Raw genomic sequence first — 140,079 nt, forward strand, 5'->3', positions numbered from 1 at the left:
TGCAGAAGTAACTTCTGGACCCGGACAGTTAGGCGTCCCCAGGAACTAAACTGCAAGTCCTGTGTTACAGCCCTGTCAATTTGCATTTGAAGGACTGGGTTGGTGACCAGGGTCGCATACTACCCACGTCCAGGAACCCCGAGACGTGGCCGTTAGCGTGGGGAAGCTCTGAGAACTGAAGTAGCTGGGAGCCTGGGGATGCAGAGAGATATGGGCATTCGGATTAACACAGGAAAGACACCAGTAAGCAGAGACTGGGAACACTTCCCACCTAGCGGCCGTGCGACGGACACACGGTAACATACATAGGTAGAGGAGCTTGCTATGTAAGACTATGGAGGACCGGAACTCACATAGATGAGGATTTTGAGCATCCGTCAGTCCCGCTTCCACTTACTGGGTTCCTCCTTCTCTCCCTCCCTCCCTTCCTTCCTTCCTCCTTTCCTTTTCTGTTCCATTCCTTCCTTTCCTTTCCTTCCTTTCATTTATAAGACAAGGTCTTTCCTTGGCTGGCCATATTTGATTATATAACAGGGTGGAACTCACTGTGTAGACCCTGAACTCAGATTTCCCTGTTTCTGCCCGTTTAAGAATAAAGGTATGCACCTCCTGGCTTGATTTTTCTTTTCTTTCCTTCCCTTCCCCTTTCTTTCCTACTTTCTTTCCCTTTCCTTTCTGTCTTCCTTTTTTTTTTTTTTTAAACATTTATTTATGTATACAGTGTTCTGGCTGTATATGTGACTACAGACCAGAAGAGGGCATCGGATCTCATTACAGATGGTTGTGAGCCACCATGTGGTTGCTGGGAATTGAACTCAGGACCTCTGGAAGAGCAGTCAGTGCTCTTAACCGCTGAGCCATCTCTCCAGCCCTCTTCCTTTCTTTTTTAATAAACTGCCTGTCTCTGACTCTTACTGTAGAAAATGTGTGCTGGTTTCTTCAGGCTCAGCCATGCCCGTTTCAAGGAAGCCCTAATGGTGTCTATTTCCCACTGTTCCCTGCTGGTAACCCTGGGAGGTAGCCCTGGTACAGGGAGTGCTCTGTCAGAAACATGGACACAATTCTCTCTCCATGGTGTTAGAATTTCCTGAATAATAAATTTGCAACTTACATCTCTTTTATTGACTTGATTTGTTGAGTAGTCTTGTTTTCACTGTTTTAATCACTAATAACTCGGATCACACATTACACCTCACACTGCAATGATTATTACAGAATGGCTATACAAGGTTAGAGTTCAGTGAGTTCACAGAGGCCTTCCTGGAGGCAGAGCCAGACAGCTGCTACCAATGCAACATTTGATGGTTTGGTTTGCTTGGTTTTGTTTGTTTGTTTGTTTGTTTTTCCAAGGTAGGGTTTCTGTGTAGCTCTGACTGCCCTCACACTAGAACTCACACTAGACCAGGCTGGCTTCAAACTCACAGAGTTTGCCTCCCAAGTGTTGGGGTTAAGGGACTGTACCACCACCACCTGGCACAAATACAGTATTTAGGGATTAAGGGGTCCAGGTGGATAACTGTTGAAGACACGGAGCTCAGAACATGAAAGAATAAGGATTTAGGCCTCAGGTGTAGTTTCAGGTGTAGGACGGGTGTAGCTGGATGAGTGGCTAGGTGGGTTGACGGCAGTCTGAAGGGCTGACCTGAAACCCTAGGTAAAGTTCTGAGGTCTCTGCTTCAGTGGGTGGTCATCACAATGTCAGACACCCTTCCAGGGTCATGTCAGGGTGCTATGGCTTTTGTGGGGCCTTCACTGGTCTAGTGCATTTCTAGTTTGAAGCCTGATTTCCTGCTGTTTTTGTTCAGCCCAATGCTCAGTTTTTCAGTCTGCTTCAATAAGCCTGAAGAATGCTAACGCTCTACCTTTAAGAATAAGGTTGGTATTGGCTTATGCCTATGGTGTTGTTATAGTGTGGTGGCTTAGGGTATTCTTAGGTGGTACTGAACCGGAAGTGGTCTCTAGATGAGTGACAAAGTCAGGGTCATCCTGCCTCTGCATTTGCACTCTGCATGGAGTTAAATCCCGCTTTTAACTTGGAGTAACGTCGTGAGCACTCTGCTTAGTCTTTAAACTTTCTTTTATTTGTGTGTGTGTGCACATGTGCGTGCACATGTGCGTACACACCACACTCGTGGAGGCAGGCAGACAGCTTGTGGGTCCTGGAGATCAACCTCAAGCTGTTGGGCTTCATTTTACTATTTTAAGATTGTGATAAGATGCACCATCCTCCCAAAACAGCCCACGGGCCCCTCTTGCTCTCTTTCAGATCCATGGCCTCTCACCTCACTAGTGATTGTTCTAGGCATATATGTATACATATACACATTCCTGAATATAGCCTGCTCAGTCTGTATGTTAGCCATATGGATGTTTTCAGGGCTTTGGATAAAGAGTTTGTTGTTTGATAAAAACAAACTCTCGCCTAGGGAAGACTATGTCTCCCACTCCTAGCATTCCCTAGTTACCTGTGTAGGCTCAAGGCCACTCACCTGGGCCTGTCTATTGGTGACCTTACTCACCTCCTGTCTAGGCAGTCATGTTGGTGAGACTTTATGGGTGTACTTCCTGGCGTTCCTAGGAGACACAGCCCCACAGAAAACCCCGTCCCCCTGGTTCTTCCAGTCTACCCACCCTCTCTTCTACAGTGTTCCCTGAGCCTTGGGTGCAGGATGTTTTGTCATTGTGTCCACTGGCACTGGGCTCCAGAGTTCTGCATTCTGTTTGGTTGTGGGGTTTTGTTTTGTTTTGTTTTCGTAATGATCTCCGTCTCTTGCAAAAAAAAAAAAAAAAGTTCCTTGAAGGGGGGGTGTGGTGTAAGGACCACACTTACATGTAGGTATAAGGACAAATGTTTGGATTGTTATGGACTGTGTTGTCTTAGTCAAGTAGTGGTTGTAGGTTCTCCAAGAACCATGGCTTCAATAGCACTTAATATGTAGGTTTCCATACCTAGAATATTCTCCATCTTGTTCAGTGGATCTTAGATCAAATTGGAGAGCTGTTAGTAACTGCCAAGGGACGTGTGCCACTGCTGCACACTTAGGGTGGCCGTGCCATGCTGGTCATTGTTGTGGCTCACAGGCATCATAGCTAAGTAGAACTGTTGGCTGCCACCCTCCTTTGGAAGCTTGTGTGGTGCCTTCTGGTGCCATGAGTGGTGGGCAGTACCCTGGGAGGAGGCTTTCAGGTCAGTCCCAGTGCAGGGGCTTCTGGCCCTGTTCTTGGAGTGGGAGATGTGTCCAGCAACAGGGTCAGCTTGGTTTTGTTTTCTAGATTTTTCCTCTTTGTTCTTTTGTGGGAAGGCAGGGGTGATCTCAGGTAGGCAAGGCTGGGCAACGTAGCTAGGAATGACCTTGAACATCTCATCCTCCTGTACCAACCTTCCCAGTGCTGGCTTGGAAACATGCAGGATTATGCAGCGCTGGGGCCAAAACTGAGGGCGTCATACATGCTGGCAAGTACTCCACATCGACGGCCCTTTGCCCAGTTCTCATAGGAGGAGCTATTCTTGTATTCGTATCTCATACGTTTACAGGAAACTGAATTAAGTGGTATAATTGTACTGAGGTAAAATAAGATAAAAAGACCAATTATTAGATACTGATTTACCAGTTTGATGATTTACTGCTTGTACTACCCACCTGCCAAGAGTGACTTCACTTGCTACCTGAAACAGAAGAGACCTGGAGAAATAACAGAAATGATGGGTCGCTGCCCTTAGCAACCAGCCAACTGCCACAGAACCTTCTGCAAAATCTCTCTTGCCCGCCTGCCCCACCTTGTGGTTTTAGAATATGAAATGAGAATATAAACCAGACCCAGAAGGAAGCTTTTCACAGTCAGAAGCTATCCTGGTTTCAGTCCGCTGGTGACAGCTTTCATTGTCACTGGTCTTAGAGTGCTCATTCTAGGGGGGAAAAAAAATCCCACATTTTTGGAGGCCCAGCGAGATCTCACTGATTGAGACCCAGTTGGTCGAAAGAGGCTACCGCTGTTCCTGGGCCTCTTAGCCCACTGAAAGTCTCTGGAAATGGGAAGTGCACACCCTGACAGGATTCCAGGGACTCCTCTCAGTGACCAAGGGGACTGAGAAATGCAGAACCAGCGTCTCTGACTGGAAGAGGATGAGACTAGTTCGGATGTCCAGACCAGGTAAGGACCCCTGGGGACAGGCGAGAAGCACCGGTTATGGGCTTAACCACTCTGCAGGAGACTGCATCCCCTCCAAAGCCTCAATGGGATGCTGAGGACATGACAGAGTCTCCAGATAAAAGCCTCAAAAGGATACTGAGGCATTCTGTTGGCCTCTAGAGAAATAGACTAGAGATTTTTTAGAACCATTTATTTTTTATTTTATGTGCATTAGTGTTTTGTATACATATATAAAGGTGTCAGATCCATAGAATTAGAGCCATAGACAGCAGTGACCTGCTATGTGGGTGCTGAGAACTGAACCTGGGTCTTCTGGAAAAGCAGCAGCACTACCAATTGCCCACCCCTCTCTCCAGATCCCAACACTAGCAATTTCAACTTTGGATGTGTAGCTTCTAAATAGATGATGGATGTAGATGCTTGTAATGGCCCCATAGCCCTCGGGCTGTGGGATCTGACAGGGCTTCAACCTGTGCTTCCACTGAGGTCACTTCATCTGAATGGACACTCAAGTCTCATAGAGATTAGTAAGCACAGGGTTATATCTATGGCCCTAAGGTAAGACTTCTTAAGCCACTGTGAGGTAGAGGTAAGGCAGGTGAGGCAGGCTCCTGTTTTTTTGGTTTTTTGTTTTGTTTTGTTTTGTTTTGTTTTTTGTTTGTTTGTTTTCTTTTCTTTTCTTTTTTTCAGAGCTGGGGACCGAACCCAGGGCCTTGCGCTTGCTAGGCAAGTGCTCTACCACTGAGCTAAATCCCCAACCCTGGCAGGCTCCTGTTTGAGGAAAAATCTGGTCTTTGCCACACCACCCTATGTACCACACAGGTGAGCTACACAGAATCTCCTGTTTATAGAACGCCCTGGTCTTGGGTCTGCACAGTCCTTAAGTAAGACCTGCTCAGTCCTGTAAAAATACCAAGGAAGCAACCCTGTTAATCTACACAGAGGATGAAATCTTGTATCACATGGTGCCAAGACAGTTACAAGACCACCTGATCCTGACCATCCAGGGGAAATGCCCAGCCACCCCCTCATCCAAGAACACGGCAACTATATCATCCAGCCACATCTTTTGCCTGAAGAGGAGGGAGTGCCCCTCCATGACTGTGGAGAGATTTTTTTTATTTGGTTCTTTTTTTCGGAGCTGGGGACCGAACCCAGGGCCTTGCGCTTCCTAGGCAAGCGCTCTACCACTGAGCTAAATCCCCAACCCCAAGAGATTTTATTATAAGGATTTCCTCCTCACCGTCAGACTTGAAGATGAGCCACTTCCCAATTCAGATATGGAACTTTTTGCTGAGCCAAATTCTACAACAGAGAATATCCTTCTCAACAACAGACTCAAAGGTGCAAGACACTGAGACAGGAGACTGTTTAGCTCAGAGGGGAAGGAATTAGAAACAGCAAACCCTCTAGGGGGAGGGGCTGCAGTAATCGTGCACTGCCGGGTTCATACAAAGAGACAAGGTCTAGTCTGGAGACAGAGCCCCTCAGCCACTCCCGTTACCCATTACCGCTCTACCGTTTACACTCCAGATGTTCCTGGAGCTCCCTCATATAAGGCAGAAGGAAGAAATGAACAACCGATGAAGGGGCTGAAAATCAGAACTGGCTGACAACAGCAGACGGAAAAATAATTCCAGAGGTCACAGCTAACAGGTGAAATTGGGAGCAGAGAGAAAGCCACAATTAACCACCAGAGATTTCAACACTTCTCTCAATAAAAACACAGAGCAAGTGTATTAGACAATTAGTAAGAGGGTGGGGGATAATCCAGGGCTAGAGCCCTGAGCATTGCTAAGAATGTACAATACCCTGAGTTCAATTTGGAGCACAAAGAAGAATAAACAGAGGAGGAGGAGGGTGAAGGAGGAGGAGGAGAGGAAGGATGTAGAAGAATTAAACTCCCAATCAACCTGGAACTTTCTAGAACACTTACTCAACAGCTGTAGCACACCCTAATACCCCTCTGATGTTGGGAGCCAGCAGGTACAGCTGCACTGCACATCAGGCTGCAGAGATGCTGGTTCAAGACCAAAGAGAACTAACACCAAGCCCTGGACCACGGCCTCCTTAGGAGGGAGGGAAAGGGTCAGCACAGCCTGGCTGTGAGGACTGCAGTGCCAAGGATCTCAGTGTGTCAAGCAAGAGGACACCAAAACCCAGTCACGGCTTTGTCCAGGCGTGGAGGGTTGGTGATATTAACCAAGACACTTGCTGGGAACATAAGGACTGGGTAGGTGTCTTAGGGTTTTCAGGACTGTGAAGTCACCATGACCAAGACAACACTTATAAAGGAAAGCATTTAATTGGGGCTGGCTTACAGATTCAGAGTTCAGTCCATTATCATCACAGTGGGAAGGAAGCATGGCAGTGTGTAGGCAGACGTGGTGCTGGAGGCAACCAAGACAAGACTGGCTTCTGCAAGCAGCCAAGAGGAGGTTCTCTTCTACACAGAGCTTGAGCATAGCGCCTCAAAGCCCATCCCCATGGTGACACACATCCTCCAATAGGGCCACGCCTACTCCAACATTGCCACACCTCCTAACATTGCCTCTCCCTGGGCCAAGCACATACAAACCACTACAATAGGAGAGCTGGAAGTGTTCAGGGCAGGTCTCATTATGCTTATTCCCAAGGAATTTGCTGGAAAGAGCAGCAGAGTTATGGTGCTTGCAGAAATGTGACAGTTTCTCTCTTGCCTTGCTTTGTTTTGATTGATTGTTTCTGAGACACTCTTACTACGTAGCCCAGGCTATCCTAGGATTTGCCATGTTCCTGCCTCTGCCCGTCTAAGGCATAAGGTGAGAGGGGGATGGGCACCCAGGAAGTAGTACTCTTAGCTAGGGACACAATTTTGGTAAGCCATGTGGTTGGTTCTACTAGAGGGGAGAAGGAAGGAGCTAGGCAGTACCAGGCACATCTAGGGCTTGGGTACATTTTCTGCCCAGGAAGACAGTCTTCATAAATCTTTCCTGTGGGTGGTGGAATATGGGCTGAACCACAGGCTGGCATTTGCTAGGTGACCGGTCGGTGCCCTGCAGATAGATGGGAAAGTGGGGGTAAAAAGAAGGACCCCTGAAAGTAAGAAAATTTGTGACCACCAGAGGGCGCGGACGGGCTGTTCTGTTCCTGGTGGTGGCGTGCTTCCCTGGTCATCAACTCCAGCCTGCTGGTCTGGAAACTTCTAAGACCCGGATCCAGTTCAGCCCTCACCCTGAGACCCATCTCACTGAACCAAGACAGAAAGGGGATGAGATTCTCAAATAGCTTCACCAAAAGCGTCCCACAGAGAGGTGAAATTCGAGCCGGATCCTCCAGCAGCCTGGAAGCCCAAATGGTGTAATCTGTCTGAAAGTAGGGCAGAGAAGGTCCAAACCTTTATACCCTCAATGAAAGATGTATGTGCCCTGCCGCTCCCACTGCTCCCATTCCCGGACTGGGAACACACATTAAGCAAGTGTTGGGTGTTCTCCAGGCCTGATAGTACCGTCAGAACTGGGGTTGATTATGAATGAACGGCCCAACATGAACCAGGTATGGTAGGGCATCCACAATCCTAGGGCTGGAATTATGGGTCAAGATAGGATGATTATTCAAGTTTTAAGACAGCATGTACTATGTACATAGTGAGTACATAGAGAAGGGGTGTATGGAAACACAGCCTGGAGATGCTGATTTGATGGCTGTCCCACTGAGAGATTGTGTGCTGTCCAGGGGTTGAGGGAGGGAGCAGAATGAGGAGAAAGAGCCTGACACCAAGTAGTATCTTTAACGCACTTCACATGGTATTTTAAAGAGATGTTGGGAACTGGTAAGATCACTACACAGTGCATCGCAAATGTATGACCAAACTGTATGTACTGCAGCAGCCACCAGCATCCCACATCAGGAAAGAAACGCTTCTCCCAGCTCCTCGCAATGATTGAAAGCAGATGCTTTCATGGGCAGGAGACCACGGGATGGCCAGGGTCCCATCCCCACCCAGGATCAGCCGAGTGCTGTGCCACGAGGCAGGAGGGCATCTTCAGGCAAGCTCTGCTTTTTCGTTAGTTAGCCCTGTCTCAGCCTGGCCGGCCTCTGGGATGACGCCCTTAGAAATTTCAGCAGCCTGTGTGCAGCAGACCTATTCTCACTATATTCAAAAAAACAGACACATTTAGAATATTTTTTATTTAAAAAAAAAAAAGCAAGCAGGTTTGGTCTGTTTGTAAATCCTTGTAAACAGATCGTTTCTGTTGTCTTCTTTGAAATAATGATCGTAATCCAAAGTCTGAGCCTGTTATCCGTTCCTTGACTTGGAGCCAGGTTGCAGATGAGAGAGTCCCTTGGATGACTGAATGACGGCACTTCCCATATGCTGACTCACAGTGCAGCCAGTGTGCGATCAGCCCCACCCCCACCGAGTCCCTGCAGGTTTCTGAATCTCGGGCTTTTTGTCCTTGTTCCTATCTCTGAGGTTATGCAGGTATTGGTCACTGCTGGTACATCCGCATTTCCACAGTAACAGCTCGCCCCGGTAGCTTTGGGTCTGTCCTCTCCCCTCTGCAGGACTATTTACGACTTCTTGGACATATTATACTAGTGTGGGCTGATGGAGGAAGGACAGGGATATGTATCTGTTTCTCTCTCTCTCTCTCTCTCTCTCTCTCTCTCTCTCTCTGGTTTCTAGAAGAATCATATAAGTAGTTTCTGGGCTCCATCAGCTGCCTCTGGGACCTGGCACTGGGCAATTGTGCAAGGAATAAGCATATTGTAGGGCTCTCCGTTTGCCAAAGATGATTTGGGAAAATCAAGTCACCCCATCATCGTCCCACCAATCAGGACTCAGCTTTCTAACTCGGCATTATTATATTTTTAAAGATCACTTTGGCTTAGTTCCCTCTTCCCAATTGAACAGGCAAGTTATGATCTGAACTTTCAAAGGCCAGTTACTATCCCCAAGAAAGTAAACATCTAGATTCTGGCCTTTTTGTCCTCCCTGTATGGGGGGAGGGGTGATGGGTCAGATGCAAGGAAACTTAGTTGGGAGGCATCCAAGCCCCTACCTCCTGCCGACCCAGATTCTTGAACCCACAGAGCAGTGGTGTGCAGGTTCAGGGCTTGGGGAGGAGCATACTGTTGTCAGTAGATTCATTCATATGAATCCTCCTGTTGCAGTCATATCACCCTTGCTTGGTAAATGACGCTATGTTCAGAATCCAGGGCCCATCACAGCTGGATGTTTTCCAGGTTTCTTTAAGCCTAACCTTAGACTGCAGTGCAGTTGCTGCTCCACCCATACATAACCTTCTCTTCCTTAGACTCCAGTTTCTCAGCTAAGAACATCGCCCTTTCCATCCTCTCCCTTGACAGTTCAGCGAGGTCACTGTGGGGACGCCCCTATTTATGGAGCCTGAGGGGCTGGCTCTGTGATATTCTCTGCCACCTGGCAATGGAGCCAGACACGGTTCCTGGACCACTCCCGGGAAGAGAGAAATGGTCCCCACCCAGCACTCCGACTACAAGTCCCAAAAGGCCACGCGGCGCCGCACCTAGCCCCGCCTCCAGTCGCAAGCGTAACGTCGCGACGCCGACCGCGAGCGGGCGCCGGTGGCTGCAGCCAGCCGGCGGGGCGGGGCGGGGCCGGCGGGAGCGGTGGCCTTTAGGGCGGAGCCGGCTCCGCTGTCCGCAGTCGGCCGCGGGCTAGCGGACACAGCGTCTTCTGTCGCCGGTTTCTTTCGCTCACTGCTCCCTCGTTCCGGAGGTAGCTCTTCTCGGCTCTCTCTCTCTCTCTCTTCTCTATCTCTCTCCCTTCCGCGGATCCGCCATGTCGGAGACCGGCGGCGGTGAGGACGGCTCGGCCGGCCTGGAGGTGTCGGCGGTGCAGAATGTGGCGGACGTGTCGGTGCTGCAGAAGCACCTTCGTAAGCTGGTTCCGCTGCTGCTGGAGGACGGCGGCGACGCGCCGGCTGCGCTGGAGGCGGCGCTGGAGGAGAAGAGCGCCCTGGAGCAGATGCGCAAGTTCCTGTCAGACCCGCAGGTCCACACGGTCCTGGTGGAGCGCTCCACCCTCAAAGGTGCGCGGCGCCCCCTCCCAAGTCGCGTGGAGCAGCTAGGGTGCCGGGACCGCTAGCGCCCGCACAGTGGGGTCGCTTTGTCTCCGCGGCTTCTCAAGATGGCCGAGTTGGGTGGAGACCGCGTCTCCCGGTCCCGGCTGGGCACAGGGCCGCATCCATGCCTCCAAAGTCACATGAGCTTTTTTGGTTTCGATTCGTGTCCAAGCATAGCTCGCTTTGGGAAGAATCTGTCTAGGGCAGCCTAGGTGCTGGCCCCTCGGTGGGCTCGGGTACCGGTGGGTTGGCGGGACCCGGAGTGGGCAGGCCCTGGGCACCCAGCATCTCTGCTATCTGGCTGCCTACGCGTAGGCCTCCATTGGCCTCACAGCATCGTTGCTGAGTGGGTGTATCTCCCTCCCTGTTTTACAAACCAAGAAACCTAGTCCCGTGGCTGGTCCAAGGTCACCAGCTAGTACCGGACCTTTGACTAGACTCAACATAACCAGTTTCCAATCAAAATTGCTTGTTTTGCTGATCATGGCTTGAAACTGTTGCTTACATGACCCTAATGACAGCCCTGTAACATTTAAGTCTGGTTTCAAAGATTTAAGAACTCTTGCTTACCTAGTCGGGGAAGGAGGAAAAAAGCTGAGTTGTGTCTTCCAGTAGAGAGACGCTCACACAACATCCGTAGATTCATCTGGTATCTGGAGCTTGCTTACAGGATTCCTTCCTTCTTGAGTCCTATAAACCACTTTGTAGCATCTGGGGAGCATGTGTGCACGCTGGTGAATGGGTGTGGTGTATCCTTAGGAATCCAGATGTGCTGTCTAGGAGAGTAGCCCTTATTAAGGGGATTGAATCAGGTGGTCGGAGAAGATTTGCTTGCAAATTCCTTAGAGTTCCAAAGGCTTTGGGCTGGGTTAGAAAACCAGTGTGGCTGCCCTTTCGATAGTTTGTATCCAGATACAACGTATCGCTTAAAGGCTATTCTTAATTACAAAATGTTTAACGTGGCCTTGGTTTGGGCCTGCATCTAGAAGGCAGCAAAGTATTTTTCTTGAATCCACACGGAATGTTTAAAACAGTATGCTGTTAGTGACTATAGAGTGTTCCGTGTGGCCGAGGTTGTTTCCTTTACGTCGGAGTTTGTGTTTATTCCTGCATGGAATATTTTGGTCCAAAAGTCCATGTAATTATAGAAAATTTGAAACAGGCCCGAAAGTCAGCTGGGATCCTTCTGCCTCTGCAGAGCCCCTGTGAGCCCCTTGACCCCCACTTTTTTGGTCTTTTGTGGGTATGTGCAAATACATTTTGTTAAAATAAATTTTAACCTATGTTTTTTAAAGATTTTGAGTAGTTTGGCCCTGGCTAATTCTTTTATATTTTTGGTTGTACAGTTTGTGTATTGAAATTAGTGATTTCAGTATAAAACCACACAAAAACCATGAGTCATGGTTTCTCTTTACAAAAACAAAATCCTAAGTTTTCATCTTTCTCTGTCTTTGGTGATTTGTTTTTCTGCTATCTGTCCATCTTGGATCAAGGGTGGGATGGAACAAGTGTCTGCACAGGACTCGTTTCTTCTCAGCAAAGGGGTGATCCAGCATCCTAGCGAGGTTCCATAATGACTTGCACTTTTGAAAGTTCACTAAGGAATTGGGCTGTCTTGAGACTGAAATAACTCTCTTCTGTGTTTATAAGAGTCCTAGAGATTCAATGTTTCATTAATTTCTTGTTCACTTACAGAAACATAGGGAAAGGTTTTTATTTTTTTTTATTTTTTTATTTTACATTTCAAATGCCTCCCCTCCGGTCTCTCCTCAGCAAGCCCCCACATCCCGTCCTATTAAATCCAAGTTGATGCCTTAAGGTCTCCTCCTTGTTAGCGGCTGTGTTATCTATGCTGGGGTTGAGTCCAGGGTGTTGCACATGCTAAGCTCACCCTTTTTGTTGTTGTTGTTTGTTTGTTTGAGAAGTCTCACAGTGTAGCTAATGTCGGCCTGAAGCTTTGTAGACCAGGCTGGCCTCATCTCACAGAGATTACCTAATCTCTTCCTCCTGGGGGCTGCTAACCACAGGGTTCTAACATAACATGGAATTAGAGCCTAGGCCTGTTCAGTCTCTGGGCCCTTGGTAGGAGGGCTTGGTTTTGGTAGGGTTAGTTCTGGTTGGCATCTGCACACTTAGTCAGACATGTGCAGGTAACAGTTGATGGCAGTGAACAGCGAATAAATACCGCTAACTGTGATTAATAGATAGCAGATTCCTCATCACTTTTAGTCTTAGCCACCCCTCCCTTTTCTCTTTTTGTTAAAAGACAAATTCTCAGGTAGCCTAAGGGGTCCTCAGACTTATCTGTAGCCAAGATGACCTTGAACTTCTGATCTTCCTGCCTCCGCCTCCCAAGTGCTAAGGGCATTCAGAACCGTGGTCAGTTTTATTGTGGTGTTAGGGAAAGCGAAGCCAGCCAAGCTGTGTCTCCAGCCTCTCCTCACTACTCTAAAGATATTTCTAAACATTTATACCAAATACATAGAAGCATTTTTTAAAAAGTAAGTTCTTTTATAAGCTACCCCAGCTACTTGGAAACTTTTCATTTGAGTACAGAATTCCTCAAAGTATAAAATAAAGATGGTGGTTTAGCAGGTTCTTTTGATAGTGTAGCATCAGCAGATGAGAGTTACAGCTTTTCGCTGACAGTTCTCCTTTCTGAAATTCCTGGGCGGGGGAGATTGTTTTCTTCTAGATAAAAAGGTCATTGATCCTGAACTGGATGGTTTTCCCAGTAAAAATGTTTTTGTATCACTTCTTCCTACCCATGCAGGTTTTTCTTGTGCTTTGTCCCTGGTGGGTTGGTGGTATCTGTGGGAACGTAGCCGCTGTGCCTCTGTGACTGGTGTCCTCCAGCTCTGTGAGTGCCCAGCAGGGACAGTGTAGTGCTGAGTGTGAGGGCGTGTGTGTGTGTGTGTGTGTGTGTGTGCACGTGTGTGACTATGTGTGTGTGAAGGGTGAGTGTGTGTGTGTGAAGTGTGTGTGTGTGTGTGTGAGGGGGTGTGTGTGTGTGTGTGTGGGTGTGTGTGTGTGTGTGTGTGTGTGTGAAGGGTGACTGTGTGAGTGGGGGGTGCCACACACTCATGTCCCTGAGTCTCTAGGCTTGGGAGTTCTTCACTACTGGAAATGTGGCTGTTTTTTTTTTTTTTTTTTTTTTTTTTTTTTTTTTTTTTTCAGAGCTGGGGACGGAACCCAGGGCCTTGCACTTGCTGGGCAAGCTCTACCACTGAGCTAAATCCCCAACCCCAATGTGACTGTTCTTATGCATGCCTTGAACTAGTAGTCTAGTGTTTCCAGGGCAGGTAATTTAGGGAAGTCAAATCTTAGTGCAAAGATGGCTGGGAACTGGAGTGTAAAAATTTTTTCACATTTACATGTTTCAATTAGAGCCTTTTCTGTCTCCCAGCTTCATAGAAACATAGTTGTGTGGAGACTTAAAATTGTTTCTGTGGGCTTTCAAGAGTTGTTTTTCTAAGGACTTAATATTCAAGAGGAATTATGAAATTTAGTAATTGATAGCTTTGAAGACTTAATACAGCTGAGGATCCCTGAGGGGCTACAGAATGCTGGGGCCAGAGGTCCTTGAAGTATGACTTTTGCCTCTAACCTGGGATTGCTTTTCAGACTATGGATGTTCAGCCTGCATTCATTTCTAGACTAACCATCCCAAGTGTTAATATAGCAGTGAATAAGTCAGCAAGGAAAGCTTGCTACAGCATTTCTGTAGGACCTCAGTGCTGGAAGGAACCGGTCAGCCTGGGTTCACTGGCCATCAGTGCAGGCAGGCCTCCACTTTCTAGTGCAAGGTGCTTATATTTTCCCTTCCCCACAATTTCTCCAGATCCTCCAGATCCTCCCACCTCCCTACCCATCCAGCTTTATGGGTTTTTTGTTTGTTTGTTTGTTTTTGTTTTTTGTCTGTCAAAACGACAGAAAAAAGAAGTCACAAAACCCTCACAAAAACAAAAGACTCAAATGAGACAGAAAATACCAAAGCATGGTAAAATGAAAGAGTCCACAAAAAATACCATTGACTTTGTTTTGTTGGCCAACTGCTTCTAGGCCTACACCTGTCCTAAAGTGTGGTTGATTACCCAGTGAGACTTCATTAGAGGACATTGGTTTTCACTTTGCCAGCCGGTACTAATCGTGCAGAGTGCCTTGATTAGGGGTGTAGCCTCGTCCACTTCCCTTTCACAATGCTGGGCCTGGATCTGGTCTGGGGCTGTGCCACTGCTACAGTCTGTGTGCGCATGCGCATCAGTCCTGTTGCTTCTGAAAGACGCCTTCCCTGAAGTCCCCTCCACATACGGTTCACATTTCCCATCCCCACTTTAAAGTAGATCTCTGATTCTGGAGAGCAGGCTTTGATGAGATGGATTTTTGAAGGACTCGGAGGCTAGTCTCTGCAGTTCCTTAGTGCATTTATTGGGATGGGAATGTTTGGTGTGTGGTTAGGAGCACTCACTGCTCTTACAAAGGACCTGAGCCTGATTCCTAGCACCCACATGGTAGGTTTTTAGCCTCTGTGGGCACCAGACAGACAAGTGGTACACAGACATGCATACAGGCAAGATACCCATAATTTAAATAAATTTAAAGTTAAACTTTAAAAAGATAGGAATGTCTGTTTTAGTTTATATCTATCAGTTATTCTAAATTAATACTAACTGAAAAGGTACTGATCCCTTGGGACTGGGGTGTATCTGAGATGGCAGGGTGCTTATATAGCCTTTGGTTTGAACCCCAGCACCTGGTAGTGCACACCCAGAATCCCAGCACTGGGGAGGTAGAGCAGGAGGATCAGTTCAGGGCTGAATCCAAGGCCAGCCTAGGCTGTATGAGACCTTGGCTCCAGAAGAGAAGTACCAAGTACTAAGTTCCTTAGGCATCACTGACTGTCTTTTTCAACAGTCTTTTTCAGCTCACTGAAAAGTTCATTACGAGAAGTAAGTGGGATGTACTGCTTCCTTGATGCATCTGAAAGGATGCTTCTGTGCAAACTCAGGTTGAGAAAACCTGCCTTTCTCAGAGTTCTAAGCCCAGTGCCAGCATGGGGTGGTGTGGCAGAGAGATCAGGGTCCCCGGCACCAGAGATGAGAAAGGATAAAGGTAAAGCACTTGCAGAAGATGGTCTGTGTGGCGATGGTGACCATCGTGATACAGTACTGGTCTGTTTTAGAATTTAAAGGGGAAAGAAGGTGAAAGAAAAGCACAGAACCCTGTAAGGATCATTTGGTGTGGGGTGAGGGTGAATGAGTGCCTTCACCTGGCACTGGTAGTTTGAGATGTTGGTCTGTCTGCAGAAGCACACACACGTCCAGATGCTGCTGCCAGTTGGGCACTGTCCCAGTATGGCCCAGCACAGCTTGCAGCTCAGGACCTGGGTGGGGCAGCCTCCTGAGCCCTTCCTTTGGATTCTTCCACCTGTGTGAACTGTATTAACCAGAATCCACAGACACTGATCTGAGATTTAGTGAAACGTGCCGTCCTGACAAAAGTGTAGGTTGTCTGTAGGTGAGCTTCTAGGTGGAAGGTGTTCACAGCCTTCCCAGTATTAGCAACAAATAATTAAGTGTCCTTCCTTCAACTTTAAACATTTTTATAGAAGTAGAAAGCCAACTTTCTTTTTACTATTTAGAAGAGAAATAATTACAGTGACAGAAAGGGAGGGCCGCCACGAACAGTCCTGGAGATGACCTCTGGCTAACCTGGAACTTTGTGGGACTGGAAATAGTGGTGATCCTCCTGCCTCTTCCTTCACAATGCTGAGATCACAGGTGCATCAAGCTTGACCTGCAAAAAGTGTATTTGATAATTTATCAGAAAGTGGACTTTGGGGGTATTCAGACTTTGATTTCTGTATTCACCAGGAATTTGGATAACAAGACTGACCAACTGGTAATGACTTCCCCAAGTTATTCTTAGGGGTGCTGGAATTTCACCAAAGCCGCAGGTCTGTCTTGGAGTTCTTCCTGTCTGGGGATTATGTCATTGGGCGTGCCTTCCTGAGCCGGCCTGAGCAGCTTTCTGCCGCACTGCAGCGCTCCTGGTGTTGAACTGCGGCATTTGCTACAAAGCCCTGACTCACCTGCAGTGGGCGGTGGAGCCTGTTTGATCAGGGAATACAGGCAGCAGCTGAGGCCCTGCGATTGCATTTGTATGATGATGGTCTGTGGGGAACAGACACTTGGACATTTTCAGTGTGTCAAGCATCTCTTCTAGGTGCTTATAGAATCTTTTATCATCCATGTTACTGGAATGGCATTTTATATGATTGTGGAAAGTTTAGAAAACTGAAGGAGACAGGTTGTTTTGTTTTATTCTGTTTTTTGTTTTTGTTTTTTTTTTTCTTTTTATAGCTTTTTGTTTTGTTTTGTTTTCCAGACAGGGTTTCCCTATGTAAACAGCCTGGCTGTCCTAGAACTCACTCTATAGAGCAGGCTGGCCTCAAACTCAGAGGTCCGCCTGCCTCTGCTGGAATTAAAGACTTGGGCCACCAAGCTCAGTGAGACAATTTTTTTTTTTCTTTTTTCTTTTTTTCGGAGCTGGGGACCGAACCCAGGGCCTTACCACTGAGCTAAATCCCCAACCCCGAGACAATGTTTCTTAATCCACTGCCTTGACAGCTGGAGTTTAGGGCATGTCTCTATGTGCTTTGTCTTATGCGTGCAATTAGAGATGGCAGGCACAGGTGTGTGACTTTCAGGCAGCAGGGTTATCTTGTAATTTAGATTTGAGTGGTTGGAGAGTTGGTTGACTTATAAAGGGTTTTTTTTTCCAATAGTTTTTTCTTTTTTTAAGTTAAAAATTTAAAAACCACCTTAGGCATGCTAAAGCTGTTTACTTTGCAGGCCAGGGTAGGCCCTGCACAAGAGGAAGGAACACACTGGATTGAAAGAACAGTCTGGAAGAATGGCCCAGGCTCAGTGCTGGGCACTGGATAACAACTCTTTGTCATCCTGCTCCAGGTTCTTAGACACTGACTCCTGCTGGAGCAGCTACACAGTGGACCGATGCCAGCATTCGGTGCTTACAGGAGTTGCTTTCACTGCATGATCTCTTTCCTCAGCTGAGGTGCAGCGTGCTTACACAGTCACCAGCAGGGACTCCTAGGCCCAGGAGGGGTGGCATTCTCTGGGTGGGCACTGCCCTATATTCTCTGTGCCTGAGGTCTTCCAGGTACTGTCTGAAGGTGCCAACTTCTGCGTGAAAAGACAAGTGGTCGTACTAGGTACACTAGAGACTTCTTCCATCCACTTCTTCCTCCCTTTTTAAAATTATATCAAAAGCAGATATTTGGAAAAACTGTTTCTTGATACATCACATATCATGCCTTTAGGTGTGACCTTTGTTTTTAAAGTCAGTTTACAAAGAAAAGGTTTTCATTACAGCATTTGCGTGCATAGCGGTCATTTTACTTTGTTATCACCGAGCCCCATTACCCAGTGCTCTCTGCTCCCCAAACATCTTCATCTCACATGTGCCATTACCCTTTTATTCCCTCCTCACTTGAGATGGCTTCCTCCCGTCTCATCCCCCTTCTCCACACCCCTTAAATCCAAAGCCCACATAAGAGAGACATTGCTCTTTTTCTTTTTTTCTTTTTCTTTTTTTCTTTTTTCTTTTTTTTCGGAGCTGGGGACCGAACCAAGGGCCTTGCGCTTGCTAGGCAAGCGCTCTACCACTGAGCTAAATCCCCAACCCCCACTCTTTTTCTTTAAAAAAAATTTTTTTTTATTTCATGTATGTGAGTACACTGTCACTGTCTTCAGACACACCAGAAGAGGGCATCAGATCCCATTACAGATGGTTGTGAGCCACCATGTGGTTGCTGGGAATTGAACTCAGGACCTCTGGAAGAGCAGTCAGTGCTCTTAACTGCTGAGCCATGTCTCCAGCCCGAGACATTGCTGTCTGCATCCAGTTTATTCACTTAGCACAGTGAACTCCAGCCCCACCCATTTTGTGCAGATGTCATGATTTTGAATTTTGCTTTTGTCTCATCCTAAAACCAACAAAGCAGACAGTGTTTGCTCAGGCTCTGCATTTTGTACTCACTTGTCAGAGTTTACTTGCTAAAAGAATCCTCAGGGAGCACCCAGTTCAGTGCCCCATGCCCTTCTCTGCTGTGAATTTAAAGTCCATACCTGCGTTTGTGTTTTCATGGACTCTTGGCTTTTTAATGCAGGTGAGGCTGAGGTGTAGGGCCTCATTCCTCTAATCTCCGCACTCAGAGCCGAGGCCAGGGAGGCCAGCAGGTGCCTGTGAGTCCAAAGCCAGGCTGCTTTCCACAGTGAGTTCTAGGCCAGCCAGAGCTCTACAGTGAGACCCCGGGGAGGGGTGGGGTGGGGGGCTATGAGACTGTAGAACTGAGTAATGCTGGTAAACACTGGGAGTCACTGAGCGTATAATCCAGCTAAAATGTTCAAATGCCTTGGAGGTTATTGCTAGAGAAGTTTGCATTATCTTATAGTCTTAGGATCTTGAGATAGAGTCTCACTATATAGCCCTGCTGGCTTGAACCTAACTATGTAGACCATGCTGGCTTTGAGCTCACAGACATCCACCTTCCTGTGGCACCACGCCATATGATTTTGTCTGTGGCTCATGTGCTGTGTGGACCCTATGTGGTCCAAGCCTTCAGCTACCTTGGGTGGAAGAGACACTCCTGTGTGCGGTCCAAAGCAGACTGACAGGTGCTTGACAGAGCAAAGGAAAGTCCTTCTGGGTATTTCTCATGCAGTCTTCCAGGGTGAGCTTCACCCTCATCCTGACCCTGCTGTGCGCTGGTGAAAAGCTCGTGTGGAACTGTAGGCCTCTGCATTCTCATGCTTTCTGGCTGAGTATCTTAGGAACACAGGGCTAGTAGCCCTGCCAGCCTAGGCTCACTGTGTGTCTTGGAAATGCTTGTCACATCATGTAGTAAGAGCTGAATATACAGCTGAGAAGACCGCACTTGGGATGGAAAGAGATTTGTATTTTGGGGACACAGAAGGTGAGTCTAGTGGCCAGAGACAGTGAGAATTCTGCAGAAACTACTGGAACTGCCCACATCTCTGAGATTTCACTCATGTGCTCGTATTAATCGTCCAACAACCCAGGCACTTGCCTGGAAGACACAGAGTCAGCTCCTTGTCCCCACGATCAGACAGCAAACAAATGCCCGACTTAGGAGTCAGGGAAAGCAGTAGAGCCAGCAGCCTGAGACTTCAGAAGTGAGGTGGGCTGGGGTGAGGATCGGTCTTAAGACTTGATAGATTAGAAATGGCAATGTGAATTTGATAATACTATTATTGTGATTTATAGAGGACGTTGGTGATGAAGGAGAAGAGGAGAAAGAATTCATTTCCTATAACATCAACATAGACATTCATTACGGGGTGAAGTCCAATAGGTAAGTAGTGTGGGTGCCACCGAGACCGTGCCACAGGTCTACTGCACATGAGCACACCTTGAACAAGGTTTCTGCGTCAGTGTAAATGCTGAAACGTTCCAATTCCGTTGCCATACGTGGTACTGGTCATATGTTTGAGCTGTTGTTTACTTACTAAGAGTTTCAGGTTTCAATCGGATTGTATTCACTGACTTAGTCATCTCTGCTTTTATCTTGTTTCTTCTTCATTATAAATGAGTAGTGAACACGCCTGTGCACAGGCTGATGGTTTTCAGGATGGCTCTTTCAAGAGCGTATTTATTACCTGTTCCTAGGAAAGGTGTCATTAAAGTTTTAATGCATGTTGCCAGATTGTCCACCTTCCAGAAAGTTTATATCAACTTCTGAATCCAGTAGGAACTTTGTGTTCCCATGAGTGAAAACTCATGACTGCATAGCAGTGCAAACTTCTTCAGCAATCTCAAGACTGCAGAGGGAGGGGTTGCACTGTATAGTGGTCCTCACTGTAGCCTCAGCATTTAGAGCCTGAAGCCAGGGAGCTAATGCTTGGAGCTAGCCTGGTCTACATAGGAGAAAACAAGCAAAAGGTATATAAGACTTGTGTGGATATTATGTGGACGGTGGATAGACTCCTAGATAGGATCTGCCAGTGTTTGCCACCCATGGGATGGCGGGCACATGTGATCGAACACTTCCTGATGAGCGCTGCAGGCGTACCTAGGTCAGACTTTCCTTCAGCTTCCCTCCCGTCTGACCACACTCAGCACTGGGGAGGTCACATGAGCCTACAGGGATCTCCCCTTCACTTCTGCCTGTGGGTTCCGGGGTGGAGGACTGGGGTGGGGTTGAATTTAGGTTGGTTGGCTTGGCATCAGGGGCCCTCAACCCCTGAACCATCTCCTTGGCCCTTGTAATATATTTAGGGAAATAGGACATCTAGTTGAAGGGGTGTCTAGAGATGGGGAAGAGGGTTCAGAAACTAAGAAGTGGAGCTGGGAGAAGTGGCCGTCCACTCAGCAGGTTTTATTATGGAACTGGCATGGCAGTGCACAGGTCATGTGCACCTTAGATGGGATGGCGTGCAGCTTACAGTTGCTCGAGTGGGTTGGCTTTAAGCCCAGTTGCTACCATGGTCATAGGGGCATGCTATAACCGTGCCCTGATACTGGATACAGTCGTTCTCCCACAGTGGAAAGGACAGTCACAGCTAGAAAAACACCCATTTGGTCTGATTTTTGGTTGGTCTGAGACAGGGTCTCACTCTGTATTGCTAGCTGGCCTGAAACTCACTGAGATGCTCCTGCCTTCTGAACGCTGAGTTAAAGGCATGGACAGCCACACCCAGCTCAGTCTGTCTCAATGTAATTTTAAGTTAAGCACTCAGAGATCGTAATTTGTTTTCAACACAGAACAGTATTGTTAACTAACTTAAATGTGACCTGTCTGCTCTGACGCCTCCTTTCGCTCTGCAGCTTGGCGTTCATCAAGCGAGCCCCTGTGATTGATGCAGACAAGCCGGTGTCTTCCCAGCTCCGAGTCCTCACGCTGAGCGAAGACTCGCCCTACGAGACCCTGCACTCCTTCATCAGCAATGCAGTGGCTCCGTTCTTTAAGTCCTACATCAGAGAGTCTGGCAAAGCAGACAGGTAAACCTGCCTTCTCTCTGTCGCTCGGCCCCCGGAGTCACAAAGGTGTCTGTTGATTCTGACAGACCTTAGCTGTGCCTTTGAGCCGGTGCTGCTCTGATTTTGAGATGCTCCGTCTCTGTAGGGATGGAGATAAGATGGCTCCTTCGGTTGAGAAAAAGATTGCAGAGCTTGAGATGGGGCTCCTTCACCTGCAGCAGAACATTGAGATCCCGGAGATCAGCCTGCCAATCCACCCCATTATCACCAACGTCGCTAAGCAGTGCTACGAGCGTGGAGAAAAGCCCAAAGTTACAGATTTCGGTGATAAGGTTGAAGACCCAACCTTTCTTAACCAGTTACAGTCTGGAGTTAATCGGTGGATCCGAGAAATTCAAAAGGTGAGGGCACTGTAGTTGACAGCTGGTGTGAGGTGGTGGCCCTTTAATGTCTGTGGGAAGCTGCCCCAAGTTGTTCTGTGTGATGGTATTGTGACAGTAGGAGCCCCTGCCGATTCCAGCGATGCCCATGCAGCACTAGGGTCTGGGCAGAGTAGTAAGTACACCACGAGTTGAGAGAGCACTTGACACAGCCATTTTGCCAAGTTTCAAACCAAACCCTTCCCTTGTGTTGGGGAGGGATCAACTTGAGATTTACCAGGTGATGTCATCTTGTTTTCACAGGTGACCAAGCTTGACCGAGATCCAGCATCAGGAACTGCCTTGCAGGAAATCAGCTTTTGGCTAAACTTGGAGCGTGCATTGTACCGCATCCAGGAGAAGCGGGAGAGCCCAGAGGTGCTCCTGACTCTGGACATCTTGAAGCATGGCAAACGTTTCCATGCCACTGTTAGTTTTGACACAGACACAGGTAAAACCAGAGCCAATAGCCAGATGCATAAGTCACTGACTTTCCTTCTAAGGTCCTTGATGATGTAGATGGACTTCAGTAGATGCAGTTTGGGATCAGACCTAGGCCCAGCCTTTTTTTTTTTTTCTTTTCTTTTTTATTTTTCGGAGCTGGGGACCGAACCCAGGGCCTTGCGCTTGCTAGGCAAGCGCTCTACCACTGAGCCAAATCCCCAACCCCCAGGGGCACACTCTAAACACTACTGTTCCAGCTCTTAACTCCTTTTCTCTCCTGCGTCTTGTCTCCTCTTGCCCTCAGTTCTACAGAATAAAAGGCTAGGGCCGTCCTCCTCACCTGTGAATTCCCTTCCCCTCGTGGCTTTTGAGAAACTGAGACAGTTTCAGGCCCGAGGCTAGTGAGCCCTGGGACTTGCCCTCCTGTCTCTTCACTGTGTGGTTGTGAGCTTTCAGTCACCTCAGTCTCGCACTTCCTCTCCCTGCCCCCAGCATTGAGAGTTGACCAGTGTCCCTCGGGTGCTGAGTGAATGTCCTCTCACTGAGCTATCCCCCAACCTGGTCACGGAGCTTTGGAGGTAGGGGTAGGATTCTAAGTCAAGGGCAGCCTGCTCTACACAGCAAGACCCTGGTTTCAAACGCCCAAGGGCTGTGACTGTAGCTTGATGGTAGAGTGCTCACCGTACAGACACAGGTCTGAGTCCTCAGGGCTGTAGTAAATTATCTACTTCGTTTCTTAGTAGAAACAGTGGGAGTGGAGTTGCATTGGTGTGCACTAAACACAGAAATGTTTGGCCAGACAGATATCTGTGAAGCTTTTCTATAGGCTCTGAAGCCACACAAAACAGGTAATTAAGGGCCCTTTATTTCCTTCCCACAAAGTGTGGTACTCAGTTTTTGGTTTTTTTTTTTTTTTTTTTTTTTTTTTTTTTTGGTTCTTTTTTTTTGAGCTGGGGACCGAACCCAGGGCCTTGCACTTCCTAGGCAAGCGCTCTACCACTGAGCTAAATCCCCAACCTCTGTGGTACTCAGTTTTAAGTGAGTAAATTTCCAGTAGAGCCCCTCAGGCTATGGTGACCACCTTAAAAAATGTTGATTGAACATTCACCAGCACTGCAGGTTTGATCCTTTTCTTCAAAATTTCTCTGACACTTTTTTATCCTATTTTTTTTCTTTTTTCCTTCTTTCTTTTTTTTTTTTTTTTAAGATGGGTTTTTATGTAGTCGTTATGTAGCCCAGGCTGGCCTCAAACTTCCTACGTAGCCAAAGATGACCTTCAACTCCTGCTCATCCTGTCTGTGCCTCCAAAGCACTAGGATAGCAGTGTACACCACCAGCTTGCTTTGAAGTCTTTCTTTCCTAACACTTTCAAAAATCTTATGTCAAAGGAAGAAATAGGCCAAAAGCCAGTTTTTCCTGTGATTCCATGTTCATAATGACACATTTAAATTTAACCTTGAGTGAGTGTTCTCAAAGCTGACAACACTGAAGTTTCTCTAAACTTAATTTTTAAAGTAAAACATGTAGACAGTACTAAAAGCAAAATATAAAATGTTAGCCTGTGAAGGAAGCTACTTGGAGATGGCTTGTCACTAAGTTAGGATGCAGGGGAGTTGTTTGGTTGTTTATTTTTAATGGAATACATGTTCTTAATGTGCATGTGTGCACCATGTTGTACATGGTGCCAACTGAGGAGAAGACGATATTGAATTCTCTGGACCTGAAATGTTAGGATGGTTGCGAGCTGCCATGTGCGTGCTGGGAACCAAACCCAGGTCCTCTGCAACCAGCCAGTGCTCTTAGCTGATCCACTTTTCAGCCCAACTCTACTCCTGCATCCCACCACCCAGGCAGGGTTTCCGTGTAGTCCTGGCTCTCCTGGAACTTGCATTGTAGGCCAGGCTGGCCTTGAACTCACAGAACTCCAGCTGTCCCTGCCTCCCATGTGCTGGAATTAAAGGCTTTTATCACACCATACATGGCTTCAACTGTACCCCTAAGAAAACCAAAACTGAGTGCACTAGGGATATTGTTTGTTTGAAATACTGTGAATGATTTTTCCCTAACTAGATACTTCAGCATCGAAGTGTATTTCGTAGTTCAGACAGTTTACTTGGTTACTCATGGAAGCCGTTAACCCTCCTTGTCAATCTAGGTCTTAAGCAGGCGTTGGAAACGGTGAATGACTACAATCCTCTGATGAAAGACTTCCCCCTGAATGACTTGCTGTCTGCCACTGAGCTGGACAAGATAAGGCAGGCACTTGTTGCAATTTTCACACATCTGAGAAAGATCCGAAACACAAAATACCCCATTCAGCGGGCCCTGCGACTTGTGGAGGCAATTTCCAGAGACTTGAGTTCTCAGTTGCTCAAAGTCTTGGGCACGAGGAAGTTGATGCATGTAGCGTATGAAGAGTTTGAAAAGGTAAGTCATGGTCTTTAGAGAGCCACCCTGAGCCGGTGAGATCAGTGTGACTTAATGACAAGCCGTCTCCCAATTGTACCGCAGGTCATGGTGGCTTGCTTCGAAGTCTTCCAGACGTGGGATGATGAGTATGAGAAACTCCAAGTGCTGCTGAGAGACATCGTCAAGAGGAAGAGGGAGGAGAACCTGAAGATGGTGTGGCGCATCAACCCTGCTCACAGGAAGCTGCAGGCCCGCCTGGACCAGATGAGGAAGTTCCGCCGCCAGCACGAGCAGCTGAGAGCTGTCATTGTCAGAGTCCTGCGCCCACAGGTGTCTGCCATACAGGCTCACACAGTCCTTGCTTTGCTGCTGCTTTTGAACTAATTCTTTGAAAGAGCTGACTGACTACCTTGCATGTAGTGCTTTTCCTTTAGTTTCCTCCTGTCGCTTGTCACCCTTGATCCTGAGGCTGCCTTATGTCATGAGTATCTGAGTACTCGGTGTGCTCCGCACGAGCGTAGCTCAGAGCAGACGCCTGGCCGTTAGAGTGTAGTGCGTGACGTCAACAGAGCCCTGCAGCAGTGCACCACAGTCAGCTGTGGGGAATTACTGTTTATCTCTAAGCCCTAGTAAAACAGTTCGGAGGTTCCTTTTTCCTTTGTGTGCTTTTGGGTGTTTTTTGTTGTGTTTCATCCTGGGGATTGAGTCCAAAGTCCTGTGCCTGCTGCTGAGCTGCACCCTCGTCCTGTGTGGTCTTGCTCTTGTTCTCATTCCCTCTCCCTTTAAAAACATATGCAGTAAAGACAGAAATGTGCAGGCACATCGTTATAGTGTGCTCGTGGTTGAATTGTGATGATAAAGTACTGAAGGTTTAAAGTCAGTACTGATGCACGAGAATCCTGTGCTATGTCTATGACAGAAACGTCTTTGCAAATATTTTTTGTTCCAAATCTTTTTTTTTTTTTTTTTTTAGGTCACAGCAGTTGCACAGCAGAACCAAGGAGAGGCACCTGAACCCCAAGACATGAAAGTGGCCGAGGTCCTCTTTGATGCTGCAGATGCCAACGCCATCGAGGAGGTGAACCTGGCCTATGAGAACGTCAAGGAAGTAGATGGGCTGGATGTTTCCAAAGAAGGGACGGAGGCTTGGGAGGCTGCGATGAAGAGATACGATGAGAGGATCGACCGCGTGGAGACCCGCATCACTGCCCGCCTCCGAGATCAGCTCGGCACAGCCAAGAATGCCAATGAGATGTTCAGGATTTTCTCCAGGTTCAATGCACTGTTCGTCCGCCCACACATCCGAGGGGCCATTCGTGAATACCAGACCCAGCTGATCCAACGTGTAAAAGATGACATTGAGTCTCTGCACGACAAGTTTAAGGTCCAGTACCCACAAAGCCAAGCTTGTAAAATGAGTCATGTCCGCGACTTGCCCCCTGTGTCAGGGTCTATCATCTGGGCTAAACAGATTGACCGACAGCTCACTGCCTACATGAAGCGAGTGGAAGACGTCCTGGGCAAGGGTTGGGAGAACCACGTGGAAGGGCAGAAGCTGAAGCAGGATGGTGACAGCTTTCGAATGAAGCTCAACACCCAGGAAATCTTCGATGACTGGGCGAGGAAGGTTCAGCAACGCAACCTTGGTGTTTCCGGGCGCATTTTCACCATTGAGAGTGCTCGAGTGCGGGGCCGCTCTGGAAATGTCCTCAAGCTAAAGGTGAACTTCCTTCCAGAGATCATAACACTCTCCAAAGAAGTCCGGAACCTCAAGTGGCTTGGCTTCCGCGTGCCACTTGCAATTGTGAACAAGGCTCACCAAGCCAACCAGCTCTACCCATTTGCCATCTCGCTGATTGAAAGCGTCCGCACTTACGAACGTACCTGTGAGAAGGTGGAGGAGCGCAATACCATTTCACTGCTAGTGGCTGGCCTGAAGAAGGAGGTGCAGGCCTTGATCGCAGAAGGCATCGCGTTGGTGTGGGAGTCCTACAAACTCGACCCCTATGTGCAGCGCCTGGCAGAGACGGTTTTCAACTTCCAAGAGAAGGTGAGTTAACTTTATCCTTTAGCATTTATGGGTGATGTAGTCGCTAAGTCAGGGAGCACACTAGTTCTTCACAGCAGTTTGTAAGATTGAAGCTAAGGCCCCTGGAGCTGCAGGAGGGGAGGAGTTTTCTGGCTGTTGTCTGATGGAGTAGGGCTTTGGGAGTGCTGCCGAGCGACAGACACCCTGAGACACCTAGATGGGGGACATTGGAGGCTGGTAGGCATGTGGTGCAGCTAGAGGGAGAGGTGTTCAGACCTGTAGCAGGTGTGCGTGTTCCCATGGCAGGACAGAGGGAGAAAGATGCTGCTGGGGTTCCCGCCCTCCTCTTCCATGCAGGGGAAGCAGCAGCGTCCTCACTCGAGCAGCTAGGGCTAGCTGTATGGAGGGACTTCTCCACGCTGAGCACAGTTCTTAGGAAAGGAAGATGAATAAGCGGCAGAGTAAGTGGATGTTTTCATATGAAGTGCACGCCCCTCTAGGTGGACGACCTCCTGATTATCGAGGAGAAGATAGACCTGGAAGTCCGTTCCTTGGAAACCTGCATGTATGATCACAAGACATTCTCTGAAATCTTGAACAGAGTGCAGAAAGCAGTGGACGACCTCAACCTGCACTCCTACTCCAACCTGCCCATCTGGGTCAACAAGCTGGACATGGAGGTACGCACGGCTGAGTTGGCCAGACACTTCGATCTCTCTTGTCCTGTGGCCTGGGCCCTGTTAGGTATGGCCATTAGTTTGTCTGGGAAGTGTTTTCCCTAGATACTTACTTGACTGGCCCAGTTCCTCCAGAATCCCTCAGCTAAGGTCACAGACCAATGCTGTGATCCCTGACCTATCAGTTCTCAGCTGGGAACAAGCTGTTGGGGTGCAGAGAAGAGTTCCTCCTTTTCCTGGATACTTGATAACTCCCTGTTGGTCTTTCCATCCTGTTCATAAGATTTAAGGTTTATTTTGTTTATTTTCCTTTTTGATGGCAATGGTAGTGTGCCATATTGGAATCTAGCGTCTTGCTCTCCAGGCAGCCTTCTCTCACCTGGCCAGAATGAGGGTAGCTTTTCTTACTCATTTGGAGAGAGCATCTTTTATTACAGAGGGTCCAGATTGAGCTTGGCTGGTCTCCCTTTAAGTTTAAAATGGCATCCACACCAAGGATACGGAGGAAGGAAAGTTATCAACCTGCAGGTGCTGTGGTTCTCCTCAGCCCTCAGCACATTCTTAGGGAGTTACATAGCATAGGACACACTGGTGGCAAAGACATGGGAGGTCCTGTCTGTCATGTAGAAGAGCCTTGCCTGGTTCTGGGCAGAGAAGGCTTCCTTACACATGCTGAAGAAAAATGTCCTCAGCTCCAGGCTGCAGTGTCCCAGCTTCACCTCTAGAGCGACCTCCCCCCAAGCTCCACAAAAGAGCACGTCAGGAGAGCTTTACAGCTACCGAGAGAGTGACTTCATCTGCTGTATGGTGGCAGTCTCCTTGTCACTTAGGGGCTGAGGAGACTGGCAGTGCATGAGTCCCAGAGGTGCAGGACGCAGCTCTGATGAGGCTGCAGAAGTCACACAGAGTGAGATAGGATTAGAGTTGGACACTGACTTCGGCACGCCTGCCTCCATCTCATTCTGTACCCTGTGAGCTGACCTTCCAAAGCAGCCACTCAGTGACCCTGCTTTCTCTGTAGATTGAAAGGATACTGGGTGTCCGCCTGCAAGCTGGCCTTCGAGCTTGGACCCAGGTTCTCCTCGGACAAGCTGAAGATAAAGCAGAGGTTGACATGGACACAGATGCTCCACAAGTTAGTCACAAGCCTGGCGGAGAGCCCAAGATCAAAGTGAGTGTCTCCCTGGGTTCCTCCCCTCTGGGGTTTCTGCAGAAGCTGAAGCAAGAGGATCACAAGTAATGAGATCCTGTCTCAAAAAAGTGCCTGTCAGGGTAAGCCCTGGGGTGTAGCTAGGTGTTACTTGCTTAGAATGCAGGTGGCCCTGGCACTGGGGCTGGCACTGGCTACGAGTGCCTATGAAGAAGTCACCTTACAGTAGAAGAGCCTGACAGACACCATTTTACCAGTTGGTGAATGTTAGCTTCGCCAGTGGTGTGGGTGGCTCTACGTGTCTGTGACATCTTGTGATGACAAGGGCATTTCACATCTGCCTTTTCTCCAGAAAACTTCTGAGAAATATAGAGGCTCACATAGAAAGTTAGTCTGTGTAGCATCTGGCCAGAGCACAAAATGCCACAGGCTGGAATGGGCTAAGGAGGTTGAGTGCAGGGTTAGGTGGCCCATCCAGTGCAGAGAAGCTGCAGAAGTGCCGTGTGCTTTCTTTGCACGTCTTCTGTCAATTCAAAATGATTTCAAGACAGGAAGCCATAAACACTTAAAAGTCTGCTTAGGAAATGTACACTGTGTGAACTCTTCCTACCATCACATAGACATGTGATGAACCATTCTGAGACAGGGTTACTCTATATAGCCTTGGCTGTCCTGGGACTCACTCTGTAGACCAGGCTGACCTCAAACTCACAGAGATCTGCATGCCTTTGCTCCCGAATTAAAGGTGCAAGCCACCACCCACTGCTTCAGGGATATCATTTTTCCAGCCTCAAGCTACTTTTATTGAGTATGTGGATTTCCATGAGTACCTACTGTGCATTGTGACCTGGGCACCAGGGCACCTGGAGCAGATAAAGTGATGCCTGCTCCCAGCCCCTTGTGATCTTAGAGGACAAATATAAAATCGCTCGGGAGTGCATCTGATAGTGACAGACTTTGTGGTTCTACCTAGAGAGGCCATAAATTCAGACAAAGAAGGTTTTAAAGAATCCAAACCAATTTATTGAAATATGTTACTGAGTAAAAACAAACCCTTCTTTTACAGAACGTTGTTCATGAGCTAAGAATAACAAATCAGGTAATCTATTTGAATCCACCCATCGAAGAGTGCAGGTACAAGCTATACCAGGAGATGTTTGCTTGGAAGATGATTGTGCTGTCCCTGCCCAGGATCCAGAGTCAGAGGTACCAGGTAAGCTTCCGGGGGCTCCAAGCGTGTGCCCTCTGACCAGGTCTTATTGGGGACTCCGATGCCACTTCACAGGATGAGTCGGTTAATAAGCCCCACACATGTCTCTCTATGCTCAAGGTTCCTGGGTCGCATGTCCTGAGAGAGAGCTTGGCAGTCGCAGCTTCCCTCATCTCTTAAAAGTTTCCCACATAAGCTTCTTTGTCTTTTCTTTCTTTTTTTTTTTTTAGATTTATTCATTTATTATATATAAGTACATTGTAGCTGTCCTCAGACACACCAGAAGAGGGCATCAGATCTCATTACAGATGGTTGTGAGCCACCATGTGGTTGCTGGGATTTGAACTCAGGACCTCTGGAAGAGCAGTCGGGTGCTCTTAACCGCTGAGCCATCTCTCCAGCCCTCTTTGTCTTTTCAAACAGGGTCTCTTTTTTTTTTTTTTTTTCCTGAGCTGGGGACCGAACCCAGGGCCTTGCGCTTGCTAGGCAAGCGCTCTACCGCTGAGCTAAATCCCCAACCCAAACAGGGTCTCTTGATGTAGCCCTTGCTCTCTTGGAACTCACTGTGTAGACCAAGTTTGTCTCAAACTTACAGAGATTCTCTTGCCTCTGCCTTCTGAGCACTGGTATTAAAGCTGTCTGTCACTGTGCCTGGCCTGTGAACCGCAATCATCTCAGTTCCTCCTCCAGTGTGGGGTTTGGTTTTGGACTATAGGGTCTCGCTATATGGCCCCCAATGACCTCCAGCCTCCTGAACACCGGGGTGGCCACTGCAGCTCCTACCTTCAGAGCCGTTTTCAAGCACCCACAGAAGTGGGAATCGTGAGCTCTCGCCTGCAGCCCTGTTTATCAGCACGTAGCTCTTCTTTTTTTTTTTTTTTTTTTTTTTGGTTCTTTTTTTTTTCGGAGCTGGGGACCGAACCCAGGGCCTTGCGCTTCCTAGGTAAGCGCTCTACCACTGAGCTAAATCCCCAGCCACGTAGCTCTTCTTAATTTGTGGATCCCCACTGACAAGTTTAAGGCAAATCTTAGATTCTAATCTTCCTGGTACCCTTCTAGAGTCAACGGAAAACCTGAAAGACCATTTACTCCATAATGTTGGCTGGTATCACTTTAATAAAATAGAATTGATGACTTTCAAATAGATTCCACAGCACTCTTATGCAGACTGCTCTAGAATTTAGTAATTCTACTGGAAACAAGTCCTTTAAAATTAAAAAAATAAATTTATTTTTGTTTTACATGTATGAATGTCTGAATATATATCTGTTTATCAGGTGTGAGCCTATTTCTCTGTAGGACAGAAGAAATAGTTGGATTCCGTAGGGTGCTGGGAATGGAACCCAGATCCTCTGGAACAGCAGCCAGTGCTCAGGACCACTGGGCCATCTCTGCAGCTCCAAAACACACCTTTTATTTCTTGTGACTTTGAACATAAATGTCACTTTGAAGGGTTTGTTTGCCGTTGTTGTTTTATTTGTGCTGTGTTTGTGCACATACACTCCCTTTCATATATCACAGTGAGAAAGTGGAGCTCACAGCACACCCTGCAGGTTAGGTACCTATCTCTTTTCACTTTGTAAGTTCATTCGGGGAATTGAACTCACGACCTCAGGCATGGCAGTGAATGCCTGCTGAGCTATCTCCTGGACCTGTGGTATGTTTGCCTAGATAATCATAACCAGTCTGAATTTTGGTTTCTGTCCCAGGCATCTACATGACCTTTGGGGTCCTCTCTGTCTAGTTCTGTGTATGAGGTGTGCGTTGTCCTGCTCCTCTCCACTCTGGACGGATGATAGCTGCCCTGTGGGTGGACACCGGCACTGCTGGCCCAGCTCTGGCTGCTGCTCCCTACCCCCTTCTGTCCCACAGCCAGGACTTGGTCTGTGCTTGCTCCCGTGGGTTGGTCTCCTCTCCTGCTCCTCTCATTCTTTTTTCCACCCAACCCAGAACTCATGTGTCACCCTGGTTTCTGTCATTGCTGTCTTTAAAGCTCATCCTGGTCTGCTTTTAAAACAAAATCCCAACATCTGATTTACCAAACGAAGACTCAGGAGCCAGATGCTGTGGTGAAACCCTGCTAACTCAGAGAGGCAGAGAAAGCACCCAGCTGACCTTCCTGTCCACTGACACCCCAGAAGGAAAAAGCTCTGTCTTTTTGTCTCTTTGTCTCAACTCCTTACCTTCACTCCCTATCAACTGGTCGCTTGCTCTGCCTCCTGATCTGTGGTTGGCTGTATTTAATCCTGTTTACAGAGAGCTCTTTGGATAAACCGTGTGTGCCAGGGCTGACCCACACCATAGCAAAGTTTCTCCAGCTCACAATCTTGGAGTTGACAGTGTGATCAGTTTGCAATGTTGACTGCCTTACCACAGTCACTATTCCCACCCTTTCCTAGGAGTTAGCATTGTCTTGGTTACTAATGTTGCTCCTACTGCTCTCTCTGCTCTCTAAAGTCAGTCTTCATTGCGGGATAATTGCCTTTGCTCCTCTGTGGGCTCTAACAGCCTGCCCTCCCTCGCAGGAAAGCTGTAGTCCTGCTGCTTGTTGGGCCTGTTGTTACCTTTCTGACCCTAATCCCTGCTCCCCTCCTGGCTCCGCTCAGGCCTCACTGCACTCTTGCTGGCCCTCAGCCCCAGAGACTGGTTTTGCTCCCTGGGATTTTGCATGAGGCGTTCTCTGCTCACAGTTCCCGAGAACAGATATGCCTTCCACCCTTGCCGATCTCTGTTCATGTACCACCTTCTGATAAAGCCTTTCCTGGTTTTCTGTTGGAGGGACAACCAGCAATGGGTGTGCAGCTCAGTGGTAGAGAGCTTACCCAGCATGCCCAAGGCCCCTTGGTTCAATCCCTCTACTATAAAAGTTTAAATAGAATGCAGCCCTTCCCTGTCCCATCCCTGCCCCCCCACCCCCATTCTACGTAGCCTTCCAGCCCATATGACAGCCTGTATGTGCGTGTCCTTCCTCTCTTCTTAGAGTGGGACTTCAGGTGGGTGGGAGTGCCTGTTCACTGTGCTTGAGGCCTAGCTTGTGGCAGGTGAACCGAGGGTTCTGGGTGCTCTTCAGTTTCGCTTACCTTGTGCCATTAGTGACTCCACGTTTTCCAGTTTACGGTTACTCTCGAGTTCCCTTTATTGGTTAAATGAGTTAAATATAATCAGGTCTCTTTTTACTTATGGCTAAGGAAAATTCATCTTATCTCTTCATGCTTTTGATGGTGACTTTTTTAAGTCGTTTCAGTAAAAGGTGACTGAGATTGGCACAGTATGCACTGTTGGTCAGTAACGTCTAGCTCTTGTTGGTCAGGTGGGAGTGCATTATGAGTTGACCGAGGAAGAGAAGTTCTATCGGAATGCCTTGACACGCATGCCTGACGGCCCTGTCGCACTGGAAGAGTCCTACTCGGCGGTCATGGGCATTGTGACTGAAGTCGAGCAGTATGTTAAGGTAAGACACTCTTGGTTCCATCCAGTGCCATGGCTACACTGTCCTAGACATGCAAGAGCGTGAGAGCAGGGCTGGGGTCTCTCAGCCGCCATGGTTGATGCCCGCACCACCAAAGGAAGAGAAAGAAAAGCTAGGAAGCTAAGAGGTCCTGATAGATAATAAGGCTCAGTGGGCAAGGTTTGCTTTATTTACTTATAGATTTACCTGTTTATCCACCTTCTGTTTGGTTTTTCATACTGAGACAAGGGCTTATTCCTTATTCCAGCCCTGCCTGGCCGGAGTTACTTGCTTTGTAATCCAAACTGACCAGAACCTAGAATTCTTTTGTCTCCTGAGAACTGGGATTACACGTGTGTGTGTCACCACACCTGACTGAGTCTTACTATGTTGCTTTGGCTGGCCTGGAACTTTGTAAACCAGATTTGCTTTGAGCTCACGGAGATCACCTGTGTCTGCCTCACAGGATTAAGGCGTGTTCACCACACCAGCAGCATTCGTTTATCATAAGTCAAGAGTGAAGAGTAGGATAAAGCTGTGTTGTCTAACTGTGGTTTTCAAGGAAAGTAAAGTTTTCCTTTTTGCTGTATAAATTCCAAGACTTTGAAGTGAGGTTCTCTAGCGGGGTGAAGACATGACTGTGGACTGCTGGCATACTGGGCACTAGCATATTAACAGTCTACAGAACTGCAAACTAGAACTGAGCTGTGTATCTTGTTTGCAGGTTTGGCTTCAGTACCAGTGTCTGTGGGACATGCAGGCAGAAAACATTTACAACAGGCTAGGGGAAGATCTCAACAAGTGGCAAGCGCTCCTGGTCCAGATCAGGAAAGCCAGAGGGACCTTCGACAATGCAGAAACCAAGAAGGAGTTTGGACCGGTGGTGATAGATTACGGCAAGGTGAGCTCGGCTTGTCACAGCACCAGGCAGTGCTAAGAGCAGTATTGGTGTTGGGCTCTGGTTGGAGCCTGAACACTCCAGGAAAGAACTGATGGCATGCTGTCCGCTTCACCTGCAGGTCCAGTCCAAGGTGAACTTGAAGTATGACTCCTGGCATAAGGAGGTTCTCAGCAAATTTGGGCAGATGCTGGGCTCAAACATGACAGAATTCCATTCCCAGATCTCAAAGGTGAGAAGGCTGGCATGTTGCCCAGGAACTGGAGGCTGCAGGGAAAGCCTGGCACCGTGATCAGTCAACCTTCTCTCCCACAGTCTCGCCAAGAGCTGGAGCAGCACTCTGTCGACACAGCCAGCACCTCTGACGCGGTGACCTTCATCACCTATGTGCAGTCTCTGAAACGGAAGATCAAACAGTTCGAGAAGCAAGTTGAAGTGAGTTCTCACGTGGGCCTCCTGACGAAGCTGTTAATGTCTTGTGCTCTGATGGAACACTGAGGGACTCAACACCTTAGGAATGTTTCTCACAGTGCAGTCATCAGCTGCCACTTGTATGTCATTAGAGTGCACCATGAATCCTGCTGTGGTGGCAACATGTCTGACCCCAGCACCTGGGAGGCTTAGGCAGGGGAACTGTTACTTGAGGCCAGATTGGTTTTCACAGAAGAGGCTGGTGGGAAGCAGACATACATGACTGAGTGGGTAAAGGTTCCTGCTGTCAAGCCCGATGACCTGAGTCTTCCCTAGAACCATGTGACAAAGGAGAGAGCCGACTTCTGTTGTCCTCTGCCTTCCACACACATGACACACACACACACACACACACACACACACACACACACACACACACACACACAATAAGTAACCGTGGCATCGTGGGAGTCTAGGAGTCTGCACCTTAAAAGCTCTGGTGTGATGTTAAGCAGAGTTATGTTTGTCTGAGAATCACTGCCTCTTTAAACCTGTTACTGTTTCAAGCGCTTAGATTTGCGTGTTCTGTTGTGATTCAGGATAAAGAGATGAAGCACAGTGCAGGGCGTTCTCAACGCCCAGCTGGTGCAGCTGGAGAAACCGCCAGTGCAGTGATCTGGAGGTGGACAATTGTAGAGTAGCAGGTCCTTTGATCTGTGTTCTTCAGGTGCAGGGGTCTTACTTCTTGTTGAGTGTCGGCAATAGTTTCTTCTATTGTTGTAGAAAAAAAAATTATCTTTTTAACCTTCAAAGCTCTACCGCAATGGTCAGCGTCTGCTGGAAAAACAAAGGTTCCAGTTCCCACCTTCCTGGCTTTACATTGACAACATCGAGGGTGAGTGGGGGGCCTTCAATGACATCATGCGTCGGAAGGACTCTGCCATTCAGCAACAGGTTGCAAACCTGCAAATGAAGATCGTGCAGGAGGACCGAGCTGTGGAAAGCCGGACCACCGATCTGTTGACAGACTGGGAGAAGACCAAACCTGTCACAGTGAGTTTCACTAAGCTTGCCAGACACAGGAGGCCATGCTGAGCCACAGCTATTCAACACTAAAGAGTATTTGCCCGCCCTCTAGTAACTAAAAGGCTGTGCTAGCAGCCATACAGTTAGGCTAAGGCAGAAGGGTCGCTTGAGTATGTGAGCTTGTGAGCTTAAGGCAACATCGCAAGGTACTGTCCAAATAACAGTGAGGAGCTGGAAATAGAGTCAGTCAGAACCTTACCCAGTGCGTGGATGCCCTGATAGTTATAGATAGATAATAAGTGTGAAAGCTATGGGGCCCTTTATTTACCCAGAGTGATAAAGTAGGAGATGGTTTTAAATGTTTGTTTGTTTGTTTGTTTATGTCTGTGTACCATGTGCATGCATGCTGTGTCTTTGGAGGCTAGAAGAGGGTGTCTGCCAGGTCCCCTGGAACTAGAGCCAGACAGTTGTGAACTGACACTCTGGTGCTAGGACTGAGAACTACAGCGCTATCCCTCCAGTCCCCAGGAGGTGTTTTTACGTGAATACAACTTAGCTTTCCTCAGAGTTGGAGTGACAGGTCCGAGGTTCAGCGCACTGGCTGCATTCAGTTCCCAGCTCACATGGCAGCTCCCTGCTGTTTAACTCCAGTTCTAGGACTCATGCCCCCTCATGTAGATATACATGTAGGCAAAACACCAATTCCTGTGAAATAAGGATAATAAAAAAAAAATAGTTGTATTGTTTTTAAGGTGTTCTTGGACATGCTCAGGTTTAGAATTTGATTTCCCTAAGTACAACTCATGCTTACCACGGCAGCTGATAGCCAGGCTGCCAGGCGTGGCCTCCGCTTTGTCACTGTTTCTCCAGTGCCTCTGAGCCCCAGAGTTCTGTCTCCTGAGACAGTCCTGCCACTCTCTGCACTCTGGCTATTTCAGGGCAACCTACGTCCTGAGGAGGCTCTTCAGGCCCTCACCATCTATGAAGGGAAGTTCGGCCGACTGAAGGATGACAGGGAGAAGTGTGCCAAGGCCAAGGAGGCACTGGAGCTCACAGACACGGGGCTCCTCAGCGGCAGTGAAGAACGAGTCCAGGTACAGACGGACCCGTGAGTGGGAAGTCTGGAGAACCGCCGCTCCCCTGGGTCGGCCCAAGGACCCCGCTAGATACTAAGGTGGTTTTCCTCTTGTTTCTAATTCCTGAGCTGTTTTCGTGTTCGGGTTAACTGCCTTCCCTTCTCAATCACAGGTGGCCTTGGAAGAGTTACAAGACCTCAAGGGTGTGTGGTCAGAGCTTTCTAAGGTCTGGGAACAAATTGATCAAATGAAGGAGCAGCCGTGGGTCTCAGTTCAGCCTCGTAAGGTAGGTATTTGCGAAGTGGGTGTCTGCAGTTCCTGTGTGTGTTAGCAGTCACAGAGAGAACTGGCAAGTTCCCAAGCTGTCACTTGTACCCATGTGTTGTTGATGTGACTCATACAAACCGAAAGTTTGTTTTATAGACCTGTTCAAGGGTTGCAGCTTGGCGGGTAGAGTGCTTGCCCAGTGTGCTCCAAACCTTAGGTTCAGTCCCCAGAACTCTGGGTGATGGAGGCACGTGGGCTTTTGTAACTTCAAGGCTAGCCTTGGATAAATTCATGAGACCATGTCTTAGAAGAAAAAGTAAAAATAAACAACATATGGTGGTGGGGTGGAGTGTGTGTCTGTGTCTGTGTATCTGTATATGTGACTCCACTCTCCTATGTCTCCTGACAGCTTCGACAAAACCTAGACGGCCTCCTGAACCAGCTGAAGAACTTCCCTGCCAGGCTTCGGCAGTACGCCTCCTATGAGTTTGTTCAGAGGCTGCTGAAAGGCTACATGAAGGTAGGTGACTGCCACACGTGGGTGTGGATGTCTTTTCAAAAGGCACCTGCTCATATGACTGTTTGCCCCTGAACAGATAAACATGTTGGTAATTGAATTGAAATCGGAAGCACTTAAAGACCGGCACTGGAAGCAGCTGATGAAGAGGCTTCACGTTAATTGGGTGGTTTCTGAGCTGACCCTGGGCCAGATCTGGGATGTTGACCTTCAGAAGAACGAAGCCATTGTCAAGGATGTGCTGCTAGTGGCACAAGGAGAGATGGCTTTGGAAGAATTTTTGAAGCAGGCAAGTGTTGGGAGTGGGTGTCAGGCTATTGTATGCATTTATGCCCGTGTAAAATGAAGCTTTGTCATCCTCAGTCATCTCTGTCCCCTAATGCTTGCTGCCCCTGCAAGTGTCTGAGTGTTGACTTGTACTGCTAACGGCCTCTCCTGTCCCCTCAGATACGGGAAGTGTGGAACACATACGAACTAGACTTGGTCAACTATCAGAACAAGTGCCGTCTGATCCGAGGCTGGGATGACCTCTTCAACAAGGTCAAGGAGCACATCAACAGCGTCTCTGCCATGAAGCTCTCTCCGTATTACAAGGTGCGGCCCACAAGGCTCCCCTCTGCACTGCAGTTGCACCTCACATGCCTCGTTATTTAAAGTGTGGTCCTAATTTGTAATTTTCAGTGAGCTTTGGCATATTTGAGTGAAAAGTAAGGGTTTGAGCTGTCCTCCTGTGTACCTACTAGGTGTTTGAAGAAGATGCCCTGAGCTGGGAGGACAAGCTGAACCGAATCATGGCTCTCTTTGACGTGTGGATTGATGTGCAGAGGCGCTGGGTCTACTTGGAAGGCATCTTCACAGGCAGTGCAGACATCAAACATCTGCTGCCTGTGGAAACCCAGCGCTTTCAGAGGTGCAGCTCCCATGGGGTCAGGCACCGCAGGGCCGACGGGCCCTCTGCAGAGGCTGACCTGCTCTCTTTTGTTCTCTAGTATCAGCACGGAGTTTTTGGCTCTGATGAAAAAGGTCTCCAAGTCTCCACTTGTGATGGATGTTCTGAACATACAGGGAGTCCAGAGGTCTCTGGAAAGGTTGGCCGACCTGCTTGGAAAGATCCAGAAAGCATTGGGGGAGTACCTGGAACGAGAGCGCTCATCTTTCCCCAGGTGAGCCTGAGACAGATCAGGTTCAGCTGTGCTGTGCTCCCTCTGGTCTGTCCGCTTCCCTTTGACTGTGGTTGCTCAGTTTTGACATGAAGGTTTTGACGGTCGACTCAACTGAGCCCTCTGCCTCTCCCGTCTCTAATGCTACCTGAATGCCCAGTTTTCCACCTTAATCTTACTCGTTTTGTCTGTAAACCACTTGAATTACTCTAGGGTCTTTGCGTAGGGTAAGTGGAGCAGTGCTGTCAAAATGACTTAAGTGAATGACACTGAATTCTCCCAAGTCTTACTGTAACTGTGTCTCTCACGGAGCCCTGGCAGTTGTTTGTGTGAGATCTGAGTTCAGGCCTGAGGCCTCTCTTGTTGCTGCTTCCTCCTGTACGTAGACGTTTGCTCAGTCACCCTCTACACCAGGCAGTAGCAGCTGGCTTTGTTTTGATTTCAGGTTCTACTTTGTGGGTGATGAGGATTTGCTTGAAATCATTGGAAATAGCAAGAATGTGGCTAAGTTGCAGAAGCACTTCAAGAAAATGTTCGCTGGCGTTTCCAGCATCATCTTAAATGAGGACAGCTCTGTGGTCCTTGGCATTTCCTCCCGAGAAGGGGAGGAGGTAAGCACATTGCCTTTGTGGCTTAGACATCTCCCTCACACTCAAACTCCTTAGTTCATCTAATATCTTTTTATCTTCAGGTTATGTTTAAAACTCCAGTGTCCATCACTGAACACCCCAAAATCAACGAGTGGCTCACTCTGGTGGAAAAGGAGATGAGAGTCACCTTGGCCAAACTTCTGGCAGAATCTGTAACAGAAGTGGAGATTTTTGGAAAAGCAACTTCTATTGACCCAAATACCTACATTACTTGGATTGATAAATACCAGGTAATCTCTAATAGAAGCAAACAGGCTGAAGATCTTAGCTCTCAAGCACTTGAAGATGTTGGTAGCTGGTCTTGGCTACTTGTTGGGTTTTTTCCCACCCATTATCGCCCTGGTTTCACCCCCTATCACTAGATAGGAGAGGCGGGAGAGAGGGGAGGGAGAGATCGATCTCTGAATCTAATTTCTTTCCTTTTGTTTCTTTGAGCACAATTAACAAACTACAACCAATCTCCTTAAATGACTGACAGCCCCCTTGGGGACCCTTACATTTATACACCCTCTAAAAAGTTCCCAGAATTCTAAATGTCACACAATCATAGAAACTATCTGCAAATGGCAAAACCATGACTGTACTAGAGCATGGGGCAGATCGGAGTCAGCCGCTGCAGAGTCCGAAACAGCCCCACATCCCACACCTGGGTCAGAATGAAAGCACATTCCCGTAATAGTTCTGTGTTTTTAAAGAAACCCACATTCCAAAATTGCCCCTACAACGAGCCCTTGGGACCCAGGGGATGGCTCCTGTAGTCAGGCTCTTCGGGGAGGGACGGTGAAATAGGAAGGCCAGTCGAGGGGTGAGTTCAGAGCCAGGCAAGAATCTGTGATTCTCTATCTCAGAGAGCCCCGTGTGTCTCCTGTCTCTCCCTAGGCCCAGCTAGTGGTTTTGTCGGCCCAGATAGCCTGGTCTGAGAACGTGGAGAATGCACTAAGCAACGTCGGAGGAGGCGGAGACTTGGGGCCCTTGCAGTCTGTGCTCAGCAACGTGGAGGTCACACTCAACGTCTTAGCAGATTCTGTCCTCATGGAGCAGCCCCCTCTCCGGAGAAGGAAGCTGGAGCACTTGGTGAGCCTCATGCCTTAACCCTGTCTCACCTCTCAGCTCAAGCAGTGAAAGGAAAGGATGCTTTAAAATCTGTCTTCTCTATCAAAAGAAAAATAAGCTGGGAGTTGTGCTCCACACCTGTAACTTGAGCTTTGGGAAGTGGAGGCAGGGGAAGGGGATCGGGAGTTCTAGGCCAGCCTGGCTTACATGAGGCTTTGACCCTGGTAATGCATGCTGGACATGGGTACTCCTTGTGCACCCGGGTGGTGTTTGGTTCTGTTCTTCTTTAAAAAATAATCTCTCGCTTGCCTAGCAAGCGCAAGGCCCTGGGTTCAGTCCCCAGCTCCGAAAAAAAGAAAAGAAAAAAAAAAAATCTCGGTGAAGGCTAGGTTGATAAGAAGTTTGCTGCACAAGCACAAGGACCTGAGTTCTAGTGCCCCAGGTCCTGTTGAAAACTGTGCAGAGAACAAGGTGGAATGCCCCCGAAGAGTGACCTTACACGCGTGCATGCGTGTACTCATATACCCACAAAAGTAGCTCCTACCTGTGGAGGAGTCGGGACTGTGAGAGAAGGAAAGTGACCAGCTTTGTTTTGTTGTTGTTTAAAATTTTCAAAACTAGGTTTCTCTGTGTAGCCCTGGCTAACCTAGAACTCCCTCTGTAGATGAGGCTGGCCCTGAACTCTCAGAGATTTGCTTGTCTCTGCCTCCCCAGTGCTGGGATTAAAGGCGTGTGCCAACATCACCGGTCATGACCAGTTCTTTGCATCTTCTTCCCAGAGGGGGAGGCTGCAGCAGTGTGGGGCACAACGTGGGCACTGTAGGATGCACGTGAGGAAGCTGCTGTCACACCTAGCTGCATAGGGTTTTCACTTACAGAGGGCTTTGGCTTTTGTGTTTTCTGTAACTGTGTCTGTGGCACTGTTGGGATACTGTATAGCATTTCCAGTGTCCACATTGATGAAGTTCTGTTTGCAGTTTGGAATATTTGCTGTAGTCCCTGTAACTAGGCCTGAGGCCTAACGTCAACCTAACAGACAGTCTGCAGACCCCAACAGCACAACATTTTTTAGCTTATGGCAAACTTTTACTTCCTCAGATCACAGAGTTGGTTCACCAAAGAGATGTTACCAGGTCCTTGATCAAAAGCAAGATTGACAACGCCAAATCTTTCGAATGGCTCAGCCAGATGCGATTTTACTTTGACCCTAAGCAAACGGACGTGTTACAGCAGCTGTCCATCCAGATGGCAAATGCCAAGTTTAACTACGGCTTTGAGTACCTGGGCGTTCAAGACAAGCTGGTTCAGACGCCCCTCACGGACCGCTGCTACTTGACAATGACACAGGCTCTGGAGGCCAGGCTCGGGGGCTCCCCGTTCGGTGAGTCACTCACAGGCCTGGGCAGATGGAGTCACGGCAGATCTTACTTTTATACACTAAGCCGACGGTTTGGAGGTGTTTCTTTATTCCGTGGTTTTACATTCAAAAATCTTTAGATTTCTTACATTTATTATATATAGCAATGTTAAGATAAATTTTATGGCTTTTTTTTTTTTTAAGCAAGGATTTACTAGGTAATGGACTTGAGTAGTAAATCGTTTCTCTCCCAAATGATAGGACCGGCTGGAACAGGAAAGACGGAGTCTGTCAAAGCCCTCGGCCATCAGCTGGGGCGATTCGTCTTAGTTTTCAACTGTGACGAAACCTTTGATTTCCAGGTAAGAAATAAATATTTTCACATCATCTAAAACCATTAAGCTTCCCCTCTCACAAACCAATGAGAGCAGGCCTTTCCTGCTGCTGTTCGACCTGCAGCAGAGCCCAGCGCACACATTGACGCCTACTGGACTTTCAGCCTCTAAGTTAACTCTTAGTGTTTGTCTAAACTGGCTGTTGCCTGCCTGCTGTCTGTCTGTCTGTCTGTCTGTGTATCTGAGACTGGGTTTCCCTGTATAGCCCAGGCTGGCCTAGAACTCCTACTCCTCCTATCTCAGTGGGACTTGCAGGCATCACTGTCACCTCTACAGAAATTACCCTCCCTTCTCAGACCAGGAGTCAAACCCAGAGTCTTAATCATGCTCTAGTGCTGTGCTGTGCCTTCAGCTCTAGAGAGGGTCTAGAGAGGGAAAACTTTGAGGTAATGCTTAATGTCTGTAGCTGAAAAAAAAATTATGGAAAGTGCTTTCCATGCTAACAAAGTGTTAGATTCTATTGGCACAGGATGGCAAATGCATTTCTCAGTACATCTTCGTAGTGGCAATGTTTTTATGTGAATGAAGAATGAATAACTGACTGTCCATGTTGGGAGGTGGATGATATTCTCATTTCGAAGGGAGAAGTTGTAGGTTTTAGAAAGATGTGACTTGCTCGGAGTTGGACAAGCCAGTCACAGTTACCACAGGCTGCACAGCTCAAACTCCAGAGATGTCCTGCACAGTCCTCGAGGCCAGAAGCCCACAGTGGTTTTGATAGATCTAGCTCGCAGTGAGGCCTCTCTGCCGAGTGTAGGTTGTTTAGCCATCATCTAAGCATGTGCATAGAGGAAGAGAGCTGTGGCTGGAGGATGGACTCGGTAACTTACTCTTGCAAGAACCCCATCCCTCTCTGATCAGTGTATCCCCCATCGTTTTACCTCCTGTAGGACCTGTGTCAAAGCACAGTAACACTGGGCTTAGGACATGGAGGAATGACCTTGGGAAGGGAAACAAGTCAGATCCGGAACATGATTTAAGCCTCTTTGGTTCTTTTTACTCTAGGCGATGGGACGGATCTTCGTGGGGCTTTGCCAAGTGGGCGCGTGGGGCTGCTTCGATGAGTTTAACCGGCTGGAGGAGCGGATGCTGTCCGCTGTGTCCCAGCAGGTGCAGTGCATACAAGAGGCACTGCGGGAGCACTCCAACCCCAACTACGACAAGAGTAAGGCTCTGTGTGTGCTTCGTTCTGGGCTGTTTAATCACTGGGGAGCTGGAGGGGAATCTGATGTGAGCTCATTTCCAGTCCCACCAGCAAGCACCACAGTGAAGCATGGTTGGAGACTGATGTGTGGGCTGGGTAGTTTGGGATCAGTTTTGCTTCCTGACAGTAGCAGCAGCAGTACAGTTCCCGTGGGTCCTGGAACAGAGCTTCCTTTGCAAGGCCAAGGCCACAGCACACTCCCTTCCTTCCACACCCCAATCCCACAGTGGCCCTTGGGAGACTTTGAGCGCCACAGCCTCCTTAGCACCTGTTTGACCTCAGCGCCCCCACCGTGTGCTCTGTGGAGTCAGCATAGGAGTAGCTGTTCTGGAAGGCTCCAGGGATGGCCTTGCTCTCTGCATCTAACAGCCCAGGCATGTGGTAGAGGTAGACTTGGTGCCAGAGGATGTCTTGCTGTGCAGCTGGGTAGGAGAGAGAGACAGAGACAGAGACAGAGACAGAGAGACTGACTCTTCCTGTTCGTACCTACTTCAGCCTTTTCTCCTTTACTTTGTTTTTCATAGGGTTTCTTTGTGTAGACCAGGCTGGCCTTGAACTCAGAGATCTGCTTGCCTCTGCCTCCCAAGTGCTGGAATTAAAGGGATGTGCCATCACCCAATGGATTTCTTGTTTACTTTTACTCCATAGTAATAGCAACTTGTGTTAGAATCTTCCAGACGTGAAGAAGACATGACTATCAGGGCAACCCTGTAGTCTCTCACAGAGTAAACCACACATTCCTAGGCAGTGCAGGCGGCTGGATGGTTTGTTTTGTAAGTTGAGCTGATGGTAAAAGGAGGTGATTCCCAATGGTTCTTGGTTGTGTCACTTGGATTCACTGACAGGGTTGGTCCCTGTTGCCCTTGTGACATTCAGCATTGCTTGCACAATCAGTGAGCCTCTGGTGGCTTGATAGCTGTCCTCTCTGCCTGACTGTGTCAGTAGTCATAGAGGGGTTGGCCTGGCTGGAGAGAGCAGCCCAGCTAGAGGCTCTGTCTCGAGGTCAAGGGAGCAGTGTTCTGTCATCTTAGAGACTCTCGAGTGTTTGCTATGTCTTTGGTAAGTCTCTGTCATCTCATTTCAGCCTCAGCCCCCATTACTTGTGAGCTGCTGAACAAACAAGTCAAGGTTAGCCCAGATATGGCTATCTTCATCACCATGAATCCAGGCTACGCAGGCCGCTCAAACCTCCCTGACAACCTCAAGAAGCTCTTCCGGAGCCTGGCGATGACCAAGCCTGACCGGCAGCTGATCGCCCAGGTCATGCTGTACTCACAGGGCTTCCGGACTGCTGAGGTCCTTGCCAACAAAATCGTCCCGTTCTTTAAGTGAGTAGCTGAGAGGCCGTCCCAGACATTGTCTGGCTGGTGGTCATGGTTGCTGTCCAGCCCCATGTCTCTCAGACGCTCATCTCACTCCTTCACTGTAAATGCTGTTGCTTAAAGGGCACTCTTTTCAAAGAGCCTTTTTTCTTCCAGACTGTGTGACGAGCAGCTGTCTTCTCAAAGCCATTATGACTTTGGTCTGCGGGCTTTGAAGAGCGTGCTCGTGAGTGCAGGCAACGTGAAGAGGGAGAGGATCCAGAAGATAAAGAGGGAGAAAGAAGAGCGAGGGGAAGCCGTTGATGAAGGAGAGATCGCTGAGAACCTGCCTGAGCAGGAGGTTAGTGTGTGATGCTTTAATTGTTTCCCCACACTGTGGAGCCAAGGCGAGCCTCAACCGCAAGACTGTCTCACCCTCCCACGTGCTGAGATTAACAAGTGTTCTGTTGAGAACATGCATGTTTTGAAGTTCACCTTAGGGCACTTAGTTCAAGGCCCTGAGTCTCAGTGTGACCCGTCCTGGGCCTCTCCTCCCCGCACAGATTCTAATCCAGAGTGTCTGCGAGACGATGGTGCCCAAGCTCGTGGCAGAGGACATCCCGCTGCTCTTCAGTCTCCTGTCAGACGTGTTCCCTGGGGTGCAGTACCACCGTGGGGAGATGACGGCCCTTCGCGAGGAGCTGAAGAAAGTGTGTCAGGAGATGTACTTGACGTATGGTGATGGAGAAGAAGTTGGCGGGATGTGGGTTGAAAAGGTACTGTAACCTGCTGCCGCTCCCCAGACCTCGGGCTCCCAGGCATCTGAGGAGACTGGTCCAGCAAAGTAGGCATAGCGTGACTTAGATTTGCCCAAGGCGTGTTTGGATGTCCCTTTACTAACACACAGGTAGCGAAACACGTCTCTTACACGTAGCACTAGCTCTAAAAATGCTGACTAAAATATGATTATAATGAAAATTGGTTTATGCTTTAAAGGTCGCCCAGTCCCCAGGTTAGGTTCAGTTGACAGTCAGCTGTGGTTTCCTTTCTGGACCAGTTTCTTTCCGTTCTCTGCTCTGTTATTTGTGCCCACCGTGTGTGTGTTGGCCTAAGTACTCTATTGGAATAATCCTTTCTGTTTGATCTTTTCTCATTCTTGGAGAATCTTCGGGTGTTTCTGTGTAGAGAAAGCACAGAAGACATCTATTCTACTGGCCCGGACCCCTTCCTGGTGTAGGAATGTCTTTGAGATGTGGTTCCCACCCTCTTGGGGTTCCTGGCTTTAGGAATTGAGAAGATACATTTCTTGCACTGCACCAGAAATGCACAGAGCCTGCCTACCTCTCCCCTCATGGGCTCTGTGCTGCTCTCGGCCCCGCAGGTTCTCCAGCTCTATCAGATCACCCAGATCAACCATGGCCTGATGATGGTTGGGCCTTCAGGAAGCGGGAAGAGCATGGCCTGGCGTGTGCTGCTGAAAGCTCTTGAGAGGCTTGAGGGTGTGGAGGGTGTGGCCCACATAATTGACCCCAAGGCCATCAGCAAAGACCACCTCTACGGAACCTTGGACCCCAACACCAGGGAGTGGACAGACGGACTCTTCACGCATGTGCTGAGAAAGTATGTACACAGTTTGATCCAAGCGCTCGCAGTCACCCTGTTCACACAATAACAGAATCCTTGAGAGGGTAAGCGTTCTAAATCAGGAGTCCTGCTTTGTAAGCCTCTGAAATTGTTCTTCAAACTAGGATCATAGACAATGTGAGAGGCGAGCTGCAGAAGCGCCAGTGGATTGTCTTCGATGGTGATGTGGACCCCGAGTGGGTGGAGAACCTCAACTCCGTGCTCGACGACAACAAACTCTTGACATTGCCCAATGGAGAGCGTCTTAGCCTGCCACCCAATGTGAGTAACCGTCCCAGTTCACAGTCCAAGACTTCAGTTAGCCATGTCAGCTACAGCAGGGAAATAGGAAGTTGAGAGTCCTGGAGTCAGGCAGCTTAGAAGGCTTAGGTAACTTTTAGTCTGTGACTAGGATTTCTTTGTTGACTGCTTACTGTGCTAATCAGTTACTGTGCCTGATTCGTAAGTCGAACTTTATCAAAGGTACGTGTGGAGGACACCTGGGGTACACAGGGCTCAGTGTGTCCCAAAGTCCAAGTGCCCACATCTGGGAGGCTTAGGGTTGTCCCAGGTGAGCTGCTGAGTGGCTGGCAGTTCAGTGGCCTGGAGGATTGGCTGGGGGAGGGTATGAAGATCGGGGGTGGGGGGGGATATGCTGGGGTCTGTTGTGGCCTGGATGTTTGTGTCAGCATTGATGCTTACCACTCAGAAACAAGCTGAGGACTCTGAGCCCCATCTTACCACCCCTCACTATCTCACCAGACTCCTTTGGTGACCGACTGTCCCATAGATTCTGACTCTGCTCTAATAGCTTGATTTTGTAAGATAGATGACCCCAAGGTTAAGGGTTCTGATTCTGACCTCTGATTAGAATCTTAGCCCCACTGTTCACCAGATGGGAGATCTGGGCAGGAGGCCTAACTCTGGATGAAAGTGACGATAGAATGGCTCTGTAGTTCAGGTGGGTGAGTTCAGGTATGTGGAACGTGGGAGCAGTATTTACAGGAGAAACCTGCCCACTGAGGCTTCCCATGACAGCACCTTGTGAGGTACCAGGGCCCCCATGCCAACAGGAACTTCACACAGGACATAATTTCCTTCCCAGATTCTTACCTAGAGGACATATTAGTATTGTAGCCATAGGAGCTATTTATTGGTTTTTGGGTGTTTTTGGTTTGTTTGTTTGTTTTTTTTTTTAACTTTTTAATTTACATTTCAGATGTTATCCTCTTTCCTGGTTTCCTGTCCAGAACCCCTTTCCCTTTCCCCCTCCCCCTTCTATGAGAGTGTTCCCCCACCCAGTCACTCACCCCTTCCCGCCTCCCCGCCCTGACATTCCCCTACACTGGGGGAGTCTGGCCTTGCAGGACCAAGGGCTTTGCTTTTTAATTTTAAAGTGAGAAAAAAAAGTATTCTGTGTGCAAATAGGTAAAGAAATTTTAATGTTCATGTTTCTATTTGTACCTTAATTTGCCTAATTCTTCCTCCCAGGTGCGAATAATGTTTGAGGTGCAGGACTTGAAGTACGCAACCCTGGCCACCGTGTCTCGCTGCGGCATGGTGTGGTTCAGTGAGGACGTGCTGAGCACGGACATGATCTTCAACAACTTCCTGGCCAGGCTGCGCAGCATTCCCCTGGATGAGGGGGAGGACGAGGCACAGCGAAGGCGCAAAGGCAAAGAAGACGAGGGTGAAGAGGCCGCCTCTCCAATGCTGCAGGTGTGAAGGCCCCGTCCTCTGGGGCACAGGCTTGGCCCAGGAGGATGGAGTGAGGCTCCGGCGTTCAGTAGAGAGCAAATAGCCAGCTCTCTAACTGAGCAGCTCCTGAGGAGACTCAGCTCCTGGGGAGACTCATGGGGTAGCTTGCAGACGTTAGATAACTATGAGAAGACTTCAGTGAGGAGGTCACATTAATCAGGTGATGACACTTGCCTCCACCCCTGTGATCTGAGTTTGATCTTTAGATCCCACAAGGTGACCTTGCATACACCACATACATATACACAACACACGCTCGCGCACGTGCGCGCGCGCACACACACACACACACACACACACACACACACACACGATAATTTTAAAATGTAAAGTGCCTTTTCATTTACTTTCTTTTTTCTTTATAATTTATGAATGACTGACCTTGTCTGTGTTACGGTGAAGTGTAGTATCCCTGAGGAACCATTAGGGTGAAGAAATGAGGAATTAGGCTTAGCTGTTATAAAGTTACCCGAAATTATGTATTTTACGGTCACATGACCTCCCACAGATACAAAATAGGATAGATGGAAATGCCCTACCATTTTTTTAAGACAAGGTCTCACTATGTAGCTCAGGCTAGCCTGGAATTCATGATCCTCCTGCCTCAGCCTCCCTGATGCTGACTTCCTCCAGTATTTTTGAAATGATTGTTGTACGTCTTTGTTCCTTCTTTTTAGATTCAAAGAGATGCAGCAACGATCATGCAGCCATACTTCACGTCCAATGGCCTGGTCACCAAGGCGCTGGAGCATGCCTTCAAGCTGGAGCACATCATGGACCTGACCCGCCTGCGCTGCCTGGGCTCACTCTTCTCCATGCTGCACCAGGCCTGCCGCAATGTGGCCCAGTACAATGCCAACCATCCTGATTTCCCCATGCAGATTGAGCAGCTGGAGCGCTACATTCAGGTCAGGGCTGGTCCTGGCAGCTTGGGGCCTGAGAAACTCCAAAATACTGTGTCACTTTGAGTGTCTAAAGGTTCCTGTCTAAAGGTCAGGCTTTCATAGGAAGGCAGCGGCTAAGAGAATTACAGAGGGTATCCACTGTCCAAGGAGGCTTCGACCTAGCCTTGCCATCACTGTCTTTCCTTTGGTTCAGACCTCATAAAAGTTCATTTAATTTCTCCGTAGCGCTATCTGGTGTATGCCATCCTCTGGTCCTTATCTGGAGACAGCCGGCTGAAAATGAGAGCAGAGCTGGGCGAGTACATCAGAAGGATCACCACTGTGCCTCTGCCCACCGCGCCCAACATCCCCATCATTGACTATGAGGTAAGCATGGCCTGGACGTGATTTGTCCTAGAGCAGCAGCCCGGCCTGAACTTGGCGTTATGTTGTGGTGTCTTTGGTTTTGTAAGATAGCAGGAAGTGTGGATGCACTTGTCCTGTCCTTCTTTAGGAGATTTAAACTGTGTTCAGATTAGGTAGTCCTGGAAGACAGGAGGCACCATAGCCCCGGAGTGATTTATCCCCATCTTGTGTTAGGTGTCCATCAGCGGAGAATGGTCACCGTGGCAGGCCAAGGTGCCTCAGATTGAAGTGGAGACACACAAGGTAGCAGCCCCAGATGTCGTCGTGCCAACCCTAGATACAGTCCGCCATGAAGCTCTCTTGTACACCTGGCTGGCTGAGCACAAACCCCTGGTCTTATGCGGCCCTCCTGGGTCTGGCAAGACCATGACACTCTTCAGCGCCCTCCGAGCCTTGCCTGACATGGAGGTAAGGCAACCACGAGACGGTCTAAACCAACTTTTGGGCTGAAATACAGGTTTGAACATTGAAGCTCACTGTGTGTCTACTTACCAAAGGTTGTGGGCCTGAACTTCTCAAGTGCCACTACACCAGAGCTGTTGCTGAAGACGTTTGACCACTACTGCGAATACCGGCGCACCCCTAACGGTGTTGTCTTGGCTCCTGTTCAGCTTGGAAAGTGGCTGGTCCTGTTTTGTGATGAAATCAACTTGCCAGATATGGATAAGTACGGTACCCAGAGAGTCATCTCCTTCATCAGACAGGTATGTGCTGGGGCCTCTCCTTCCCACCGTGCTGGGTCATCCACATCTTGCTCCTAACCGTTACACAATCTTTTCCTTCAGATGGTGGAGCATGGAGGCTTCTATCGTACCTCAGACCAAACATGGGTGAAGCTAGAGAGAATCCAGTTTGTTGGAGCTTGCAATCCACCCACTGACCCTGGGAGAAAGCCTCTCTCACATAGGTAAGCATCTGCATGGACTTGTGCCCATTGTGTCACATGCGTGTATCAGACTCAGACACACACACACACACACACACACACACACACACACACACACACAGCACAGCAGCAGTCTGATTTGAATTACAAAGGTAACAAGAAGATAGAAGATGGGCTGGCCAGGTGTGTTGGTGAGTAAAGGAATTCCCTGACAACCTGAGTTCCATCCCCAGGACTCATAGTAGAAAGAGAGAACCAGCATGTGCAAGTCAGCCTCTGACTTCACAAGCACAGTGCCGTGTGCATCCGTGCCTGTGTGCGTGTCCTCACTAATTAATTGAAACATTGCATATAAAATGATTCCTCCTGGGCTAATTGTCCTGTAACCAAGAAGATAGGTTAAAAATGAAACCGGTAACAATTGGTCAAGGTGGTAATGTGCTATAATCCCAGCCGATAGAGGCTGGGCCATCTGAGCTCAGAGTAAAACCATGTCAAGATGTGAAGAAAAGGTAAAGCACTAAGCCAAAGGCCTGCTCCAGTGCCGGACATGCAGCAGGTGTGTGCTGGCTTCCGTCCCTACAGTACCTCAGAAAAATAACCCACCCCACCCCGCAGTGTGCTGGGGTTAGCACTGACATCCGTCCTGGTGTGTGTGACCGTGGCTGAGTCCATGGTGAGGGCTGAGCTCTGCTGTTTGTTCAGGTTCTTGCGCCACGTGCCTGTTGTGTATGTGGATTACCCAGGACCAGCCTCCCTGACGCAGATCTATGGCACCTTCAACCGCGCCATGCTGAGACTTATTCCCTCGCTCCGCACCTATGCAGAACCCCTCACCGCAGCCATGGTGGAGTTCTATACCATGTCCCAGGTACATGACGTCTCTTGAACCACTTTACTTTGCAGGGAAACACCTTGCTGAAGAACTGGGGTCCAGTAGGTCTGGTGCGTAGAGTTGTCATCTCAGCTGCTAGGAGGTCGAGGCAGGAGGATTGCAAGTCCATCGTTTGGTATTTTTTGGACAGTTAAAGATTATGGTAGGGATGGTAGTGAAATGATTTAGCTGGTGCTGCCACCAAGCCTCCTGATGACCCCAGAAACTCACATGATCAAAGGAGAGATACCAACTCACTCAAGTAACCTTTGGTGGATCACTACTCCAGTGTACACACACACACACACACACACACACACACACACACACACACACACACACACACACACACAAGTTAATGCCTTCTGAGTCTTAGGATTAAATGTGTATGCCTGGCTTTTCAAGACAGGGTTTCACTGTGTAGCCCTGGCTGTCCTGGGTCTCGCTCTTCTAAAGCAGGCTGGCCTCCAACTCAGAGATCTCAGATCTGCCTGGGATCAAAGGTGTGCACCACTTCCCGTGCCAGCGTGTGTCTTATGGATCCCAGGCTGACTTGGGACTCATTACTTAGCAAAGGGTGACACTGAACTCTACCTCCCACAGACTGGGGATAGGGGTATGCACCACACCTGATCCTAGATGCTTGTTTCAGTGTAAAGTGAGAGGTTGGATGTAATTCACTTTGTGGCATCATGCTTTGTTGGGGCTTGTTGGAGGGGAAGGCCGTCTTTGTCCCCTGGTCTTTATTGGAGTTTATTCATTTTATCAATCTCTGGGATGGAACCCAGGGCCTCTGATCTGACATCCTGGACAAGGGCTCTAGCAAAAACAGCTTAGCTCTTTCTATCGTAACACCACTTACTAGTTCGTTCTTGGATACTTTAGGTCTCTTTACTACAGAAATGTTTATAGCATTTTACCTTTTAGCCTCTTTTCACGTTAGCAGACATCTTCATAAGCTTCCATTTTTCTTCTCCAGGAGAGATTTACTCAGGACACACAGCCACACTATATCTATTCACCCCGTGAGATGACTCGGTGGGTAAGAGGAATCTTTGAAGCGCTGAGACCCCTGGAGACATTGCCTGTTGAAGGTCTCATTCGCATTTGGGCACATGAAGCCCTCCGTCTCTTCCAAGACAGGTAAGGAAAGCCTAGGATCTCTGATTGTATTCTTCTGTCTTGCATTCTGGGGTCCCGTCAGGTCCTGTGCAAGGCTGGCCCACCCATGCAGGATTGGACAGAGGGGGAGTGGAGATAGCCTGGCAGACTTTGGTGTGGATCACAGCCACCTCCAGTTCTTGTTTTCATGGGATGCCCCAGTGTTTGCTGCTGCTGTGTGATTGGACAAGGCATTTCATGGACCTTTTTAAACAACACCCACACCCACAGCCGTGGGTGTTGATGGGGGCTTTCCACAGCGCGGCTCACTGGAGGATGAGCTCCCAGTAGTCCAGTGTACCACTCCTTCCTGTCACTCCGCATCTCAGCTCTGTTCTCTGAGCCAATTTGCTCTGCTGGCACCAGGGCTTTTGCTGTTACACTGTAAGTGGCCGCTGCCAGGGAAGACCTGGTGGGGCTGAGTGCCATGTGGCATGGCCGTCCTCTAGTTTGAGTCCCACAGGCAGAGTGTTGCTTCTCTTGTCTTTCGGGGTGTCTTGGAAATTACTGATACTTTTGTTATCTGAACTTTTTCAAATGCTCTCTTTAGAGTTCAGTCTAGTTTCCATTTTATAAGTACTTCTTTTCCCTTCTCACCCTGGCCTGTCCCCCTTTTTTTCATGTTTTTAATCTGAAGTATTTTAGTATAAAAGTCTTTAGTTTTTCTATGTTTACGAGATTAGATTTCTAACTTTTTTGTTTGTTTTGAGACAGAGTCGCAGTGTGTAGCTCTGGTCATTGGAACTCGCTCTGTAGACCAGGCTGGTCTCAAACTCACAGAGTTCTCCTGCCTCTGCCTCTGCCTCTGCCTCTGCCTCTGCCTCTGCCTCTGCCTCTGCCTCTGCCTCTGCCTCTGCCTCTGCCTCTGCCTCTTCCTCTGCCTCTGCCTCTGCCGCTGCCTCTGCCTCTGCCTCTGCCTCTGCCTCTGCCTCTGCCCTGCCCCTGCCTCTGCCTCTGCCCCTGCCTCTGCCTCTGCCTCTGCCTCTGCCTCTGCCTCTGCCCTGCCTCTGCCTCTGCCTCTGCCTCTGCCTCTGCCCTGCCTCTGCCTCTGCCTCTGCCTCCTGCCTCTGCCTCTGCCTCTGCCTCTGCCTCTGCCTCTGCCTCTGCCTCTGCCTCTGCCTCCCGAGTGCTGGGACTACAAGCGAGTACGCCATGCTTACACGCAGCTTCTCTTATCTGCGTGTGTAAGAGTCTTTGAGTGCAGTCCGCAGGCAGAGGCCACTGCACACTTGGTACTGAGTTGAGTTTCAGGAAGATGTTCTAAGCAGGGCCTGAGGGGAGGCTTGGAAGGTGAGGGTGAGCCATGCAGAGCAGGCATAGGCCTGTCCTCCTCCTATCACACAGGGGGATCCTTGGCGATGACTTCGCAACCAGCCTGGCTGCATGAGACTCTGCCTTTAAAAAAACAAAACAAAACGCCAGGAGCCATCAAAACAGACAAAGCAAGGGCTGCACACGTCCTCCCTGCATTTTATCTGCTGCTGCTGTGGAAAGGGCTGTTGTTGTTAAGTGAAGTCTTCTCTGTTGCTGACAAAAAAATTGTAATTATTACATGGTACCACAGAGAAAATTTTAGTTAGACTAAAAAGTAATTGTGCATATAAATTCCGTTTTGGAAGCCTAGCATGATTGTACTTACCTATAAAATACTAACCCTTGAAAAAATGGGGCAGGATTTTCAATTCAAGGCAAAACTGGCCATAGAGTGAGACTTCCTAGAAATGGGTGTTCTTGTAGGTGTGTGTACACACATGCACACACACAGACCCCCACATGCACACAGACCCACATGCACATACACAGACCCCCCCACATGCACACACAGACCTCCTCATGCATACACAGAGACCCCCCCCACATGCGAGCACACACAGATTCTCCATATGCACACACACACAGATCCCCATATGCACACATAGACCCCAATGTACACACACACACAGACCTCCTCATGCACATCCAGACCCCCACATGCAAACACTACACAGATACCCACATACTTACAGAGACCCCCCCATGAACACACAGAGACACCACCTCAAGCACACACAGACACACACACACACACACACACACACACACACACAAGTGTGCATAGCAAGCTACATCTCTGCTGTGCACAGCATCCCCACACTGGACAGTGTCTCTTCTCAGCTCTGTTGGATTTGCAGTAGACCCCTTCCAGCACTCTGCAGGCTCCTGTGTCAGATGGAACACTGTTCTTATTCTTAGCAAGTATAACAGACAGGTTTGAGCCATACAGGAGGCTGTGGGAATCAATTGAGTTTAGAGTTTAAAGGTGAGCCTGGGCAACATAGTAGATGTTGTAAAAAGGAACCAAATTTATCATTTGTTCCTTAAGTCAGTCACGTGTGGGGGCTGGAGAGATGGCTCCGCCATTAAGAGCACTGACTGCTCTTCCAGAGGTCCTGAGTTCAAATCCCAGCAACCACATGGTGGCTCACAACCATCTGTGATGGGATCCGATGCCCTCTTCTGGTGTGTCTGAAGACAGCTACAGTGTAGTACTATATATAAAATAAATAAATGATTCTTTTTGAAAAAAACAAGTCATATATGATGTCAGGTGCCACAGTTCTGTGTTTAGCATCAAAACATCAGATTGCTCAAGCCTCAGTCCCCATCCTGCCATGTTGCTGCTGTCCCCAGGCCTCAGTGACTCTAACGCTTGCGCTGCTCTTCTTTGAACAGGCTTGTGGAGGATGAAGAGCGGCGCTGGACTGATGAGAACATCGACATGGTTGCCTTGAAGCATTTCCCTAACATAGACAAAGAGAAAGCCATGAGCCGGCCTATCCTGTACAGCAACTGGCTGTCAAAGGTAACAGGCACCGTCCCTGAGGGGCTCGCCGGTCTCCTGCCTTCATGCTGAGAGTTATCTCTAGTCTGTAGCTAAGCTCGTGTCCTGCATGTCTGAGGCTTGCTTTCAGCAGAGGCAGTAAGCCCCTGGAGGCACTTCGCTGGCCCAGACTTTGACTGTACTCTTCTGTGTGTGATGACCCACACAGCAGGAGCAGCGGGCTCTAGCAGCTGCAAATGGTCCCCTGAACATCACACGGGCTTCAGTCCCCAGCACACCAAAAATGGGGTGGGCGTGAGTGCTTTATATGAGAGCTTCTTACTGACAGATGCTAAGCGGTGGTGACGTGCACATAGCTGAGTTGTCCTCCTATAAAAAGAGAGGGCACTTCCTAGTTAGTCTTGATGTATATTTCACGCACAGATCACTACTGACACCAGGTGAGTCCACACTTCCTGTGGGGAGACCACACTCTAAAAGCAGAGGGAGGACGGGGATCTCAGTCTGGGAGTTCTGACAGGCGAGCTGTGCACTGGGTTTGAAGAGTCTTCAGCTGGGCTGGGGTCATAGCTCGGTGATGGAGTGCTAGCCTGATGCACCCCACCCTGACATACCCAAGAACGGAAGTCCTAAGCACATAGCTGTGTCGGCTACTTAGGAGGCAATGGCAAGGTGATCTCCTGAGCCCAAGGACGCATAAGGAGTCCCCACCCCACAAAAGGAGGCATGGCACACAGCAGGGGCGCTACCCAGCAGAAGCTGACTGCAGCAGAGTGGGTTCCGTGTCACGATTCCATACTGTAGCCCATCTTTATCATTTTCAGGAAACCCCAGTGTTTTTTCTTTCACTCTTTACAGCATTGGTTCTCAGCCTTCCTGCTGCTGCAGCCCTTTAATACAGTTGCTTCTGTGTTGACCCCATAACAGTATTTTCATTGCTGATTCCTAACTGTAATTTTGCTACTTTTAGGAATGTATAAATATCTGATATGCAGGATGATCTTAGGTGACCCCTGTAAAAGGGTCATTTGACGCCGTGTGCACACGCTCATGCGTGTGTGTAGACCCATAGGTTAAGAACCGCTGATTGACAGGGTCCTCTGAAGAACAAGCGTTCTTACCAGTTTAACTATATGTAGTTGTGGTGTGAGCTGTGGGTCGTGTGCACACGTGTCCTGTGTAAAGTTATTTTTTATGCTGCAGTGTCACTGTCCTGTTAGGCTTCCCTGAGTTCTTGGATGTGCCTTCCAGCTGTCATCCTCTGCTGATCTGTTCTCTGGTTTCTGTCCTGGTTAGAGTAGCACAGGCTCAAACACCTGGGTCTTTTTCATGAATCTCTGCTGTTCAAGTGCAGCTTAGAATTGGCTTGCCGGCTTCCCCCAACAGCGCCACAGGCCAGCTTTGAGCTTTTGATGGGAGCACACTGAGTCTGGGTCTGGGTTTCCATGAGCTAACCAGTGTGGGGTGTGCTTTTTCTTTTCCTTTCTTCTTTTTTCTTTTTTCTTTTTTCTTTTTTTTTTCCGGAGCTGGGGACCGAACCCAGGGCCTTGCGCTTCCTAGGCAAGTGCTCTACCACTGAGCTAAATCCCCAACCCCCTTTTCCTTTCTTCTCTTCTCTTCTCTTTTCTCTTCTCTTCTCTTCTCTTCTCTTCTCTTCTTTTCTTTTCTTTTCTTTTCTTTTCTCAAGATGGGACTTGTCTGGGTAGCCCTAGCTGTCCTAGAACTCCCTCCATAGATCAGGCTGGTTTTAAACTCCCAGAGATCCACCCGCTTCAGCCTCCCAATGGAATCAAGGGTATGCGCCACTACCACCACCCAGCTTGATGTGTGCTTTCTATAGTGAGGTCTACAGAAGGATCTGAGCATGTGACATTCTGAGGTGTCTACTGTCCTCTTGCTGTGCTTTTTCAGCAGTTCCTCAGTGTCATAGTCACATGTCTAACAGCTCAGTGACCTCTTCTGATGAAAGTGTGCTCCCTTTTTTGCCCCCAAATAGGACTATATCCCAGTTGACCAAGAGGAGCTAAGGGATTATGTCAAGGCTAGGCTGAAGGTCTTCTATGAAGAAGAGCTTGACGTTCCCCTGGTCTTGTTCAATGAAGTGCTGGACCATGTGCTCAGGATTGACAGGTAGGCCTCTGTTCTGCCAAGTCCTCTGGGGTGTGCGGGTTCACAAGTGACCTCGTGCTGTCTTCCCCACCTCACTCAGCCTTGCTGCTGAGCCCCTTCCCTTATTTTCAGTCCGCCTGTCTCCCCGTCCTGAACTTTGAGTCCCAGAAGAACCTTTTTCTCCCCCACCTCTGTACACGTGCCACCAGTTAGCATCCTTCAACCTCGAGGTAGAACTGGGCTCATCTCTCTCCTGTCACTGGCACCTGGGGGGCAGGGCTGTGTCTTCCTGGTCTTTGTCCACTAGCCACTGCACACAGCCACTGCTCATCAGACCCTTTAACATACAAACTCAAGTTAAGACATGGTGAAATGTTATGTGCAGATGGGAGGTGAGGCATGCAGGCCTGAACATTTACCCCTCTAACTAATGATGTTTCAGGATATTCCGACAACCTCAAGGCCACTTGCTTCTCATTGGTGTTAGTGGAGCTGGAAAGACCACCCTGTCTCGCTTTGTCGCCTGGATGAATGGCTTGAGTGTCTATCAGATTAAGGTGGGTCTGTTGGTGGCCTCAGTCCCAGAGGTGGGGGTCTTGGTTCTGCATGTAGCTGTTGACTGGGGAAAGCTAACTCGAGGCTGGTTCTGTAGGTCCACAGGAAGTACACTGGGGAAGACTTTGATGAAGACCTCAGGACAGTGCTGCGACGCTCGGGCTGCAAAAATGAGAAGATAGCATTTATAATGGATGAATCCAATGTCTTAGACTCCGGGTTCCTGGAACGAATGAATACTCTGCTGGCCAACGGCGAGGTGAGGGGCTGAGTGTGCTGGGATGTGTCGCGTGGCCCCTCATCACGAGGTGAGGGAGCCACGGCGAGGCTGTTGCTTCTGCAGGTTCCTGGGCTCTTTGAAGGGGACGAGTATGCCACGTTGATGACTCAGTGCAAAGAGGGAGCGCAGAAGGAGGGCCTCATGCTGGACTCACACGAGGAGCTCTACAAGTGGTTCACCAGCCAGGTGATCCGCAACCTGCACGTGGTATTCACCATGAACCCGTCCTCAGAGGGGCTCAAGGACAGGGCGGCCACGTCACCAGCCCTTTTCAACAGGTAATGCTGCCCTTTGCCAGTTCCAGGCCTGAGGACTGGACCTCCCTCGGAGGGTCACCCACGGTTAGGAGCTTTTGTGTGAGATGTGGGCGTCTTTTTCAGGTGTGTGCTGAACTGGTTTGGTGACTGGTCCACAGAAGCACTCTATCAAGTTGGCAAAGAATTCACCAGTAAAATGGACCTGGAGAAGCCAAACTATATAGTGCCTGACTACATGCCAGTTGTGTACGATAAACTTCCACAGCCCCCAACACACCGGGAAGCCATTGTGAACAGCTGTGTGTTTGTTCATCAGACTCTTCACCAGGTATGTACAATTTGGGGCACAACACAGACAGCAACACTGAGTGGCTTAAGGTAGACCTTCGAGAGCTTCCCATCTGACCCTGCACACTCACGACAAGCAGATACTCTTCGCACCCCTTCCTTCTTGACCCCCACTCTTGTTAGCACTCTTGTCTTCCCTTCACACTGCCTGCCCAGGCTGGTTCCCTCAAGAGCAGGAGGCACTCACTCTGTCTCCTTAACTGGTCGGCTGGGGACCAGTGAGATGGCTCAGTGGGTAAAGGTGGCAGGAGAGGACCTGTCTCCCAACAGCTGTCTTCTGACTTCTCACACAAACCATGGCACACATGCCCGCCCGCGTGCCGTGTAGGAGCACAGGAGCGGTGTCTGCAGTGGATCCTCACTCTGCACTCAGAAGTGTAGCAGGAGGCTAACTGCTGACCTCAGTGGTCGGCCCTCACTTTAGGTGCTTTCTAACAGATAGTTCAGTCTGCCGTCTGTTGAGAAAGCTTTATGAAACCCACTCAGAGCTGTGTGTAGCCTATCACATGGTGTTCCCACAGCCCTGTTGCCCTGTTTCTGATCTCTCCCTTCCAGCCAGTAACCAAAGCTGTCTGTCTGTCACATAAAACCTGTTCTTAAAGCTGAGCATGGTGGCTCATTCCTTTAACCCTAGCACTCGAGAAGCAGAGGCAAGTAGATCTGAGTTCAAGGCCAGCCTGGGTCTACAAAGCAAGTTCCAGGGCAGCCGGGACTACAGAGAGAAACCCCATCTCAGGAAAAACCATGTTCTTAGTTTTTGGGGGTTTTTTTGGTTCTTTTTTTCGGAGCTGGGGACCGAACCCAGGCCCTTGCGCTTCCTAGGCAAGCGCTCTACCACTGAGCTAAATCCCCAACCCCATGTTCTTAGTTTTCGTGTTCGCTGAGAATGAGCAAACGTAGTCTAGACTCTGCCTTTGGTAAACATGCTTAGAGTCCCGGGTAAGGACTCAAAATAGCTTAGCATTTAAGAGCACTGGCTATTCTTCCAAAGGACCTGGGTTCTAGTCCCAGCACCTATATAGCAGCTCACAACTCTGTGTAACTCCAGACAGGGGATCCAGCACCCCCTTCTGGACTCCTTAGGTACCTGGCATGCACTTGATACCCAGATACACATGTAGGCAAAACACTCATGTTCTTCAAATTAAAACAAGAGGGGTTGGGATTTAGCTCAGTGGTAGAGCGCTTGCCTAGGAAGCGCAAGGCCCTGGGTTTGGTCCCCAGCTCGAAAAAAGAACCAAAAAAAAAAAAAACAAAAAAAAAAAAAACAAGCAAACAAAAACCAGGAGAAAGTGTATTCACCATCCTTTTTTACGTAGAAAGGCCCTATCTCGAACAGAACTCAAACATGACCAATACTGGCATCATCAATCAGTTGTTCGTGGAGCTTTTCATGTAAAATATGAAGCCAAGTGTGGTGGCCCGCACCTGTACTCCCAGTGCGTGGGAGATAGAGCCAGGAGGACCAGGGCTACATAGTTAGAGGTTAGCCCTTCCAGTGACGTAGGGCTGCAGGAAACCCTACCTCAGAAACACAAAAGAACTGTCGCCAGGATGGGTATTTTGTGTGCTGTCACTCATCAGGATTAAAGGACTTAAGTCTTTGTGAGCTGAGACTGGCCTGAGCGTTGTGACTCATCAGGGTCAGACCCACTCCCCATGTCACTGCGATCTAGCAGGACAGAGTTGGCTGGGGTTAAGAGTTGGGTTTTGTTCTCCAAAAGGCTAACGCACGCCTGGCAAAGCGAGGCGGCAGAACAATGGCCATCACACCTCGGCACTACCTGGACTTCATCAACCACTACGCCAACCTCTTCCATGAGAAGCGCAGCGAGCTGGAGGAGCAGCAGATGCACCTGAACGTTGGGCTCCGAAAAATCAAAGAGACTGTGGACCAGGTAGAGCAGGAGCAGGAGCCCCACCCTGTAGGACCAACAGAGAACTTGCTGCATGTCTGAGTGTGGTTTTGTTCCTAGGTGGAAGAACTGCGCCGTGACCTGAGGATCAAGAGCCAAGAGCTGGAGGTAAAGAACGCAGCAGCCAATGACAAGCTGAAGAAAATGGTGAAAGACCAGCAAGAGGCTGAGAAGAAAAAGGTACCTCTCTCTTCCCAGGAACTATGACCTGCTGGCTGGCATGTGCCGTCTCTAATGCCAGCAGGAAGTGTGGTTCAAGCTAAACTTTACCGGTTAGCATGTGTGTGTCAGCAGACACAGAGAACTGGTTACGGTTCACTCAGTTAGCAAGCTCACCAGTGCTTTAGCCGGCTACACCTCCACCGTCCTTGCTTCGCAGGTCATGAGCCAAGAAATTCAGGAGCAGCTGCACAAGCAGCAGGAAGTGATCGCAGACAAGCAGATGAGTGTCAAGGAGGATCTGGATAAAGTAGAGCCCGCTGTCATCGAGGCCCAGAATGGTATGTGACTGCTGTCAGCTTGGACTCGGCTTCACTGAAGACACTGAGTGAGGCCCTGTGGTGTACATTTCTGGAAGTGTGGAAAGCAACACTTAAGTACTTCAGCCTGTCTCCCCTCAGAGCTCCCATGACACTATCTGAATCCTCTGTAATAAGCCTTTCTCTTAAAAGAAAACTGGCAAAACTACGTCTTGATGAGCCTCATGCCTCAAGCCTGTGATCAAAAGTACTAGTAAAGCTAAGGCAGGAAAATATTGAGGCCCACTCTCCAAAAAAAAAAAGTAAAAAAAAAAAAAATGGGAGCTGGAAAGATGGCTCAGCAGTGAAGAGCTCTGATTGCTTTTGCAGGGGACCCAGGTTCAGTTCCCAGCACCCACTTGGCAGTTCTTAACTACCTGTAACTCAAGTTGCTCTGGTTCCAGTCTCCTTTTCTAGCTGCCTCAGGCACTGCGAGCACATGGTACACATGCACACAGCAGGCAGAAGAGACACCGTGCAGCATGCCCAGTATACATATACACATGCACACAGCAGGCAGAAGTGACACCGTGCAGCATGCCCAGTATACATATACACATGCACACAGCAGGCAGAAGTGACACCGTGCAGCATGCCCAGTATACATATACACATGCACACAGCAGGCAGAAGTGACACCGTGCAGCATGCCCAGTATACATATACACATGCACACAGCAGGCAGAAGTGACACCGTGCAGCATGCCCAGTATACATATACACATGCACACAGCAGGCAGAAGTGACACCGTGCAGCATGCCCAGTATACATATACACATGCACACAGCAGGCAGAAGTGACACCGTGCAGCATGCCCAGTATACATATACACATGCACACAGCAGGCAGAAGAGACACCGTGCAGCATGCCCAGTATACATATACACATGCACACAGCAGGCAGAAGTGACACCGTGCAGCATGCCCAGTATACATATACACATGCACACAGCAGGCAGAAGTGACACGGTGCAGCATGCCCAGTATACATATACACATGCACACAGCAGGCAGTTTTCTGAGTTTGAGGCCAGCCTAGTCTACAGTAATAAAACCTTGTCCATAAATAATTTTCTTAAATAAAACACAAATGGGCTGAGATGTTTAGGGATAGATCACTTTCGTAGCTGGCTGGAGGCCCTAGAAAATGTTAGTGCTGCTGCTTTGTGTTGTGGTGTCATGGGGCTTTGTGTTGGTGATGTCATGGGGCTTTGTGTTTGTGTCACAGGGCTTTGTGTTGGTGATGTCACAGGGCTTTGTGTTGATGGTGTCACAGGGCTTTGTGTTGGTGGTGTCACAGGGCTTTGTGTTGGTGATGTCACAGGGCTTTGTGTTGGTGATGTCACAGGGCTTTGTGTTGGTGATGTCATAGGGCTTTGTGTTGATGGTGTCACAGGGCTTTGTGTTTGTGATGTCACAGGGCTTTGTGTTGTGATGTCACGGGCTTTGTGTTGGTGATGTCACAGGGCTTTGTGTTGTGATGTCACAGGGCTTTGTGTCATGATGTCACGGGGCTTTGTGTTGTTGTGTCACAGGGCTTTGTGTTGTTTGTGTCACAGGGCTTTGTGTTGGTGGTGGTGGGATTTTTCCCTGCAGAGGAGTGTGGAGACAGGGTCACTCTGCCTCCCCAACTGACCTTGAACTTGGGGTCATCTTTCCTCAGCTTTCCGGGTGTGGGGTTATATAGTCTTGTACCATACATTGTCAACACTTCGTTTGGCCCTTCCTGACTTGAATTCTTGAGGAAGTGTCACTGGCTCATAGTGATTTGAGTGCATGGCCGTGGCTAGTGGTGACTGCCTTGATGGTCACTAGCCATTCTTCCCGTTTCTAGAAAGCCTGCAGAGTTGCTGGTTTTGGTTTTCCGTGCACAGATAGGTTTGAAGGATGAGTTTCCTATTGAGGAATTAAAAGCATTTTACTAAAAACTTAAGTCTGGAAGACTGCATTTCAGTTTTTAAAGGTATTGGTCTCTTTCTAGAACAGTTGTACATTGTAGCACATTAGTGAGGCATGCGCAGGCCTCAGCCTGTCTGTGGCTTGGGGCCGCTATCTGCCTCAGAAAGCAAAAATGGAGGTTTTATCTTCTAGGAGAACAAGTTATCTTCTCTGAAAGGTTTACCTCTCCTATATACGTTATAAGAGAGAAAATAGCTCGGTGTGATGACCTGGCCTTTAATCCCAGCACTTGGGAGGCAAAGGCAAGTGAATCTCTGTGAGTTCCAGGACAGCCTGGTCTCCAGAGTGAGTTCCAGGACAGCCAGGGCTACATAGGGAGGACCTTGTCCCAAAAAGAGAAAATTCCTACAGCTGGTTGGAAATGTCATTCTTGGAACTGTGCATGTGTTTTTCAAGGAACAGCTCAGCTTGCCTTTAGGCTAAGTGGGGTGAAGGATGCTATCTAAGGATTTGAGGGAGACCTGACCCTTCTCCAGCCTCTGAGTGGAGCGGGAGCCCTTGGTGATGATGGTGGTCCTCACTCGGATATTGTCTGTCTCCCTGCTTCCCCACCCGACCCTGCTGCGCAGCTGTGAAGTCCATCAAGAAGCAGCACCTGGTGGAGGTAAGGTCCATGGCCAACCCTCCAGCCGCCGTGAAGCTGGCTCTGGAGTCCATCTGCCTGCTGCTTGGTGAGAGCACCACGGACTGGAAGCAGATCCGCTCCATCATCATGAGAGAGAACTTCATCCCCACCATCGTCAACTTCTCAGCCGAGGAGATCAGGTGAGGCCATCGCTTTAGCCATTGTGGAGGACTGGTCACGCCTGGGAGGCTTCCTGTTTTCTGGCAGTTGGCATTTTCCAGAAGCTCTGCTTGGTGTTCTCTGGCTTGCATCTACCAGAAGGGAGTATGGGTCAAACTCACCCCACAGGTGCCTTGTGAGAATGACTGCCTGAGAGAGAAAGCACCTCACTCTGCCCGCAGTCAGTTTCATCCGAGCTGTGAGGGCCACAGCGGAGCACAGCTCTTCCATCTGTTGCACCAGAACTGGCTGGAGTTGCTCTAGTGATGAGGGCAGAGACAGCATGGCTGTCCTTGTCAGCCCTGTCAGTTTCCCCTGAGAACCAGGGTGCAGCCCGCAGTGTCTTACGTGCCAGCCCTTTACATCTGCCTTGCATGGAAAAGCCTTTTTATTCCATGCGTGCTTACAAACAATTCCCCTCTCAGTGACGCCATAAGAGAGAAGATGAAGAAAAACTACATGTCCAACCCCAGTTACAACTACGAAATCGTCAACCGGGCTTCTCTAGCTTGCGGTCCTATGGTGAAGTGGGCGATTGCACAGGTAGGTCCCTAAGCACTGCGGGGAGGAGGGACAGAGTCTCCTGCCCTCCTGTTTCCCTCTGCTCAGTGTTGCTGCAGTGGTGATTTTCTAGTTTTTCAGTTATTGTTTGTCTTCCAAGTTCAAGGGCGATTATACAGATTAGGTGAGGCGTTGTGACTGCCAAGAGGAAGAGATACAGTCATGGCGTTAAGGTTAGACGTGGGCCAACCACAGCCAGCTTATGAGGAAGGAAAAGGCACCCCAAGGATGGAAGTGGGCTGGTAGCCTGGGAAGAATCCAGGAAGCCGATTCCCATGTTGGGGACAGAGGGGGGACATGTGGGCTGTGTCCAACAGTCCGTTCTACCTGTACCTAAACACTGGTCTCCAGGCTTGCGGGACAGGCACCGTGACTTACTCCCCATCTCGCTCGCCATACGGTTGGGTTTTAGTTCAGTTTAGTTTGTATTTTCTGTTTTTAGGGTTTGTTTTCATGATTTTTCTATCCCTGTCTGTGTGTCTGTGTTGTGGGTGTGCCCATGAGGGCAGGTGACTGAGTCCCCGAGAGGGCTCAGATTTCCTGAGCTCCCTGAAATGAGTGCTGGCCGCCCTCCCCTTGCTCTTAGCTGCTGACTGGGTTTGTGAGTCTTTATAACCCAGGCTACTTCAGCCTCCTGCACGCCAGGCACCGGCCTGGCTTATTTTGCTTGGCCACGCTAAGGAATGGGTGTCACTGTGGCATGTCCCATATTCCTTTCGTCCTGCATTGCTCCTGTCACTTAGCATCACACTGAGTGCTTTGCCCCTCCCAGCTCAATTATGCAGACATGTTAAAGCGAGTGGAGCCCCTGCGGAATGAGCTGCAGAAGCTGGAAGATGATGCCAAGGACAACCAGCAGAAAGCCAATGAGGTGGAGCAGATGATCCGGGATCTGGAAGCCAGCATCGCCCGCTACAAGGAGGAGTACGCTGTCCTCATCTCGGAGGCCCAGGCCATCAAGGCAGACCTGGCAGCCGTCGAAGCGAAAGTGAGCCTTCTGCCACCCCGGGGAAGCCAAGATCAACAGTGTTGATTGACTCATACAGCATTGGTCTTGTTGAGGCAGTGAATGTGTGTGTGTGTGTCTGTGCTGTGTTGCGGTCCTGAGTTTGCACTCGCTCCCTCCTCGCTCACCAGCCTGTCTTCCCCCTCTGGCCACACCCAACTGTTCTCACCTCAGGCAAATCCCAGAGCGTGCGGATCTCTCAAGGCTGAGAGTTAACTCTACCCTTGGTTTGTGCTTTAGAGAGATCCCAGAACCCATGCCGTTTAGTGTCTGTAACACAGTCTCCTCTCGGGGCCATGGGCCATCTGAGTGCTTCAGTCCTCCCCAGGCCCTGCACACACCCTAGGGGTCTAGCGAGTGTGTGCTATGCCACACATGTGGAAAGCAGAGGGCATTTCTGTGAGGTTGGTTCTCTCCTCTCACTGTTCAGATCTCGGGTGGAACTCAGGTCATCAGGCTTGATGGCATCTTAGTGACCTAGGGGATGAGGTCCTTGTAGTGTAATATTCGGTGTGATCCTAAACATGTTATTTGATTTATTTTTTTTCCTCCCTTAGGTAAACCGGAGCACTGCACTTCTAAAGAGTTTATCTGCTGAAAGGGAACGTTGGGAAAAGACAAGTGAAACGTTCAAAAACCAGATGTCTACCATTGCTGGGGACTGCCTCCTGTCGGCGGCCTTCATTGCTTACGCAGGCTACTTTGACCAGCAGATGCGCCAGAACTTGTTCACCACCTGGTCTCATCACTTACAGCAAGCCAACATCCAGGTAACAGGCACGCAGAGCTGAGTCAGCCTGTGGGCACTCCAGCACTGGCTGGCACACTGACAGCCTCCCCCTTCCAGTTCCGCACAGACATTGCCAGGACGGAGTACCTCTCCAATGCTGACGAGCGCCTCCGCTGGCAGGCCAGCTCCCTGCCTGCCGACGACCTGTGCACAGAAAACGCCATCATGCTAAAGCGGTTCAATAGGTATGTGCTTATAGAAGGGCCAGCAGCGAGCTGTCCTGCTCATGGTATCCAGACAGCTTGTTTACAAATGGAAGGAGAGTGGTTGTGGGGAGGCAGTGCTAAGAGGTCAACATTCACTTTTACGTCTTTACTGAATTCGGCTTACCACAGCTTTTCCGGGAGATAACTTGATTTAAGTCAGATCTGTGTAGAAATCTGGCAGTGCATTGAGATTGCCTGTAGAGTGATAGTTTCTTCCCATCCGATCAGGAGCCTGCCTTTTCTGCTGGGTCTTTGACCTAATCACATGTCACTTTACCCTCAGGTACCCGTTGATCATTGACCCCTCCGGACAGGCCACAGAATTCATCATGAATGAGTATAAGGACCGGAAGATCACAAGGACCAGCTTCTTAGACGATGCCTTCCGGAAGAATTTGGAGAGTGCTCTGAGATTTGGCAATCCCCTTCTCGTCCAGGTTTGTGTCTGTTTGAATTTGTCACTCCTCCCAGGCACTTCACTCTCTGTGGTTGATGTGAAGGAAATGTCGAATGACACAACACAAACACCAGTAGTATTTGAACATGGTTTGATACTAAAGAATAAAGCTTTGAGATTATGTTTCAAAAATACAAGTCTCCAGCTGGGCATAGTGGTGCATCACGTTTAATCCCAGCACTCCGGAGGCAGAGGCAGGAAGAGCTCTTTAAGTTAAAGGCCAGCCTGGTCTGCACAGAGTGCTTCAGAATAGCATGAGAAGATCCTATATCAAAACCAATGACCAGGCAGTGGTAATGCACACCTTTAGGGAGGCAGAGGCAGGAGATCTCTGAGTTCCAGGCCAGCCAGGGCCACACTTGAAAAAACTAGAGTTGGCCGGGTCTGAGGTGGTGAATGTTGGCGTCTCTGAACTGGGCATTTGTTTGCTGCTGGGGTGGAACCCAGGCCTCACACTGCAAGACGAGTGCTTTGCCACTCATGAGGGTGCAGCCATGCCCCGCCCAACAACAGCTTCTTTAAAAAGGCAAACTCCCATTTTAGCTTTCTCAGTGGGCAGGCCCCGGGGCTCGTGGGTGGCACTGGTCCAGATAGGAGACTTGATGGTTGCTTTCTGTGTACAATGCACAGGATGTGGAGAGCTACGATCCAGTTTTGAATCCAGTACTGAACCGTGAAGTTCGGCGAACAGGAGGGAGAGTGCTGATTACCCTCGGTGACCAAGACATTGACCTGTCACCATCCTTTGTCATCTTTCTGTCCACCCGAGACCCAACTGTAAGCACGGGACACTTCATGGGTCAGCACGATGCTGGTGAGTTTGGAGCTGAGTAAACCAACCAGTCTGTCTTTCGTCCTGACAGGTGGAGTTCCCACCAGATCTCTGTTCCCGGGTGACCTTCGTGAACTTCACGGTCACCCGCAGCAGTTTACAGAGCCAGTGTCTCAATGAAGTTCTTAAAGCAGAAAGGCCCGATGTGGATGAGAAGCGTTCTGACCTCTTGAAGCTGCAAGGTGTGGTTCTGGCCCTCAGCTTCCCAGCGGTGGTGGGTGGCAGATTGCACTCTGAAGGTCGAGGGTGACACTGCTCCCCAGTGGCACCAGTGGCACAAAAACCTGTCTTATCACAGGGGAGTTCCAGCTCCGTTTACGGCAACTGGAAAAGTCTCTGCTCCAAGCTCTGAACGAGGTAAAAGGCCGCATTCTGGATGACGACACCATCATTACAACCCTGGAAAATCTGAAGCGGGAAGCCGCCGAGGTCACTAGAAAGGTGGAGGAGACGGACATTGTCATGCAGGAGGTAGAGACCGTGTCCCAGCAGTACCTGCCACTGTCCACTGCATGCAGCAGCATCTACTTCACTATGGAGTCCCTGAAGCAGGTGAGGCCATGGGGATAGCAGCTCTGGCTCCCAGCTGTGGCCGAGCCATCCTCTGATGGTCACGTGGCTTCCTCCCAGGTTCACTTCCTGTATCAGTACTCACTGCAGTTCTTCCTGGACATCTACCACAATGTGCTCTATGAGAACCCCAACCTGAAGGGCGCCACCGATCACACACAGCGCCTCTCTGTCATCACCAAGGACCTCTTCCAGGTAGAGCACAGCATGCATGTCTGTGCCGGGGCATAGAGGTGTGGCCCCCAGCACACCCACATTCCCCTCTCGCTTCCCAGGTGGCCTTTAACCGGGTGGCCCGAGGCATGCTGCACCAGGACCACATCACCTTCGCCATGCTGCTGGCGAGGATCAAGCTGAAAGGCACCATGGGGTGAGACTGGCTGCCAGAGTTGTGTGGCTCAGGTTGAGGTTGCCTAGCGTGCCTTCTGCCCTCCTCCATCTTTGAATCACAACTGTTGTCTTAGTTGCCATGTAGAGACCTTCCTGACCTGCCCCTGCTTTACAGGGAGCCCACCTATGACGCAGAGTTCCAGCACTTCCTCCGAGGGAAGGAGATCGTGCTGAGTGCGGGCTCCACCCCCAAAGTCCAGGGCCTGACTGTGGAGCAGGCGGAAGCTGTGGCAAGGTTGAGCTGTCTGCCTGCCTTTAAAGATCTCATTGCCAAGGTTCAGGCAGATGAGGTAATTGTCCTTTCAAGTGTTCCCAGTGAGACCTGTGGGTGAGCAGCTTACGGCATGCGTGACTGTGCATGCTGGTGTCCAAGCAGGGGGTGACACCTCCCCTTAAAGGTCTGTTCATCAGATAGAGCAAGACCTAAACTGCATGCCCAGGACCGCACACCAGATTATTCCTGAGCCACTCTCCCTGTTGTCTCCACAGCAGTTTGGCATTTGGCTGGAGAGCAGTTCACCAGAGCAGACCGTGCCATACCTCTGGACTGAGGAGACGCCTGCAAGTGAGTCAAAACCAGGCCCTGCCGCCCTCCCCTGGGCCTAAATAGAAAGTCAGGTGCACTGTTTCTCAGAAGAAAGGATACCGCCTCCCTAGAGAGAAGCATTCAGCACCAGGCTTGTTAGGCAGCTGGTCTGCAATGTTGATGTACCCTGAATCCCAGCTACTCCAGAGGCTGAGGAAGGAAGGTTGGCAGTTTAAGGCTGGCCTAGGCTAAATAATGAGCCCTTGTCTCAGAACAACAGAATCACCGGTTAGGAAACCGGCTCCTAAGCAGGGTTGGCTGAGAGGAGGGTCAGACTTCTGATCCCCTCAGGTTATCACTAGTGACTGTCCGCGACTGGAGCAGCTAGGGACGTAACTCCATGATAGGATACTATGCTAGCAGGCATAAGGGGATTTGATTCATCTTATTGGGGTGAGGCCTAACAAACATGAAGAGGGATTGTCTTTCTTTGTGCCATAAAGACTCATGAGTGCATCAGACCTGGCCCTGGGCCAAAGGCTGCACGGGAAGGGGCAGGCAGCAGCTTGTGCTACCAGGGACCCCAGGGCAGAGGGCACTACTGCACCTGGCTGGCAACCACCAGTTTTGGTGGTGCGGTGTTTCAGAGTCAATAGATGAGGACCAGCAGGACAGCCGGGTGGGTAAAGACCTGAGTCCCATCCCTGTGACCCGTGTGCTGAGAGAGAACCAACCCTGCTAGCTCTCCTGACCTCCACATTCCCGGACACTGCAGTCCACACTTACATACACACACAAACAAAGTAAAAACTCCCCCCAGGGGAGCCAGTACACCTGACTCCATAGAGAGACTGTGTCTCAAAAAAAAGTTTTATTTTTTTTTGCTAGGCATGACAGCACATGCCTTTAATGCCAGCAGTGAGGAGGCAGAGGCATGTAGATCTCAAAGGTCAAGCCTAATTCAGTGTGACTTCAAGGCTACCCAGGGCTACACAGTGAGATCCTGTCTCAAAGAAAAAATTTTTTAAATAAACAGATTGGGAGGGGGGTGGCCAGGGAAAGTGCTTGGCTCCCTAGCAGACAACCTCACACACAGCAGCACAGCCCATGAGGAGATGGAAGGAGGCAGACAGGAAATAAGTTCTCAGGCCAGCTAGCCTGGTCACACAGCGGTAAAGGGATACCCTGTCAGAGTGAAGAGTGGTCATGGACACCAGAAGGTTGACCTCTGACCTCCACACTTGGCCATGCCATGTGAGCACACACTCCCACACCTGGAATCCAGCAGCACATGGAGGAAGAGGCTGAAGGATTGTGAGATCAAGGTTACCCAGAGAGTAGCCTCTGAAAAGGCAGTATCATCGGCACCCCCACACCTAGTGGTACAGTCTTGTTGCTAGACACCTAATGTGACAGTGGAACAAGAGATGGATACTCTGAGGGTCCAAGAGAACCAGTAGACTGTGGACTTCGTAGCTGGGATCTGAGCTGGATCTCGGTGCTCTGGGTGGAGGCAGCAGCCTTTACCCACCCTTGGCACACCTCGTTTCAGCTCCCATCGGGCAGGCCATCCACCGCCTACTCCTGATTCAAGCTTTCCGACCCGACCGCCTGCTGGCCATGGCCCACATGTTTGTTTCCACAAACCTCGGAGAGTCCTTCATGTCCATCATGGAGCAGCCACTTGACCTCACCCACATTGTGGGCACAGAGGTAATGTCTTAGCACCCCATCCTGGCCCCCTCCAGCCACCTGTGCTATAGCATCAGCACTGGCCACGGCCCAGGCCACTGCTTCTTAACCGACGTCTTCCCAAAGCCCACACTGTCCTCAGGCTTTCTCTGACAGGCCTCTCCTACAGCGGTGTCTCAGTCTGCCTTTCCTTTACAGGTGAAGCCAAACACACCTGTCCTGATGTGCTCTGTGCCTGGGTATGATGCCAGCGGACACGTCGAGGACCTCGCCGCAGAGCAGAACACACAGATCACTTCTATTGCCATTGGTAAGGATGTGTGCTGGTGTCGTGGACGTGCGGCAGCCTGGAAGCATAAGGCTGCCTGCCCACCTGCCTGCCTGCCCGCCTGCCTGCCCGCCTGCCTGCCCGCCCGCCTGCCTGCCTGCCTGCCTGTCTGCCTCCCTGCCTGCCTGCCTGCCTCCCTGCCCGCCTGCCTGCCTCCCTGCCTGCCCTGCCCGCCCCCTGCCTGCCTGCCTGCCCCCCCCCTGCCTCCCCTCCCCCTGCCTCCCCTGCCTCCCTGCCTGCCTCCCTGCCTGCCTGCCTCCCTGCCTGCCTCCCTGCCTCCCTGCCTCCCTGCCTCCCTCCCTTCCTGCCTGCCTCCCTTCCTGCCTACCTACCTCCCTGCCACACTGCCTTCCTGCCTCCCTGCCTGCCTCCCTGCCTCCCTCCCTGCCTCCCCCCCTGCCTGCCTGCCTCCCCCTGCCTGCCTCCCCTCCCTGCCTGCCTCCCTGCCTGCCTCCCTGCCTGCCTCCCTGTTTGCTTTCCTGCCTGCCGACGGCACTCGCTGTCTTCCTGTCTCCCGCCCTCCCTCCCTGCCTGCCTGCCTGCCTGCCATTGTTCACACTCCCGCTTCCTTGTCTCAGGCTCAGCAGAAGGCTTTAACCAAGCAGATAAGGCGATCAACACCGCGGTGAAGTCAGGCAGGTGGGTGAGATTGGTTTCCTCCTAAAACCTGTGTCCCCGGGAATCCGGTGAAAGCCATCGAGTCACTGACTCTGCATGCACAGGTGGGTGATGCTGAAGAATGTGCACCTGGCCCCCGGGTGGCTGATGCAGCTGGAAAAGAAGCTTCACTCCCTGCAGCCACACGCCTGCTTCCGACTCTTCCTCACCATGGAGATCAACCCCAAGGTAAACAGGACAGGAGCTTCTGGGTGCTGGCACCTCTGCTGGGTGTGGGCAGCACTGCTGCCAGCCGGAGGGTGAGGGCAACCTTGTCCCTCCAAAATAAAAGCAGACATAGAGGCAGGCCGCCTTCTCCCCCAGGTGCCCGTGAACCTGCTCCGTGCAGGTCGGATCTTTGTGTTTGAGCCGCCACCTGGCGTGAAGGCCAACATGCTGAGGACCTTCAGCAGCATCCCCGTCTCCAGGATGTGCAAGGTACGAGCACTCTCACCGGACACATCTGCAGACGCACCCCGCACAGCTCTGACCCCCTCCACCAGAGTGCATAGCACACGCTGTCCCTGCCCCATGAGCACAGGGTACTCTCAGCTCCTTGGGTTTTCAGTTCTGTTTGCTGTTGAAATCCACTGAGCCCACATTTTATTTTGTGCCTCCCCCCCCCGAGCTGAGGACCGAACCCAGGGCTAGGCAAGCGCTCTACCACTGAGCTAAATCCCCAACCCCTGAGCCCACATTTTAAGAAAGCCTATTTAGGAACCTGTCTAAATTCAAGGGCTGTTCTGTTGATCCTGATCTTTAGAAAGCTGGGTACTTGGTCAGCCATACTGCTTGATTCTGGGTGCTGCTTCTGTACTGCAAGTCAGATGGCTGAAGGGTCGGGTGTAGCTTGCCCTGCAGACCTTTGCTTCTGAAGTAGGGTCTAGTTTCCTTAGACGACGAGCACATGACAAATCTGGTCACTTTGTGCGTCTAGTCTCCAAATGAGCGAGCCCGCCTGTACTTCCTGCTGGCCTGGTTCCATGCCATCATCCAAGAGCGCCTGCGCTATGCTCCACTCGGGTGGTCCAAGAAATACGAATTTGGAGAATCTGACCTTCGATCGGCTTGTGACACGGTGGACACATGGTTGGATGACACAGCCAAGGCAAGTTAGGTTACGCCACACCAGACGCCAGTGCACTGAGGAGACAACATGCCTAAACACGTGGTGATGCGGGAAGACAATGGATCTGAACTCAGGGGAGCCCTGATACTTTGTGGCACCTAGAACTTGACAGTGCACAGTGTACACATGTAACCCGGCCTCTGTCCTCCAGGGCCGACAGAACATCTCACCAGATAAGATCCCATGGTCTGCCCTGAAGACCTTGATGGCCCAGTCCATCTACGGTGGGCGGGTGGACAATGAGTTCGACCAGCGTCTGCTCAATACCTTCCTGGAGCGCCTGTTTACCACGCGGAGTTTCGACAGTGAATTCAAGCTGGCGTGCAAGGTCGATGGTCACAAGGACATTCAGATGCCTGACGGTATCAGGTATGGCTGCCCGAGGGAGCAGAGGTCATGCTTGGGTGGTGGTGCGGGAGTGTTTGGAGCCAGTCTGCTCGACTCTGATTCCAAACGTTCTGCTTTCTCAGGCGAGAGGAGTTTGTGCAGTGGGTGGAGCTGCTGCCTGACGCCCAGACACCCTCATGGCTGGGCCTCCCCAACAATGCTGAAAGGGTGCTGCTTACCACCCAAGGTGGGTGCTGAGTCTCCCCGCTCCTGGAGCCCTGCCCACCCTGAGCCTGCTGGAAGGGCTTGCTCGCCTCTGTGGCCTCTTATGGGTCTGCACCAGGGAGTCCTTAAAAGAAGGTTGGAGGGCGAGCTTTAGTTCGAGAGCTGGAAGCACTGATAGGTGGTGTGCAGGCCTGTGCCCTAACCTGGAGGCAAAGGCAGAAAAATCAAGGTGTCAGCATCTGTCTACACAACATGCCCTAGGCTGCCTACGTGCAGCCGAGCCTCAAACTACACACTGAGTCCAGAGCCTAACACAAGCTAGGCAGAGCTCTGAGGGAGCCCTACATCCTCTACAACCACTGAGAGCCAGGCTTCGTGACTCACACCTGTGATCCCAGCACCCGCGTGGTGGAGGCAATAGGGTCTAGAGTTCTAGGCTGACCTACATGACATGAGACCCTCTTTAAGAACATCAGGTGAGATAACTCAGCAGCAGCATACAGTGCCTGTCGGTTTCCCTTGTCCTGGTGATAGATAATCTGACTTCTGTGGAAAGGCTGAGGAGAGAGGCTAGGGCCAGTGCAGGCATTCAGACAGAGGTGAAGCGAGACAAAATGTTCTCAGCTGCTGCTACCGCAGCCGCAGCCGCGCCGCCGCCGCCTCCTCCTCCTCCTCCTCCTCCTCCCTCCTCCTCCTCCTCCTCCTCCTCCCCTCCCCTCCCCTCCTCCTCCTCCTCCTCCTCCTCCTCCTCCTCCTCCTCCTCCTCCTCCTCCTCCTCCTCCTTCTCCTCCTCCTTCTCCTGTGGAGAACACTCCTGAGAGCTTGCCTGTTGTCTGGGAGGGTGTGACCTTCGTGAGAAAGTGGGATGTTGTCCACAGACAGTGGGAGGGGAGCGGCTGTCAGGTGTATTTAGTATGAAGATGAGGCCTGGAGGCTAAGGGGTCCCTGTTGGGTTAGAGGCAGCCTCTCCAGTGTACAGCCTGCGGTTCGATTCTCAGTGCTGGCGTGACTTGCCCCAGCAGTTTTCTAATTCCTGTATCCCATCAACACTGTCAAGAACCGGGGTCACTGTCCAGCTTCTCCACCTTTCCATGGTCCAGAAAGCAGTGAAGCTCTGGCCATCACAAACATCCCCCGGCAGGTTCTGCATTCCGATGAAGTGAGGCTTCTGAGGCCCATGGCTGTGTGGACAGGCAGGGAGCGGCCTCACAGCACGACCCGGCCATTGATTCCGTTCTTAATCGCCCTGTGATAGACTTGGGCCAGTGTTCTCCTGCTCACCTCCTCCCCAGGCTCTGGGCTGCTGTAGTGAGTGAATAGCCATGCACCATTTACATTGATGTCTTTCTCCTCCTCCTTCCCTCCCTCCCCAACTCTGTGGCTGGCCTAGGCGTGGACATGATCAGCAAGATGCTGAAGATGCAGATGCTGGAGGACGAGGACGACCTGGCCTACGCAGAGACGGAGAAGAAGACAAGGACGGACTCCACCTCAGACGGCCGTCCAGCCTGGATGAGAACACTGCACACGACGGCCTCGAACTGGCTGCACCTCATCCCACAGACACTGAGCCCACTGAAGCGTACGGTGGAGAACATCAAGGTACTAGGCTGGACTCAGCGCGCTGATCCCGTCTTGGGCAAGGAGGACTTTTAGTTGAGCTGCTTTAACTGTGGCCTGAGAGCTGGGCAGACAGAGGTGGTCATTCTTCATATCAGGCCTCTGGCCAAGGCTCTGGTGATGCACGGGGCGTGCGCCTCACCTCTGCAGAGCCCTGTCCTCAGCCCGCTTCTCCTTGGGTTTAGGACCCTTTGTTTAGGTTCTTCGAGAGAGAGGTGAAGATGGGGGCCAAGTTACTGCAAGATGTGCGCCAAGACCTTGCTGACGTCGTCCAAGTGTGCGAGGGGAAAAAGAAGCAGACAAACTACCTGCGCACGCTCATCAATGAGCTGGTGAAAGGTGCTGAGATCCGCCGTGTGGGGCAGCTTGGGGCAGAAGCCCTGGCCATAGTCTGTGCCACTCTTCGGCCTGTCCCCACCCATCTGCAGGCCCACTGCAGGCCCCAGGCCACTCGTGTCTCCTTCAGGATTCCTCAGGAGCGGGAGGGTCTAGGAAATGCCCCTGAGTTTCCTTAACTCGTCTGTGCAGCTTCGGTGACTTTTAGGGTAGTGCAGTGAAGAGGACAGGGGTGGGGTGGGGGCTCAGTCCACAGACACACCGTGTGTCCTGCGGCAGCCTGCCTCTAAGCATGCACCCCACACTGAGACAGCTGTGCCCTGGGCCGTCCGGGGAGGGGACAGAACACAGGCGCAGGCAGGAGGGAGGGCTGTGTTGTGAGGTGCTGGCAGCCTGAGCCACTTCTGCTGCAGGGGAATTGGCAGAACAGATGCTGAGGCCTGATCTCTCCTCCTTGCTGCAGGGATCTTGCCCCGGAGCTGGTCCCATTACACAGTACCTGCAGGCATGACAGTGATCCAGTGGGTGTCAGATTTCAGCGAGAGGATCAAACAGCTGCAGAACATCTCACAGGCCGCTGCAGCCGGGGGTGCCAAGGAACTGAAGGTGGGTGTGCGTGGCTCTGGGCGGGGGAGAGGGGTCAGGAGTGGCATTGGTTGTCCTGGACTTGGGTGGAAAAGTCCTTTAAGATGGCACTGGGGACAGCCAGGGCCGGTGCTGACCTGCTCTCCTTTCCATGGGGCTGTTTGTACAGAACATCCACGTGTGCCTGGGTGGCCTGTTTGTGCCTGAGGCCTACATCACTGCCACCAGACAGTATGTGGCACAAGCCAACAGCTGGTCCCTGGAGGAGCTCTGCCTCGAAGTCAATGTCACTGCCTCCCAGAGTACCACCCTTGATGCGTGCAGCTTTGGGGTCACAGGTGAGCTGGAGTCTGAGCGTGGTCTGGCCTTTCTGTGGAACCTGTTTCCAAACGAATGTACCGAGTGTCTGGCCAGAGCGGCCCAGCTGAGCCTGCGGGTGTCCCGTAAGTTGGGCTGTGTGGCCCTGGACTCCTTCAGCCCCGTCTCCACATCTCCTCACAGGTCTGAAGCTCCAAGGGGCCACGTGCAGCAACAACAAACTCTCGCTGTCCAATGCGATCTCCACAGTCCTCCCCCTCACACAGCTACGCTGGGGAAAGCAAACTAGTGCTGAGAAGAAGGCCAGTGTGGTAAGTGTCAAGGCCTCGCTCCTTGGCTCTGCCTGGGTCATGGTGGGACTCCACTTGCGTGGAAACAACTGTACCACAGCCCTGAACGCCCACGGGAGCTTGTCCCCAGAGCTGATGAACAGTAAGTCCCTCTGTCTGTCCCACAGGTGACTTTACCTGTCTATCTGAACTTCACGCGGGCAGACCTCATCTTCACTGTAGACTTTGAAATTGCTACAAAGGAAGATCCTCGAAGCTTCTATGAGCGTGGAGTTGCAGTTCTGTGCACTGAGTAAAGCTAAGCTTTTCCCGAATCCTCTTTCTGGAATAGTAGAACCCAATATTTAACTCTCATTCACCCTTACACGTTTGGAGGGTTTGATGGACCCGTGAAAAGCAAGTGGTCGGTTAGCGTTGGTGGTGAAAGATGCTGCAGTTGGAAGCGGGCTGGGAAGGGTGAAGTGTGCGGTTTCCAAGGGCTGACCGAATGGCTGGTTTTATTAAATAAAACACTAAGCATGATGGGCTCCTGCCTCATTCCACTCTGCTCTGTCTGCTGTGGGAATCCTTGTGCCCACCTCGCCTTTGTCACCGTGGTCACAGATGCAGAAGCAGGAAGCTGAGGGAGGCCAGGAGACTGCGCTTCATCCCTGAGGCCCAGTGGCAGCTGTCTCTCAGACACAAGCCTGACACCAGTCCATTGTCCCACACTTCATTTCTGCACCACCTGTGGTGAGAGAGTGGCCTCGCCCCACAGGAAAGGTGACAGGCTAGTCCTGGCATCTCAGTCTCTAAAACCCTCTATGACCGTGTGGCACAGGGTGGGCAGAGGCTGTTGTCATAGCTGTAAGGACTCCTGAGCACAGAGGGGCACTGTCCTATCCCTTCTCTGGGAGAGGACACAGCAGGTTCCTCTGCAGGAGGAAGTGACCCAGCCCTCAGGCAGTAAACACGAGCCCCAAGCGGACATCCTCTGAGGAACACCTGGGGACGGGCACAGAGGATACTGCCTGAGTCCGTGGGGATCATGGGAATACGAGGCTCACCCCAGCCCCATAGCTGCACTCCACTGAGAGTACCAGCCCACCCTATCCCCTACAGTTGGAAGGGTCTTACTGGACAGTGGCCACCAGCCCTGTGTCTTCACTGACAGAGCCACCTGGGGCACTGATGTGCACCCCTAACCAGTCCTGGAAATGGCCCCAACAGCACCCAGAGGTGGAGACGTGCCCTGCCAAGAATGGGCACCTCCTTGTGGTGCCATTTTTATTTGCACTTGGGAACCTTGTCCTGCCGCCATGGGGAGGCCATGACTTGGAGAGGAGGCCCAGATTCAGCAGCAGCACCGGACTTGTGCTCAGCTTCCTTACCTACCAGAGAGAAAGTGAGAGTTTAGTGGACAGGCTGCCAGAAGCAGAGCTGGGAGAGACAGCCCCCATGACCAAGCTGACCGTTAGGAACCCTGCTGCCAGATGACACGAAGGCAGCAGGCAGCGAGGGACTTCTGAACACACAAGGAACAGGAAGGGATCTGCCCCCACCTCAGCCTCTGATCCAACACTCAGGGACGGCCAGACAGACTGCCAGGGAATGGAACAGATCCTGAGGTGGGGGTAGGCGGCCCAGTGAGGGGCACTTGGACCCATCCCTGAATTGCAACCTACTGTTAAATATGTCTTACTGTGTGTATGTGTGCTCATACACGTGTACACATGCGCATGTGCGCGCGCACGCACACACACACACACACACACACACACACACACACACACACACACTCCATTATGTGTTCCTCCCACCATGTCCTAGGGATTGAACTCCGGTCGACAGGCTGCGGCGAGCACCCTGACCCTCTCAGCTATCCCAGCATTCCCACCTGCCCGTTTTTTATGCCAGAATGGGGGGTGGGGTGTTTACTGCTCATCACTGTGAGTTTGGCGTGAGTCCCTGGCTCTGTGCCAGCCCCATACCCCTTCCCTGATCTAACTTGGGCCCCTGGGTTGGGCCACGTACTTCTTCTTCCTCTTAATTATCTCAGGCTCTCCAAGTAGGAGCTCCAGTTTTCTCTTGGAAATCGACAGCCTGGACCCCTTATCTCTCTCACTCCCAAGCCTGGGTGGGGGCCTGGTGGCTCTGGCTCTGCTCAGCAGGTGTCTGCTTATCTCTGGGCTCTCCACAGGGATGAGGGGGCTGGCAGCCCTTGTCATCCTCCAGTCCTCTGGTGATGGGGACAGCCTGCCAGGATGTCCGTTGGCCTCTCGGGGGCCGAGTGCCTTTAGTTCACCCTCAGGCTGCATGTCGACATCGCTGGCTTCCAGGGTTATGGGGGTCCAGCCAGAGGCTCTCATGGTGAGGTCTGGAGCTTTTGGGACCGAGTCCTCCGAGATGGTCTCCTCAGCAGTCTTGAACCTCAGTGTGTAGGAAGGCGAGTTGCGGCTCCTGTCACCCAGGAGGCGGTAGGCACGCTGGCGGCAGCTTCGGTAGTTGGAATGACCTGGGGTATCCTCCGAGTCTCCATCATAAGGATCTAAAAACTGTGACAAAAGTTTGAGTGTTTGGCTACATCTGAGGCCCATCCACAAAATAGAGTTTCTGAGGCAGTGGGTGGCAGTGAATATGTAAACAAAACGTCTCCATCACTGACGGCAAATGTGTGTGCTTCGCCTTGCACCGAAACCCTAAAAGGACATGGTCTCCACCTGACACTAGCCTAGGTGACCCTGGCCTTCCTACCGTCCTTCTACCCTCCTGCCTCCGCCTCCCATCAAGGGACCGTTCTGAGGGTCAAACCCAGATGCTCATAAACGCTGGGCAAGTGTCTTACCCACTGCGCTACATCCGTTTTGTTGGGCTTTGGGTTTTTGAGGTGGGCTCACTATATTACCTTAGCTGGCCTGGAGCAACCTATGTAGATTAGGTTGGCCTCAAACTCGAAATCCACCTGCCTCCCACCCCCCAAGTGCTAGGAATCAAAAGTCTGTACCACCACACCCAGCTTGGCTCACAGCGAAGGCTATCTCCAGGCCATCATCACCTTCTTCCAGCTCCTTGAATACTGTCACAAAGTACTCAGACTTACAGAAATATGTCATTCCAGAACATTATAAGGCGGGGTCTCTTAGCCCTGCCCTTCAACTTTATATCCTCCTGCCTCAGACTCTCCAGTGCTGAGATAACAGGTGTGCGCCACCACCACCTGCTACAGCAAACTCCTCTTAAGGGTGCATGGCCAGGCCTCTGGGGAGTCCCTGACCTTGCCTGTGGAGGTTGAAACTTCCTGTCTGTTTTTCCTTGCTCTATCCTGTTCCTGTCTGGTCGTGGCATGATCTATCATCTGGGCACTCACAGGCAGAGATAGGAGGCATGTCCCTCGGGCTTCTGGACCCGAGGGGTTTGGGCCAGGCCTGTGCATACCTCTCTCCAGATGCCTTCAGCAAAGTCCATGAGGTTCCTTCTGGAGTTGATCTGTGAGGGGAAAGCTTGATGCGGATCCCGCCCTGCCAGCTTAATCCCGAGCATGGGATGCTCGCTGGCCACACCACAGGGCATGCTAACACGAAACCTGGTAAGGGGACAAGGTCCTCCAAAAGCCTGGCAGGCAGGGAGCCCTTCCCTGGCACAGTGGGCAGACAGCACCTTGGCACTGCTTCTGGGCCCAAATCCAGGAGCTGGAGGGCACTAAACTTTCCTTCTCAACTGGTTCCCTGTCGCATGCAAAAAGCGAGGCCTAAAAACCCACAGAGGGGCTGGGGATTTAGCTCAGTGGTAGAGCGCTTGCCAGGGAAAGGCCCTGGGTTCGGTCACCTCCGAAAAAAAAAAGAACCAAAAAAAAAAAAAAAAAAAAAAAAAAAAAAAAAAACCCACAGAGGAGCCCAGGCCTGGCCTCTGGTGGTCCAACACTTTTGCCCTAGGCCACCAAGGAAGGTAGTGTTCATTTTCTTAATAAAAGAATACTGGCATTTAAATACTTTTAGTTTTTTTTTTTTTTCTTTTTTCTTTTTTTCGGAGCTGGGGACCGAACCCAGGGCCTTGCGCTTGCTAGGCAAGCGCTCTACCACTGAGCTAAATCCCCAACCCTACTTTTAGTTTTAGTAAGGGAGGAAGGGATCCAAAAGTTAGGAATGGGTATTTCCCACACGTACGCCCCCCACGCTTGCTGGGCACCTGAAGACGATGGCGCGAGTGTCTCTGCCACTTGCGAAAGCCAGCTGCACTGAACGCTGCCCTGATGCAGGTGGGTCGGCTGGGCCTCAGGCTGGCCATCCCTCGAGGCCAGGCACGTAGACTGTCACTTAACTAAGGAGACCAAGCCAAAGGACAAAACCCCTGTCAGAGGGTCTAGAGCATAGGGAAGGAAGGGCAGGCCACAGGGAGAAGAATTTTTTTTTTAAACATCTGATCCCACCCTGTAGCTCAGGCTGTCCTTCCTCCAGATTCTCTGTAAATATGAGGCAGCTGAGGCAGGAGGAACATGAGCTCACGGCTAGCCTGGGCTACATAGAAGGTCAAGGCCAGCTTGAGATAAATAGCAAGACCCTATGTCAAAAACAAAAGCAAGGGCTTGGTCCATCCAGTGCTTACTTAGCACATGCTAGACCCTGGACTCAGCCCTAGCACCTACAAAACAAAGAGTGGTGGCAGGGGTTTGAAACCCAGCACTCGGGCTGGAGAGATGGCTCAGCTGTTAAGAGCACCTGACTGCTCTTCCAGAGGTCATGAGTTCAATTCCCAAACCACATGGTGGCTCACAACCATCTGATGCCCCTTCTGTGTCTCTGAAGACAGCTACAGTGTACTTATATATAATAAATAAATAAATCTAAAAAAAAAAAAAAAAAAAAACCCAGCACTCAGCGCAGGAGGATCAGAGGTTCAAGGTCATCCTTGGTAAGAGGCCTGCCTGGGCTACATGAGATCCTTCCTCAAAAACAACAAAAAGCCCCTAGGATTGTGGGTACAAAACAGTTCAGCGCTTGCCTAGCTCCGCATTGTGGGAAATACGGGTTGGGGACATCAGAGCACAAGAGAACGTGCTCCACACAGAGAGCCATCCTGTCTATCTGAGACCCTCTCTTTTAAAAGATTAAAAATAATGGCTGGAGAGATGGCTCAGTGGTTAAGAGCACTGACTGCTCTTCCTAGGAGTCCTGAGTTCAAATCCCAGCAACCACATGGTGGCTCACAACCATCCGTAATGGGATCTGATGCCCTCTTCTGGTGTGTCTGAAGACAGCTACAGTGTACTGTACATATACATAAAAAAATCTTTTTAAAAGTTTAAAAATAAACTAGGGGTTGGGGATTTAGCTCAGTGGTAGAGCGCTTGCCTAGCAAGCGCAAGGCCCTGGGTTCGGTCCCCAGCTCCAGAAAAAAAGAAAAAAACAAAAATAAACTATAAAAGGGCTAAAGATGGGCCTGGAGAGCTGGCTCAGTGTTAAGAGCACTTGCTGCTCCTTCAGAGGACTCAGGCTCGGCTCCCAGCACCCACCCGGAAGTAACTCCAGCTCCAGAGGCTCCGATCCCGTTCTGCTGCACAGACATGAAGTCAGGAGATCACTCACACACGTAAAATGTAAGTACCAAGAAAGCGGCGCTACAAACCTCTGTGAAGTCTCATGTCCCTCAGTTTCTCCAGGTCCTCCCTCCAAGCAGCTGCTACGCCCTGTGGAAAGTGCCTCAGTTACACAGGCACACGGGATGCTTTCCAGCAATAAATCCTGCCTTCCCAAACTGGGCTCCCAGACCCCATTCTGAAACCTGGGAAGCAAGCAAAAGACTGGCCCTACCATACCCTCCTGAACACAGGACTTGTGGGCATCTTAAAGGTGAGAGAGGCTAAGAGAGGAAAGGAGCCCAGCTTGGCAGTGCAATGTGAACCTCTGCCTTGAATCCCAGCATCGGGAGAGGGAGGGTCAGGAGTTCAAGGTCGTTCTCATTTACATATGAGCCAACCTGGGCTTTGTGAGACTCTGTCTCAGGAAAACGAAAGTGGAAGAAGACGCTGCAGAGGCGGCTCTGAGGTAAAGCCCACACAGCTCTTGGCGAGAACCTGAGTTCAGTTCCTAGCACACACATTCAGTGGCTCATAACCACCCTTAACTCCAGCTCCAGGGGTCAGACACCTCAGTTGTGGGCATCTGCATATATGTACATGCATACACATACACTTTAAAATAACACTTAGAGAGAAAAAAAAAAAAAAAAAAAGAGGGCTAGAGAGAGATCACTCAGTGGTTAGAGCACTGCTCTTCCAGAGGACCAGGGTTCAAGTCCCAGAACCCACATAGTGACTCTAGTCCTATGGGATCTGATGCCCCCTCTGACCTCCACATGCATGCACCTGAGGTACATATATACATGCAGGCAAAACACCCATAAGCCTGAAAAATACATCCAGTTTAAAGGAAGGAAATAACTCCATGTACATTACCCAGATCCCTTTTCTTCTCACCTCCTGCCCCACAACCCCAAATGACATTTGAAAGTCCTGTTGTCTTAAGATTTGAGGCTATTGCTGCTTCTTAGAAAGTCTTGCTGGTTTGGGGGTACACTGTGAGGTGTGCCTCCCCCCCAAAAGCTCTCATCCAGAATGGCCTGAGGCTTTTCCTTGTGAAAAAACTGGACTCCAGAGGCCACATGTCTGAGTGTCATACCATCAACATGACTTGGGTTATGAAGTCCGCCCCTGTGCTTCCTCTTTGGAATTGGGCATCACAGGCACCTTTGAAGGCTGAGGGCCATCTACACAGAGCTGCGAGTGTCCCCAGTGGTCTCAGTAGACCAGCCGGGCTAACAGTACGGAGAGTAACACAGGCCAAAGGGCTTCTTAGCCCCTCCCTGGCTCCAGATCACCTGATGTTTACCCTCGTTACCGTGTGATGTTCCAGGCAGGATTTCTCTGTGTGGCCCTGGCTATCCTGGAACTTGCTCTGTAGACCAGGCTAGCCTCAAACTCAGAAATCTGCCTCCCAACCACTGGGATTAAAGGTGTGCCCCACCACTGCCCGGGTCTTTTGTTGTTTTAGTCTAAGGCTATCGTGCTTACATGTATTACTGTGTACCAGATACATGCCTGGTCCTTTGTACTTCACGCACGTATACACCATAAAAAAGAAGGGGCTGGGGTTGGGGATTTAGCTCAGTGGCGCTTGCCTACCTAGGGCATAAGGCCCTGGGTTCGGTCCCCAGCTCCGAAAAAAAACCAAAAAAAAAAAAAAAAAAAAAAGGGGGGGGGCTGGAAAGATGGCTCAGTGGTTAGGAGCACTGACTGCTCTTACAGAGGTCCTGAGTTCAAATCCCAGCAACCACATGGTGGCTCACAACCATCTGTAATAGGATCTGATGCCCTCTTCTGGTGTGTCTGAAGACAGCGACAGTGTACTTACATATAATAAATAATAAACCTTTTAAAAAATAAATAAATCGGGGTTGGGGATTTGGCTCAGTGGTAGAGTGCTTGCCTAGGAAGCGCAAGGCCCTGGGTTCGGTCCCCAGCTCTGAAAAAAAGAATTAAAAAAAAAATAAAATAAATAAATAAATCGATGTAAAAGAAAAATACATGTGCACAAAATGCCCTTGACCAGAGGCCCCAGTTAGAATTCCTTGTATTCACATGGTGGCTCAGAGCTGCGATTTCAGTTTCAAGGAATCCAGTGCCCCCCTCTGGACTCTGCCGGTACTGCATGCACACGGAGCACAAACGTTCAGGCAAACAAAAAGTTGTGCCCAGCTCACCCCGAGCACTTGGGAGGCAGAGGCAGCTCCCGTGAGTCTGAGGTCAGCCTAGTCTGTAAAGCGAGTTCCAGGACTTCATAGGGAGGCTGTCTCAAAGCAAACAACATAACCAACCGCACTGTGCCGTTGGTTTGCCAGGTTTGAAAACACAGGTACTTTTACAGGTGAACAAAGGCCCTGCCAGGCATCCAGGCATCCAGGCCTCCAGCCCCTGCCCTCTGTCCTCGGCTGTCCTGTCACTGCAGGGACTCCGCTAAGCAGAGGGACCTTGAATGGACTCAGGGAACACTTGAGAGGAGGCGCTCTACCCCCTAAGGTGTCTCCTTATGATGGAGGTCCCCGACCTGTGCATGGGAGCCTTGCAGCACCCCATGAACTATGGGACTCTGGTTCAAACACCTTGCCCCCGTACCAAGGTTAGGGGGACAGGTAGGTGACACATCTGTAGCATGGGCTCTATACCTGCAGGACACAATCCACTGAGAGGAGGACACCTTCCCTGAGGCTGAGAAAAGTGGACTTATGCAGTGGCACAAAGTAAGGCAAAAGATGACCTAGCTGGCCTGGAACTCACAGAGATCCACCTGCCTCTACCCCCCTAGTGCTGGGATTAAGGACGTATGCAACCACGTCTGTCTGTGACGGTCTTTTCTAAAACTACATCTTGCCTTCAGAAACTGTACTTTTGCTGGACCTCGCAACCGCATTAATAATATTCCTTGAGATCATTTAAAACTATGCACTTAGAGGCTGGAGAGATGGCTCAGCGGTTAAGAGCACCGACTGCTCTTCCTTAGGTCCTGAGTTCAATTCCCAGCAACCACATGGTGGCTCACAACCATCTGTAATGAGATCTGATGCCCTCTTCTGGTGTCTGAAGACAGTGACAGTGTACTTAAATAAAAAATAAAATCTTTGGGGTTGGGGATTTAGCTCAGTGGTAGAGCGCTTGCCTAGCAAGCGCAAGGCCCTGGGTTCGGTCCCCAGCTCCGAAAAAAAGAAAAAAGAAAAAAAAATAAAATCTTTAAAAAAAAAAAAATGGGGGTTGGGAATTTAGCTCAGTGGTAGAGGCGCTTGCCTAGCAAACCCAAGGGGCCCTGGTTGGGTCCCAGCTCCAAAAAAAAAAAAAATGCACTTGAGGAACTGGAGTGGTGGCTCAGTGGTTAGGAGGCTTGGCTGCTTTTCCAGAGAGAGAGGGTTTGCTTTTTAGTGTATATACATCAAGACACACAGTGTCTGTAATTCCAACGCCAGGAGGAATCTGATGCCTTCTTCCAGCCTCACAGGGCACAGCGTGCACACACATGGTGCACAGATGTTTAGGCAAACACTCACAGAAAATAAAGGCAAGTGCAATCTTAGGCGGGTGGCGTACAGACCTTTAATCCCAGCACTTGGGAGCCAGAGGCAGGCATCAGAGGTCTGTGACTTCGAGGCTAGCCCAGTCTGCAGAGCAAGTTCCAGGATAGGCAGGGGTAGGCAGAAAACCTGTCTTGAAAAAAAATCTCAAAAAATTAAAATAGAATCATACTCTGTTTCCCTACTGTGTACTCAGTCTGTTTAACCTGCCTTTGAGAGCAATGTAGCTGACTCTGCTGTACCTTAAATGTCCCTTGAAGTCAGCTTTTACACTAAGCAAATAAATAGCTTTATTATGTACTCTGCCACGCCCTGGCCCAGAATAATGTGTGTGTTGTAATCTTTTTCTTTTTTTTTTTTTTTAAGATTTATTCATTTATTTATATAAGTACACTGTAGCTGTCTTCAGATACACCAGAAGAGGGCATCGAATCTCTTTACAGATGGTTGTGAGCCACCATGTGGTTGCTGGGAATTGAACTCAGGACCTCTGGAAGAGTAGTCGGGTGCTCTTAACCGCTGAGCCATCTCTCCAGCCCGTAATCTTTTTCTAAAACCAGACAGCGGGTGGAAACCAACCTCAAAAACACCTGAGGAGCATGGTGACACACAGGTCACCTCAATCCCAGCGCTCAGGAGGCAGAGGCAGATGGATCTCTGAGTTCAAGGCTAACCAAGTCTACATCATAAATTCCAGGCCAGCCGGGGCTACATAGTGAGACCCTGCACCCCCAAAAAAGAATAAAAAAGGAAAAACTAAATATCTCATTGGCGTTAGAAGTAACACTTGGGGGTTGGGATTTAGCTCAGTGGTAGAGCACTTGCCTAGCAAAGCGCAAGGCCCTGGGTTCGGTCCCCAGCTCCGGAAAAAAAAAAAAAAAAAAAAAAAAAATCTTAAAAAAAAAAAAAGTAACACTTAGGTATGGGTAATAACAAGTGACCCCAGTTTTCAGTACCATTTGGGGTCAGCTGGGGTCAGGAAATAACCTTTGTAAACTCTGGTTAAAAGTTTTCATTGTGGGGTTGGGGATTTAGCTCAGTGGTAGAGCGCTTGCCTAGCAAACGCAAGGCTCTGGGTTCGGTCCCCAGCTCCGAAAAAAAGAAAAAGAAAAAAAAAAGTTTTCATTGTGGGCTGGAGAGATGGCTCAGTGGTTAAGAGCACTGTCTGCTCTTCCAGAGGTCCTAAGTTCAATTCCCAGCAACCACATGGTGGCTCATAACCATCTATAATCAGATCTGCTGCCCTCTTCTGGCCTGAAGGAATACATGCAGGCAGAAAGCTATATGATGTATACATAATAAATAAATGTTTTTTTAAAAAAAAGTCTTGGGCTGGAGAGATGGCTCAGCGGTTAAGAGCACTGACTGCTCTTCCAGAGGTCCTGAGTTCAAATCCCAGCAACCACATGGTGGCTCCTGGTTCAAATCCCAGCAACCACATGGTGGCTCACAGCCATCTGTAATGGGATCTGATGCCCTCTTCTGGTGTCTGAAGACAGCTGCAGTGTACTTCTAATAATATATATATGTGTGTGTGTGTGTGTGTGTGTGTGTGTGTGTGTGTGTGTGTGTGTGTGTGTGTGTGTGCTGCAGAGATGTCTCAGCAGTTAGGAACCCTGGCTGCTTTTCTAGAAGACCCGAGGTTTGGGGTTGGGATTTGGCTCAGCGCAGAGCGCTTACCTCAGCAAGCGCAAGGCCCTGGGTTCGGTCCCCACTCAAAAAAAAAAGAAAAAAAAAAAAAAAAAGACTGAGGTTCAATCCCTAGCATCCACATGGCAGCTCGTAACTGTCTGTAACTCCAGTTCCAGGGGATCCGACACCCTCACACCAATGCACACAAAAGGAAAACAAAATTGTGTGTGCTGGTGTATGCTCGCCATGGTGCACATGGTGTACATGTTGGGGCGTGTACACAGGGCTACTTTTGTTAGTTGGTTTTTCCTACCGTAGTTCTGAGGATTAACCTCAAGACTGCACAGGGTAAGGGCACTTTTACCCACAAGGCATCTCACCAACACCCCCGCAACGTTACCAGTAAGCCATCCCTTAAGCCTCTCCTGCTTTTACTCCACCTCACCTCCTCTCTACCCCTAGGTCCCTTTGTCCTGCATGCAGCTACTTGAGGCCTCAGTCCAGCTTCAGGGTGGCCCTGAAGCCCCAGAACTAGTAAGGCTTTAATCTAGGGACACTCTGAGGTGGGGGTGGGCTGGTGGGACAGGTTAATCCACGACTTGACTTTACAATCCTTAAAGCTGGGAGGATAATAAAATACTCACTTTTGCTTTATGTTTGAAAACTACCTGAAGAAAATTCTAGAAGTCAACCCATCCTGCACCTGAAGTTACTAGGTCTTTACCTCCAGGAAAATTCTATTTATTAACCTCCAACCCTGGGCACAGTATGTGCTGCCCACTGACATCTGTCTCTACCTACGCCTGACAGGTCATGTGGCCCAAGGTTGCCTTATTACCTGGTCTTGTCTCCAAGGTAGCCAGGCCCACGGCCCGCCTTTCCAGTACTGTCTGGTGGGGAATCCAGCTGAGATCATCCTGCTGTACAAATCTTACTCATGGGGACAGCTCTGAGCTGTTCGCTCAGCCCAAAGCAGCATGTCACCTGACCCCTCTTTCTTCCAAACCCCAAACCCTGACCTCATGTTTTAACCCCTCCCAAACCCTCACACAGGCACACAGGCTGTGCGTTCACATCTGTCAGTCTGACACATGCATCCTGATTATGGCCGGTCAGTCACTCTCGTGATTTCCTGGAGTCGTGACTTTGCTGTCCACAGCCCTGTCCTCAAAGCCGGTCACAGCTCTGATGAACAGTGTGCAGTGTCACGTTTGCTGGTTGTAGCTGCCCAGGCCCCCCAGAGAACTCAAACCCATAAACTCAAGAGCAAGGAGGGGTAAGTAAGGGGGGTTTCAAAGGAGAAGTGGAAAGTGAAATTATGTAGTTATAATCTCAAACCTAAGAGAATTTTGGGAGGGCTTTTGTTTGGTTCATTTTGTATTTGTCTTTTTAAAAAAGGATTTACGAGGGGTTGGGGATTTAGCTCAGTGGTAGAGCGCTTGCCTAGAAGCGCAAGGCCCTGGGTTCAGTCCCCAGCTCCGGAAAAAAAAGACAAAAAAAAAAAAAGGATTTACGATTTATCTAATGTATATGAGTACACTGTCGCTGTCTTCACACACATCACAAGAGGGCATCGGATCCCATTACAGATGGTTACCATGTGGGTGCTGGGATTTGAACTCAGGACCTCCAGAAGAGCAGTCAGTTCTCCTAGCCACTGAGCCATCACTGAGCCATCTCTCCAGCCCCGTATATTTGTTTTTTGGTTTTTTTTTAAAGGTTTATTTATTTATTTTATGTACAGCATTCTGCCTGCATATGTGACTGCAGGCCAGAAGAGGGCACCAGATCCATTACAGATGGTTGTGAGCCACCATGTGGTTGCTGGGGAATTGAACTCATGACCTCTGGAAGAGCAGTCAGTGCTCTTAACCACTGAGCCATCTCCAGCCCCTATATGTTTGTTTTTTAAGACAGGTTTCTCTGTGTAGACCTGGCTGTCCTGGAACTCACTGTGTAGACCAGGCTGGCCTCAAACTGAGAGACCTGCAGTGCCTCGAGTGCTGGGATCAAGGTGTGTGCCACCCACCACCTGACAGGAAAATGGGGCTTTTAAAAAGGAGAAAGAGGGCTGGAGATGGCTCAGTGGTTAAAACCGCATCTTCAAGAAAGGTCTGGTTCAATTCCCAGCAACCCATCCATCCGATGGGCATCCCCTCTTCTGGGTGTCTAAAGATAGCAACAGTGTACCCACATACATGAAACAAATAAATAAATCTTTAAAAAAAAAAAAAAAAAAAAGGAGAGAAAGAATCTTTGGGGTTAGCCCCCAGCTGTGGGTGGGATTACCTCAGTCAGCTGGATATCCTTGGGCACTGCACACCTTCCAGAAAGGAGGGAGGGAGAGGAGTTGCTGGGGGAGTTGCTGGAGGGATGGCTCAGGGGTTAGGAGTGGCTGCTCTACCAGAGGACCCAGGTTCAATTCCCAGCACCCACATGGCAGCCCACAAATATCTGTTCAGTCCCCAGGGATCTGATGCCCTCTTCTGGTCTCTGCAGGCACTGTACTCACATGGTACACAGACAGACAGACACTCAAACAAACAGAGTAAAAAATAAAACAAACAAACCAACCTTTCTTTTCTTTCTTTTTTCTTTCTTTCTTTTTTTTTTTTCGGGCTGAGACCGAACCCAGGGCCTTGCACTTGCTGAGCAGCGCTCTACCACTGAGCTAAATCCCAACCCCTCAAACCAACCTTTCTTGACAAATTTTTCTGGTGAAATTTTTTCAGGGGCACGGATTATAACACCTCAGGAAAGAGCTACTAACTAGCAAACAAACTCTGTGCAAACGATAAAAATGAAATGTCTATCCACAGAACAGGCTGGGAGTGTTCCCAGAAGCCTCTTTGTGAGGAGGGCAGAGAGCAGCTGAGCCTTGCTTAGCCTAGCAGTGGCACCTTTCACCTATACCACCCCACCCCACCCCTCATCCCTGTCACAGCCCCTGGGGCTATGTCTAGAAAGACTTACTGGAATCCTGGGAGAAGTCCCAGAAAGTAGGAGTGAATCTCCGGGAGCAACCGCCTAGGAGAAAGGTGGGCTTAGCCCAAAGAAAGGGGTCAGAGCTGATGTAAAATGGCTACCTCGCACTGCAGGAAAGCCTTAAGTGGAAAACCTGGGGAGTTGAGGGGCGCTGCCTCAGCCCTCACTAACCACACAAACCAAGACCAAAACTGCCTGGCAGTGCACACGTGCTCTGAGACTCCCTGATCATCTTCCCCCAGTGCCAAGAGGATTAACCTGGGTGTCAACTGCAAATCAGAGATGGGTTCTCCAAGGGACTGATGTAGTCGCTGTCTCAGAATGCTCAGCTGTGGGAGAGCAGACGCCCACATTTTATTTGCAGCCACCCACCCAGAGGCACGAAGCACACGTTCATTCAAATGCGCTCCCCCACCCCTACCCCCGTGCTTTCTGGGCACAGCTGCATCATCTCCAAGTCCCTGGCTGGGATCAATGCTTGGGAAACACACACTTTGTCAGAGCAGATAGGTCTGAGACAGCTAGCTACCCTGCATCAGATGAGTGTCCTTTGCCCCACAGTGAGAACCTTCTGAGAGGACCCCAGGCTCCATATTTAGTGCATAAATCATTACTTTTTCTAAGATTGACACTCTGTTCTCTATTAGGTACTATTTTGATCAAATATCTCTTATGTCTGTTTTGGTTTTTGAAATGATGCCTACACCCTGACCTTCTGAGGGTAGGAAGACCAACCTCTGAGAACCGGTTCTCCTTTCACTGGGCAGGCTTTGGCAGTGCCTAGGCTGGCTGAGCCATTTTCCTAGTGGAATTCTAGTAAGAATGCTTACATCTAGGGCAAGCATCAGAATGAGAGAGTCGTTTTTTCATTGAATCTAGAATGCACAGTTGTTTTCTAGAAGTGTGTTGACCTTGAAGAAATCCTTGTAGAAAACAGCGGTTGTGTTGTTATCTATAGAGTTGTTTCCTGCAGGGCCTTTGCATGACTTTGGTCACAAGCCGGTCTGGCTGTACCAGGATCATCTTACTTTTGGGTCCTGCAAACTGCACAGTGAGGGTAAAGTGGCGGGCGAGATGCTTTCAGTCAGGAAACCTAGAGATCAGGTGGGAGCTTTGGTACGAGGAGCTTGTTTTACACCCCCTCCCCCCAAAAAAGTTTATGTAACAATCAATAAATGTGCTTCTGGGGCTGGAGAGATGGCTCAGTAGTTAAGAGCACTGACTGCTCTTCCAGAGGTCCTGAGTTCAATTCCCAGCAACCACATGGTGGCTCACAACCATCTGTAATGGGATCCGATGCCCTCTTCTGGTGTGCATGAAAACAGCTACAGTGTACTCATATAAATAAAAATAGGGGTTGGGGATTTAGCTCAGTGGTAGAGCGCTTGCCTAGGAAGCGCAAGGCCCTGGGTTCGGTCCCCAGCTCCGGAAAAAAAGAACCAAAAAAAAAAAATAAAATTAAATAAATAAATAAAAATAAATACATCTTTAAAAACAAAACGTCGGGTTGGGGATTTAGCTCAGTGGTAGAGCGCTTGCCTAGGAAGTGCAAGGCCCTGGGTTCGGTCCCCAGCTCCGGAAAAAAAAGAACCAAAAGAAAAAAAAAAGAAAAAAAAAAAACAACAACAACAACGTCAAAACCAGGGGTGTAACAGTGGTAGCATGGTCACCTAGCACCCGCATGACTCGGGGTTCAGTCTGCAACACAGGGTTCAGAGCAACTGGGGAAAGGTAAGGGGGGTGGCAACTATCAGTCAAGTCCGAGACAAGTTGACCAACCTCTAAAGAGACAAACACCCCTGAAAGTCTCCTCCCCATAGGGCATGGAAGTCGGCCTCTCCTGAGGAACCTGGGTTTTAGCAGAGCCTCTCAGACAGGCCTGTCCACAGTGAGGCTGCAACTGGGGTTTTAGTTCTGATTCCAAGTCAGTTTTGTCCCGAGGAAACTTCAAGTAAAAATAGTATTTTTAGACGCCCCACCCCCAGCCCGCCATGGCTTTGCATGTAGATGCTAATCCGTCGCATTAATTCCAAGATGCCCCAGAATTCTCCTATGCGTTCAGGGGGGAGGAGAGGGGTGTCCATGCTCTCTGAAAGCCACTCAACCGTACTCATCGCCGGGCCCTTCCCAAACCCCACTCTTCATGCCCAGAGCAACGAAGGGACCCCTCCGTCATCGACCCACCTCACAGCAAGGTTCCCTGAAGTAGTCAAGGCCTGGAAAAGGCAGGAGGGCAGGGACACCTACCCTGAAGGGTCACATCTTCATTTTCAAAGGATAGTGCCCCCATGTTTAATCTGGGTGGAGCCTCCTCTTATCCAGTGTTAGCTGTCTAAGCTCCGCCCCCAGTTACCTGGCAACAGTTGGTATGCTCCGCCCCACAGTTACCTGGCAATAGCCAGGTATGCCTGACAGTATAACAGGGGCTGCTTGCCCTCTCCTCACTCTCTTGCCCCCTCTCTCCCCAGTCCCCTCCCCCCTTCTCTCCACGTGCTCATGGCCGGCCTCTATTCCTCTCCTTCTCTACTCTTATTTCTCTACTTCTCTATCTGCCCCTACCACCCTCTTAACTCCCCTCCCCATCCCCTGAATAAACGAATCTACACTGTACCGTCGTGTGGCTGGTTCCTCAGGGGGAAGGGTTGTCTCAGCATGGGCCCACTGAGGCACCCCCTTTTCTCGGACCTCCAAAGAACATATCCCACCTCTCTATCTTTTTATAAAGACAACATGGGTGCTGAAACCCGGGACATAGCCTCTCCTATAAACACATCATCCGGGACCTTCCTTCCACACACACCCATCCTACCCTGTCCTTTACAAGTGCCTGCGGGGACAGTGGCTTCAGTGAAGGACCACCTGTCAGAACACCTGCAGCCACATCTGTTCAGAGATCCAAACTGGACCACACCTAACTCCAAGAAGTCGGCCGGAATTTAGGTGGTTAGTCCCTAACAGTTGCTGGGCAGGGGCCACTGAGTTAGGGCTCTGAGAACCTGGCGGGCAGCCAGGGCTGACAGTTATTTAAAGCAGCTTGTAGCTTCAAGCATCTGGTGTGGAAGGCAAGGACTGTCTAGACTTACCTCCTGGATGGGATGTTCATTTTGGTCCCCAGGGAATCATCCCAGGGAGTCAAGAAGGGAGGAGGCAGATATCCTGTGCTTTAGGCCTGCATGACGTCACAGGTATCTCCATGGCAACCCAGTGTGCATGTTTCTGGGGCAGTGTCTGGGGAGAGCTACACATGTCCACTCAGGACCCTAGGCCGTAAATCATAGCTCCAAGCTCCCCTCCCTCAGTTCCTGTTGCCCCTAGTTCTGCACCTGCCTGCTCCACACGGCGTGCATAGTCCTACCTACCCTGTGCACATAGGCCTGATCCTTAGGCCACCTTCTCAAAGCTTCCCTTCCTTGGGCACACTCTGCTGGGGTGCACTTAAGACCAAAGAGGCCACCAAGACTTTGGGGACTGTCCTGTGCTCTAGAGCAGCTTCCCAATTCTCATTCTGGCCACAGAGCTGGGCCTCCCCTCTGGTGGCATACTATGGTTTTGTTACACCCTGCCACCCGACCTCCACCTCCCCTCACAGTCACTCACAGTCACTCTTCCTTCTGTGGGACACTGGGGTTAAAGGAGCCAAGCCCCTCTGCTGTCTGTGCAGAAGTTGTTTGCATGTTATTTTCTTTTTATTTTATGTATATGAATACACTGTCATTATCCTCAGACACCAGAAGAGGGCATCAGATCCCATTACAGATGGTTGTGAGCCACCATGTGGTTGCTGGGATTTGAACTCAGGACCTCTGGGCAGTCAGTGCTCTTAACCACTGCGCCATCTCTCCAGCCCCTGGGAACCACTTTCAAAGGCATAGGCACAACCAAGGGATGTCCTTTCTCATCCATTACTTAAGTGCCCCGGGAGTTCAAAGTTCCCAGGGCAACTGAGGGATGGCATGGCAGTAAACCAGAAAATAACATGGGGACAGTATTTCCTAGGCCTCTTCCCTACTCCCCAACTCTTCTGTTCTCTTTGGCCCCTCTTCCATATTTCCTGACCTTGGCAGCTGACACAGACGTCCTACCTAGGGCTGAGACCTCAACAGTCACCTATCCTTGGCGCTTTGACAGTTGCCAGCCTGTATTTGCTGGCCACAGCACCAAGAGTCTGGCTAAGGCTGAAAGCGGCACTAACCTGTGATAGAAGCATAAAGTCGGACAAGTCCATTTAGCAGAACGGTAGTAGGCTCTCCCTGGGGCCTAGGACCTCCTGAGCCACAGGATTTTGACAGGTTCACAGTACCAGGGATGACTTTTCTCCTGTGGAGAACCCCTCAGATCCAACCAGAGGGTGATTGGTTGCCCCTGGAACCTTCACGAAACTGTTGCACCAGAGGGCACTTGATGCCGGAAGTTGGTATTGGAGCACACAAGGATCCAGCCACCATGCTGGCTTACTGTGCTGGCTAAGCCACCAATGGCTTTTCTTCCACCTCCTCCCCCCATAGCCTACACAAGTCCTTTTTAGCACAAGTTTCCAGCTCGGCGTCAGCTTGATCTCTGTCCTGCAAGCTCAATGCTGCCTTCTGCAATAGTCTTACCAGCTAGCGCTGGGGAACCAGAGCAATGGCAGTACTGTGTGGATTTGAAAGCTTTCGGGGTCTCTCTGACCAATTCTTTGGTATTTTTAATATCCATTTGGATTTTATGTGTATGGGTGATCTGTACCACCTGTATATGCCTGGTGCCTGTGGAGGCCAGAAGAGGAAATCGGATGCCCTAGGACTGGAGTTACAGTTGTGAGGCACAAAGTGGGTGCTGGGAATTGAACCCAGGCCCTCTGAAAGAGCAGCCAATGCTCTTAACCACTGAGCCATCACTTTACTGCCCAATAATTTATTTTTCTAAAACAGGGTCTCCAGTCTCATGTGGCCCAGGTCGGCCTTGAATTCACTGTGTAGCCCAAGATAATCCTCCTGTCTCCACTTACTCCTGAGTGCTGGGATTACAGGCATGTACGGTCAGCCATCTTACAAGGTGCTGTTTACTGCTCTGGTTGACTGTGGGGACCTGGGAGAGTGGAGCCTAAAAATGAGGCAGACTAAATCTCATGCAATAGCCAGCTTCATTCAGAGCGTCAGGCGGTTTATACTCTGAGTGTCGAGTGGTCGCCTGAGTGTCGCTCTCACAAGTTCAAGTTGTATAGAATCACAAGGATAAGCCCCACGTGGCCAAAAGGTTTTCCAGGGAGGCTACCAACAAATAGCATGGCCAGCTGGAGCGAATCCTCTGAAGTAAACTCACTCCTCTGTCTGCTCCCCCTAGGGCAGCTAGTGCATCCCACAGCCCATGCTGTGGTTTTGAAGAAAACTGAGATCGCAAGACTCTTGTTTTCTCGCACGCTCTCAGAATTGCCATCCCGTGACTCCCTTCTTGGACAGTGTTCTGACAGAGCTGGGGACACACGACAGGGCTTAGTGCACACCGGGTTAGCGCTCTGCCGAGTTACAATGCCTACGCTTTGGGGCAGGTGCTTTACTCTATTCCGTTTGGCTTTGAGGCAGGGTCTCACTCTGTATCCTAGGCTGGCCTCAAACTCAAGATACCCTTGCCTCAGTCTCCCGAGGGTTTCTGTAGAACAGTGAAAACCAACTATTCCGTGCGCCCCTTAGTCTTCTCCCGTGTTGCTCAGCGTGTTTAATTGCTATCAACTAGAATTACCGGGCTTGTCTAGTTCCAGGACAGTTAGGCTTTCTTTTTTTTCCTTCCCAGACTTGGACCAAACCCAGGGCCTCTCAACCCCAGTTAGGCTTTCTTGAATTTTCCATGCCACCCATACAGGACATTTATATACATTTCTTCTAAGATTAAGCAGGCAAAATGTCTCCAGTTCAAGCCAGTTCTAACTCAAGGGAAGCGTAACTTCTCAGCTATGCCAAACTTCTGTCCAAGGTGAAGGGTCACAGAGTATACTGTATTAGACCTAGATGGTTTTATTTTGTTTGGTGATTTCTTTAGTATTTGAGACAGGGGGTTGGGGATTTAGCTCAGTGGTAGGCGCTTGCCTAGGAAGCGCAAGGCCCTGGGTTCGGTCCCCAGCTCCGGGAAAAAAAAAAAAAAAAAAAAAAAAAAAAAAAAAAAGAGACAGGGTCTCACATGTAGTCCTGCCTGTAACTCAGAGGATAGGCCTGGAACTCATTATGTTGATCAGGCTGGTCTTGAACTCCCAGAGATCTGCCTGACTGAATGCTGGGATTAATGCCACATCCCCACTGAGCCCAGCCATCAGACTTCACTTGAAAATCCACTTCCTGGGGCTGGTGAGATGGATGGCTCAACAGGTAAAGGCCCTTGCTGCCGAGCCTGACCACCTGGACCTGTCTGATCTCTGGAACCCAGGGTGAAGAAGAGAACAGACCCCTGAAAGCTGTCTTTGCACACACACACACACACACACACACACACACACAATTAAGAATTAAAGTCTTGGGGTTGGGGATTTAGCTCAGTGGTGAGCTCTTGCCTAGGAAGCGCAAGGCCCTGGGTTCGATCCCAGCTCAAAAAAAAACAAAAAAAAAAAAGAGAATTAAAGTCTTTTAAAAATGAATAAAATGGAAGCTGGAGGGCTGGCTCAGCAGTTAAGAGCACCGACTGCTCTTCCAAAGGTCCTGAGTTCAATTCCCAGCAACCACATGGTGGCTCACAACCATCTGTAATGAGATCTGATGCCCTCTTCTGGTGTATCTGAAGACAGCTACAAGTGTATTCATATAAAATATATCTTTTTAAAAAATGAATAGGGGCTGGGATTTAGCTCAGTGGTAGAGCGCTTACCTAGAAGCGCAAGGCCCTGGAGTTGGTCCCCAGCTCAAAAAAAAAAAAAAAAAAAAAAAAAATGAATAAAATGTACCCCTTGTGCTCTCTCCTGGTCCACAAGGGGCTTGGGAGACTGACTGGTTCTGTCTACTGACCCTCATGAAGGGGAAGGAGATGGAGACAACAGAAGTCATAGGAATTTGTAGCTGTTGTATAAAATTCCTCTAAGATTGGAACATCCCATCCTGCAGGGAAGCTCTTTATACAGGAGGTAAACAACTCGAAATAGTGGTTCCTGAAACTGACCAGATTCACTAGGCCCCGCCCACCAGTAAGTCCAGACAGCCAGGCTTCCTGGATGACCAGCTGAGGCCCTGGACAGGACACTCTCTCCAACACATTGAGTTGCCTGTAAGCTGTGCACTGTGCTCCAGGTTCCCAGGTTTGTGAGCTGGCTGTGTGATGCAGCTGTCTTTGTGTCATTTCTGCTCCTGTTAAGTAACCTCCCACCCATACCCCTAGAAGTAACCCCAATAAAACTCACGGCTCACCAAATTGGACCTTGGTGGCATCTGAACTTTGGTGTGTTATGGGCTCCCTATCTGGGGTGAGCAGATGTGTGGTCTCTCCCCAGGAAAGCTTTTGTCGCAGCAGTTGGTTTGGGTTTACAAGCAGAGGAAGAACGGAGCAGTATTCAGGTAGTCAATGAGATCAGGGTTCATTTCAACCATTCAACCATTCAACCATTCAAAAGTTGGCTAACACCAACTTTTGTTAGTATTTTAGTATTTTGGTTTTTTGTTGTTTTTTGACACAGGGTATCTCTATGTAGCCCTGGCTGTCTTAGAGCTCACTCTACACACCAGGCTGGCCTTAAACTCCTACCGACTCCTACCTCCAGAGTGTGCCACCATGCTGGACTGGGGATTTTTATTTTTGGTTGTGAGCCTAGCCTTTAACGGCTGAGCCATCTCTCCAGCCTGGGGATTTTTATTTTTAATCTGGAATCATTGACAGAAAGTGCGTGGTGCTGGAGAGATGGCTCAGCAGTTAAGCACTGACTTGAGGTTAGGGATTTAGCTCAGTGGTAGAGTGCTTGCCTATGGCGCCAAGGCCCTAGGTTAGGTCCCCAGCTCCAAAAAAAAAAAAAAAAAAAAAAAGAGCACCTAACTCTTCCAGAGGTCCTGAGTTCAATTCCCAGCAACCACGTGGTGGCTCACATCCATCTGTAATGGGACCTGATGCCCTCCTCTGGTGTGTCTGAAGACAGCTACAGTGTACTCATAAATAAAATATATCCTAAAGGGAAAAAAAGCAGAGGCTCTACTGCAGAAGACTTGGCTTTGCTTCCCAGCACCCACATCAGGCAACCCACAGGTACCTGCAACTCCTGCTTCAGGCTCTAACGTCTTCCGACTTCCCATTGTGTTCTGTCACGCTCAAACCTTCAAGAAAGACACATATCCACAATTTAAAAAAAAATTAAAAAACAAACCAAACCAAGTGCTTTGACGCTGCCAGTCCTAGGATTCCCATTGGCCGAGTGTTGAAGCTTTGAAGTGCTTTCCTGGGAAGGTGAGGCAGGCTGCAAGCCAGCACTTGGCACCCAGTCTGCTCAGTTCCTTGGCTCCGCAGTAACGTACTAATCATTGTTTGGATTTTGGTGGTGCTATTAATATACAGTGACTCACCAGAAAGTGCAGCTTTCTGGAATGTTCTTCCCAGGGCGGTGATGTTCCTTCCCATGGAAGACAACTCTGCAAATCACTCTTTAAAGGTCTGAACACACCCAGAACACTAAAACGGGGTGGGGTGGGGGGCAGGACGACACACGACAGGCTTCCTAAATGATACAAACGGAAATGAATTGTCCCCCTAGGTAACGTATCAGTTGTACTTACCAGCTAGTCATCCCAAAATGCAAATCGGGCACGTGCCTTGGCACCAAGCCAGCAGTCAAGTTTCTTCCCACACCCTTCCCAGCTGGCAGGAGGCAGGCTGACTGCACCCAGCCTTCCTTCCGTTAGTCAGTGCGCAATGCCGTGAGGTCCGGTGCAGGCTAGGGTTATAGCTCAGCAGAGGAACCTTACCCACAGTGAGAGGTATTGGCTTACACCTCCAGCACGGAAGGGAGGAAGTAGAGAATGAATGCAAGGAGGGGCGTCTGTCACAAAAAGATGTGGCAAAGTGATCATCTGGCGCACAAAGGCAGAGAGACTGGGTCAGCCAAGTCACTGCTCCCTCCATCAGGGCTGCCGTTTGGGGATAATGAAATGTTTTGAAAATTAGTTGCATGAAGTTCTGAGACAGCCTGGGCTACATGAAAGTCTCACAAGAAAAAAACTAGCCTGTCTTTGAGCTCAGTGCCAGAGCTCCTGTAACATATGAGCCTCTACATTCAATCACCAGGACTGAACACAGGCCAAGGGTGGGACGTGATGGTGTGCACCTTTAATGCCACACTTGGGAGGACAAGTTAAGGGTAGTTTTTGACTGTAAGACCCTGTCAAACTGAAATGAACCCCTGGGCTAGAGATGGAGTTTTGTGTCAGCTCGACATAAGCTAAAATCATGAGGGAAGAATCTTAAGAAAATGCCTCCCAGGGGCTAGAGAGATGGTTCAGTGGTTAAGAGCACTGACTGCTCTTCTCGAGGTCCTAAGTTCAATTCCCAGCAACCACATGGTGGCTCACAACCATCTGCTATGGGATCTGACGCCTTCTTCTGGTGTCTGAAGACAGCTATAGTGTACTCACATATATACGGCCCTCTAAGACATTTTAACTAGTAATTGATGGGGGGCTGGGGGGGGTGACAGCCCATTGTGGGTGTTGCCATCCCTAAGCTGGTGGTCCAGGATTCTATAAGGAGGCTAAGCAAACCGGTAAGCAGCACCCTCCATGGTCTCTGCCTCCATTTCTGACCTATTTGGGTTCCATGTCCTAACCCAAGTCCTGAGAGGTCCAGCAAATAAAACTCTCCCTTTCCCCCAGGTTGCTTTGGTCATGTATCTCATTGTGGAAAAATAAGACTCTAAGACAATCCCTTAACTATCTTGCTAAACACCTTTTTAGTTTTAATACTGTTGTGAATACACTCATTCTGGGTAATCATCTTCCAACTCAATTTCCCATCAACCCAAAGCAATGTTTGGCTTAACCCTTTCCTCCTTCCCCTGGGTTACCACCATTCAACTTTCCCATTGCTTTTGAGACAAAGTCTCATATAGCCTAGGCTGGCCTCGAACTCCTAATCCTGTCTCTACTTTCGTGTGAAGAGATGGAACCCAGGGCTTCATGCATGCTGAACAAGTACTCTATGACGACACACATCCCACCAAGCTGTGCTGTTGAGTCTACGCAGTCCAGACTGCTCCTCTGTGCTGGAACTCTAAAGAGGTTCATGAGTGGAACCCTATAGTACTTGGCTTTTGTTGTCCCTGTAAGGGTCATTTACTTGTGTATCTGACACCAAACCCTCCTAGCTGGTATCACTTTGCACCTTCAATGACTTAAGAATTTGAATACTAGGGCTTGCTACTTTAACTCAGTGACCACATCTTTAGAAACAGTGGTTCTCAAGCTTCCTAATCCAATGACCCTTTAACACAGTTCATATTGGGATGACCCCCAACCACTGCTGCTATGATTTTGCTAGTTACTGTAAATACCAGTCTTAGGCAGCAACCTAAAATTTGACAACCGCTGTCTTAGCACCTTTGAAGGACTAATATGATAAGCACTTAATTCCTTAGTGCTTAATCTAGGGGAGAGCAAGACTCACTTGCTGTCTCCATTTCTCCTCTCACCTAATTTATGTACAGCCATCACTTTGCCCTTCTACATCCAGAACTGTGTGTGGTGCACATAGCACACGATTCTTAGGTGGGCAGAAAAAATCTCCCCAGAGTACATCCTGGCCTCAACTAAAGGACCTGTTTGTAGCACATCCACCTCTTTCTAGCCCAGTTCCTTATTGCTCAAGTCTGCAACCACCTTCTACCATTAAGCTACAAAGCTAAGCTTCTGAGATTTGGGAACTAAAGGACCATATGAACCCTGGTACACCACTACCAGTTCCATCAAAAACCAGGATTTGGCTTTATTACCAAGGACACTTGCCCAGAAAACATGAAGTCCAGGGCTCAGTTCTGGATGCTGCCAGAAACACTGGATGTGCCAAAATCAGACAAGGTACCCTTTTAACTGTTTAGAGGCTGTTTCTGTCAACGCATATACCTGAGGGAATCATTGGATGCCTTGGAGCCAGTTACAGGTGGTTGTAAACTGCTTCATCCCCTATTGTGAGGGTACCATTACCTAGAACTGGAGTGACAGTTGTGAGCTGCAATGTGAGTACTAAGAATTAAATCTGGGTGCTCTGAAGAGCAGCTAGTGCTCTAGATCAGCCCTTGTTTTCTTATGCCCACTATTTTCCCTCACCACCCTCGAGTACCCAAAATTTTAAGGAAGGAGTTAATGGAGAGAGAGCTCTGGACCTGAGAATGACTCAAACATTCCTCACTTATGAGGTGCTAGGACACAACCCCAGAATTCCACATACTATATAAGCATTCTAATCTTAGCCTAGCAAGTACCAGGCTCTGAGTATAGTGAGGAAGATGGGTGTATAGAGAATAGACAATATTAAAACACTGGACTCAGGTGTCTTTATGGATCAAATGACCAGTCACTAAATCCCCAAATCCTCATCTTTAAAAAAAAAAAAAAAAAGGAAAAAAAAGACACTCCACACTTTTCTTTTTATCTCATCTGTATTTACCTTTTTAAAGCAGAATGTGATTGGGCACTGTTATTTTCACATTCACAAGCCTTGCTGAGTTACAAGACCTAGGGGAACTTAGGGTTTTGTTCTCAGTACTTTGAAAAAAACCACTTGGGAAATTCCTCTGTCAAGTTGTTTTAGCTTGTGTTTACTTCTAAGACTAGTACATGCAGAATTAACTACAGGGAATGAAAAAAATTTAAGATGAAACTTAAGTCATCTTAATTTGGTCTACTAAGGAATCCAGCTCAACAGCTAAACACTTCAGACCACATAGTTAACAGTAACAGTAGGTTACATTACGTCTTACAACAAACGTTCTATCAACCTCTTGAGTCAAACCTATAGTATCACAGTATCACATGTAGAAATATGTATCTTCCCCTAGTTTTCATGCCACACAGATGTTTTAAATGTTAACAAAAATAAACAAAAATCATGGAAAATATATTATCAGAAGGAATGAAGGTAAGCATCAAACACATAGTTCTGGTGAAGCCTAGTCTACTTCTTCCATGCGTGATGTGTCATCATCTCCTTCCAGGGGTGGCATTTCTTCAGTTACAGCAGCACTGGTATCATCCACAGTAGGGTCATCCTCATCAATACCTTGTTTTGGAAATAAGTGTTACAGTTAATGCCAGCTAAGGGAGGCTGAGACTTAGGTATTAACATCCCACACACCCATCTATCCCTCAAAAGGAAACTTCATATGGGGCAAGGAAAGTGCATGCCTAAAAATCCCAGCATTGGGAAGTAGAGCCAAGGCCACCCTCAGCTATACAGCTAAATTTGAGGATAGTCCAAGTTAAATCTCAAACACAAAGGACACTGCATTTACCCCCCATACCCTAATTGAGGTCCCCACAATAGCAATAATCCAATTGTCTCAATAGCTAAAAAAATTAACATTCCATTCAACATTTTTAAAGCCAGGGAGGGTTTGTATAGCCTTAGCATTCCTGAAACTCATTCTGTCAACCAGGCTGGTCTCAAACTCATGAGATTGGCCCATCTATCTCTGTCCCCCTAACACCCTGAACCCAGCACTGGGAATTAAAGGTGTTCTCTTAAATGAACACGTAGCCTGCAATTTACCTAGACCAAGCTTGATCATCCTGTAGATCCTGTTAGCATGGGTCTGGGGATCTTCCAGACTGAAGCCGGAAGACAGGAGTGCTGTTTCGTACAGCAAGATGACCAGATCTTTCACAGACTTGTCATTCTTGTCAGCCTCTGCCTTTTGCCTTAAGGTTTCAATAATGGAGTGATCAGGGTTTATCTCCAGGTGTTTCTTTGCTGCCATGTAGCCCATTGTTGAGTTGTCTCTGAGGGCTTGAGCTTTCATGATTCTCTCCATGTTTGCTGTCCAGCCGTATGTGCTTGTGACAATACAGCATGGGGATGTCACCAATCGGTTTGACACAACCACCTAGAATAAAAAAAGTGATGACTAAGGCCTAATAGAACTTACCAGAAATGACTTTTAACCGTAATTATGTATATATATTTTAACCTCTAAGGCAAATGAACCAAACTGTAAGTAATGTCAACATTCACATACCTTTTCAACCTTTTTCTCCAAAATATCTTTCATAATTTTGCAGAGGTTCTCAAATTTTGTCTTTTTCTCTTCCTGTTTCTTCTTTTCCTCTTCATCTTCTGGAAGTTCCAGTCCTTCTTTGGTAACGGACACCAAGGTCTTGCCCTCAAATTCCTTCAGCTGTTGCACACAATACTCATCAATGGGCTCAATCATATAGATTACTTCTAAGCCATGCTTTCGGAGACGTTCCACAAAGGCTGAGTTAGCAACCTGGTCCTTGGTCTCACCTAAGATATATATACATTGTAAAGTTACTTTTAGAAATGGTTTTATGTACTCAACTTTCCTGCTTAGGTACAGGCTTAAATATAACCAGATCTTGCCTTGACCATTACCTGTGATAAAATAGATGTGCTTCTGGTTTTCCTTCATTCTGGTGCAGTAGTCCTTCAGAGAAACCATCTCATCCCCAGAAGCAGATGTGTAGTATCTCAACAGCTCTGAAAGCTTCTTCCGATTTTGAGAGTCTTCATGAATTCCAAGCTGAAACATAAGCACAGGAAAGTGTTCCACATTTATAAAAACAATTGGCCTTTAACCCCAATACTTGGAAGGCAGAAACAAGTGGGTCTAACAAGTGGGTCTAAGTGTGAGAGGCTTGTCTCAGATATACACAGCAAGTTAAAGGACAGCCAGATAGTGAGAACTTGTCTCAAGACCTCCAGTAACAGGAAAATGTGTCAACACCAACCTTTATATTTTTTGAGAACTGCTCATAAAACTTTTTGTAGTTCTCTTTATCTTCAGCCAGTTCAGTAAATAGTTCTAGGCATTTCTTGACCAAATTCTTCCTGATAACTTTCAGAATTTTGCTTTGTTGCAGCATTTCACGGGAAATATTTAGAGGGAGATCCTCAGAATCCACCACCCCTCTGATGAAATCTGTGGAAGAAAGAACAAGACACCTACTTAATCATTCTGAAAACTAAGGAATCATTTTTGGCCTATCGAGAGGACTGAGCCCAGGGCCTCAAACAAGTTATGCAAAACCCCTGCCAATGGTGCTTATTCTTCCTCTTCGTACTTACTCAGATACTCGGGGATTAACTCTTCACAGTTATCCATGATAAAAACTCTGCGTACATACAACTTGATGTTGTTCTTTTTCTTTCTGTTCTCAAATAGATCAAAAGGAGCGCGTCTTGGGACAAAAAGAAGAGCCCGGAATTCTAATTGTCCTTCAACAGAAAAATGCTGCAATAAAATGAAATACCTTTAACTGCCATGGACAAAAATGAATCAACTTTTTCACTGAGCTATGTTACACTTAAAAGCACTTCTATAGGTGAGTGGGTGTAAAGGTTAACGTAAGTCAACCTGAAAACCTGCTTTAAGTCACTCACCTTTACTGCCAAATGTTCTTCCCAATCGTTGGTTAAGCTCTTGTAGAACTCTCCGTATTCTTCATTCGTAATGTCATCAGGATTTCTGGTCCAAATCGGCTTTGTTTTGTTGAGTTCTTCTTGATCAATGTACTTTTCCTTTATCTTCTTCTTTTTCTTCTTGTCACCATCCTTCTTCTCTTCTTCTTCTTCATCAGAACCAACATCTTCTATTTCAGGCTTGTCATCAGACTCCTTTTCTTCTTTTTCTTTCTCTTCCTCTTTCTCTTCCTTTTCTTCAGCCTCATCATCACTGACTTCCTTGTCACGTTCCTTCTCCACCTTAAAATAAAAAAGTCACTTCATTACCGTGTCACAAATTATTTAAGATCTAAGAAAAAAATGTCCATAATTAAGAAACTCTTCAGTGTTTTCTATAATTTCTCAACAGTCCTCCAGAGCACAGACCCAAACTTGTTTCAAAGAGGCTTATTTACAGAATGCTAAGACCATGCTCAGTTGTCTCAGTTATTGTATCAATTTACCCTGCAGTTGAAAGAAAAACTTACAAAGAGAGTAATGGGGTAGCCAATAAACTGAGAATGTTTCTTCACAATTTCTTTTATTCTCCTTTCCTCCAAATACTCAGTTTGGTCTTCTTTTAGATGCAAGATAACCTTTGTTCCACGACCCATTGGTTCACCTGGAAAAGAAAAGGTAATGGACTATGAATTCAAATGGCTAATATTCAAAGTCTTCTCCCAGTGCTTGTTGGAGCGGAGATAAAAACGTGCAAGCAGTGTTTCCTAGCAGCTAACTTTCCACACAAATGCAGTCTCCAGAGCGTTAACTTCCTTGCTACTGAGCAAATAGCCATATGTTTTCCACATTTCCTCCAACAACCCAGTCCTTGAAGCTCCCTTCAGATTAACAATTTTGTTGGAGGGCTTAGGACTTAGCACTAAGACTATCCCAGACTGCTCCAAACTCTTCAATTCTCCCAGTTAACCCTCTTAAACATTTGACCTAAAATAACCAGACACCCACTGCACTCTGAATGCACTCCTGGCCTCTGCCTACCTGTGTCTGTCCTCACAGTGAAGGATCCCCCAGCTGAGGACTCCCAGGCGTACTGCTCATCATCATTATGCTTGGTGATGACAGTCACTTTCTCAGCAACCAAATACGCAGAGTAAAAACCAACACCAAACTGGCCAATCATAGAGATATCTGCACCAGCCTGCAAAGCCTCCATGAAGGCTTTGGTGCCTGACTTGGCAATAGTGCCAAGGTTATTGATCAAGTCAGCCTTGGTCATTCCAATGCCAGTATCCACAATAGTGAGGGTTCGGTCTTGCTTGTTGGGAATGAGATTAATGTGCAGCTCCTTCCCCGAGTCCAGTTTACTAGGGTCGGTCAAGCTCTCGTATCTGATCTTATCCAGAGCCTATTAAGAGAAGACAAACGTCACGCACACAGACAAGCCTCAAGGTGAAATTTTTACTGAAACCAACATCCATTCAATTCTCCAAGTGATATACTCACGTCTGAGGAGTTGGAAATGAGCTCCCTCAGAAAGATCTCTTTGTTCGAGTAGAAAGTGTTGATGATCAAGGACATTAACTGGGCAATTTCTGCCTGAAAGGCAAAGGTCTCGACCTCCTCCTCCTCCATTGGTTGGTCTTGGGTCTGGGTTTCCTCAGGCATCTGGGAACACGGGACGACGTTAAAGCCTCACAGAATGTCTGCAAGCGTCCTAATGCCTACCTACCCCTTTCCTATAGAAATTCCTTAGGAACTCTATTTCGGTCTGAGACGGGGACGGAATAGAAGAGGGCGAGGAGGGGGGGGTGGATGACAAAGGGATGACCTCATTTCAGAATGCGGTAATTACGAGGCGCATGTGCGCGCCTCCAGGAGGACGTTCGGACCCAAGCGGCTCCACGCACGCCGTTCCTAACGGCCACCCTCCCCCCACAAGCCGCCGCTATGGCGCCTCCCTCCTCCGCCCGCCTCAGGAGCACCGGCGAGAGCCGGGGCGGCCTAGGCAAAGGCCAGAGCCGAACGTTCGCCTCGCCCTCGACCCTCCGCCGCCGCTCCTCCTCGGCGGCCATCACCGCATCCTGGGCCTGGGGCGTAGCGGCCGCCTGGGGCCTAGGGTCTGAAGGCATGGCCGCCCACCTCTGCGGGCTGAGGGAGCTCGGATGGCGGCCCCGACCCCGCCGCCGCGTCTACATCCGTCAGCCTCTCTCTCCCCAATCCCCCGCTAAGCCCCTCTGCGAGGACACTCACCTTGGCAGAATGAGCACGCACGAAACGTGACTAACCGCACCGGGACACTGAAGCAACTGGCGCGCCGCCCCCGCGCCTGCCTTATATAGAGGCAGGCCGCCCAGCGCGCGGCGCTTTCCAGAAAGCCTCCCGACCTTCCGGAAGAACCTCCCCAACCGTCGCCTCGGCCGCGCGCCTGCGCCTGCGCACTGGACGGGCCCCGCCCCTCCACCAGGAGCGCGCAGAACCCGCGCGGAGAACGAACGCGAGCCCCTCCTCCACAGCCAGGTGCTCTGGACATGCGCAGTTCGGGATTCTCGGCGCGCCTGGCGCCTTCCCGGGCCGCGCGCGCGCCGCCTCTCGTGGAGCGCGGACAAGGTGTCCAGCGCATGCGCTAGAGGCCGCCATGTGGGCACTCTGGGGCTCCTCTCCTCCAGGGGCGGGGGGGGTTCTGCAGAAGGGACGTTCAATGTGAGGCTGCGTTGCTGTGTGAACCTCAGTGCCCTCTGCGGCGCGTTAGGTGTCTGAGGCGAGAAGATCCCCCTGTCTTCGGGCTCCCATTGGGGACGTAGACCCCCGTCGGGACGCGAGTCTGACTCCTGGCTTCCACCTGATGGGTGGGGCGTCTCCCGAGCCGGGGTTCTGCTTGTTGCGCGGTCTGGCGCGTGGTACCACTGTCTGAATTTTAGGGCTGTCCCCTCTGGAGCCTGTCCTGAAGCCTTACTGTGGGTAGTACACGGTGGATCTTCCAAATCTGTCCATAGTGCTTGGGGGTTTCTCTTTGACCAAAACCCATGACCCTCAAACTTGGGCGTTGTTAGGGATTTAGTGTCAAATTTGTGCTACCCTAACTTATTGTAATTACGGGACCCAGAAAGATGGCTTCATCCAGTAGAGGTGCTTGGGTTTGATATCTGCCACCCAGATAGCGGGATGAGAGGTAGGGATAGCGGGGTGGGAGGTAGGGGGTTGGGAGTGGGGAGCTAACCCTCAGCGCCTGTGACACTCATGTGCCCATACACACACACTCGCACAATGTGAAAATAAGTGTAAAGGGCTAGAGAGACGGCTAGGAGCAGTTAGTGATACCAAACTCGCACGTTAAGGCAGCTCACAAGCACCAGTAACTACAGTCAGAGAAAATACAGTCCCCTCTGGCCTCTGGGGCACCAGGAGCACACATGGTGCACAGACACACGCAGTCAAAACGCTCATCCGCAACACACTACCCTGGTTTTTGAGGCACCTTCTTAGGGTGTCGATATGACGTTGCTTTGGGCGATTAACGTGACCCAAAAGATAGTTTCCTTGTTTAATACAGGCTTTAATACAGACTTCCGTTTGGCTTCCATATCCCTTTCCTTTGTGTTACTCCCACCCTCTATTTCCGCATCTTTTCCTGCTGACGAAAACGATCACTCATTAAGATTCGAAAGAAAAGGGCTGGAGAGATGGCTCAGTGGTTAAGAGCATAGACTGGACCCAGGTTCAATTCCCAACGACCACGTGGCAGCTCACAACGGTAATTCTAATCTCTGACACCCTCATGCAAACGCAAACATACATGCACGCAGGCAAAATACCAATGCACATAGAATAATAATCAAAAGCTTAGGAAGGAAGGAAGAATGTCCTCTGTGGACAAAAGCACAGCAGGCAATTCCTCTGGAAGAGGAAGAAAGTTAGCCCCCACCCCAGGGAGTGAGAGTGAGGCCCTTTTATAGCAGTTGAGGAAGGACCTCTGGCCTTGCTCTCTGGCCTGAGTGGCCTGTTAAGGAGAGCTGTTAAGTAGAAACAGTTTACTATTTTGAGGTAGTAACTTGTTTTTATATACAGGATTGCACTTTGCAGCTCCTTGCTCTGTAGACCAGGCTGGCCAACTCATAGAGATCGGTCTGCTTCTGTTAAGCTGTGCCATTGTCCCAAGCTGTACTCTTTAGTGCCACTAGTTTACCCTAAGAGTGGCCATTTGTGTTGGGTGCCAGGACTATTAGGAATTGATGTTTAATTGTTTGCATAAAAACCTCAGATCAGGCTCTAAGCTGTTAGGGTCTCTATCCTAGAAAAAGGGATCTTGCTTTTTATTTTTGGTCTTTTGGTCGCCACACTGGGAATGAACCCAAGGCCTCCTACGGGCTACACTAGGCAGGCTAGGCCCTGCCACTGAGCTAGAATAGGGTCTCCAGTTGCCAACGCTTGCTTTAAGGGAACTTTAGCTCAGGCCGCCTGTGAATTTCGATCTTCTTATCTCAGCCTTCCAAGTAGCTGGGACTGAAAGCCAATGTCACCAATGTCACCAGACCCAGCTTAAAGTCTCTTGTTATCAAGCAGGCAAGCAACCAACTAAAATCTGAAAAGAAAAACAGTAGAGGAAGCAAGTTTAAAGGGTTCTGGAGGCAGGGTGTGGTTGTCATGAGGCGGCATAGCAACAGAGAAATAAGTAAAGAAAGCCTTCACTCTGGAGTCTGAGTTTCTCACCAACTGAGAGTCACAAACTTCAGAACAATTAGTAGCATTTGCTTGTGAAGGTTGCCTGCAAAGAATCTATTCCTTGTATATAGAGATACTAAAAATAAGAATGCTAGGGCTGGAGAATGCTCAGTGGTTAAGAGCACTTCCAGAGGTCCTGAGTTCAAATCCCAGCAACCACATGGTGGCTCACAACCATCTGTAACGGGATCAGATGCCCTCTTCTGGTGTGTCTGAAGACAGCTACAGTGTACTCACATATGTAAAATAAATAAATCTTTAAAAAATATTATACTGAGCCCACTGGGGCTTCCAAAAAAAAAAAAAAGGAAAGAAAGAAAAGAAAAAAGAAAAAGGCTGGAGAGATGGCTCAGCAGTTAAGAACACTAACTGCTCTTCCAGAGGACCAGGGTTCGCCACCCACCAGGTGACGGCTCATTATCTGGAAGTCCCAGGGGATCTGACTCCAAGCACATGGCGTGTGCCCAGTGCACGGTGCAGACATTCATTCAGACGAACAACTCATAGACTTTAAAAATACAACCTGAAACAAAAGTTAAAGCGAACCACGCTTAAGGCCTACGCGTCAGGCTGGAGACCTCAGTCCTCAGCGTCCATGCGGCCGCTCACAGCTATCTTCTGGCTTAAGGGGATCTGACGTCATCCTCACGCAGACGCACGTGCCGGCCAAACACCAGCTGCACATTCCAAGGGCAAAAACCTAAAATGCCGAAACGTCTGTGCCCTCACACCTTTTCTAGATGTGAATTCAAAATGCTCCAGGACTCTCACAGACTAGCCTAAAACTTTGGCTTATGACAAAAACATCTTAACTCTGCTTGCAATGCTTAGAGCATAGGCTCTTAGCTTATCAGTTGTCATCTTACCCAGAGTACCCCACGACCCACCCTAGGATCTCATTTAAGTTCTTCAGCACCCCTTAGGAACATAGCTCTGGAAGTCCCACTGAAGTCCTGTACGTAGCTACTGAACACACACTTGAGCATAACTCTCCTGAGTTCGTGTGTGTGTGTGTGTTGCTCCTCTATTGGGCCTCCTGCTTAAATATATGTAAAAACTTCCTCTTAAATTCTAGCTCCGATTGACACTCGCTTGTCTCAAACATCTTTTCCTCGGTAAAGTTAAGAATCCTGTTCTTGCCAAGTGGTGGTGATGCATGCCTTTACTCTCAGCACTTAGGAGGAAGTCGCACGGATCCCTGAGTTAGAGGCGGACCTGGAATTCCAGGACAGCCAGAAACCCTGTCTCCAAAACCAAACCAACCAAACAACCAGCCGACAACAAAGAAGCAGGCCGGTGTGAAGGAAACTGCTTAGGCAGTGACAGGCAGCATGAAACTGCCTCTGGCTCAAGTCCCGGTGTGGCTGACAATTATTGGGACGTACATGGCTGGTGCAGGCACGATGACAGTTCAATGGAACTGAAGACCTGGAAAAGAAGGGTGAGAGAGACTGGAGTGTATGTGAGTGGGGGTCCAAAACTAGGGTGTGGATGTAGGAGAGAAGGGGTAGGATCTTCCATCCCAACTGTTAGCATTTAATCTAGGCTCCGCCCCACAGTTACCAGGCAACAGCCAGGTGTGCCTGACTCAGAGACTCGGTCCTCCCCCTCCTCCTTTCTCCCTCTCCCCATTCCCCTCCCCCATCTCTCCACGTGCTCATGGCCGGCCTCTAATCGTCTCTCCCTCCCCCCCTCCCCTCTCTCTCTGTCTCTACCACCCTCTCAACTCCCTCCCCATGCCCTGAATAAACTATTCTATACTATAATATCCTGTGTCTGGTCCCTCAGGGGGAAGGGATGCCTCAGCATGGGCCGGCAGAGGGACCCCCTTCCCGGCACCTGACTACACATCCACCAAACATATTCCTTCCCTCTCTTCTTATAAAACACAACGCCAACCTGCCTCCTTCGCCCCCAAACCACGCCCTTGCAGAAGTCCAGTTTGTAATCTGCTAGTGCTAATCTGGAATCAGGGATGAGCCAGGGCTCAGGGGCGCCTGAGCCCCACACTAGCACATGACCCAGCAGGGAGTAGCACCCTTAGAGGCTTTGAGAGGTTCACCAGTTCAAACCAGTGTAGTGAGCTTTGTCGGGGTCTCAGTCCTGTCAGACCAAAGGTCTTGTGTGTGACCTAGAGCTTCCTTCCCTAAGGCGCCGTGGTTTTCTTCAAACCTGCTGAGTCATCTGACCCCATGTCTTCCGTCTCCACCATCTGAGCGCTGCCAAGCCTGCCTGGCTGATTTCCTTTCAACTGATCTTTCTCCCGTGCTCAGGAACTACTCCGATAGAATTCAAGCTTTCAGGCGGCCAGGCCAGGCCAGGCCCTTTGCCGCTGGCCTTTGCTGGACTGATCGGTGCCTGTCTTAGCCGCCATTTTCCCCGAGCAGGAAACCCTCAGGGCACCATGCTGCCACTATCTAGGCCAGGCTAGCCAGCTGCTCTCTCACAGTCACCGGCTGGGGAGACCCCTGCAGTGTCCATCCCCACCGCAGACTGTTATCAGCAGGCCTGTCACCAGGCCAGGCCGTGACAGCGCCGTCCACAGATGAGTGCCCAGCTCGGGACAGCTGCGGCAGCTTTCTCAGTCATAGTCAGATCATCTGCCAGGCTACCTTCCAAGGAATAGAAAGGCCTGACTGGCTCAGCAGTAAGGTAAAGGACACTTTAATGTGTGTGAGGCACTAGGCTCCAGCCCCAGCACCCGCAGACAGACAAATGCACAGAGAACAAAGAAACAGATTCAGGGAGGGGAAGGATAGTCTACAGGCATGACTTTCTGGTTTGTTCAGCCTCGTTCTTCCTCCAGAGTTCCAGTTTTTCTCCCTCATGCCGCCGGCCTCTACCTCTACGACAGGAGGGACCTTGCAATGTTTACTGTTCTCGAGGAGGTGGAACCTGGAAGAATGCATCCTAAAAATGAGGAGGTCTGGGGCTGGAGAGATGGCTCAGTAGTTAAGAGCACTGACTGCTCTTCCAGAGGTCCTGAGTTCAAATCCCAGCAACCACATGGTGGCTCACAACCATCTGTAATGGGATCTGATGCCCTCTTCTGGTGTGTCTGAAGACAGGGACAGTGTACTTATAATAAATAAATATTTAAAAAAAAATGAGGAGGTCTAAAGTTTCACACAATAACCAGCTTTATTCAGAACTTCGGGCAATTTATTGTTAAGAATTATCTGGGGGTGGTAGAGCGCTTGCCTAGGAAGCGCAAGGCCCTGGGTTCGGTCCCCAGCTCCGAAAAAAAGAATTATCTGAGTAGGGTGTTCGTTCAGTCACGAGGACAAGCTATGGGAGGCAAAACCTCGTTCTCCCCTAGAGCATAAAAACAAATACAGGGGTTGGGGATTTAGCTCGGGGGTAGAGCGCTTGCCTAGGAAGCGCAAGGCCCTGGGTTCGGTCCCCAGCTCCAAAAAAAAACAAACAAACAAACAAAAAAAAAAAAAAACCAAATACAATAGCTAGTTGTGGTAAATAATTGGAGGTAAACTCATTCCTGTCCACTACACTTAGGAGGGGCACAAAAGCACACTCCAAGACCAATTTCAAGTTATTGAAGAAAGGAGATCACAAGACTTGTTTTCTGGGAATTTTCTGCCCCAGCCCTCAAGATTCCCCGTTCTTCGACCTTGTTCTGACCTTGTAAAACGCATAAGGATGCACCAGGGCTATTCAACATCTTTATCATCCTTTCCTTTATGCAAATCACAATGCCTCTCAAAGGGTCTGACCTCTCTCCACCCTGAAAGGTTCCCCGTGAGCCTGGAACACTTTGGGAGCACTTCATTGAGCTCAGCTCACTCTGTGTGTCTCCTCCACTGAGCTCACTCAGCTAAACTGAACTTACAGTTGTTATCTCTTTATCCTAGGGGCCGTCTCCAGACCCAGCACCGGGGTGGGGTGGGGGGGTGCTGGGGGCTGGGTAATAACACAGAAAGATCGTCTGTGAGTAGTCGGAACCCTTCATTCCTAAGGGGAAGCTTGGGTGTTTAGCGCCACCTGCTGGTCAGTTGTTTGAGGCCTTCCAGTGGGAACTCCGAGGCGTTACCTGAGCTCCGATGGAGATGAACCACCACTGTGGTCTTCACTCAGGATTCAAGGCAAAGCTTTTGGTAATTCACAGAGCAAGGATAAGATGATGTGCCTGTGTGTAAGACAGCCTGGAATCACCGATAACCTTCCTGCCTCAGCTAGGACCACAGATACCCTGTTGCAAAGTTCTCAGAGCTGCAGGGCCCTGGATGCATTCCATAGTGCAGACCTATAACCCCAGCTGTGCAGGAAGCTGACACAGACAGAATGGCAAGTTCAAGCCCTGCTAGGACGACAAGGTGAATTCAGGGCAGGGTGTGACCTTCCGACCTACATGCTAATCTGCTCTCGAGCTGTAGCCTTTCTTTTTATTTCCAGTATTTGTTGCTTATGAGGGGCTGGGATGGATGGACCTGAAAACACCAGCCAAATCCTCTGCCACTCAAATCCTCCGCCACAGAGCTACATTCCTGGACCCCATTCTTTTAACTTTTTTTAAAAGATTGATTGATTAATTGATTATATACATACACTGTCGCTGTCTTCAGACTTCCAGAGGGCATCAGATCCCATTACAGATGGTTGTGAGCCACCATGTAGTTGCTGGGATTTGAACTCAGGACCTCTGGCATCTCTCCAGCCCCTCTTTTAACTCTGGAGATAGGCTTTCACCTAAATGCCTGGGTTGTCTGGAAATTTTAATTTTCCTGTCTCCAAAGCCTGAGCAGTTGTGCTATAATTTGGGAGAGTTAAGTTGTATTAAAAAACAAAACAAGGGGTTGGGGATTTAGCTCAGCGGTAAAGCGCTTACCTAGCACACGCAAGGCCCTGGGTTTGGTCCCCAGCTCCGAAAAAAAGAAAAAAGAAAAAACAAAAACAAAACAGGGCTCTTCCTTTTCTGAGAATCAAGAGGGCTTGGCAGATAACAACCTCCTTTCTTGCCTGCCCACCAGGGACAATTCTGAGCTAAGTAGCTTCAAGGGCATGTGAGGCACCAGCAAGTTGAACACATTAGTGACTGAAGTACCAGGCGTCTGCACTCTGTAGCCCAAAGACCTGGGCTGCCATCCCAACTGCTGTGCCTTGTTTCCCAAGTTTCTTCTCGCTTGTCCCACAGCGATGCTATCTGCTTCCTGCGCTATTTCCGGGATTCCATTTCAGGGTGAGGATGAGTGTCGTCTTGGAACTGTCGCCCATTGTAACAGGATGGGGTTTTCTCAGAAGGAACAAAGCTCCCTGGGTCAGGCAGTGCAGCCTGTGGAAAGGAAGGAGTTCCAAGGAGGCACTCGTGGGCTGCGGCTGACCGTGTGCACTTGTGGGCTGCGGCTGGCTGTTGGCACGGCAAGCAGTCAAGGGTCACACACTGGGAAAAGATCTGGCAAGGACAGAGGCTAAGAACTGTTAGTCTGGGCTCAAGAGACTGAGTGGGGGGTGAGTGAACAGCTGTGGACCATGCTGGGAGGGAAGGGAACCTGGTGGATGGCTGTTGAGATGCCCGCCCTTTCTGTGGTGTTTGTTCCTTTGGGTGTACCAAAACCCTGTGGCATTAACTCAGGTGGGGTAAACCATCTGGGACTCCTCCCCCTGCCCCTATCCCTCTCTCCCCCACACCCCCGTAACTGGCCCTAGACCTTAGCACAGCTGACTCCATGATAGAAGTATCGTTTGGGCTGAAAAACTCAGCACTTAGACACCTCCACCTACCAAAAGGAAAACAAAGACCCAACCCATCAAAATTCTGGGAAAACCTCCCACAGGTACCACCTTGCCTTTCGCCTTCTGTAGTTCTGCCCCTGCCTAGCTGTTCTTGTTGACGGAAGTATGTCAACCCAGCACATAGTCTTTGTGCTTTAAAGCTCACCCTGAGGAAGGCTCAGGGCTACCCGGTGTAGTAGCCGGCCAGCTCAGACTTTCTTTCTTTTTTTTTTTTCCGGAGCTGGGGACCGAACCCAGGGCCTTGCGCTCACTAGGCAAGCGCTCTACCGCTGAGCTAAATTCCCAACCCCCAGCTCAGACTTTCTATTTTGGCTTAAACCTGTGTCTGAACAGTCTTCTCTGGTGTTAAGTACCTGACCCGGCACTTCAACTATGCCCTGATAAAAACACCACCACCAGACAGGAATAGGACCAGTCAGGCAGGGTTGCTTTCCTTTTAAAAAAAAAAATCGTTGGGTTGGGGATTTAGCTCAGTGGTGGCGCTTGCCTAGGAAGCATAAAGGCCCTGGAGGGTCCCCAGCTCAAAAAAAGAACAAAAAAAAAAAATCGTTTTAGAATTTTAAAAGCACATATTTTCATTTTGTGTGTATGGGTTTTGCCTAAACGTACGTCTGCGCGGGGAATTGAACTCAGGTCCTCTGAAAAAGCAGCTAATGCTCTTAGCCAATCAACTATCATCTCTCTAGACCCTTGCTTTCCCTTTGGATTCAGGGTTATGAGGATGTAAGCCCGGGGGTTGTGCAGGCTCCGAGTCTGGTGTCATGGGGGGAGTCTGGTGTCATGGGAGAGGAAACCACCAGGGAATGAGAACGGGGACAAGAGACGGACAGGGGCAAGCAATGACTGTGCCGACCTGGAGGCTGAGTCTCTCCCACCGCCGTCTGCGGTTTGGTGGTAGGCTGATAATCGCTTTCTCATTTAGGCTAATGAGAGTCAGGCTCCTGCGGCTTGTAACTGTAGGAGTTCCAAATGTAAACATCCACCATTCCTGGGAGTTAGTTGGGCAGCAGTAATCGCAAAAGTATAATTAATTTTCTCTCATAAGTAGAGCTCCGTGTCTTACACACGGAGAAGAGGGGGCCTTATCTGCTCGTGAGGCAGGACTCCTGGGCCACATAAAAACAGAACCTAGTTAACGAGCTTAGTTAAGTGCTGTGTCTACTCAGCGGCAGGCACTCTGGTTGTCTAGTCAGTCTTTCCTAACGGCGTCTCCTCCGACAGTTCAGCAAGGCGGAACATCAAACTCATTTTCCCAGCCATTACAGGAGCTGGAGGGGTCATGTGACCCTGTCCCACGTGAACAGGAAGCAGGATACTTGTTATGGGGAGGAGAAAAGGACATGTCGAACAATTTTTTCTCTCTTTTCTTTTTTTTTTTTTTTTTTCGGAGCTGGGGACTGAACCCAGGGCCTTTGCTTAGGCAAGCGCTCTACCAACTGAGCTAAATCCCCAACCCCCCCGAACGAATTTTTAAGTTACCTCGATTTCTCTCTACATGTACTTGTGTGTCCCTGGTGTGCGCTCATGCCATAGCGTGAGTGTGAAGGTCAGAGGACAACCTGAAGAACTCTCTTGCCCTGTGTGTCCTGGGAGATGATGTAAGGCTCTAAGTCTTAACTCCCGGGAAACCCCCCAAGTGAGACACAAGAACAAAGTTCGATGCAAACACAAGAGGTTTATTTTCCGGCAAGTTGGGGTCAACCTTCAATCAGCCCCTCGTGGCAAGTGACTGGAAGGCGACCCCAGATGGTTATAACAAGCAGTTTTCATACTTTTTAGGGGTATAGGTTACATCAGCAAGGTTACAGTTTAAACTTATTGGCTAAGCATATTGACCTTTGAATCTATTGGCTAGCAAGCATATGACATGCATTTGAACTCTATCTGGGACCAGAGGGTCAGGTGACCATCTGTCAGTACATTCTTTGGATTTTCAAGAATGTCCCTGCTCCTCCTGAGAACTGTGGGTGGAGAATGGAAGCTTGGCCTAATCTTGACATGAGGTGGTGGGTGTAAGGCTGGCAAAAGCCCCTAGGGTCCTTCACAGGAACCCCATAACCTGCCTACTTTCTACCAGGCCAAGCCTCTTAATAGCTCTTACACTTCAGTAAGAACTAGGGTCCTTCGATGAAACTGGGGTAGCCAGGATCCTGGGCAAGGGCATTCAGCTGCTCAGCCATCTTGCCAGTCCACCTCACACAATTCTTAGAAGCCAGCAAGGATATAAAGATAAATGAAAAAAAGAAAGCTGTGCGTGATAGAACACAGCTGCAACCCTGGTACAGGGAGATCCGGGGTTCAAGGCCACCCTTGGCCTCCTAGCAAGGGAAAAAGAAAAAATAAGCTATAATAAAATACATATTACATATAATATTATTTTATCATCAGATCTCATTACAGATGGTTGTGAGCCACCACATGGTTGCTGGGATTTGAACTCAGGACCTCTGGAAGAGCAGCCAGTGCTCTTAACCACTGAGCCATCTCTCCAGCCCAACGAGTTTTTTTTTTCACTTTTTTTTTTTTTTCCGGAGCTGAGGACCGAACCCAGGGCCTTGAGCTTGCTAGGCAAGCGTTCTACCACTGAGCTAAATCCCCAATCCCACAAGTTTTTAATTTAATTATTTTTCTGTACAGTTTAAATTAGTCTTGAATACTGGACCCTCCTGTCCCAGTCTTTCTTTCAAGGGTTGTGATTCAGGTGTTGCCACTGTGTTTGAGGCCTTCATTGTTTTTATTGCTGTCTCACTATTTAGCCCAGGTTGCCCAGGAACTTCTGGCCTTCTGAGTGCTGGGGATCATAGACATAACCCACTGAGCCCAGGCCGACCTAGTTTTCCACATGCCTGGGATTCTCTGAGTGTGGAGAGTCAGAGAGCCACAGGGCCAGTTGCTCTTGCAATTCAGCTGCTCACTGTGGGAAAGGAGACCCAGGAATAGGTCATGGGAAGCCCTGATGTAAGTGCAATGCTAAAACTGGCTTAAGGTGTTATGGGGCACAGTGAGGACCTGGGAAGGTTGCCTGAGGGCAAATAATACCTGAGCCGAGCTGGGTGCATCGGATGGAGGGAAATGCACAGGCAGAAGTGGGAAGCTGAGTGATGCTGAGTGATGGGTTCCATTGTGGCTACCTCCCACGGGGCCGAGGGGAAAAGGGGTATGCGTGTGAGCATGGCTTCCACATGGTAGGAGATAATGGGAAAGCCATCCCATCCTGAGATACCTTTTATGATACACACACACACACACACACACACACACACACACACACACACACGTCTCGAGAATCCCCAGGCTGGCTTCAAACTCACTAGGTGACCTGACCTTGAACGTGTGATCCTACTCCACTTCCCGAGAGCTGAGGCTGTCGGCTTGTGCCGCCATCCAGTCTTGTCATTTTACGTAGCTTTGGCCGGCAGGTGAATTTTGTATTTAAGAGACACGAGCCTATACGTAAGGAGACAGCGAACTGTTGCCGAGGTCCACGCCGAAATCGGTCAGTCCTGTGAAAGTGGGTGCCTGCAGTCCCTTTGCCTCCACCCTCTGCTTTGGCATTGGTAGAACCTGGCCTCTCAGGTCTTTGTTTAAATCAGTCCTCCGACCTGACACTTGCTGACTTCTGAAGCATTCGTCCATGGGCTTGCTCCCGGGAGTGTTTTGTGGGTTTTGTTTATTTGTTTTGTTTTCCTGGTGGTGCTATGGGTTGAAGCCTGGGCCTCAAGCCTACTGGGCAAGTGTTTTAGAGGTGCGGAACACTCTCAATCCTGATACACTCTTTAGAAAAAAAATCTATTTGTGACCAAAATATTGACTTTAAATTCAGCAAAGAACTATCTGGATCCTTTTGCTGTTAAAGTGTGTGTGTGTGTGTGTGTGTGTGTGTGTGTGTGTCTGCATGCGCCTGCATGCGCGTGCGTGTCCACGTCCAGGAGAGAGGTTGGAGCCCATGGAGTCAGAATTACAGGCAGTCCTGAGTCACCTGATGTGGGAGCTTAGAATCGAACTTGTGTCCTCTGGAAGAGTGTCAAGTACTCCTACCTGCTGAGTCATCTCTCTCTAGCCCAAGGTGGTGGTGGTGGTGGTGGTGGTGGTGGTGGTGGTGGTGGTGGTGGGGCATTAAGAAAGTAATTCTGAGGGTTGGGTATTTAGCTCAGCAGTAGAGCGCTTGCCTAGTAAGCGCAAGGCCCTGGGTTCGGTCCCCAGCTCTGGGAAAAAAGAAAGAAAGAAAATAACTCTGGGGCTGGAGAGATGGCTCAATGGTTAAGAGCACTGACTGCTCTTCCAGAGGTCCTGAGTTCAAATCCCAGCAACCACATAATCCCAGCTGTTCCCGCCAGCGGGGACCCAGTTATTCAGGGTCCCGAAGAGGCTTTCTACCTGTGGGCCAAAATGGGGGTGAAGAGAAGAAGGAGACCAAGCAAAAGTTCTGTTGTCAAGGTCTCGTTTATTGGGATGAACGTTACAGCTTTTAAGGCTTTCAGGTAGGGGGAGTGACCTTTGTGAAACACAGAGGAGGGGGAGGTGCGGATATAGGTAGTGATTGCTGGAGGCAAAGAGGTCAGGCAGTGGAGACACTGGGTGTTGACTGAGGAGATAACTGGTATCTGCTAAGGGAGCTGAGGCATCCCTTGAATGTTACCTTCCTGTGCCGTAAATTCATGGGAGAGGCTTTGTCCAACAATCTTAAGACTTATGGCAGTCATCTTAGGGGTGAGTCTCTGTGACCAAACAGCCCAGAGTCACCTAGCCACTTTGAGCCAAGCAGTTCAAAAAGCGGCTAGGCCCAAATCCAATATGGCTCCGTGCACCCAGCAACCACATGGTGGCTCACAACCATCTGTAATGAGATCTGATGCCCTCTTCTGGTGTGTCTGAAGATAGTGACAGTGTACTTATATATAATAAATAAATAATTTAAAAAGAAAGTAAATTCTGGTTATAAAATGATACATTGACTTAGATATGAAGAGAGAAGACTTAGGAAGGCTAAGTGCAGCCCCAGCGCCCCATTGAGCTTTTTTTATTGAGGGAACAGACAAAAATATATGGGGGGGGGGAACAGAAAAAGAAATGGATTTGGAGAAATATTGAAAAAATATTCTCCAGATGGATGGTGGGGTGGGGTGGCGGCTCAGCAGGTAAAGGTGCTTACCGCAAGCCTGGTGACCTGAGTTGATCCCTGGGACCCACATGGGGAAAGGAGAGAACCAACTCCCCTGGGGTTTCTCCTGATTTCATACCTGCAATGAGGCGTGCATACACGCCCACACCTGCACACGTGTGCACACACACACATACAAATGAATGTTCAAAAAGAATTTAAAGTTATTCTGAGGGCACGAAGAAAAGGATGGATTTACTGCAGGGCACCAGACACAGCAATGCCGAGAGAGGGAAGAACATTCAGGAAGCACATGACCAGTGGCTGCTATGCTGCAGCCTCTTAGGGCCTGGAGAGGGAGAGCCTTCATACATAGAGTCCATGCGGGCCCGCTGACGTTTTGGGGGCTCTGCTCACTTTTCCTCAGGTTAACCCCTGGTTGCTGGTTTTTATAATTTATGACTTTTATTTTCATGGGAACTGAACCCAGATCTTGCGCATGCTAACTATTAAGCTGTCTCCCAGCCCTGTTTCATTTTGAAGCTGGGCATCATGTAGACTGGGTTAGCCTTGATCTCACTGCGTAGCCTAGGATGACCGTAAACTGCTGATCTTCCTGCTGGAAATACAGGCATTTGCTACAGGCACCCATCCTGCTTTGATTTGCAGGGAGGACTAAGCATTTCCTGTGTCACTCTAAGGGGACAGGATGCCTGATTTGGGCCCAGTTTCCTCTAGTGTCACCTCATTGCCACCTCTTCTCTCTGCTGGCAGGGCTGCTGGGCTCTCAGCTGTGATGATGACTATGCTGAGGCCTGAATGTCATAGCAGATGACAGAGTCTGGGGAGAGGGGGTCTTGGGCTTCTTGACACCATGATGCTTAGTACGGACACTGAGAAACAGGGGCACAGCTGCCCGGGCTGCAGCGAGAGGCAAATGCAGACATTTTCCAGGGAAAGCTGTCAGGATAGGTAGGGGCTGGTAGGATGGCTCAGCAGGTAATCGCAAACAGCCAGAACTGTGCATGCTGGACCAAGGAGTGCACACCTTTTAGACTTTCATTAGCTTTTGCTGGACTGTTCTCTACTGAGCTTGTGACAGTTTATACCCCCAGCAGCCGCGGGAGGAAATGCGTTACCTTGGAACTTACAAATAGTTACCAGACTTTCTGACTGAAAAGATCTTCTATATCATGTTAATTTGTGTTGTTGAACTTGAGGTGACTACGTTTATGATTAAGACAGGTGTGTTTCCATCCTTCCTTTTCCTGCTTCAGTGTTTGCTCATATCCTCTGTCAATCAATTAGATCTGTGTGTGTGCGCAAGTGTGTGCATGCATGCTGGTGTATGCGCATGTGTGTGTGTGCATAGTGTGTGTGTATGCAGGTTGTTGGTGTGTGTGTGCATGCTGGTGTGTGTATGTATGTGTATAGTGTGTGTATAGTGTGTATGTATAGTGTATGTGTGTACAGTGTGTGTCTGTGTGTGTGTGCATGCTGGTGTGTGTATCTGTGTGTGTATAGTGTGTATGTGTATAGTGTGTGTGTCTGTGTCTGTGTGTGTGTGCATGCTGGTGTGTGTATCTGTGTGTGTATAGTGTGTATGTGTATAGTGTGTATGTCTGTGTCTGTGTGTGTGTATGCTGGTGTGTGTCTGTGTCTGTGTGTGTGTGTGCATGCTGGTGTGTGTATCTGTGTGTGTATAGTGTGTATGTGTATAGTGTGTGTGTCTGTGTCTGTGTGTGTGTGCATGCTGGTGTGTGTATCTGTGTGTGTATAGTGTGTATGTGTATAGTGTGTGTGTCTGTGTCTGTGTGTGTGTATGCTGGTGTGTGTGTGTGTGTGTGTGTGTGTGTGTGTGGTGTGTGTATCTGTGTGTGTATAGTGTGTGTGTGTATAGTGTGTGTGTCTGTGTCTGTGTCTCTGTGTGTGTGTCTCTGTCTTTGTGTGTGTGTGTGCATGCTGGTGTGTGTATATATGTGTATAGTGTGTGTGTCTGTGTATGTGTGTGTGTGTGCATGCTGATGTGTGTGTGTATGCTGGTGTGTGTATCTGTGTGTGTATAGTGTGTGTATAGTGTGTGTGTCTGTGTCTGTGTGTGTGTGCATGCTGGTGTGTGTATCTATGTGTGTATAGTGTGTATGTGTATAGTGTGTGTGTCTGTGTGTGTGTGTGCGTGTGCGTGCGCGTATGTGTGTATTTGTATATGTGAGGACAGTGCCCTCTCAGGCCAGAGGGGTCGATCCTCTGGAACTGGGATCGCAGGCAGTTGCAAGCTTTTCTACATGAGTGCTAGGACAGACCTGGAGTCCTCTGCAAGAGCAGTGCAGATTCTTATCTCTGCAGCCCCAGAAAAACCCGTAACCCCATCCCACCACCACACAGAGCAGCCCGGCCTTAGACCTGTTTATATAGCTGAAGATAACCTTGAACTTCCGGTCCTCCCGCCCCTACCTCTTGGGTGGTGAGATCACAGCATGTGTCATCAGGCCCTGTTTATACCGTGCAGGGTGTGGGGGAAGCACAAACCCACCGCCTCCTGCATGATAGGAGCTACCTCTCCAGCCGGACACTGGTCATCTTGAGCCTAGAAACTTCTGACAGCCATTACGGGAAACTTCAAAGGCAGAGGCCAAAGCTTGATGATGCCACTCCTGTGACTTCAGAAGTCCTGTTTCTTTTTCTCCTCCTCCGTCTTCTGCTTTAGACAGAGTTGCTGTAGAGCCTGGAACTCACTCTGGAGACCAGGTTGGCTCGGAACTCACAGAGATCAGCTTGCCTTTGCCTCCTGAGTACTGGGATTAAAGGTATGTGCCACCACACTTGGCATGCTGCGTGCCTTACTTTTTTAATGCTCTGTGTGTGTGTGTGTGTGCGTGTGTGTGTGTGTCTCTCTGTGGGTGTGTGTGTTTTCTGCCTGCATGTAAGTCTGTGTCTGGTGCTTGCCATTGGGTCCCCTGGAACTGAGTTATATTGTGAGCCCCCATGTGAGGACTGGGAGTTAAATGGTGCTCCGGGAGAGCCAGTGCGTGGAACTGATGAGCTGGCGCTCTATAACCAGGTAGGTTCTCAAAAGGAAGAGGCCGGGAAACCCACCAATCCTCCTGGCAGCTCCCAACCACTTGTCACTGTTGTCCCAGGGGATGTGGTGCTCTATTCTGGCCTCCACAGACACAGACACACACAGACACACAGACACACAGACAGACACACACACACACAGACACACAGACAGACACACACACAGACACACACACACAGACAGACACACACACACACACACACACACACACACACACACACACACACACACACACACACACACACACACACACACACACACACACACAGACACACACACACAGACACACACACACACACACACACACACACAGACACACACACACACAGACACAGACACACACACAGACAGACACACAAACACACAGACACAGACACACAGGCACAGACACATACACACACAGACACACAAACACAGACACAGACACACACACACAGACACAGACACACACACACAGACACACACACACACACACACACAGACACACACACACAGACACACAGATACACAGACACAGACACACACAGACACACACACACAAACACACACACACACAGACACACACATACACACACACAGACACACACACACACACACACACACACACACACACACACACACACACACACACACACACACACACAGACACACACAGACACACACACAAACACACACACAGACACACACACACACACAGACACACACACACACACAGACACACACACACACACACACACACACAAACAGGCACACACACACACACACGCACACAGACACACACAGACAGACAGACACACACACAGACACACAGACAGACACACAGAGACACACAGACACAGACACATAGACACATTAAAAAAAAGAAAATCTTTAGAAATAAATAAATTAAATATAATTCAAATCTAAATCAACAGAAGTTTCTTCCAAACTTGTTTAAATTGTTTTAAATTTCATTTGGAAGAATAACTTATTTAAGAATCACTGTTGGGCTGGAGAGATGGCTCTGTGGTTAAGAGCACTGACTCCTCTTCCAGAGTCCTGAGTTCAATTCCCAGCAACCACACGGTGGCTCACGACCATCTGTGATGGGATCTGATGCTTCCTTCTGGTCTGTCTGAAGACAGCGACAGTATACTCACATACATAACTGTTTTTTTTTAAAGAATAACTGTGAGCTGGGCATGGTAACATATACCCATCGTACAATACCAGCTCTCAGGAAGCTGAGGCAGGAGAATTACTACAAATACTGGCCTACACATAGTGATCCTGTTTCCAAAAAGCCAAAATAATCAAACAAGCCCTTGTTCGAGACAACAAAACCACACCCAGAATTCAAACATTCTAAGGAGTGCTGGCGTGGCAATACCTCAGGACTTGGCATATGGAGAGGACCCGGACCTGGCCATCCTTAGCTACTTAGTAAAGCAGATGCTAGCCTGAGCTCAGAACAAAACAAACAAACAGACAATGGTAAGGCCATTTTATACACATTACTGTATATAATATAATATAATATATAATATATATATTATTCCCACACGTTACTATATAGTTTAAGCCCTGCCTAATTCAAACAGGTGAATGGAGTACCCTGGTGAGGGAATTAGACTTTAGTAGGGTGTGGGAGGCGGAAGACACGGCTGGGTAATTAAAGACGCCTGTTGAGCAGAGCGGTGTGGCTCATACCTTCAGCCCTAGAGGGAGGGGCAAGCAGATATCCGTGAGTTTGAGACCAGCCTGTGATTTTCTGCCCAGCTAAGACGACATACACAGTTGAGACACTGTCTTTAAAAAAAAGCAAAATTTAAATAAAAAGAAAAGAAAAAAAAAAGCCCTTGTTTTTGCAGAGGACCCAGGTTCAGTTCCCAGACCCCACATGGTACCTCGCCACCATCTTTAACACCATTCGGTCCCAGGGGACTTGGTGCTTTCTGATCTCATTGGGCACCAGACATGAAAATGTTACATATGCAGACACACAAGTGAAACCCTCTTCAAACAAAATAAGTAAGTTGTAAACGGTGTAATGGATGTGATAGAATCTGCAATATTATTACTCTAATAAAAGGCATTGAAACACCCAGCTAGTCACTCACGGTAAATACAGATGCCTCCTTCCTTTTTAATTCCAAACTACACTCCCAGTGGATCAATGAAATGCTTGTTTGTTTTTTTTTTCTTTTTTTCGGGGCTGGGGGAAATGCTTGTTTTTTAAACTTACTTATTCATTTTTAAGTACGTGTTGACTCACATATTGTTGGGAATTGAACTCAGGACCTCTGGGAGAGAAGCCAGTGCTCTTAAGAGCTGAGCCATCTCTCCAGCCCTGTTTTGTATTTTTTAAAACAGGGTCTCTCTGTGTAGCCCTGGCTGACCTGGAAGTCACCCTGTAGACCAGGTTGGCCTCAAACTCACCTGCCACTGCCTCTCAAGTGCTGACATTAAAGGTGTGCGTCACCACTGCCCTGCTCAGATTCCTGTCCCTAAAAAGCTTATAATCAGGCTGGAGAGAGGTCCTGAGTTTAATTCCCAGCAACCACATGGTGGCTCACAAAGGTCTGTAATGAGATCTGATGCCCTCTTCTGGTGTGTCTGAAGAGACAGTGATAGTGTACTTATATATGATAAATAAATAAGTCTTTAAAAAAGGGTTGGGGATTTAGCTCAGTGGTAGAGCGCTTGCCTAGCAAGCGCAAGGCCCTGGGTTTGGTCCCCAGCTCAAAAAAAAAAAAAAAAAAGTCTTTAAAAAAAAAAAAAGCTACAATTGACTGGGGGAGGTGGATGTTCTTTTAGTAAAGAAAGTATCTGTAGTGGAACCATGTAAGTAGGTGCAAACTCTAGCACCCCCTCGGCCTACATAGGCACATGTACTCACATAGCCCGTGTGCAAACAGATACACACACACACACACACACACACACACACGCACACACACGTTTACTAAGAAATCAATGTGACAAAATTGAAATTTGGGGTATGAGGGCAAAACCCTCAGAGAAAGCAGCCATTAAGCTGTAACCTAAGAGGTGGCAGTGAGCTGAATGAACTCTGACACCTGTAATCTCAGCACGTGGGAGGTGGGGCAGGAGAATCAGGAGTTCAAGGCCAGCCTGGGTTACATGAGACCCCCGTTTCAAAAACAAAATAAATCATACCATCTTCCCTCCCCCAACACACACAATCCCCCCAAACTGAGCAAACGAATGACAGAGGAACACACCCAGGTGAGGGGGGCTTTGGGGTTCGGTCTTCAAGGATGAGTGGCGTGCTATTGCCCCTGGCGACCAGAGGGAAGGGACTCTGATTTGTGCAGAGGCTGGAGGCACAGGGAGGACAGGCATGAGGAACCATGCTGCCGATGTCGGGTCAGAAGGCATGTGGAGATGAAACACAATGAAGACAAAAGCGAGAGTCAAGGGAGGGTGAGCCAAGTGTGAGCCAAGTGTGTGTGTGTGTGTGTGTGTGTGTGTGTGTGTGTGTGTGTGCACCTATGCCACAGCAGGCACAGGGTGGGGGACAGATGGCATCTTTGTGGAGTCAGTTCTCACCCTTTTTAAAAAAGATTTATTGTCATATATTAATTACACTGTCTCTATCTTCAGACACAGCAGAAGAGGGGATCGGATCCCATTACAGATGGTTGTGAGCCACCATGTAGTTGCTGGGATTTGAACTCAGGACCCCTGGAAGAGCAGTCAGTGCTCTTAACCACTGAGCCATCTCTCCAGCCCCAGTTCTCTCCTTTCACCTTTACATAGATTAGAGGATCAAACTCAGGACACCAGGCTTGCAGCACTGTGCAGCGAGCGCTCTCGCCTGCACAGCCATCTCGCTGGCCCTTGTGGTTTGATGTTGTTATCATGTTGCTGATGCTGGACTTGAACTCTTGATCCTTCTGACCCTCCTTCTAAATGCTGGGATTGCAGATGGGCACGGGACTCCCAGTTCATGTGCTGGGAAGCAAGCCCGGGGTTTTGGGTACGCTGGGTGAGCACTTTACGGAAATACATTCCCCGCCCTATAGTACATTTCTAAATGACCAAGCACAACTTACGTCACAGACTCCCAACTACTATCTTCCCAGAAATCTGTAGCAAGGAATCTCTCTGGTTTGGCGGCAGCGTCGATGAGGCTTCAAAGAGTAATTGAGAAGTATTAATTACACGTGAGTGACACATTAGGTTTTGTTTTGGAGGTGGTGGTAGTTTTTTTCTGGATTTGGTGCTGAGTTTTGAAACCTGGGCTTTGCACATGACTGGCAAGACTACCACTGAGCTACTGCTGTTGAAATGACTTAATCGCAACAGGTTTTACCCTGCCTTTGACCCTCTAGTTACCGGATGAAAGACACACACAGCCCTTATATTTAAAGTAAGCTTTAAACAGCACAAGAGCTGGCCGGATACCTACCTTCTGTGCTATTAGAATCTACTTCCTATCAGTAACCGCAGTTATCACTTACTATGCTCGGTCTAGGCTGCTCTTAACTCCAATTGGCCAGCCCACACGGTCACGTTTTCTTTACTCCTAACCCATGGTGGCTTCTCCTTCCTCCTCCTGCACCTTCTTGTTCTCCTCATGGTTCTCCTCCCATCCCAAGCCCAGGAAACCTAAACCCCACCTGTGTCTCTTCTGCCCAGCTATTATATATTGTATATAATATTATATTATTTTATAATTATAATATATTATATATTATAATTATAATATTATATTATATATTGTATATAATATTATATATTGGCATCTTATTTACCAATCAGATATAACTCGGGGGGTTGGGGTGGGGATTTAGCTCAGTGGTAGATCGCTTGCCTAGCAAGCGCAAGGTTCTGGGTTCGGTCCCCAGCTCCGAAAAAAAGAAAAGAAAAAAAAAAAAGATATAACTCGGGGGCAGGACCGCAAGTCTATATACAAACTCTGGGGTAACCAGTCCGGGTGCCCAATATTAGCATTAGAAACAAGCGGCGGGGGCCGATCCACTACAAGCTACATTACCCCAAACAACTGTCCGTGTGTGTGTGTGTGTGTGTGTGTGTGTGTGTGTGTGTGTGTGTGTGTTTATGTTTCTCCCTCTCTCTCCCTTTCCTTCTTTCCTCTGACAATGTCTTGAGTCAAAGCCATAGCTCAATGACTGGTCTCAAACTCACAAAGATACTGTTCACCTCTGATGGCCAAATGCTGGGATTATAGGCACTCGCTCTCACAACCGCTGTCTTAGTTATGGTTTTACTGCTATGAGCAGACACTGTGACCAAGGCAAGTCTTATAAAGGACAGCATTTAATTGGGGCTGGCTCACAGGTTCAGAGTTCACTCCATGATCATCAAGGCAGGAGCATGGCAGCATCCAAGCAGGCATGGTGCAGGAGGAGGTGAGAGTTCTACATCTTCATCTGAAGGCTGCTGGCAGAATACTGGCTTCCAGGCAGCTAGGATGAGGGACTTAAAGCCCACGCCCACAGTGACACACCAGCTCTGACAAGGCCACACCCACTCTGACAAGGCCACACCCACTTCGACAAGGCCACGCCCACTTCGACAAGGCCACACCTTCTGATAGTGCTGCTCCCTTGGCAGAGGCTATACAAACCATCATACCTGCCTTGATTTCGTCTCTTTCTTTTAAGGAAATTAATTTAATGTGGGCAGAAACAAAGAAAATGTATCCATTGGGAACAGAAACAAAGAAAAAGGCCTAGCAACCTCCAAGTCTACTGTTGGGCTGCTGGCATGGCGTGTAAGTTACCTTAATTTAGAAAATTTGTTTAATTAGCCCACCAAGTAATAGGCTTCATTGAATTTTCAGATACACAATTTTTTGGTAATCCTCCCTCCTTACTCCTTTCCCACGCCCCCTCGCCCACCCTCCCACCTGTGTGAACCCTCCACTCCTAATTCTCCTTCCAGTCACATATGACCTGTATTCTGTTGTGCTCTCCTCTTTCCATAAAACCTTTTCTGTCCCCTCCAACCTTATGACCAATATTCACATTCAATACTGCACATAAATACATGGACATAGACATTTTAAACTGGTTGGGCGGCGGGCAGCGCCCCACACCCTTAGTCCCAGCACGCGGGAGGCAGAGGCAGAGGCAGAGGCAGGCGGATCTCTGGGAGATGCTCGGAGAGCAGAGCACGTGCTGTGCAACCTTGGTGACCTGCGTCTGATTCCTAGATTTGGTGTCCATCTCTAACCACGGAATTGCCTGGAAACCCAGGGGCCAGTTAGCCTCGAGTTCCCAGCACAGCAGGAGAACCCATGAGAGACTCTGCCTCAGCACGGTGGAAGGAGACACCAGAGTCCCTAACTGCCTTTGGCTACACAGCCACAGCATGTACACACACTCACATGGGTAGGCCTGCTTGTGCAAGCATTCGCATCTGTGCATACATACGCACAGTAAATAAATAATTAAAAATGTAAAAATTAAAAGCCAAGATCCAAGTGAGGAAGAACATGAGCTGTTTGCTTTCCAAGTCTGGGTCAAATACGGCCATTTCTGGGTCTTTTCCAGGTCCATTCATTTATCTGCAAAGTTCATTTTTCTTACAGCTAAATAACATCCAACTGTGTGTGTGCACTATGCCTCCCTCGTCCACTTACCTGCCGATGGACATTTAAGCTGCTTCCACTTCATTAATGTGGTGACCAGAGCAGGGATAAACACAGAAGCACAAAGAGCTCTGTGGTCACATTCGGAGTCTTTTGGGCGTGCCCGGTAGGATAGCTGGGTCATCTGATAGTTCTGATTTGAGTTTTTTGAGAAAACTCTATACTGCCGTCCATAATGGCTGCACCAGTTTACGCTACCAACAGCAGTGACTAGGATTGACCTTTCCTCATACTTCCACATTTGTTGTCACTTAATCTCTTTTTTTATGTGTATGTGTGTGTGCATGTGTGTATATGTATGCATGTGTATGTGCGTATGCAGGTGTACATGTGTATGCATGCATGTGTATGTTGGTATATATGTGTATGCATATATATGTATGCACATGCATGTGTGTATGCACATGTACATGTATATGCTGGTGTATATGTGTATGCACACATACATGTGTATGCTGGTGTCCATGTGTATACATGTACACATGTATATGCTGGTATATGAGGGTGTCAGATTCCTCTTGAAGCTGGACACCTTGTAACACAGGTGCTGGGATCTGAACTCCAATCCTCATGATTGTGAAATCTTCTTTGAGGCTAGAAGAGGGAATCGGCTCCTGGAGCTGGAGTTACAGGTGACTGCGAGACACCACGTGGCTGTTAGGAACCTATCTCTGGTCCTCTTGCAAGAGCAACAAGCACTCTTAACTGTTGGGCCATCTCTCTTTTTCTCATTGTTTTGTTTTGGCTTTTATGTGTTTTGCCTACTTTTAAGTCCATGCGACTTGTACGTCATGGTGCTCTCAGGCCAGAGCAGGGGTCAGGTCACCAGGAGCTGGAGTTACAGCTGTGAGCTGCCATGTGGGCTCTAGAACTCTAACCCGGGTCCTCTGGAAGAGCAGCCAGTGCTCTTAACCACCGAGCCATCTCTCCACCTTACAAACTATTATTTATTTTTTAATATTTAATTTTAAAGCCAGGCATAATGGGGGCCTACATAAACACCCAGGGCTACAGAGAGATCTTGTTTAAAAAAAAGCATGTGTACATGTGTGTGCATGTATGGGCACCACGGGTGTGTTTGAGCCTTAGGGGTCAGCAGAGGAATCAGATACCCTGGAACCAGAGGTACAGACAGGTGTGAGTCACTGTGTGGGCGCTGGGACTCGAACCTGGGTCCTCTGCAGAGCAATAAGCACTCATAGCCACTGAACCATCTCTCCAGCAGCGTTCCTGTCTTGACAGCCACTTTGATTGCAGCGAGGTGGGATCCCAAAGCAGGTTTATTTGCATTTTCCTCATGGCAAAGGATGTTGATGGCTCCTAAAACTCTTTATTGGTATTTATTGGCTTGGTGGTGATTGCCCATTGCCCCAGCTACAGGGGAGGCTGAGGCAGGGGGATCATACTGAGCCCAGGAAGTGTGGACTATAGCGGGCCATGTTGATTGGGTACCCACACTAAGTTCAGCATCAACATGGTGACCATGGGGTTGTCTAAGGAGGGGTGAGCTGACCCAGGTCAGAAACAGCAGGTCAGCATGCTGTGCTGATCAGTGAAGACATGTATCGGCCCCTTCTCGTATTTCTTCTGGAACTGTTTATTAACCCATTTGCTGGTGGGCAGTTTTGTGTTTAAAGTTTTGCAGGTTTTTGTACACTCTAGGTCGGTGTTTTTTGTTCCTAGCAAGATACTGACTGCTGACGTGTGGTCGGCAGAGGTTTTCCCTGGTCTGGGGGCCGTCTGCTCATCTTGGTGGCTGTTTCCTTTGCTCCGCTGAAGCTTTTGAGTTTGGACCGTGTGTCCCTTGTCATTCTTTGGGCGATCTAGCTCCTGTGTTGCTGGAAGGCCACTCTGGAAGTTTCCGCCTGTGCTTGTGCCTTTCCCCCTTTTTTTTTCTTTTTTTGAGACAGTGTCCATGTACCACTGGCTAGTGTCCAGCTCACTGTGTAGGCAAAAACAGCCTGGAACTCAGAGTTCCTCCTGCCTCTACCTTCCCAGAGCTGAGATCAAGGCCTGCGTCACCACAACTGGCCTGTCCTGGCCTGGCCCTTGAAGTTCTATATATTTTGCTCTAGTAGTTTTAATTTTTTTTGTTTTGTTTGGTTTGTTTGGTTTTCCGAAAAAAAAAAAAAAAAAAAAAAAAAAAAAAAAAAAAAAAAAAAAAAAAAAAAAAAAAAAAGATTTTATACATTATTATATATATTATATACTGTAGCTGTCTTCAGACATACCAGAAGAGGGCATCAGATCCCATTGCAGATGGTTGTGAGCCACCATGTGGTTGCTGGGAATTGAACTCAGGACCCCTAGGAAGAGCAGTCAGAGTGCTCTTAACCACTGAGCCATCTCTCCAGTCCCCATCTGTCCCAGCAAATACTTATAGGATGCATTACATATACTGATTTGCATTTTGAAACCAATCTTACATCTCTGGGATGAATACAACTTAGTCATGATGACCTCTTAAAATAAGAGATGTGTTTTGCCTGTGCACCACATGTGTGCAGTGACGGCAGTGGCCAGAAGAGGGCAGCAGATCCCCGGGAACCAGTGTTTTACAGCTCAGGAACTACCTACCATTTGAGTTCTGGTAATTGAACTCAGATCCTCTGGAGGAGCAACCGATGTTGTTAACCAATGAACAATCTCTCCAGCCCTAGCTTTAAGTCTTTGTCTTACTGAAATGGCCGGGTTGTTTTGAACTCTGTCTACTAGTGTGTGTGCAAGTACAGGTACACATAGGTACCCTTGGGGCACGTACAGAGGTCAGAGGACAACTTGTGGGAGTCAGTTCTTGACTTCCACCATGGGCTACAGGTCTTGAACTCATGTCGTTGGGCTTGCAGAACAAGTACTTCTAGCCACCAAGCCACCTTCACTAGTTCTTTTTAAATGACCGCTTATTTATTCCTGTGTTTGTGTGTACCTGTGTGCTCTTACCTTCCACCCCACATACAACTTCAGGAAACCTTCCTCATTTTCTCAGTGTCTTCGATCTGTGATAGATGTTTATGGGGGTACAACACAGCCTACTGTATACAAATGTCTGCTGCATGTTATAGTTTTGAGGGTGCCCGGCACACTGCCCGCACGGCCTCATGTCCCCAGTGATAAAAGTATCTGTTTTTTGTTTGTTTGTTTGTTTGTTTTCTTTTTTTCAGAGCTGGGGACCGAACCCAGGCCTTGCGCTTGCTAGGCAAGTGCTCTACCACTGAGCTAAATCCCCAACCCCTACCATTTGTATTCTTAAAAGGACAATTATAGCTGAGAAACAAGACAAAATAAACACTAAAAACCAGCCTGACAAATGGTGGTGCACACCTTTAATCCCAGCATGCCAGAGGCGGAGGCAGGCAGATCTCTGTGAGTTTGAGGTCAGCCTGGTCTACAGAATGAGTTCCAGAACAGCCAGGGCTACACAGTCTTGAAAAACTAACTAACTAACTAACTAACTAACTAACTAAATTGAAATAAACACAACAATAAAAACAAATCCCAAACCAAACCAACCAAACAACCAACCAAACACTTGCTATGTGGCCCAGGCTGGCTTCGAACTCAGAGTGATTCTCCTGTTTCAGCTTATGAGTGTTAAGATTCCAGGTATGAGCTATCATACCCAGTTTTGTTTCTTTTTCCCCATATTTTAATTTTTAAGGTTTTTATATGAGGTAAACTGTTATTTTAATTTTACATGGTACTGTGTTATGTGAGGAAAATTTCATACAATCATTTATTGTATCTTTCTTTTTTTCCTGAAACACAGTCTTGCTTAGGTAACCCTGACTGACCTGGAACTTTGCTATGCTATTCTTGCCTATGGATTACAGGCATAGGCCACTATGCACAAGTGTGTCCTTTTGTGAGGAGGAGGAGGATCGGAAGCAGCAGGAGCAGGAGAAGAAGAAGAAGCAGAAGCAGAAGCAGGAGAAGAAGAAGAAAAGAGAGAGCACTAGGAGCAAAAGAACAGTAGAAAAAGATAAAGCAAGAAGAAAAAGAAGAAGAAGAGGAAGAGGAAGAGGAAGAGGAAGAGGAAGAGGAAGAGGAAGAGGAAGAAGAAGAAGGAAGAGGAAGAAGAAGAAGAAGAAGAAGAAGAAGAAGAAGAAGAAGAAGAAGAAGCAGCAGCAGCAGCAGCAGAGCAGCAGAAGCAGGAGAAGAAGAAGAAGAAGAAGAAGAAGAAGAAGAAGAAGAAGAAGAAGAAGAAGAAGAAGAAGAAGAAGAAGAAGAAGAAGAAGAAGAAGAAGAAGAAGAAGAAGAAGAAGCAGGAGAAGAAGAAGAGTTGGAAGAAGGATTGGAAGAAGAATTAGTAGGAGAAGAATTAGAAGAGTTAGAAGAAGTAGAAGAATTAGAAGAAGTAGAAGAACTAGAAGAATTAGAAGAAGCAGAATTAGTAGCAGAATTAGAAGAAAAGAAGAAAAGAAATTGGTTAAGCTGAGTAGATGACTCAGTGTAAGAGAGTCTGCACTCAAGCCTGACAATCTGAGCTCCATCCTACAGCTCATATTTATGTCAAGGTAGATGTGGTGGCATGTGTGTAGCACCTGTAATCTCAGGACCTCTACTGTAACAAGAGGGTTCAAACAGAAAAATAAGCCAGAAGCTCATGGGCCAGGCAGCCTGGACTATATGCTGTGCTGTGACAAACCAAGACACCCAGCCTCATCCGGTTGGATAGCTCCAAGTTGTCCTTTAACCGCCACACGAGTGCTATGATTGTGCGTGCTTGCACTCACACTCCTCTACACAAACAACCGGTTGAGGGGATGAGGCGATAGCTCAGAAGATCAAATGCCTGCTGTGTAAACAAGTGGATCCGAGTTCAATTACCAGGGCCACAGAAAAGTCAGGCATAGTTGAGTACCTGTAATCTCATTGCAAGAGACAGAAAGCTCTCTGGGGCTTGTCAACCAGCCAATCTAGATGACTCACTGAGCTCCAGGCTCTCTGAGAGATCCTGTTTTTAAAAACTAAGGTGGAGGGGCTGGGGAGATGGCTCAGCAGTTAAGATCAGAGTTCAGTTCTCAGCACCCACACTGGGAGCATCATTGGCCTGTAGCTGCAAGGTAATCCAACATCTCTGGTCTCTGAGGGCGCCTACAATTTGCACACACACACACCCATGCCGACATACGCCTAATTTGTTTATTTGGTTTTATGAGACAGGGTTTCTCTGTATAGCCCTGATTGACCTAGAACTCTCTGTAGACCAGGTTGGCCTTAAACTCAGAGATCTGGCTGCCTCCTTCTTCTGAATGCTGGGATTATGTGCCTGGCTCACATACGCATAATTTAAGATAAAATAATCTTTTGGCTGGGCATAGCGGTGTACAACTCTAATCTCAGCACTTGGGAGGCAGAGGATATATATATATGTTCCTATATATGGACATACCCCCATGTAGACACATGTGTAATTAAGAATAATACAAAAAAATAAGGTGAAACAATTGAGGAAGACATGTAATGACTACCTCTGGCCTACACATGCGCATATGTGTTTATGTGTGCACACAAACAAGCATACAACACACACACACACACACACACACACACACAAATGAATTAAAAAATTATTTGAGGGGTTGGGGATTTAGCTCAGTGGTAGAGCGCTTGCCTAGCAAGCGCAAGGCCCTGGGTTCGGTCCCCAGCTCCGAAAAAAAAGAAGAAAAAAAAAATTATTTGAATCGGCTAATTTGGTCCAGGCTGACCTTAAACTCAAAATCCTTCTGCCCCCATTTCCCAAATGCTGGGCTTATAGCCATGTGTCACTGTGAGGGTTATTTTTCATTTTCAGGTTGACTGGAACAAGAGAAGCTTAGAGGATTGGTGAAGCAGACTTCCTCGTTCGTCTGACAGAGCATGATGTGGAAACTTCTAGTCAGGTATGCCAAATGATGTTTTGCTGGGGCACACAGGTGAAAGGATTTTTGGATATAGCAGACACGTGAAAGGACCCACCACAGAGGAGTATAAATACGACCCCACAGACAGTGGGAGAGGAGCACTGAGCATTGGTTTGCTCCGCCTCACTATTCTTTACTAAGGACACTCACGTATTGGTTCGCCTATACAGAGCCATGTTGAGCTCAACCTGTCATTAACACCGTCAGTGAGAGAAACTCACCCATGAACTGTTCCTGAGGTTCCTACATCAGCTTCAGCGGCCAAGACATGTTCGGACTGTCCTTCTGTGGGCCGCTTTCCTTTTCTGCCTACATTTTGGGTCTCCCCTACAGCTCTGAGTCTGTTCCATCTCTTCTCCCCCTTGTATCTCCATCTCTTCTTTCCCTCAACTCTCTCCTAGCTTCTGGGAACCTGGAAGTCCCGCCTCTTTCGTTTTGCCCAGCCATTGGCTACTGGCATCTTTATTGATAGATCAAAAACCAATAGGGAGTTATCAAATCAAAGCGTCAGAACTACTCTTCTGCAAGTTGTTCGCTTCTCCTTGATGGCTCCTGGCCAAGGAAAAAGAAATCTTTGGGGGCCTACTGAACACCAGCTCTAAATTGATAACTACTGAGGGGGAATCTGAGCAGCACTGTAGCCCTCATAATTAGAGACCTTCAGAGGTCAGGTCATCAAAACTCAGTGTGTCCGGGAGGACTGTGACCTCATCCTGCGGTTATTTCCTCAGTCCCAGAGTGCGTATGAGAAGAGCCATACTTAGCATGTGGCAACATTCCTTTAGTTACTATCTAACCTATGGCAGCGTGAGGGGCTGTTTTCGGCAGAAGAGTCAAGTGGAAGCCTAGACAGTATTGTGTCTCTGGTAGGATCGGAATGATCAGTACTACCATTCAGGATTAAAGCTTTAATCCTTTACGTTCCTATCTTGGACTGTGCAGATCTTGGAGAATGTTACTCGATATTGTGAGCTTAACCAGGCGATGACCCCAATTTCAACTACTGTACCAGATGTGGTTTCCTTGCCTGAGTTGATTAACTTGGTATGCAGGCACTGATCTGGCAAATGACATTTTTTTTTTTTTACATATGTGTCTATAAGGCGTACCAGAGGTGGTCTGCTTACAGCTGGCCAATGTCAAGAATACACCTTCACTGACCAACCCCAGAGACGCAGGGATCTCTGTGTGTTAATGAGACTTTCAGGAATCTTGAGCACTTTTCTCTCCCACAAATTATTGCTCTGGCCCATTATACCGATGTCATCATGCTACCACACGAGCCAGCCAGCAACCACTCCAGACTTTTAGGTAAAGTACTTGTGATGGGAAATAAATCCAGCTATGTTTCAAGGCTCCCCTCTCTCAGTGAAGTGCCTAGAAGTCCGGTGGTGGCGTGTCTGCTGAGAGTTTCTTGCATCTGGCCCTTTAAGCAAGAGAGCAGCACAACGGTTAGTTGGTCTATTTGAATTTTCGAGGCAGCAGATTCCTCACTTGGGTATGTCACTCCTGCCCGCATACTAGGCAACTTGTAAGAATGTTGCGAGTTTTGAAATCTCATTATTTTGCTGTGTGTGAGCGCAGGTGCTCTTGGGCTGTAACGTGTGCGTGGAGGTCAAAGGATAACCCTTGAGGGTAGACTCTCCCGCCAGCTTGTGGGATTTGGGGACCACAGGATATCAGGCTGCTCCCTTGCACCTCTATCTGCTGTGACTCTTCTCATTGGTTCTCCCTTGCAATGTTTGAGTAAAACTCTGCCGTTTCCTGAAGATAACTACTTTCCCTTTGGAAGAGAGCTCTTGGCCAGTTATTGGGCCCTTAGTGCAAACTGAATGCTTAACCATGGGCCATTAAGTTACCATGTGACCAAAGATGCTCACCATGAGCTGGCTGTTATCTGATCCACAAAACCATGTTAGACATGTGCAGCAGCAAGCCATCATCAAAAGTGTGTGTGTGTGTGTGTGTGTGTGTGTGTGTGTGTGCGCATAGTGGGCCTAAGAAAGGCCTAAGAAAGGCCTGAGGCTCCAGTGTGTTTCTTAAAGTGGCTCTGATGTTCACAGTTCTTACTCCTGCATTGATGCCGTAAGGAGCATGCCCTGATCAGCTGACAGAGGGAGAAGGCTAGTGACCGATTTGTGGTGGTTGTGCATGTAGGTGAGCACTACTGGGAAGTTAACAATCCCAGCATTAGAGCTCATCTCTGGAACATCCCTAGAGGACAGTGTGAGGGAAATCCTCACAGCGGGCAGAACTTTGGGCAGTGCATCTGGTCGTACATTGTACTTAGAAGGAAAAAAAATGGCCCGATGTGTAAGTATACAGATTTATTACATGTGGCCGATGACTTGGGTGGATGGTCAGGGACTTAGGGAAAACCGGTGACAGCACAGGGATAGGCCTCTCCAAGTGGGGAGAAGGCATGAAGATATTTGTCACTTTAATTTTTTCAAAGCCTATTTTTAATGATGGCTCTTAAATGCTTTAACCTCCCTTTTAGCCCACCACCTACCAGAGGGACTGGGAGAAAAAGGATACGGGGAAGTGGACCTGTTTGGAAAGATTCTTTGGAGCAACTCCCGTCTGTGTTGCCTGGAAATCAGCAGTTCAGTTCCCAGGTCTGCAGCGGCAGCTTGATCCACTCAAAAACACTTCACGGATGCACCGCAGTCCAGTTTGTTAGAGTCAGGTAAGCAATAGCAGTGACAGGACCTAGCAGAGACAGCCAGGCCTCAGCCTCGGCTCCAGTCAGCAGTGGGGACCCAGAGGGACAGAGGAACACCAGTAGAAGCTCTCAGCTGTGCCTCTCTCAGGGAAGCAAAGACCAACAAAGACACCAGACCCACAAGCGTAGTTCAGGCTGTCAAGTCCTATTTATACCCTCCAACATCTTGCCTCAGGCCATGAGCCTGTCTCAGCTGTCATCACTCTGACAATCAGCCTTAGTCTGAGGAAGTGGCAGGAAGCCTCAGCACACCACCAGAAGATTTTTGGGTGTTTCTCTCTATGAAGTCCCAACGAATGCAGCTCAACTACACAATGTAAAGCGAACTAATACATGCGTGTTGTTAGCAAAGAATTCTTCATCGTGTGTCCTTTCTTGTGCTTGCTTTAGCAGAATGTCCTTTCTCCTGTGTCTGCTTCAGCCAAACCTTTCTTCACTTGTTTGCCCCAGCAAAACACCACCCAACTGACTTTCCAAAGAACCCTTAAGTTTCCACTTCAGATACTCATTCGTGTTTTCGTGTAAGCTCGCCAAAAAGTGAGCTCGACAAAACCAGCCTTTAATGAAGCACATACGTTATCCTGTTCTGTGGAGAGCAGTTACCCTCACCCACCCCCCAGCCATCCCAGTCACTGCCTAATGGGCTCATGAACAAAGTGGTCATGGTGGCAGGAATTAAGTTTTTCAAGGCTTAGCAATATGCACTTTGTAGTGGTTAAAGTGAAGATGGCCTCCATAGATTAATGTAGTTGAATACTTGGTTCACAATTGGTGGAACTGTGTGGGAAGATGAAGAGGTGTGGCCTCAATGGGGGCGTGGGGCCTGGGGGGTTTCAAAAGCCCACATTTCCCAGTTAACTTCCTCTGCCTCCCCGCTGTGGATAAGAGTATAAGGTCTCAGGTACTGCCCCAGGTCCATGCTTGCCTTCTATCATGTTCTCTGTCATGATGGTTGTGGTCTCTAATCCTTCTGCAACACGAAGCCCCAGATTACACATTTTCTTTTATCAGTTGCCTTGGTTAGTGGATTAGAAAAGTAAACAGAAAAGTAAGACAGACTTCTCCTCAGAAAGGCAGACTTGGCTATAACTGGTATTGAGTGAGTAATTTGTCAGCAGCAGAGGCCAAAGCCTGAACTCCGATGTGGTTTCATTACCTCAGCAGGGAGTTGACTACGCAGGACCATTTCCATCATAGAAGCAGCATCCTTCAGCCAAAAAACATGGACTTATGGAACTACGTGCCCCCTGTCATGATATTTCAAACAAAGTCATTTCTAAGGAACTTATTTTACAGTCTGAGGGGAAGAGTGGTGGGCTTTTATGGTCACGGAATTCACTGGCCTTACCAGCATCTGACTTCACAGGATCACTCTTTCCATTTTGAACCACAGGAGTTGTAGTTACTTGCACAAGAGTCTCACATGATTGGTGCTACTCACAGTTAGATTTTGAAAGGTGGTGGGGAGGGTACGCACCCCTGTCTGTAGGATATATGATCCACTAACAATCGCTGTCAGAGAGGAGACTGTC

The 140,079-nt window shown here is 49.0% G+C and overlaps 3 protein-coding genes across 4 annotated transcripts; 1 reads left to right on the plus strand and 2 right to left on the minus strand.

The window, feature by feature from the left end:
* The first annotated feature begins 9,772 nt into the window (after nt 1-9,772).
* On the plus strand, nt 9,773-76,907 carry Dync1h1 (dynein cytoplasmic 1 heavy chain 1). Of its 2 annotated transcripts, none has more exons than XM_032908444.1 (78): nt 9,773-10,208; nt 19,551-19,638; nt 21,111-21,284; nt 21,409-21,664; nt 21,947-22,133; nt 24,282-24,553; nt 24,638-24,865; nt 25,509-26,585; nt 27,065-27,244; nt 28,263-28,412; nt 29,458-29,604; nt 32,912-33,052; nt 33,774-33,950; nt 34,069-34,179; nt 34,263-34,382; nt 35,172-35,411; nt 36,323-36,478; nt 36,633-36,746; nt 37,137-37,247; nt 37,324-37,533; nt 37,692-37,838; nt 37,988-38,154; nt 38,234-38,407; nt 38,850-39,015; nt 39,096-39,284; nt 39,934-40,128; nt 41,206-41,488; nt 41,726-41,826; nt 42,865-43,024; nt 44,148-44,391; nt 44,542-44,725; nt 44,928-45,140; nt 45,746-45,984; nt 46,113-46,269; nt 47,479-47,706; nt 48,423-48,653; nt 48,876-49,016; nt 49,230-49,463; nt 49,553-49,759; nt 49,841-49,962; nt 50,647-50,812; nt 51,795-51,958; nt 54,689-54,818; nt 56,794-56,927; nt 57,349-57,463; nt 57,559-57,720; nt 57,805-58,019; nt 58,122-58,326; nt 60,071-60,244; nt 60,323-60,442; nt 60,642-60,762; nt 63,310-63,505; nt 63,950-64,067; nt 64,858-65,073; nt 65,649-65,861; nt 65,939-66,066; nt 66,371-66,524; nt 67,175-67,321; nt 67,408-67,558; nt 67,675-67,928; nt 68,007-68,141; nt 68,222-68,316; nt 68,452-68,626; nt 68,826-68,901; nt 70,415-70,575; nt 70,753-70,864; nt 71,461-71,521; nt 71,605-71,728; nt 71,864-71,977; nt 72,477-72,647; nt 72,820-73,037; nt 73,139-73,242; nt 74,611-74,822; nt 75,026-75,179; nt 75,640-75,782; nt 75,931-76,099; nt 76,263-76,390; nt 76,537-76,907. In XM_032908444.1, exons 1-78 carry the CDS (start codon nt 9,959-9,961, stop codon nt 76,663-76,665), a joined length of 13,935 nt encoding a protein of 4,644 aa, XP_032764335.1. In that variant the 5' UTR covers nt 9,773-9,958; the 3' UTR covers nt 76,666-76,907. The 2 variants fall into 2 exon arrangements, with proteins under 2 accessions (XP_032764335.1, XP_032764336.1); XM_032908445.1 differs by having other exon boundaries at nt 68,829-68,901.
* A 695-nt stretch (nt 76,908-77,602) lies between these two features.
* Nucleotides 77,603-93,207, minus strand: LOC116905476. The gene is made up of 6 exons (XM_032908446.1): nt 93,163-93,207; nt 81,971-82,031; nt 80,534-80,707; nt 79,784-79,834; nt 78,383-78,903; nt 77,603-77,739 (listed from the first exon to the last, which is right to left on the minus strand). The coding sequence occupies exons 3-6, from the start codon at nt 80,630-80,632 to the stop codon at nt 77,736-77,738; spliced, it is 675 nt and encodes a 224-aa protein (XP_032764337.1). The 5' UTR covers nt 80,633-80,707; nt 81,971-82,031; nt 93,163-93,207; the 3' UTR covers nt 77,603-77,735.
* Nucleotides 93,208-101,647: 8,440 nt separating this feature from the next.
* On the minus strand, nt 101,648-107,003 carry Hsp90aa1 (heat shock protein 90 alpha family class A member 1). Its single transcript, XM_032908447.1, has 11 exons — nt 106,898-107,003; nt 106,151-106,312; nt 105,686-106,052; nt 105,175-105,308; nt 104,627-104,947; nt 104,312-104,477; nt 103,975-104,165; nt 103,619-103,766; nt 103,242-103,510; nt 102,776-103,109; nt 101,648-102,286 (listed from the first exon to the last, which is right to left on the minus strand). The coding sequence occupies exons 2-11, from the start codon at nt 106,310-106,312 to the stop codon at nt 102,177-102,179; spliced, it is 2,202 nt and encodes a 733-aa protein (XP_032764338.1). The 5' UTR covers nt 106,898-107,003; the 3' UTR covers nt 101,648-102,176.
* Nucleotides 107,004-140,079: the final 33,076 nt, after the last annotated feature.

Source organism: Rattus rattus, chromosome 7 (assembly GCF_011064425.1).
Source record: "Rattus rattus isolate New Zealand chromosome 7, Rrattus_CSIRO_v1, whole genome shotgun sequence".
Lineage (NCBI taxonomy): Eukaryota > Metazoa > Chordata > Mammalia > Rodentia > Muridae > Rattus > Rattus rattus.

Excerpts from the sequence above, each read along its gene's own strand:
- Dync1h1 (XM_032908444.1), top strand. The coding sequence starts at position 9,959 with ATGTCGGAGACCGGCGGCGGTGAGGACGGCTCGGCCGGCCTGGAGGTG. Across the intron at positions 35,412-36,322 it reads AGAAGACCAAACCTGTCACA|GGCAACCTACGTCCTGAGGA; the intron begins GTGAGTTTCACT and ends TGGCTATTTCAG. Across the intron at positions 45,141-45,745 it reads GCGGGATGTGGGTTGAAAAG|GTTCTCCAGCTCTATCAGAT; the intron begins GTACTGTAACCT and ends TCGGCCCCGCAG.
- LOC116905476 (XM_032908446.1), bottom strand. The coding sequence starts at position 80,632 with ATGGCCAGCCTGAGGCCCAGCCGACCCACCTGCATCAGGGCAGCGTTC. Across the intron at positions 79,835-80,533 it reads ACTCGCGCCATCGTCTTCAG|ATCAACTCCAGAAGGAACCT; the intron begins GTGCCCAGCAAG and ends TTCCCCTCACAG. Across the intron at positions 78,904-79,783 it reads CTGAAGGCATCTGGAGAGAG|TTTTTAGATCCTTATGATGG; the intron begins GTATGCACAGGC and ends CTTTTGTCACAG.
- Hsp90aa1 (XM_032908447.1), bottom strand. The coding sequence starts at position 106,312 with ATGCCTGAGGAAACCCAGACCCAAGACCAACCAATGGAGGAGGAGGAG. Across the intron at positions 105,309-105,685 it reads CACTGTGAGGACAGACACAG|GTGAACCAATGGGTCGTGGA; the intron begins GTAGGCAGAGGC and ends TTTCTTTTCCAG. Across the intron at positions 103,110-103,241 it reads TGGAGAAAAAGGTTGAAAAG|GTGGTTGTGTCAAACCGATT; the intron begins GTATGTGAATGT and ends TTTTTATTCTAG.